The sequence below is a fragment of the Chiloscyllium plagiosum genome, unplaced genomic scaffold (assembly GCF_037043375.1).
Source record: "Chiloscyllium plagiosum isolate Xiang-an unplaced genomic scaffold, Cpla_swu_hap1 HiC_scaffold_19, whole genome shotgun sequence".
NCBI lineage: Eukaryota > Metazoa > Chordata > Chondrichthyes > Orectolobiformes > Hemiscylliidae > Chiloscyllium > Chiloscyllium plagiosum.
Window position 1 is genome coordinate 78863950 of NW_028270157.1, and position 144179 is coordinate 79008128.

Here is a 144179-nt window from a genome sequence, read left to right on the forward strand (position 1 = left end):
TGTTAAGAAGGCAAATGGTGTTTTGGCTTTCATTAGCAGGGGGATTGAGTTTAAGGGCTGCAAAGTTTTGATGCAGCTGTGTAAAACCCTGGTTAGACCACATTTGGAATATTGTGTCCAGTTCTGGCTGCCTCATCAGAGGAAGGACACAGATGCTTTAGGGAGGGTGCAGAGGGATTTACCAGGTGCTACCTGGGTTGGAGGGCTTGTCTTATGAAGAGAGGTTGAGTGAGCTAGGGCTGTTCGCACTAGACAGAAGAGGAAGTGAGGTGACTTGATAAAGATGTGCAAGGTAATGAGAGGCATGGACAGAGTAGATAGCCAGAGACTTTTCCCCAGGGCAGAAATGACTGACACGAGGGTCATAATTTTAAGGTGATTGGAGGAATGTATAGGGGAGATGTCATAAGATGGTTCTTTACACAGAGAGTGGTGGGTGTGTGGAATGCACTGCCAGCGGTGGTAGTCGAGTCAGAGACATTAGGGACATTTAAGCGACTGCAGGACAAGCACATGGATAGCAGTAAATTGAAAGGTGTGTAGGCTAGGTTGATCTTAGATTAAGGTAAATGCATGGCATAACATTGTGGGCTGAAGGGCCTGTACTGTGCTGTACTGTTCTATGTTCTGTATTCTATTCAGCCTCTCCCTGTCACACAAACCCTCCAATCCTGGCAGTAAAGGATGCAGCTGTGTAAAACCCTGGTTAGACCACACTTGGAATATTGTGTCCAGTTCTGGCTGCCTCATCAGAGGAAGGACACAGATGCTTTAGGGAGGGTGCAGAGGGGATTTACCTTTACTGAACCCTTTCAAGTTTCTACTGCCACCCCTTTTGCTCCTTTCTTACATGGTAACTGAGACAGATCAGCTTTATGACATTTGAATTAGAATTAGGGCATGGGAGATAATCCAGATCCATGAGTGTATTTGTATGCTGGAGCGCTAAATCCACAATCCTCCCACTAGGCAGGTCAATACGCTCTTTTAAGACTCAACTTTGTTGCTGTAAGAGTGAACTTGGTTAACAAGTTTTGAGAAGGTTTGTAGCTCAGCTTGAGGTTCTGGAGTTAAGTTTGCTCACTGAGCTGGAAGGTTCATTTTCAGATGTTTCATCACCATATTAGGTAACATCATCAATGAGCTTCCGGTGAAGCACTGGTGTTTGTGACCCACTTTCTATTTATGTGTTTAGGTTTCCTTGGGTTGGTGATGTCAATTCCTGTGATGATGTCAGTTCCTGTGGAGAAGCAATTTCTTGTTCTTTTTCTCAGAGGGTGGTAAATGGGGTGAACTGAGGTGACCAGGTTCCGTGTATCCTTTGAGCCTGTTCCTGAATCACTGCTAGGTGTTCAGGTAGGAAGGGGATATCATAAGAACACTGGCTCAAATACTGTGTCAAATTATCCTTTCAATTCTCCATGACCTGTAGGTCAACTCTGCCTTTCTTGTATATTTCTGCTAATGCCACTTTCCCTATTCTTGCTGGTACTTGTGGATCAAGGCATACAGTGTGATTGGCTATGAAGCTTCATTGATTTGTCTCGTATTGAAAATTCTACTGCCCTGTAGAAAATTAAAACTCACACAACACCAGGTTATAGTCCAACAGGTGTAATTGTACTCCACAAACACCTGATGAAGGAGCGGTGCTCTGAAAGCTAGTGCTTCCAATTAAACCTGTTGGACTATAACCTGGTGTTGTATGATTTTTAACTGTACACCCCAGTCCAACACCGGCATCTCCAAATCAGAGAAAAGCAAGTCTGGGGCAGTCAACTGGGACAACGCATCCATCTTAGGACAAGCCAAACAGAGACACACACAAGAATTCCTAGAAGCATGACATTCCAACCGGAATTCTAACAATTAGCACATCGAGTTAGACCCCATCTACCACCCCCTGAGGAAAACAACAGGAAATAACATCACCACATGAAATAACATCACCAACCCAAAGAAACCCAAACATATAAATAGAAAGTAGGAATCATGTACACTGCTTCGCCTAAGGCCCACTGATGATGTTACCTAGTAGGGTGACAAACGGTCTGTAACTGAACCTCCCAGCTCAGCGAACAAACCTACATCCAGAACCTCAACCTGAGCTACAAATCTTCTCAAAGCTCGCTAAGACAAGACAGGCTCAAGCATAAAACTTTGAAGGGAGTAGTGGAGCAGAAGATTTGATTAGATTAGATTCCCTACAGTGTGGAAACAGGCTCTTCGGCCCAACACGTCCACACCGACCCTCCTAAGAGTAACCCTCTGACGAATGCACCTAACACTATGCGCAATGTAGCATGGCCAATTCACCTGACCTACGCATCTTTGGACTGTGGGAGGAAACTGGAGCACCCAGAGGAAGCCCACACAGACATGGGGAGATGTGCAAACTCCACACAAACAGTCTCCTGAGGCTGGGATTGAACCCGGGTCCCTGGTGCTGTGAGGCAGCAGTGCTAACCACTGAGTCACCGTCATTGGGGTTCACCTGCAGAAGTCTCCGAAAATAACCAGGCAAATTGAAACAGCTTTCAACAAATCTCAGGCTGAAGCATCAGCAACAATCTTCAGTCAGAAGTGCTGAATGGATGTTCCATCTCAGCCTTCTCCAGTGGTCCTCAGCATCACAGATACCAGTTTTCAGCCAATTTGATTCCCTCCACGTGATATCAAGAAACAGTTGGAGACACCGGATACTGCAAAGGCAATGGGCCCTGACAACATTCTTCAATAGTACTGAAGACGTGTGCTCCCGAACTTGCCATTCCCTAGCCAAGCTGTTCCAGTAGTGTTACAACACTGGCATCTACCTGACAATGTGGAAATCTGCCCAGGTATACCCTGTACACAAAACGCAGGACAAACCCAACCCGGCCAATTACTTTCCATCCTCAGTAAACTAATGCAAGGGATCATTAACAGAGCAATCAAGCAGCACCTCCTCAGCAATAACCTGCTCAGTGACACCCAGTTTGGGTTCCATCACAGCCACTCAGCAATTTTGAGGGTATTAGGCAAGAACATTCGAAAGCTGATTGGAGGCAGATGTCCGCAGGTAAAGGGACAGCTGGAAAATGGGAAGCCTTCAGAAATGAGATAACGAGAGCCCAGAGAAAGTATATTCCTGACAGGGTGAAAAGGAAGGGCTGGTAGGTATAGGGAATGCTGGATGACTAAAGAAATTGAGGGTTTGGTTAAGAAAAAGAAGGAAGGATATGTCAGGTATAGACAGGATAGATCGAGTGAATCCTTAGAAGAGTATAAAGAAATTAGGAGTATACTTAAGAGGGAAATCAGGAGGGCAAAACGGGGACATGAGGTAGCTTTGGCAAATAGAATTAAGGAAAATCCAAATGAATTTTACAAATATATTAAGGACAAAAGGGTAACTAGGGAGAGAATAGGGTCCCTTAAAGATCAGCAAGGCGGCCTTTGTGTGGGAGCCACAGAAAATGGGGGAGATAATAAATGAATATTTTGCATCAGTATTTACTGTGGAAAAGGATATGGAAGATATAGACTGTAGGGAAATAGATGGTGACAGCTTGCAAAATGTCCAGATTACAGAGGAGGAAGTGCCGGATGTCTTGAAACGGTTAGAGGTGGATAAATCCCCAGGACCTGATCAGGTGTACCCGAGAACTCTGTGGGAAGCTAGAGAAGTGATTGCTGGGCCTCTTGCTGAGATATTTGTATCATCGATAGTCACAGGTGAGGTGCCGGAAGACTGGAGGTTGGCAAACGTGGTGCCACTGTTTAAAAAGGGTGGTAAAGACAAGCCAAGGAACTATAGACTGGTGAGCCTGACCCCGGTGGTGGGCAAGTTGTTGGAGGGAATCCTGAGGGACAGGATGTACATGTATTTGGAAAGGCAAGGACTGATTCGGGATAGTCAACATGGTTTTGTGCGTGGGAAATCATGTCTCACAAACTTGATTGAGTGTTTTGAAGAAGTAACAAAGAAGATTGATGAGGGCAGAGCAGTAGATGTGATCTATATGGACTTCAGTAAGGCGTTCGACAAGGTTCCCCTTGGGAGACTGGTTAGCAAGGTTAGATCTCATAGAATACAAGGAGAACTAGCCATTTGGATACAGAACTGGCTCAAAGATAAAAGACAGAGGGTGGTGGTGGAGGGTTGTTTTTCAGACTGGAGGCCTGTGACCAGTGGAATGCCACAAGGATTGTCATTTACATAAATGGTTTGGATGTGAGCATAAGAGGTACAGTTAGTAAGTTTGCAGATGACACCAAAATTGGAGGTGTAGTGGACAGCGAAGAGGGTTACCTCAGATTACAACAGGATCTGGACCAGATGGGCCAAAGGGCTGAGAAGTGGCAGATGGAGTTTAATTCAGATAAATGCGAGGTGCTGCATTTTGGGAAAGCAAATCTTAGCAGAATTTATACACTTAATGGTAAGGTCCTAAGAAGTGTTGCTGAATAAAGAGACCTTGGAGTGCAGGTTCATAGCTCCTTGAAAGTGGAGTTGCAGGTAGATAGGATAGTGAAGAAGGCGTTTGGTATGCTTTCCTTTATTGGTCAGAATATTGAGTACAGGAGTTGGGATGTCATGTTACGCTGTACAGGACATTGGTTAGGCCACTGTTGGAATATTGCGTGCAGTTCTGGTCTCCTTCCTATCAGAAAGATGTTGTGAAACTTGAAAGGGTTCAGAAAAGATTTACAGGGATGCTGCCAGGGTTGGAGGATCTGAGCGACAGGGAGAGGCTGATCAGGCTGGAGCTGTTTTCCCTGGAGCGTCGGAGGAGGCTGAGGGGTGACCTTATAGAGGTTTACAAAATTATGAGGGGCATGGATAGGATAAATAGGTAAAGTCTTTTCCCTGGGGTGGGAGAGTCCAGAACTAGAGGGCATAGGTTTAGGGTGAGAGGGGAAAGATATAAAAGAGAACTAAGGGGCAACGTTTTCACACAGAGGGTGGTACGTGTGTGGAATGAGCTGCCAGAGGATGTGGTGGAGGCTGGCGCAATTGCAACATTTAAGAGGCATTTGGATGGGTATATGAATAGGAAGGGTTTGGAGGGATATGGGCCGGGTGCTGGCAGGTGGGACTAGATTGGGTTGGGATATCTGGTCAACATGGATGGGTTGGAACGAAGGGTCTGCTTCCGTGCTGTACATCTCCATGACCTCATTCCAGCCTTGGGTCAAACATGGACAAAAGAGCTGAATCCCAGAGGGGAGGGGAGAGTGACAGCCTTTGATATCAAGGCTGCATTTGACTGAGTGTGGCATCAAGGAGCCCTGGCAAAACTGGACTCACTGGGTGTCAGGGTTCAAACACTCCGCTGGTTAGAGTCATACCTGACACAAAGGAAGATGGTTGTGGTTGTGGAGGGTCTGTCATCTCAGCTCCAGGGCATCTCTGCAGGGGTTCCTCAGGGTAGTGTCCTAGGCCCAACCATTCCCAACCCAACTTAGGAACACCACCACCTGCAAGTTCCCCTCCAAGCCCCTCACCACCCTGACTTGGAAATGCACTACTGTTCCTTCACAGTCGTTGGGTCAAACTCCTGGAATTCCCTCCCTACTGGCATTTTGGGTCAATCCACAGCAAGTGGACTGCAGCGATTCAAGAGAACAGCCTACCACCATGTTCTCAAGTGCAAATAGGGATGGGTTATCAGTGCTGGCCAGCCAGCGACACCCAAGTCCCGCAAATGAATAAAAAAATCTCGGGGTCACGGTTTGAAGATTGTCAGTAAAAGATCTAGGAGTGAGATAAGCAGAACCTTCTTTACTTCGAGAGTTAGTAGAATTTGGAACGTGCTGCGTGGGAGAGTGGAGACAGATTCCATTGGAGGTTTCAAACAGCTGGATATGTATTTGAGAGTGATGCAGTTAGAGGGCTGCGGAGATAGGGCTGGATGGTGGGACTAGCTGGGTAGCTGTATTAGGAGCTGGTACAGACAGGATAGATGGCATGACGTTCTTCTGAACTGAAGATTCTATGATTCTATTAGTGTTGTGTATATATGTCAGAACCACGAGCTGACAACCAGTTAATCTGTGGTTCCTTTATTGTGAAACATTGAATAAATATTCATTTGTTACCCTCATTAAACTGCCTTAGACTTTCCTGTGTCTGTTCAAGCACCAATGGTGCTTACAGACATCATTCCTACTAGCATCATCTGAGATGTTTTTCCTGAACTTAATTCATTTACTAATGGTTACTGAATGACTCTCCAATACAGTGGGCAGATTTTGGATCAGTTTTGTTTGGCTCTGATTGGCATTTAGTTCCATGCTTTGAATTCTTTGCTCTTCAGTTATGATTTTCTTAAGTTGGGGGCTCAGTATCAGATGTTCTGATCCAGGGCTGCTAGATTTGTGGAATTAGCCTTAAGATCTAATTTTCCTTGAAAAGCTCAGGGTGTGACCACTGAGTGCTGCACCCCACTATCGAACTGAGCTGCTACAGTCATCATTTGAGTAATAAAGGTCATGTATCAGTGTCTGGTGTGGGATGAACCACTTGGGCAGGCTGATACAGGAAATGTATACGACTACAGGCACTAACTCACGTTGTACATTATAGTATTTTATTATCATTGATTAAGACCAGACCGTTCGTCAGTCTAAGACTCATACTCAGACATGGACGTGGCAAGTTGTTTGGCGGTGCAGTTGGAATGATAACTGTCAGGTAGGGGATCGTCTGTGGTCTTTATTGTGGAAGGAGGTGACGTTGTAGTGACATTTATTTCGTCGGGGTGGGTTTCCCCTATCCATCCATCATCACTGTTCCCCCATTGACGGACAAGTACAAGTGATTGAAAAGGTTTCAAATGTCCTCTCTCACATTTTTTTGGAGGGGAATTTAGGGTCTGGCAAAAGCCATTACCCATCCCATGTAAACACACCTTTCCTATTCACAAATAAATTCAAACGCCTCTTCAAAATCTGTTCTCCTATGGTCATGTTCAGCATTCCATTCTGCTTTGGTTGAGGTAACACCAGAGTTCCTCTCACATTGAGCTACCAATCACTGCTTCCACAGCCAGGAACAATCGTCCCTCAAGGGTTAAAGTGGTGGCCAGCCTTCCACAAATTGAATAAAGAGCTGCCCCAGTTGTCACTGTTCTGTTGGCATTAGTTCTGTAGCTCAGAATCAATTGTGTTGAGCTTCAGCTGTGATGAGGTCTTCACCTGCCTTCTAACTTTCATATCCAAACAGGCCCGTGTCCTTGGTCATAATAATCACAAACTGTTTGAGCCTTTTAGACGTAATTCCAGGCTTGTCAGGTGCTACTTTAACCGTTACCTTCACATCAGCTCTCAGTACCTTTACTTGGTTGGTCATAGCATCTTGTTCGAGGTCGCGGATTTTCTGCTGGTCTTTGACCTGCTGTCTTGGCCCATTCAACTGTTTGCAGAATTGTCTTCTAAATGGTTTCACTCTCTGTCTCACTGGTCCTACCCTGTTACAATGTTCCCTGGCAATCTCATAGCCCTTCTTGTCATTAACTCATATGGAGTTAATGTAGTCATTCCGCTTCTTGTTGCTCCGAGTCCCATCAGGATACTGAGAATTAGATCTGCCCATCCTTTCCATGTCATAGAGTCACAGAGTCCTCCAGCAGGAAGAAAGGCCGTTTGACCCAGACTGGCCCATGCCAACCAGAATGTCCTTCCACACTAACACCATTTCCCTGTACTTGGCCCATATCCTTCTAAGGAACAGGAGAATCGACGTTTTGGGCATAAGCCCTTCTTCAGGAAGGCTTATGCCCGAAACGTCGATTCTCCTGTTCCTTGGATGCTGCCTGACCTGCTGCGCTTTTCCAGCAACACATTTTCAGCTCTGATCTCCAGCCCTCACTTTCTCCCCATATCCTTCTAAACCTTTCCTATCCATGTATTTGTTCAAATGCCTTTTAAATGTTGTTAATGTACCCACCTCAACAACTTCCACTGGCAGCTCATTCCACATTCCTGATACATTGTATCATCCTCCATCTTTTCCACCACCTCCAAACAGACCCCACCACCAGGGATATATTCCCCTCCACATCCCTGTCAGCGTTCCAGAGAGACCACTCCCTCCGTGACTCCCTCGTCAGGTCCACACCCCCCACCAACCCAACCTTCACTCCCGGCACCTTCCCCTGCAACCGCAAGAAGTGCAAAACTTGCGCCCACACCTCCCCCTGAGACCCCAATGGATCCTTCCATATCCGTCACAAATTCACCTGCACCTCCACACACATCATTTACTGTATCCGTTGCACCCAATGTGGCCTCCTCTACATTGGGGAGACAGGCCGCCTACTTGCAGAACGTTTCAGGGAACACCTCTGGGACACCCACGCCAATCAACCCAACCGTCCCGTGGCTGAACACTTTAACTCCCCCTCCCACTCCGCCAAGGACATGCGATGGAGGAGGCCAAGGACCTGCCAGACCATGGCAACACGACGCCTGGAGGAAGAGCGCCTCATCTTCCGCCTAGGAACCCTCCAACCACACAGGATGAATGTAGATTTCTCCAGCTTCCTCATTTCCCCTCCCCCCACCGTATCTCAGTCCCAACCCCGGATTCTGCACCGCCCTCTTGACCTGCAATCTTCTTCCCGACCTCTCCGCCCCCACCCCCTCTCCAGCCTATCACCCTCACCTCCTTCCACCTAATGTATTCCCAGCGCCCCTCCCCCCTACCTTTTATCTCAGCCCGCCTGACACACCAGCCTCATTCCTGAAGAAGGGCTTATGCCCGAAACATCGGTTCTCGTGCTCCTCGGATGCTGCCTGGCCTGCTGTGTTTTTCCAGCATCACATTTTTCAGCTCATTCCACATGCTTACTACCCTCAGTATAAAAAGGTTGCCTCTCAGGTTCCCTTTTATATTTTCCCCTCTAACCTTAACTGATGCCCTCTGGTCCATGATTCCCCAACCCTGGGAAAATGACTGAGTACATTCACCCTATCCATGACTCCTGTGATCTTATGCACCTGTATAAGGACCCCCTCAATCTCCTCCGCTCTAAAGAAAAAGTCCTAGCTTGTCCAACCTCTGCCTATAATTCAGACCATTGGGTCCAGGCAACACCCTTGTAAATTGCTTCTGGTTTCTTTCCAGTTTAATGACATCCTTCCTATAATAAGGTGATCAAAACTGAACGCAGTACTCCAAGTGCAGCCTCACCAACTTCCTGTATAACTGCAACATAACTTCCCAACTTCTACTCTCAGTGCCCTGACTGATGAAGGCCAGTCTAACAAAAGTCTTCTTCGCTGCTTTGTCCACCGGTGACTCCACTTTCAGAGAACTGTGCACCTGAACTCCAAGGTCCCTCTGTTCCACTACCCTCCTTAAGGTCCTACCATTCACCATGAAATTTCTATCTTGATTTGACTTTTTAAAATGCAAACCTCACACTTATCTATATTAAACTCCATTTGCCATTTATCTCGGCTTACTTCCCCAGCTGATCAAGGTCCTGCTGCACTTTCTGATGACCTTCCTCACTGTACATGATACCAGTTAGTTTAGTGTCCTGAATGGCTTTAGCTAAAACCTCCTTAAGGACTGGTTCATTCATTCATCCATGCCTGAACTCTGTGGATGATACAGAATGTGGAACGTTTGCTTCATGCTCAGCCGTTTGCAAACTTCCTTGATCAGTTTCCCTGCAACATGTGCTCCCTGATCTGAATCTATCCATAATAAATCCATTAACATTGTTTGAGCAATGCGCCAGTGCCTCATCATTTAAAATATGGCTCTTCAGGTCAAAAGATCAAGATTTGAGAAGGGCATGTACCCACCCACTTGGTCCGATATTTTGGTTGGCAGCCATATCATCCAATCCAGTTCTCTTCAAACTTCAAATAATAATTTGCCCTTTCCGTTTTTCCGGTCAAAATAAACAATCTCTTACCTCTTCACATTAAACGTCATCTGCCAGATTGTGGCCCATTCTCCGAGCTAATCAATATCCATCAGCAAACTCTTTATCTCCTCGTCACTGCCTGCCTGCCCATCTATTTTGGTATTGTCTGTGAACTTTGTTGTGTTAGTCTGTCCCTGCTTGCAGATTATTTATATACATGGTAAATAGTTGAGGTCTGAGAACAGAACCCACTAGTTCCAGTTCACCATCCAGAGCAGGACCCATTTATCCTGACCCTCTGCTTTCTATTGGTTAGACAACCCTTTATCCGAGGCAATGTTCTACTCTTAACACCCTGGGATCTAACCTTCTGGATCAGTCTTTTATGCGGCACCTCGTCAAATGCCTTCTGGAACTTGAGATATACCACATCCACTAGATCTCCATCATCTACCTTGCTGGTTACATTCTCTAAGAATTCCAGCAAGTTTGTCAATCATGACTTGCCCTTCATGAACACCTGACACTGGTATTCAGTTATTTTCTCCTTTACGATTTTACCTCTGCAACATCCCTACTACAGAGGTCAAACTAAGTGGTCTGTATATTCCCACTTTTTGCTTTACAGAATAAGGTGTCACATCAGGATGTTTGCAATCACCTGATATCTTTCCAGAATCCAGGAAATGTTGGAAAACCTTGACTAACACATCCACAAGCTCTGCTGCCACCAATTTTAATACCCTAGGCTGCAGGCCATCAGGCCTCGGAGACTTGTCTGCCTTTAATCTCATCAGTTTATTTAATACCGTCTCCCTAGTTATATTATTTCATCGAGTTCCTTTGCAGTAACTGCAGTATTTGGAAATAAATCATTATTTTCCACTGTGATACAGATACAAAATATTGGTTTAGTGCTTCTGCGTTTTCAATTATTATCTCACCATTTTCGACCGATAAAGGACAGACATTTACTTTCACTATTCTCTTCCTCATTATATATTTATAGAAGTTTATCATATCTGTGCGTATATTTCCTGCTATATTCCTTTTGAAGTTCACCTTAGCTCTTTGATTTTGTTTTTAGTAACCCGTTGCTAATGTTTAAAGTTCTCCTGAACCTCCAAAGTGTTACTAACTTTTACAATGTGAAATGCCCTGGTTTTTGCCTTTATGTTAACCTTGACTTCTTTGTTAAGTCATGGATGATTTTTCACCTTTTTACAATTCCTCTTCCTTTCAGGAATATACTTTGATTGAGATGCATCAAATATTTCTCGAAGCATTTGCCATTGTTCTTTAACTCTCCTATTCTTTTATAGAACATAGATTTTTGCCCAGTTCACTCAGGCCACCTCCTTCCTCAGGCCTGTAGAATTACTTTGCCTAAAACTGAAACTCACGTATGCAACTTTCTTTTCACTCTTTCAATCTGAATTTGAAACACTAGAATATTGTGGTCATCTTCCAAGAGGGAGACTACAAGACTGTCATGATGAGAACCAGGGCGAGGTGGATCTCATTGACAATGAGATCCTTGATTGGGGTTGTTGACCTGGACCTATCAGGGAACCCTGGCTGACAGATATAAATGGGACATTAGAGGTGGGCGCCGCAGGGAATGGAGTGCATCATTTCTCCAAATCTATTTTGATTTAGTCCCTACCCTCCCCTTCACTGTTTTGATCACACAACACTGCCCTTTGATGTGAAGGGCAGTGCTTGTCACTGGCCACCCGGGTGTTTTCCTATCTTTCCTGGTGGTGGAAATTGAATAAAGATTGGTGCACTTTGTGTCTTTCACTGTGTCTCACACCTGCACACACACACCATGGGTGCTGGGGATAAAATAAGCACTACCGCACTTAGGTGGTAGTGCGGGGGTTAAATAAAAGGAAAAAAAAAGAAAAAAATAAAATAAACACAGTCGCCCTTTGATGGGAAGGGCACTGCTTGTCACAGGCCACTTGGGTGTTTGCGCAAGGACTCTCCTTAAAAAAAAAACAAACAAAAAAAAAAACAAAAAAAATAAAAATAAATGGGACATTAGAGGTGGGCGCCGCAGGGAATGGAGTGCATCATTTCTCCAAATCTATTTTGATTTAGTCCCTACCCTCCCCTTCACTGTTTTGATCACACAACACTGCCCTTTGATGTGAAGGGCAGTGCTTGTCACTGGCCACCCGGGTGTTTTCCTATCTTTCTGGTGGTGGAAATTGAATAAAGATTGGTGCACTTTGTGTCTTTCACTGTGTCTCACACCTGCACACACACACCATGGGTGCTGGGGATAAAATAAGCACTACCGCACTTAGGTGGTAGTGTGGGGGTTGAAAAAAAATTAAAAAAAAATAAAAAAAATAAATGGGACATTAGAGGTGGGCGCCGCAGGGAATGGAGTGCATCATTTCTCCAAATCTATTTTGATTTAGTCCCTACCCTCCCCCTCACTGTTTTTGATCACACAGCACTGCCCTTTGATGTGAAGGGCAGTGTTTGTCACTGGCCACCCGGGTGTTTTCCTATCTTCCTGGTGGTGGAAATTGAATAAAGATTGGTGCACTTTGTGTCTTTCACTGTGTCTCACACCTGCACACACACACCATGGGTGCTGGGGATAAAATAAGCACTACCGCACTTAGGTGGTAGTGTGGGGGTTAAAAGAAAAAAAAATAAACAGGAGTGTCGGGTGGCACGGTGGCACAGTGGTTATAAAAAATAAATAAATAAATAAATAAATGGGACATTAGAGGTGGGCGCCGCAGGGAATGGAGTGCATCATTTCTCCAAATCTATTTTGATTTAGTCCCTACCCTCCCCCTCACTGTTTTTGATCACACAGCACTGCCCTTTGATGTGAAGGGCAGTGTTTGTCACTGGCCACCCGGGTGTTTTCCTATCTTCCTGGTGGTGGAAATTGAATAAAGATTCGTGCACTTTGTGTCTCTCACTGTGTCTCACAGAAGAAAAAAATAATAATGCACACACACACCATGGGTGCTGGGGATAAAATAAGCACTACCGCACTTAGGTGGTACTGTAGGGGTTAATATATTAAAAAAACAGGAGTGTAAAAAAAAAGAAACAGGAGTGGTCACTTTGTGAAAAAAAAATAAATGGGACATTAGCATTATTGCTATTTGCCAGTATTCTGGGGGCTTCTGATTAAAAAAGAAGTATCATCAGGCGATTTAGAAACCCCTGAGTTCAGGGAACTGACTGTGGGTTGGCTGGTCACAGCCAGTGTGTTACTGTTGTCTTTGATAACTGATTCCTAAGCTGGCTGGTCACACAGACAGTGAATACTGTTATATTTTACTTCTCATTAGGGAACTTTTTTTTTGCCCCTGTATTTTACTGGATGGTTGCAGCCTGTGTGTTACTCTTTTTACTTTTTGAGAAAAGGACAATATTAATTTTGTGGTAGGGCTTAGTCCTTGGACTCTAGTTTCCTTTTTTTTTTGTATGTGTCTTTACTGTTTTTGGTGTTTGGACTGAGCCCGTGTGGAAGACACACATTTTACCAGAGGAGCTGTTCCTGTGGGGAGGCCTAGCCCTGGGACCTGGCCTCTGAAGATTGAACATCTGTGTGTGTGCTGGGAGGTGAGCACTTGCTGTATCCTGGAGGTTTGGGTGAAGACCTTGCCTTCAGGAGTGGATCAAACCCCTGTGAGTTAACTGCACCTGTACTATGTACTGTGTTCCTGTGAGTGGGCCTGGTTTTCCAAGGCTGGGCCAGGACTCCATGGAGACTGAAAACCTGTGTGCTGTGGGGTGTGTATTTGCTGCCTTCAGGAGTGGACTCTGCAGTTTGGAATGGACTCCATTTTGGACCATGCACCTCAAACTGGAGTGGACTCTGCATTTTGAAGACTCTATTTGGACCGTGTACCAGAAAGGACTGTTTTTTTGGTAATTAACTGTATTGTATTGTTTGTTGGGTCTATCACTTGCACTGTCTTGTGTGTCCCTGGGTTTGGCAGGCCTTACTGTGAGCTGGGAGGCTCATGGGTGGTCCTGAAAGCTGTCACCCCAAGAGTCGGAGGGTGGGTAGGCCATCCTGTGAGCCTGAAGGTTGGTAGACTGTCCCGAAAGCCAGAGGGTGGGTAGGCTACCCTGATGCCAGTCGCCCTGAGAGCCAGATGGTGGGTCGGCCGTTCTGAGTGCTGTCGTCCCGAAAAGGGGTAATCGGGAGGGGCTGTCCTAGAGGTGGTTGAAAGGTGTGTCAGAGCAGCCGAGAGCCAGAAGGCACGTAGGGGCAGGCTGAGATCCGGAAGGCTTGTGGGCTACCCTGCATGCTGTCGTCCCAGGGAAGGGGACGGGCTGTCCCAGAGGTGGCCGGAAGGTGTGCCAGGATAGCCCACTGGCCGGATGGGTGGGTGAGAGGTGGGTTAGAGCCCAATGGTACGTACGGCAGACTGAGATCCGGAAGGCTTGTGGGCTACCCTGCATGCTGTCGTCCCAGGGAAGGGGACGGGATGTCCAAGAGGTGGTCGAAAGGTGCTGTGGGTGGTTAGTGAAGATGGAAGGTGGGTAGGCCGTCCTGACCGCTGTCACCCCGGGTGGGCTGCCCTAGAGGTGGTCAAAAGGTGTGTCAGGGCGGACCGAGAACTGGAAGGGGCATGGGATGGACGGAAGATGTGTAGGCGCAGGCTGTCTTAGAGTGGCCGGAAGGTGGGAGGGACAGGGACTTGCTGGGTCTGTATTGTCTGCACTTTTGTATGTAACAGTATTGTCTCATGTAAAATGTCATTGTCACTCTCTTTTCATATGTGGAACTGGGATTTGAGGTTTGTCCTCATCTCCCTGTAAACTGGTTGAACGGTAGGGTTTGGGGCCTGGCTTTGCTGCTCCTCTCCCTTGTAAAATTGCTGTTGTATACAGCTGTAAATGTTAAGTTTTCCTTTTTGTAACTGTTTTGTAATGTTTTAATAAAATAATAAATAAATAAATAAATGGGACATTAGCATTATTGCTATTTGCCAGTATTCTGGGGACTTCTGGTGCTTTAGAAACTCCTGAGTTCAGGGAACTGACTGTGGGTTGGCTGGTCACAGCCAGTGTGTTACTGTTGTATTTGATAACTGATTCCTAAACTGCCTGGTCACACAGACAGTGAATACTGTTATATTTTAGTTCACATTGGGGAACTTGTTTTTTTTGCCCCTGTATTTTACTGGATGGTTGCAGCCTGTGTGTTACTCTTTTTGTTTTTTGAGCAAGGACGATGATGGTTTTTGTGGCAGGGCTTAGCCCTTGCACTATGGTTTGTAGTGTTTTCACCTTTTTGAGTGGTTAAGAAGTTTAAGAAAAGTTACTCCTGTTGCATTTGAAGTGAATGAGAAGTGATAATTTGTTTGAAACTTCTTTCAAAATGCCTGGGCCTCAGGCAGAAGTTCTAACAGTGTTTTGTTATTTCTGTTGGTAACAATGGACTGTCTAGTGAGCTAGAGATCGGGGGTGGAGTCAGGATGCGATCACATAAAGAATTGGTCCACCTCAGTGCTGTGAGCAAAACCATAATGCCAGAAGCAACCTCAAACCTGTGCAGGAAACTTGGATATCGTATTGAAATTAACAAAGGATTAACAGCTACAAGGGTTTACCAACAAAGATAATGACACACACTCAGGTAAGCGTGATACTTTATGAATCAAATCAAGACCTTTTTGACAGAGATTGTGTTTGGACTGAGCTCCTGTGAGTTAAAAAAAAGCAAAACAAAACACATAAACAGGGGATACAGAAGGTCTTCTCAGTCGAGGGACTGACCTTGAGCTGTCTGGTCAGAGCCCATGCACTAGAACATAGAAGAATACAGCGCAGTACAGGCCCTTTGGCCCTCGATGTTGCGCCGATCCAAGCCCACCTAACCTACACTAGCCCACTATCCTCCATATATAAATAAACGGTGACTTGATGATGGGAAACTTACCTCTGTATAATTATTCCAAAGACCATTTATTAGTCCTTCTTTATTACATAATACCAAATCTAAAGTAGCCAGTTCTCTGGTTTGCTCATTGACAAGTTGCTATGGGAAACAATCCCTTATACATTCAATGGGCCTTGTTTTGAGCCTTCCCTTGCCAAATTGAATAATCTAATCAATGTTCATGTTCAAATCACCTATAATTACTTTTGAGTCCTTCTCAATCCCTCATTATTGAAGAACATAGGAACATAAGAACTAGGAGCAGGAGTAGGCCATCTGGCCCTTCGAGCCTGCTACGCCATTCAATAAGACCACGACTGATCTTTACAGGCCTCAGCTCCACTTACCCACCCTCTCACCCTAACTCTTAATTCCTTTCCTGGTTTATACTATGCTAAACTTTGGCAGTATTGTTTTGGAGCCTGAAAATTACTCCTAGCAAGGGGTCTCTTCCCTTATCTTTTATTTCCACCCTAGACCCTAGTGCCAATATCATTTGTTACCACATGCCATGCTTAAGCAATGAAACAACTCCACCTCCTGCTCGCTCTTGTCTAACCTTTCAGAATACTGAGTACCCTTGGACATTTAACTCCCAGTTCTGAACTTCCTGTAACCATAGAACACAGAACAATACAGCACAGAAGAGACCCTTCGGCCCACGATGTTGTGCCGAACATTTGTCCTAGCTTAAGCACCCATCCATGTACCTATCCAATTACCGCTTAAGGGTCACCAAAGATTATGACTCTACCACTCCCACAGGCAGCACATTCCATGCCCCCACCACTCTCTGGGTAAAGAACCCACCCCTGACATCTCCCCTATACCTTCCACCCTTCACCTTAAATTTATGTCCCCTTGTAACACTCTGTTGCACTCGGGGAAAAAGTTTATGACTGTCTACTCTATCTATTCCTCTGATCATCTTATAAACCTCTATCAAGTCACCCCTCATCCTTCGCCGTTCCAATGAGAAAAGGCCTAGCACTCTCAACCTATCCTCGTACGACCTATTCTCCATTCCAGGCAACATCCTGGTAAATCTTCTCTGCACCCTCTCCAAAGCTTCCACATCTTTCCTAAAGTGAGGCGACCAAAACTGCACACAGTACTCCAAATGTGGCCTAACCAAAGTCCTGTACAGTTGCAACATCACTTCACGACTCTTGAATTCAATCCCTCTGCTAATGAACGCTAATACACCATAGGCCTTCTTACAAGCTCTATCCACCTGAGTGGCAACTTTCAAAGATCTATGAACATAGACCCCAAGATCCCTCTGTTCCTCCACCTCACTAAGAACCCTACCGTTAACCCTGTATTCCGCATTCTTATTTGTCTTTCCAAAATGAACAACCTCACACTTGGCAGGGTTGAACTCCATCTGCCACTCCTCAGCCCAGCTCTACATCATATCTCAGTCTCTTTGCAGCCGACAACAGCCCTCCTCACTATCCACAACTCCACCAATCTTCGTATCATCTGCAAATTTACTGACCCACCCTTCGACTCCCTCATCCAAGTCATTAATAAAAATTACAAACAGCAGAGGACCCAGAACTGATCCCTGCGGAACTCCACTTATAACTGGGCTCCAGGCTGAATATTTGCCATCTACCACCACTCTCTGACTTCGACCGGTTAGCCAGTTTTCTATCCAATTGGCCAAATTTCCCTCTATCCCATGCCTCCTGACTTTCCACATAAGCCTACCATGGGAAACCTTATCAAATGCCTTACTAAAATCCATGTATACTACATCCACTGCTCTACCCTCATCCACATGCTTGGTCACCTCCTCAAAGAATTCAATAAGACTTGTAAGGCAAGACCTACCCTTCACAAATCCATGCTGGCTGTCCCTAATCAAGCAGTGTCTTTCCAGATACTCATAAATCCTATTCCTCAGTACCCTTTCCAATACTTTGCCTACCACCGAAGTAAGACTAACTGGCCTGTAATTCCCGGGGTTATCCCTATTCCCTTTTATGAACAGGGGCACAACATTCGCCACTCTCCAGTCCCCTGGTACCACCCCTGTTGACAGTGAAGACGAAAAGATCATTGCCAACGGTACTGCAATTTCCTCTCTTGCTTCCCACATAATCCTAGGATATATCCCATCAGGCCTGGGGGACTTGTCTATCCTCAAGTTGTTCAAAATGTCCAACACATCTTCCTTCCTAACAAGTATCTCCTCTAGCTTACCAGTCCGTTTCACACTCTCCTCTTCAACAATATGGTCCCTCTCGTTCGTAAATACTGAAGTACTCATTCAAGACCTCTCCTATCTCTTCTGACTCAATACACAGTCTCCCACTACTGTCCTTGATCGGACCTACCCTCGTTCTCGTCATTCTCATGTTTCTCACATACGCATAAAATGCCTTTGGGTTATCCTTGATCCTATCCGCCAAAGATTTTTCATGCCCTCTCTTAGCTCTCCTAATCCCTTTCTTCAGGTCCCTTCTGGCTATCCTGTATCCCTCCACTGCTCTGTCTGAACCCTGTTTCCTCAACCTGATGTAAGCCTCCTTCTTCCTCTTTACAAGACATTCAACCTCCCTCGTCAACCAAGGTTCCCTCGCACGACCATTTCTTTCCTGCCTGACAGGTACATACATATCAAGGACACGTCGTATCTGTTCCTTGAAAAAGTTCCACATTTCCACGACATCCTTCCCTGACAGCCTATGCTCCCAACTTATGCTCCTCAGATCCTGTCTTACAGCATCGTAATTACCCTTCCCCCAATTGTAAAACCTACCATGTTGCACGCACCTATCTCTCTCCATAACCAAGGTGAAAGTCACAGAATTGTGGTCACCATCACCAAAATGTTCACCCACTAACAAGCCCATCACTTGTCCCGGTTCATTACCGAGTACCAAATCCAATATGGCCTCCCCTCTGGTCGGACAATCTACATACTGAGTTAGAAAAGCTTCCTGGACACTGCGCAAACACCGCCCCATCCAATCTACTTGATCTAAAGAGCTTCCAATCAATATTTGGGAAGTTGAAATCGCCCATGACTACTACCCTGTGGCTTCTGCACCTTTACAAAATCTGTTTCCCAATCTGTTTCTCCACATCTCTGCTGCTATTGGGGTCCTATAGTAAACACCCAACAAGGTGACCGCACCTTTCCTATTTCTGACTTCAGCCCATACTACCTCCAAAGGCAGATCCCCCTCGAACTGCCTTTCTGCAGCCATTATACCATTTCTAATTAGCAACGCCACCCCCCTCCTTTTTTACCACCCTCCCTAATCTTACTGAAACATCTGTAACCAGGAACCTCCAACAACCATTCCTGTCCCTCTTCTATCCACGTTTCCGTGATGGCCACAACATCGTAGTCCCAGGTACCGATCCACGCCTTAAGTTCACCCACCTTATTTCTGATACTCCTTGCGTTGAAGTATACGCACTTGAACCCATCTCTGTGTCCGCAAGTATTCCCTGTCTGTGCTACCTTCTTCACAGTCTCCCTACATTCTTGGACATCCTGACAAACAGCTAGCCTACTTGCTGGACTACAAGTCCGGATCCCATCTCCCTGCCAAATTAGTTTAAACCCCCCCGAAGAGTCCAACAAACCTAGCCCCCCAGGATATTGGTGCCCTTCTGGTTCAGGTGCAACCCGTCCTGCTTGTACAGGTCCCACCTTCCCCAGAATGCAGTCCAATTGTCCAAATACCTGAAGCCCTCCCTCCTACACCATCCTTGCAGCCACGTGTTCAACTGCACTCTCTCCCTATTCCTTGCCTCACTGTCACGTGGCACCGGCAACAACCCAGAGATGTCGATTCTGTCTGTTCTAGCTTTTAGCTTCCAGCCTAACTCCCTGAGCTCTTGAATGACCTCCCCACCCCTCTTCCTACCTATGTCGTTGGTGCCAACGTGCACCACAACTTCTGGCTGCACACCCTCCCGCTTAAGGATTCTGAAGACACGGTCCGAGACGTCTCGGACCCTGGCACCCGGGAGGCAACAAACCATCCGAGAGTCTCGCCCATGTCCACAGAACCGCCTGTCTGTCCCTCTAACTAGAGAGTCTCCTATAACTAGCGCTCTCCTCCTCTCCCCCTTTCCCTTCTGAGTCTCAGAGCCAGACCTTGCGCCACAGACCCGGTCACTGCAGCTTACCCCTGCTACCCCAACATGATTCAGTAATCCCCACCAGGTGTACCTATTTGTCTGTATCTGTGTCATCAGCTCCTTGACTTTATTCCGAATACTGTGTGTGTTTGGGTCCAAGGTTTTTAAATCAATCCTACTTGTTTGTCTTTTTCTTTCAATATTTTCTTGTGCACCACGCTTTCCATACTCTCCATCCTTATTTATTCATTCATAATACTGAACCTCACCTCTGTCATTTACTCCAACTTGCAACTCACATTTTGATCTTTTATGAATCCTTCTCTCACCATAATCATTAGACTGACCCTGCCTGTTTGTCCTATTAGTCTTCACTGACTGCATACCTTATGACCTGTTGCATTGGATCCTAACCCTCTGCCTTAATGTATAAATCCATTCAAGTTGCACTAGTAACCATCCCCACCAGGATGTTGGTGCCCCTCCAGTTAAAATGCAACCTGTCTTTTTTGTACAGATCCCACTAACTTGGAAGAGATCCCAATCTACATATGGCCAAGCTCCCTGAACTCTCCATGCAGGACCTCATCATTCTTCCTTTCTATGTCATTGGTACAAGTGTGTACCATGACATCTAGCTGTTTACCATCCTTCTTCAGTATGTCCTGAGCATGCTTAGAGACATCCTTGACTCTGGCAACAGGGAGGCAACACATGTCCTGGTGTCTTGTTTGTGGCCATAGAAATGTCTATCTGTGTCTCTAACTATTGAGTCATTGACTACCACTATTTACCTGCACTTCAACCTCCCCTGCTGGTACTGTTCTATCTACTGCTGTTGTCATCCCCGATACGCAGTCCCCCTGAACAGTATCTAAAGTAGCTCACCTGTTTGAGATGGGGACAGCCACAGGGGCCTCCTGCATTGCTTTTCCCTTGTGACCATCCTGTATCTATCTGCCTCAGCCTTGGTTATGGCTACCTCCCTGAAACAGATGTCTATGACCCTCTCGGCCTCCTACCTGCTTCATCTGAGTGCCAGTTAATTTAAACAATCTGTTAAAAACTGTAGCTGAGACACACTTCCTCCAAATGTAACCATCTAGGACAGTTGAACTCTCCCAGAGTTGTCAGATAGGAGAAAGTGAAGACTGCAGATGCTGGAGATCAGAGTTACTTTCTGACAGAGTTGCCAGATGTCACACGTAGAGCACCTGATGTCCCTTACCAATTTTTTCACCTGGTTATGATTTAATTAGGAGAAGTGTCTATGTAAATCTCCATTATTGTTTTGGCTTTAGCTAATAAAGCAGTTATTAGACCTATTTTCTCACTAAGTCAGTTCTAAAAGGTCATCCCTTCATTTGGAGGCTGTGCCCTCAGGGCCTATGAATAACAACATTTTCCTTACGCTCACTCAGTCCAGGCCTCTTAATATTCTATAGATTTCAATGAGATCTTCCCCCTCTTCCTTCTAAACAGCATTGATTATGAACCCAGAGTCCTCAATCACTGCACATGTGACATCTTCCCGTGTGCCAGTTGTGTCTCCAACCAGGGAGAGTATGCCCCCGATACTCATTGATTCCAATTTTGCTCAGGCTCCTTCATGCCATTCCTAATCAAATGCGACCCTGCTATCAAGGCCGTCACTTGCCCCTCCCCTCTGGGTTTCAGCTCTTTTGACCATGTTTGAACCAAGGCTGTAATGAGGTCAGGAGCTAATTGGCCCTGGCACAACCCAAACCAAGCATCAGTGAGTAGGTTAATGCTGCTTGCACATGCTGCTTGATATCAATGCTGATGGCAATTTTCATTACTTTGCTGAAGATCGAGAGTAAACTGATGGGGCGGTAGCTGGCCAAGTTGTCTTTGTCCTGCTTTTTGTGTGCAGATAAATGCATCTTTACTGTATGATCTAGTGGTTCCAGGTGTGACTTTACCACGGCAGCAAGACATCCCTGCTCTATACTTGAACCCTTTCGCTATGAATGCCAACTTATCTTTCTCCTTCTTTACTGCCTGCATGCTTATCTTCAGCAACTGGTGCACAAAGACACAGACATCTCATTGTACATTCCCTTCTCTCAATTTATAGCCATTCAGATAATAATGTGCCTTCCTGCTTTTGCTACGGAAGTGGATAACCTCACATTTATCGACATTATACTTCATCTGCCATGTATTTGCCCACTCATTCAGCCTATCCAAATCACACTGCATTTGAATGCGTTCCCAATCAAGTTCGTTCTTTCTATACAGTGAAACTCAAGGAAAGGCAGCAGTATGTCCAACTCAGAATTGATTAGGAAATAAATTTCAATGAAATGAGAAATTGAGAAGGGAACAAAAGTACATTTTACTGTAATTTTTTAGCTTTGGTTGAGTGGTTAAGAAATTTAAGAAAAATTATTCCTGTTGCATTTGAAGTGAATGAGAAGTGATAATTTGTTTGAAACTTCTTTCAAAATGCCTGGGCCTCAGGCAGAAGTTCTAACAGTGTTTTGTTATTTCTGTTGATAACAATGGACTGTCTAGTGAGCTAGAGATCGGGGGTGGAGTCAGGATGCGATCACATAAAGAATTGGTCCACTTCAGTGCTCTCACAAGTGAGCAAACCCTAATGCCAGAAGCAACCTCAAACCTGTGCAGGAAACTTGGACATCGTATTGAAATTAACAAAGGATTAACAGCTACAAGGGTTTACCAACAAAGATGATGACACACACTCAGGTAAGCGTGATACTTTATGAATCAAATCAAGACCTTTTTGACAGAGTTTAGGAGCTACACAGCTTTGCATTGGAGTTTCTGTAATTTGAATTTGTTGATTATATTGACCTAGCATTTCTGGTGATGCTACTGGGTGGCACGGTAGCACAGTGGTTAGCACTGCTTCCTCACAGTGCAGGAGACACAGGTTCAATTCTCGCCTCAGGCGACTAACCGTGTGGCGTTTGCACATTCTCCCCGTGTCTGCATGGGTTTCCTCCCACAGTTGAAAATGTGTTGCTGGAAAAGCGCAGCAGCACATTTTCAGCTCGGATCTCCAGCATCTGCAGTCCTCACTTTTTCCTCCCACAGTCCAAAGATGTGCAGGTCAGGTGAATTGGCCATGCTAAATTGCCTGTAGTGTTAGGTGCAGGGGTAAATGTAGGGGAATGGGTCTGGGTGGGTGCGCTTCGGTGGGTCGGTGTGGACTTGTTGGGCCGAAGGGCCTGTTTCCAAACTGTAAGTAATCTAATCAACATGGAACCATTCATTCGAATAGCTTACTGTTAGCACTCCAATCAACTTCAGGATCCAGATCTGCTCCTGGAAGGATGTGCATTGCAATTGACAGACAGTGGAAAAGATAATTGGTGATCTGTCTGGTTTCACTTGAACTGGCCAACACACTCTGCTGGTTTGGTGGAGGGAGGGTGCGAATGGCGCAGGTGAGGGCAGACTCCCCCAGTGGAGACTGGTTAGTAATGCACTTGAAGGAGTTCCAACCAAGTTTGTTCATTATATTCCCAAATCTCATTCAGGATTTCCTGATGATGCTGTATCTGTGTTTAGAATTTTGACCTTTCATAGCTAATTTGGTCAGGTACCCTTGTGAGAGAATGGAACTGAAGGTGTTGTTTTTCATTTTTAGTAGTTCAGTATCTGCTGAGTTTGTCAACAAAGATTCATTTGTTACTTTCCTATTCACCACTGCATTGTGCAAAGCCTTTTCATCAATTAAATCGCTTTGAAATATCCTGTTATGATGCTCAAAATGCATAAAGTTAATTTTCACACAACAAAGTTGTCAGCTGGAATATCTGCACAGTGCTCTGGAGTGATACTTGACCAGGTGACTGTTTTGCCAACTAAGTCACAGAGAGTCTGCAGTTTGGAGCTTTATTAATGTAAGTCAAATTAATTTTGATTTGTTAATGGTTGTATGTTTAAACCAAAACATAGGAGCAAATTACTGCAGATGCTGGAATCAAAAAATATTCTGATGAAGAGTCACCACGACTCAAACGTTAGCTTTGAGAGTGTGGTGCTGGAAAGGCACAGCAGGTCAGTCAGCATCAGAGGAGCAGGAGGATCAATGTTTCAGGCAAAAGTGTTGCGTGAGGAATGTTACCTTGCTGTCTCTCCACGGATATCACCTTGATTGATGTTCGAATATTAAGTAACGGATCATGTCCCAGCTGTATAGCTGAAACCAGATGTCTTGCTTGTTGGCTTCTTCGGCTCATGTTTCACCATTTTGATACTTTTCGGGTGGCTGGCTGCTGGTGCCTCAGTTGTAGATTTCACTTTTGAAGGTGACTTGTGTAGTTACTGATTCCTGATGAAGAACTCATGCTCAGAGCGTCGATTCCCCTGCTCCTTGGATGCTGCCTGACCTGCTGTGCTTTTACGACATAGAACATAGAAGATTACAGCGCAGTTGAGGCCCTTCAGCCCTTGATGTTGCGCCAACCTGTCAAACCAATCTGAATCCCTTCTAAACTACACTATTCTATTTTCGTCCATATGACTATCCAATGACCGTTTAAAAGCCCTTAAAGTTGGCAAGTCTACGACTGTTGCAGGCAGTGCGTTCCATGCGCCTACTATTCTCTGAGTGAAGAAACTACCTCTGACATCTGTCCTATATCTATCACCCCTCAATATAAAGCTAAGTCCCCTCAGGCCAGCCATCACCTTCTAAGGAAAAAGGCTATTATTGTCCACCCTGTCTAACCCTTTGATTATCTTATATATCTCAATTAAGTTGCCTCTCAAACTTCTTCTCGCTAATGAAAGCAGCCTCAAGTCCCTCAGCCTTTCCTCGTAAGACCTTCCCTCCATACTATGCAACATCCGAGTAAATCTCCTCCGAGCTATTTCCAAAGCTTCAACATCCTTCCCATAGTTCACGGGAGAGGGGGAAAGTGAGAAGGGAAAAGTGCGGGGAAAGGTTTTCACACAGAGGATGGTGGGTGCCTGGAACGCGTTGCCAGTCGAAGCTTTTAAGACTCACCTTGTTAGACATGTGAACGGGAGGCGGAACGGCGGGACTGAAACCACGTCTGGGCAACAAGTAGCACGTCCAAACAAGGAGTAGGAATCGGCACAGGCTCGCTGGGCCCTGTGTTATCGACCCGACGTGCCAAAGTCTCCGGCCACGTGTATAACTTTGGTGAATTTCTGCAAATACCTTGTAGACGGGGCTGTGACAGGGACCTTATTGGGGTGTCGACGATAATGAGGGCCACGGAGGGCATTTTTGCTGAGTTTGCAGATGGCACAAAGATAGCGAGAGGGACAGGTAGTTTTGAGGAAACGGGCAGGCTGCAGAAGGGCGTGGAGATGAAGGGCGAGTGGGGAAAGAAGTGACCAAGTGTGCGGTTTTGCACTTTGGTAGCAAGAACAATCGGGTAGACGATTTTCTGAACGAGGGAAAGGCTTTGCAAATCTGAAGCGCAGAGGGTCTTGGGAGTCTTAGTTCCAGGTTGTTTCATGATTAACATGCAGGTTCATCCGATGGTTCGGAAGGCAAATGCAGTGTCGGCATTCATTTCAAGCGGGCGAGAAAAAAGGAGCAGAGACGTGCTGCTGAGGCTGCATCAGGCTCTGGTCTGACCACAGGTGGAATATCGGGAGCAGTTTTGTGCCCTGTACCAAAGGAAGGGATGCGCTGGTGTTGGAGGGAGTCTAGAGAAGGTTTACAAGCGTGTTCCCCCTGGGGCGGAAGGGTTTGTCACACGAGGTCTCTGGGTCTATGCCCGATGGTGTTTCGAAAGGTAAGGCGGGATCTGACTGAACCTTACAGGCTACTGGGAGGCCTGGTCAGAGTGGATGAGAAGAAGATGGTCCCACTAGTAAGCGAGACGAGGACCTGGAATTACAGCCTCAGGGTGAAAGGTCGCCCCTTCAGGCTGAGATGAGGTTGCATTTAAGACAGAGATAGAGAGGTTCTTGATTATAAGGCGATCAAGGGTTGTGGGGAGAGGGCAGGAGAATCGGGGTTGAGAAACCTGTGAACCACGACCGAATGGCAGAGCATGGGCCGAATGGGCTGATTCTGCTCCTACGTCTTATGGGCCATCAGACCGTCCGTGGTCTTGCGGTCATGACAGAAAGCAGTTGTTTCTCAGAGGGTGGCGGCGGTCTGGAATGCACTGCTTAGGAGGGTAGCGAGGAGGGGAACCTCACAACCTTGAAAAACTACTTGGATGAGCACTGGAAATGTCATAACCTTTCCTGGCTATGGACCAAGTGCTGGAAAGTTAGACTGGAGCAGACTTAGAGTAGCTTTGTCAGTGCGGACTCGAAGAGCCAAAGGGCCTCTAGTACCACTTTTCAGCACTTGGTCCGTAGCCAGAAAAGGTTTCAGTCCCGCCGTTCCGCCTCCCGTTCACGTGTCTAACAAGGTGAGCCTGAAACATAGAACATAGAAGAATACAGCGCAGTACAGGCCCTTCGGCCCTCGATGTTGCGCCGATCCAAGCCCACCTAACCTACACTAGCCCACTATCCTCCATATGCCTATCCAATGCCTGCTTAAATGCCCATAATGAGGGAGAATCCACCACTGCTACTGGCAGGGCATTCCATGAACTCACGACTCGCTGAGTAAAGAACCTACCCCTAACATCTGTCCTATACCTACCCCCGCTTAATTTAAAGCTATGCCCCCTTGGAAAAAGATTCTCACTGTCGACCCTATCTAAACCCCTAATCATCTTGTACACCTCTATCAAGTCACCCCTAAACCTTCTTTTCTCCAATGAAAACAACCCCAAGTGCCTCAGCCTTTCCTCATACGATCTTTCTACCATACCAGGCAACATCCTGGTGAACCTCCTCTGCACCCGTTCCAGTGCCTCCACATCCTTCCTATAGTATGGCGACCAAAACTGCACACAATACTCCAGATGCGGACGCACCAGAGTCTTATACAACTGCAACATGACCTCAGTACTCCGGAACTACAAGATGATTAGGGGGTTAGATAGGGTTGACAGTGTGAACCTTTTCCCGCGTATGGAGTCGGGTATTACAAGGGGGCATAGCTTTAAATTAAGGGGGGGTAGATATAGGACTGAAGTTAGGGGTAGGTTCTTCACTCAGCGAGTCGTAAGTTCATGGAATGCCCTGCCAGTAGCAGTGGTGGACTCTCCCTCTTTATGGGCATTTAAGCAGGCATTGGATAGGTATATGGAGGATAGTGGGTTAGTATAGGTTAGGTGGGCTTGGATCGGCGCAACATCGAGGGCCAAAGGGCCTGTACTGCGCTGTATTCTTCTATGTTCTATGTTCTAACTCAATTCCTCTACCAATAAAAGTCAGTACGCCATATGCCTTCTTCACCGCACTATTTACCTGGGTGGCAACTTTCAAAGATCTGTGTACATGGACACCAAGATCCCTCTGCTCATCCACACTACCAAGTATCCGTCCATTAGCCCAGTACCCCATCTTTTTATTACACTTACCAAAGTGAATCACCTCACACTTAGCTACATTGAACGCCATTTGCCACCTTTCTGCCCAGTTCTGCAGCTTATCTATATCCCGCTGTAACCTGCCACATCCTTCCTCACTGTCTGCAACTCCTCCGACTTTCGTATCATCCGCAAACTTGCTCACCCAACCTTCTAACCCCTCCTCCAGGTCATTTATAAAAATGACAAACAGCAATGGTCCCAAAACAGATCCTTGCGGAACACCGCTAGTGACGGCACTCCAAGATGAACCTTTGCCATCAACTACTACCCTCTGTCTTCTTCCAGCCAGCCAACTCCTAATCCAAACCTCCAACTCACCCTCAATGCCATACCTCCGTATTTTTTGCAGTAGTCCACCATGGGGAACCTTATCAAACGCCTTACTAAAATCCATATACACCACATCTACCGCTTTCCCCTCGTCCACCTCCTTAGTCACCTTCTCAAAGAATTCAATAAGGTTTGTGAGGCACGACCTGCCCTTCACAAAACCATGCTGACTATCCTTGATCACATTATTCCTATCCAGATGTTCATAAATCCTATCCCTTAGAATTCTCTCTAAGATTTTGCCCACAACAGAAGTGAGACTCACCAGCCAATAGTTACTAGGGTTATCCCTACTCCCCTTCTTGAACAAGGGAACCACATTTGCTAGCCTCCAATCTTCTGGCACTACTCCTGTAGACAACGAGGACATAAAAATCAAGGCCAATGGCTCTGCAATCTCCTCCCTTGCTTCCCGGAGAATCCTAGGATAAATGCCATCAGGCCCAGGGGACTTATCTATTTTCACCCTTTCCAGAATTTCCAACACCTCTTCTCTACATACCTCAAAGCCATCCATTCTACTTAATTGTGACTCAGTACTCACATTGACAACAATGTCCTGTTCCTGATTGAATACTGACGAAAAGTATTCATTCAATGTCTCCCCAATCTCTTCAGCCTCCACACGCAACTTCCCACTACTATCCTTGACTGGACCTATTCCTACCCTAGTCATTCTTTTATTCCTGACATACCTATAGAAAGCCTTAGGGTTTTCCCTAATCCTACCAACTAAGGCCCTTTCATGTCCCCTCCTTGCTGCTCTTAGCTCTCTCTTCAGGTCCTTCCTGGCTACCTTATAACTCTCAATCGCCCCAATTGAACCTTCACGCCTCATCTTTACATAGGCCGCCCTCTTCCATTTAACAAGGGATTCCAATTCCTTATTAAACCACGGCTCCCTCACACGACCCTTTCCTCCCTGCCTGACGGGTACATACTTATCAAGGACACTCAATAGTTGCTCCTTGAACAAGCTCCACATATCAGTTACGCCCTTGTCTTGAAGCTTACTTTTCCACCTCTTGTTGGCCTATCTACATATTGTGGAGAAAGTGAGGTCTGCAGATGCTGGAGATCAAAGTTGAAACTTTATTGCTGGAACAGCACAGCAGGTCAGGCAGCATCCAGGGAACAGGAGATTCGACGTTTCGGGCACAGGCCCTTCCTGAAGAAGGGCCTGTGCCCGAAACGTCGAATCTCCTGTTCCCTGGATGCTGCCTGACCTGCTGTGCTGTTCCAGCAATAAAGTTTCAACTATCTACATATTGTGTCAGGAAACCCTCCTACACACATTGGACAAACACTGACCCATCTAACGAACTTGAGCTATAGCTTTCCCAATCAATATCAGGAAAGTTAAAGTCCCCCATAACAACCACCCTATTACTTTCACTCTTCTCTTGAATCATCCTCGCAATCCTTTCTTCCACGATTCTAGGACTATTAGGAGGCCTGTAAAAAATTACTAACAGGGTGAGCTCACCTTTCCTATTCTTAACCTCAGCCCAAACTACCTCAGACGGCGAGTCTTCATCCATCGTCCTTTCCACAGCTGTAATACTATCTTTGACAAGCAATGCCACACCTCCCCCTCTTTTACCCCCACCTCTGACCCTACTAAAACATTTAAACCCTGGAACCTGCAACAGCCAATCCTGTCCCTGTTCTACCCATGTCTCCGTAATAGCCACAACATCGAAGTCCCAGGTACCAACCCACGCTGCAAGTTCCTAATGTACCAACCCACGTTCCTAATGTGCCTGCTTCCAGCGCTTCGACTGGCAACGCGTTCCAGGCACCCACCATCCTCTGTGTGAAAACCTTTCCCCGCACTTTTCCCTTCTCACTTTCCCCCTCTCACCGTGAACCTGTACCCACTGACTCACCACCCCACCCTTTCGATGCCTCTCAGTATGCTGTCGACCTCTATCAGGTCGCCCCTCGGCTTCCGTCTTTGCAGTGACAACAATCCAAGTTTATTCAACCTCTCCTCACAGCAGAAGCGCTCCAGGGCAGGCAACGTGCTGGCAAACCTTCTCTGCACCCTCTCCAAAGCATCCACGTCCTTCTGGTAGTGTGCCGAACAGCATTGCGCGCGATATCCCAATTGTAGCCTAACTGGAGTTTTGTACAGCTCTTTATACAGATCATTTATTTACACGTCACAAACAACAAAGGTCCTAGCACTGAGCCCTGCGGGACGCCACTAGTTACTGATCTCCTTTCCGAAAAATGCGCCCCGAGTCGGTTTTGTATCCAGCTAGCCGACTCACCTCAGATCCCACGAGACTCTACCTTTTGTAGCAGCCTGCCGTAAGATGTGAAGCGATCCAGAAGAGATTACTGACGCAAAGGTGACTACACTTAAATGAAAGTGCTGGGAATGGCAACCGTGATGGAACTCGCAGCCAAGGAAGGTCAACACCTCACAAAATGGTGGCTGAGAGTTCACAAAATGGTGGCCCAGGGACAAGCACCAACGCAGACACAAAACTGCCATTGCTGTGGAAACACATGTCAGGCAGCAGCAAATTGCTGCTGGAAAGAAGCTGTGTGCAGAAACTGCAGCATTAAAAAAGAATATATTAAGTGGGTGCGCTCGGGGGAGAAAGTACCAATAACCTGCAGCGAAAGTACAGGAAGAAATCCTAAATGGTACAAAAAGGGCAAGAAGACAAAAGCCCAGGCGCACAAACCAATGAGGTGTTGTTGTTACAGATACTGGCGATAGCTGCCGACGCCCCGGTCGCTCCCTTACTGAACGGCAAACCGGTAAGAATGGAGGTGGACACCGGTTTCATTGATACGGCTGAGTCACGTTGCACTGCAACCTTCAGAAACTGAGCGAGGAACACACACAGGTGCTTTCACGGTGGGAACGTTCAGTTATACGGTCAGTCTGAAGACACAGCCTGCGCGTCAACAAAGGAAATCTTAGAGCTTTATGGGCAAGAATGTGGTTGGACAGAATCAAACTCAACTGGGCCGAAGGCAATCACTTGTCAAGATTCTGAGAGTGACTGATCAAGAATTCTAAAGAAGCACGCTATTGTTTTCAATGGGATAGAGAAGCAGGACGCCGGGAGCCTTTGATAAGGTTCCACGTGGTAGGCTGTTGGAGAAAATGCAGAGGCATGGAACTGAGGGTGATTTAGCAGCTTGGCTTAGAAACTGGCTTTCTGAAAGAAGGCAGCGGGTGGTGGTTGATGGAAAATATTCAGCCTGGAGTCCGGTTACTAGTGGTGTGCCACAAGGGTCTGTTTTGGGACCACTGCTGTTTGTCATTTTTATAAATGACTTAGATGCAGGCATAACATAGGTGGATGGATTAGCAAATTTGCAGACGACGCTAAAGTCGGTGGAGTCGTGGTCAGTGTGGAAGAATGTTACAGGTTGCAGGGGTACTTGGATAAACTGCAGAATTGGGCTGAGAGGTGGCAAATGGAGTTCAATGCAGCTAAATGTGAGGTGATGCACTTTGGGAAGAATAACAGGAAGGCAGAGTACTGGGTCGATGGAAAGATTCTTGGTAGTGTGGATGTGCAGAGGGATCTTGGAGTCCCATGTACATAGATCCCTGAAAGTTGCCACCCAAGTGGATAGTGCTGTTAAGAAGGCTGTTAGGTTTCATTGGTAGAGGGATTGAGTGCCGGAGCCGCAATATCATGCTGCAACAGTTCACCTGCTGGTGTGTGCTAGGCGGTTTCCTTTCCCTTTGCTCAACGACCTATTTGCTGAACTAGCCGGAGGTCAGCTTTTCAGTAAAACTGAGCCCGGTAAACCCTACCTCCAGATGAGTGTAGATCCTGAGTTTAAATGAATGAGACACAATCTTATTGAAACATATTGGATTCTTACGTGGCTCGACAGGGTAAATGCTGAGAGGACATTTTCCCTCATGGGAGTGTCTAGAACTGAACAGAATAAAGAGGCACCAATTTAAGAGTGAGATCAGGAGAAACGTCTTCTCTCAGAGGGTTGTGAGTCTTTGGAATTTGTTGTCACAGACAGCTGGCACACGCTGCTTGTGTGAGACTGACTTTGCTGCCTCAGCCAGAACTGGCAGCATTCTAAGTGCAAAAGAAGGCAAGGGGGTGTTGTGCCAGTCCCTGCGTACACAGCCCAGGTGCCGGATAATCTGCAGTGCTCCTACCTGCCTTATTATCTTTCCAGGCCAGTTCCGGTCAGCAAACATTGGTTTGTTTGTTCTACGTTTTCTCACGTGCTGTTGTCGAGTTAGTGCTGTCTCTTTGCTTTTCCCAGTGAGAATTGACTCTCTGAGTAACCTGCCTCTGACTCAGTCATTCGTGATAGCACACACGATTCTGTCGCGGCTCAGTGAATCGGAAAATGGCTGAAACTCACAGTCCTTTGCCTCGTTTTTCCGGTCAGTCACATACGTACCTATCGATTCCGCCTGCCCTTGCAGTCTGATGAAAAGCATGTGCCTTAAATACGTCCCGATGATTTTTGTCCTAGCTCACAGTGTTCTCGAAATCTCTCTTTCAAGTCATCAAAATCAAAACGACTGAACCCCGAGATAGCTTCATCCCCAGCAGCATGCAGCAACGTAGCACAGTTGACCTTCTCTTGTTTTTCTGAAATGTCGCTCGCGAGTAAGAAAAGCTGGTGGGCAGCTACGGTTGCTGCGACTCCCAAATTCTGACACCATGTGGTGTGATCGGGGCCCGGCGTTGGCGGGAAGGTGCAGCACGCAGCAGGGGTCTGAGGGGATGACATTGAGAGCAAGTGTCAAGGTGCGCAAGAGACAGAGATGGCGAGAGAAGGATAGGGAGCGGGAGCTGAGCAGCCACCTTAGAACAGACGAGTTTGAATCGACTCACGCCCGGTTGGATGTGAGGTGTGAGAAATGAAGCACTTGGTACTCAAACCCATCCAGCAGACACAAAGCACCGAAAGCCTGAGTTATAAACATGAAGCTGTTTTTAGATTTATAGATGAGGGGTGCACCGTTCCCGGAGGTACTGCAATACCAGGTCGATGCGTGGAGTGGACGGAGCAAGCCCCTATTCCATCTCCCTGCTCCAAAAATCAATTTAATATATGGTCCCCAGATAAGGGACGTATCAGATATTAAACTGATAAGAACAGATTTTTTTTTTTTTTTATTTCAAAATATACTTTATTCATATAAATAAATCTTTGGTACTTGTACAATTTATCATATCGTTCATACATATATACATTCCAAGTCGTAAAGAACAGATTGAATTGCTCAAATTTACAGTTATCCTAAATACAGTTCCCTTCATTAACCATCCAGTCTCTTATTATTTAGCTGTGGCTTCAGCGGAACCCACCTACTGAGTGGGTGCCCTGTTATATGAGAGCAAAGGAAAACTTCTTTAACCCCCAGTTTATGGGGTTACCCTTGTCCATTTGACTGTCCTGTCTCTGGGGTAGCTATCTGCATCCCCATAGTGTGCACGAACTGCTGGACCTTCTCTGGGCTGAGGTAGCTATCCAGGCCCTCACTGGGGTCCTTTACCTGCTCTGGTGTCATTGAGCCAAGGCAAGGGTCCGCACCGTCCAGTTCTGTGTCTGACAATGGGACTGTCAGAGGATCGCAGCTCTCAGTTACCTGTAGTTGTGGGACAGTGGGTACCCCCTGGTTCTCACTGGGTGGAGGGTGGACTTCAGGGGGTCCGTTGTTTCCTGGCTGGGAGGAAATGCCCTCCTCTTTATCTACGGCGCTCTGTCTCTTCTTCTGGTGGTGATGATGTTCTTTGTGCCCGTCTTCCCCATCCGAAGTGCTGGCCGTCCCTCCCTCGTGCAGCTGTCTTTTCCCCCTTTGCTGGGAGGCTTTGTGGGCGTGGCCGGATTTTCTCTTCCTGTTTATAACCGGTATCCACTCCTCTGCCTGCTCGATTACCTCCTCCTCCTCCTCCATTGCTTCCATCTGCCCAGCGAGAGCTAGGATTAGCTGCTGTGTCTCTCCACTGGCTGCCCCCTCCTCCACTCCAGCCTGTTCTTCTTTCTGGGTGCCACCAGACTCTGTTTCCCTGCTGTCTAGGTGGACGTTACTGGTCTTTGGGGGTCCACGGCTCACCTTGCCACCTCCAGCCATCTGTGCGTAAGTGGGGCCCCCCCGTCTTGGGCAGGTCTTGTACACGTGGCCCGCCTCTCCGCACAGGTTGCAGCTCCTTTCTTCCTGACAGTCCTTAGTCAGGTGACCCTCCTGTTTGCAGTTCCTGCAGATAGTCACTTTGCAATCCGCCAGCACATGTCCCGACTTCCCGCAGGCTCGGCACACTTTTGGCTGCCCTGCATATGTCAGGTAGCCTCTGTTCCCTCCAATTGCGAAGCTCGAGGGTGGGTGGAGAATGTTCCCATTGCCATCGACCCTCAGAGTCACTCTGACCTGCCGCTTACTGGTCCAGATCCCAAAGGGGTCGATCACGTCGGTGGCTTCTCCCTCAACTTGGACGTACCTTCCCAGGAAGGTCAGGACATCAGCCGCTGGAACATAGGGGTTGTACATATGGATTGTAACAACCCGACTCCTCTGTGCAGGAAGCACACACAATGGGGTTGCCGACAAGATGGAGAACAGCGGCTCCCCTTCCTTCTCCTTGAAGACCTTCAGGAGCTGTTCGCACTGCTTCACACTCCTGAAGGTCACATCAAAGTAGCCTGCCCCAGGGAAATCCTGCAGGCAGTACACGTCTGCTGCAGCGAACCCACAGCATCCTAGCAATACCTTCTTAATAAACAGGATGCGATCCACCGGTGTACGACCCTCCACCTGCTTGACAGACACCCGGACGGTGTTACGAACCCCCTGCCCAGGACTGCGCGCAGCTGTTGAGGCCATAGCTCGGAGGTTGGCTGGTCCCTGAATTGGCGTTAGGCCGAAGCCAGCATGAAGATCCACCAATAGCAGGTCAGCACAACCAAACGATCCTCCAACGTCCAATCACGATCCAGCGATGATCTCCACTAGCTCTGATGACTCACAACTCGACCCCCGTCCTGATAAGAACAGACACTTGATCTTAGCCAAAAGGCCGAGAAGCGATAACTACAATACCGCGGACTGCCTCAAGTCCCATTTGTCCTCCATGTTTTCAATCAGCTTGATTCTGTTCAAAGACTTGTAGATCACTGCTGACAGTTTCCCTGTCGCCGTAGTCCTCCCAGGATTTCTAACGAGAGCAGCAGGTCCGTTTACAGCAGTTGCTTTTTTTCCCCTGTCAGTGAACCACTGTCTCATGGTCATGTAGAGATCGTCAGTATCTCACCAATCAAGTGGGTCAGGGCTAAGCTTACGTGACTTCTCACGTGACCAGCACAGCGTTTTTGAGGAGGCGGTAACCAACTGCAGAACTGCACGCATTGAATGATACATTCAGCCTGTCATGTCTGCATCAGCTCTCTGCACGAGCAACTTCCCCAGTCCCACTCGCCCTGCAGCAAATATTCTCTCTTCAGATAAGTATCCGACCCTCCGACCAAAGTCACCATTGAATCTGCCTCCAGCACCCTCTCTCTCAGGCAGTGCACTGCATATTCTCACCACTCGCTGAAGATGCTTGGGCCTAGGACGCTACCTCGATGAAACGTGACACGTAGAGAAGAAAGCAATAGATTCAGCCGAGCCCTCCATGTCTTTGATGTGTGTGGATGTGCCTGCAGTTAGAACATTGCACAGTACAGGCCCTTCGGCCCACGATGTCGTGCCGAGCAGTTTTCTTAATCTAAGATCAACCTAACCTACACACCCCTCAATTTACTGCCGTCCAGCGTGTGCTCGCCGAGCAGTAGCTTAAATGTCCCTGACAGTTTGTGGGAGATTAGAAATGCAGTTAGAGATGTTGTTTTTGCAGATGGGTGACGGGGTGTTGTGGGGGGAGGGGAAGGGGAACATTACACAAACGGTCGCGGGATTCTTGCAGCATACTTAAGGCTAAGATTTTAACGAATATAGAGGTTTTTGTTTAAGAAATAGTTGTAAACTAAGAAATAACTTTAAAGTGTTGTAGCTGACCACAAAAGTAGCAGTAGGGGCATTTCACAATAAGCTTATAGTATGATAAGGGGAACTGGATAAAATAGCAGACAGGCTGTAACAGACAAGGACAAGGACAGCAGGGTAGTCAGATAAGGAAAATTAGAGAAAAACGAGTGAGGTAATCGGCTTATGATAGGATGGGAAAAGGGAGGCGTGATTCCGCAACTTGCAAACTGAATAAGAATGCTTACATGTTTTGTTTTCGCGCGCTTTTGCTAGCCTGATTGCTTGAGCAAAACGCCTGTTCTTGCAAGGCCGTAAAGAATTAAATGTTCTTGTTTCCAAGGCTTTGTCTCAGGCTGAATTGTGAGTGAGTTTTGTTTCTCACAGTTGCCGAAGGGCCTGTTGTTGCGCTGCTCTGTTCGACGTTCTAAAAATCTCAGTTGTTACCAATGTGAAAAATCCCTGCCTCCCCACAAGGCAAATGATTGGAGCAGGTTCGAATTCTGACCGAAAAATCTCACTGTCAGGAAATCTCGGCTCGCTCACCTTTACGAACAGTACCTCTTACAGACTAATCCATCTTGTCTTGGAAAGTGTGAACTCCCATCCCCCAACCCACCTCGTGCAAATGAATAGCACGACGGGGCGGGGATGTGAAGATCAATTTACAGCAAATCAGCCTTTATTGGTTCGGCTCCAAACATTCCAATTCGGTCTGCTTCCTTAGAATTGCAAATCAAGATTCAAGAGTGCTAATTGCAGCGCTAACAGCAAGCTAATGGTTTGATAGTGGCTGTGCAATCAAAAAGCAAGGTCTAAAATGCAAAATAAAGCAAAACACCCAGTAAGCAAAACCTCAGCATCTGTGGGGAAAAAGCAGAATTAACGCTTTTTCGAGTCCAGTGACCCTTCTCCCGAAGGGTGCAGCGAGTTCTGTTTTCGTCTAGACATTACAACCTGCAGCACCACGCGTGGAGTCAGTGATCAACTGCACCTTCACTCTATTGGTAGCCACTGAGCACGTACATCGATGCTTGCATCAGGACGAGACGAAACCTGAACCAAACGGACGGAGGCTCCGAAGCTCTCTGCCACCCTCTCACCTTCAATGCGCACTTGGATCCAGCCGGCTGCTCCGCATCAGGAAGCATCAATGGGGCGGCCTCAATCAACAGATGGGAATCAGAAAGCTTCCCCACACAGTCACACAGTACAGAAGAGGCCCTTTGGCCCTCCGAGTCCGCACTGACAAAGCTACTCTAAGTCTGCTCTAGTCCCACTTTCCAGCACTTGGTCCGTAGCCAGGAAAGGTTATGACATTTCCAGTGCTCATCCAAGTAGTTTTTCAAGGTTTTGAGGTTCCCCGCCTCGCTACCCTCCCAAGCAGTGCATTCCAGACCGCCGCCACCCTCTGGGAAACAACTGCTTTCTGTCATGACCGCAAGACCACGGAAGGTCTGACGGCCCATAAGACGTAGGAGCAGAATCGGGCCATTCGGCCCACGCTCCGCCATTCGGTCGTGGCTCACAGGTTTCTCAACCCCGATTCTCCTGCCCTCTCCCCACAACCCTTGATCCCCTTATAATCAAGAACCTCTCTATCTCTGTCTTAAATGCAACCTCATCTCAGCCTGAAGGGACGACCCTTCACCCTGAGGCTGTACTTCCAGGTCCTCGTCTCGCCTACTAGTGGGATCATCGGGTTCAATTCCCGCCTCAGGCGACTGACTGTGTGGAGTTTGCACGTTCTCCCCGTGCCTGCGTGGGTTTCCTCCGGGTGCTCCGGTTTCCTCCCACAGTCCAAAGATGTGCAGGTCAGGTGAATTGGCCATGCTAAATTGCCCGTAGTGTTAGGTAAGGGGCAAATGTAGGGGTATGGGTGGGTTGCGCTTCGGCGGGTCGGTGTGGACTTGTTGGGTCGAAGGGCCTGTTTCCACACTGTAATGTAATGTAATCTAATCTAATCTTCTTCACATCCACTCTGACCAGGCCTCCCAGTAGCCTGTAAGGTTCAGTCAGATCCCGCCTTACCTTTCGAAACACCATCGGGTATAGACCCAGAGACCTCGTGTGACAAACCCTTCAGCCCCAGGGGGAACACGCTTGTAAACCTTCTCTAGACTCCCTCCAACACCAGCGCATCCCTTCCTTTGGTACAGGGCACAAAACTGCTCCCGATATTCCACCTGTGGTCAGACCAGAGCCTGATGCAGCCTCAGCAGCACGTCTCTGCTCCTTTTTTCTCGCCCGCTTGAAATGAATGCCGACACTGCATTTGCCTTCCGAACCATCGGATGAACCTGCATGTTAATCATGAAACAACCTGGAACTAAGACTCCCAAGACCCTCTGCGCTTCAGATTTGCAAAGCCTTTCCCTCGTTCAGAAAATCGTCTACCCGATTGTTCTTGCTACCAAAGTGCAAAACCGCACACTTGGTCACTTCTTTCCCCACTCGCCCTTCATCTCCACGCCCTTCTGCAGCCTGCCCGTTTCCTCAAAACTACCTGTCCCTCTCGCTATCTTTGTGCCATCTGCAAACTCAGCAAAAATGCCCTCCGTGGCCCTCATTATCGTCAACACCCCAATAAGGTCCCTGTCACAGCCCCGTCTACAAGGTATTTGCAGAAATTCACCAAAGTTATACACGTGGCCGGAGACTTTGGCACGTCGGGTCGATAACACAGGGCCCAGCGAGCCTGTGCCGATTCCTACTCCTTGTTTGGACGTGCTACTTGTTGCCCAGACGTGGTTTCAGTCCCGCCGTTCCGCCTCCCGTTCACGTGTCTAACAAGGTGAGCCTGAAACATAGAACATAGAAGAATACAGCGCAGTACAGGCCCTTCGGCCCTCGATGTTGCGCCGATCCAAGCCCACCTAACCTACACTAGCCCACTATCCTCCATATGCCTATCCAATGCCTGCTTAAATGCCCATAATGAGGGAGAATCCACCACTGCTACTGGCAGGGCATTCCATGAACTCACGACTCGCTGAGTAAAGAACCTACCCCTAACATCTGTCCTATACCTACCCCCGCTTAATTTAAAGCTATGCCCCCTTGGAAAAAGATTCTCACTGTCGACCCTATCTAAACCCCTAATCATCTTGTACACCTCTATCAAGTCACCCCTAAACCTTCTTTTCTCCAATGAAAACAACCCCAAGTGCCTCAGCCTTTCCTCATACGATCTTTCTACCATACCAGGCAACATCCTGGTGAACCTCCTCTGCACCCGTTCCAGTGCCTCCACATCCTTCCTATAGTATGGCGACCAAAACTGCACACAATACTCCAGATGCGGACGCACCAGAGTCTTATACAACTGCAACATGACCTCAGTACTCCGGAACTACAAGATGATTAGGGGGTTAGATAGGGTTGACAGTGTGAACCTTTTCCCGCGTATGGAGTCGGGTATTACAAGGGGGCATAGCTTTAAATTAAGGGGGGGTAGATATAGGACTGAAGTTAGGGGTAGGTTCTTCACTCAGCGAGTCGTAAGTTCATGGAATGCCCTGCCAGTAGCAGTGGTGGACTCTCCCTCTTTATGGGCATTTAAGCAGGCATTGGATAGGTATATGGAGGATAGTGGGTTAGTATAGGTTAGGTGGGCTTGGATCGGCGCAACATCGAGGGCCAAAGGGCCTGTACTGCGCTGTATTCTTCTATGTTCTAACTCAATTCCTCTACCAATAAAAGCCAGTACGCCATATGCCTTCTTCACCGCACTATTTACCTGGGTGGCAACTTTCAAAGATCTGTGTACATGGACACCAAGATCCCTCTGCTCATCCACACTACCAAGTATCCGTCCATTAGCCCAGTCCCCCATCTTTTTATTACTCTTACGAAAGTGAATCACCTCACACTTAGCTACATTGAACGCCATTTGCCACCTTTCTGCCCAGTTCTGCAGCTTATCTATATCCCGCTGTAACCTGCCACATCCTTCCTCACTGTCTGCAACTCCTCCGACTTTCGTATCATCCGCAAACTTGCTCACCCAACCTTCTAACCCCTCCTCCAGGTCATTTATAAAAATGACAAACAGCAATGGTCCCAAAACAGATCCTTGCGGAACACCGCTAGTGACGGCACTCCAAGATGAACCTTTGCCATCAACTACTACCCTCTGTCTTCTTCCAGCCAGCCAACTCCTAATCCAAACCTCCAACTCACCCTCAATGCCATACCTCCGTATTTTTTGCAGTAGTCCACCATGGGGAACCTTATCAAACGCCTTACTAAAATCCATATACACCACATCTACCGCTTTCCCCTCGTCCACCTCCTTAGTCACCTTCTCAAAGAATTCAATAAGGTTTGTGAGGCACGACCTGCCCTTCACAAAACCATGCTGACTATCCTTGATCACATTATTCCTATCCAGATGTTCATAAATCCTATCCCTTAGAATTCTCTCTAAGATTTTGCCCACAACAGAAGTGAGACTCACCAGCCAATAGTTACTAGGGTTATCCCTACTCCCCTTCTTGAACAAGGGAACCACATTTGCTAGCCTCCAATCTTCTGGCACTACTCCTGTAGACAACGAGGACATAAAAATCAAGGCCAATGGCTCTGCAATCTCCTCCCTTGCTTCCCGGAGAATCCTAGGATAAATGCCATCAGGCCCAGGGGACTTATCTATTTTCACCCTTTCCAGAATTTCCAACACCTCTTCTCTACATACCTCAAAGCCATCCATTCTACTTAATTGTGACTCAGTACTCACATTGACAACAATGTCCTGTTCCTGATTGAATACTGACGAAAAGTATTCATTCAATGTCTCCCCAATCTCTTCAGCCTCCACACGCAACTTCCCACTACTATCCTTGACTGGACCTATTCCTACCCTAGTCATTCTTTTATTCCTGACATACCTATAGAAAGCCTTAGGGTTTTCCCTAATCCTACCAACTAAGGCCCTTTCATGTCCCCTCCTTGCTGCTCTTAGCTCTCTCTTCAGGTCCTTCCTGGCTACCTTATAACTCTCAATCGCCCCAATTGAACCTTCACGCCTCATCTTTACATAGGCCGCCCTCTTCCATTTAACAAGGGATTCCAATTCCTTATTAAACCACGGCTCCCTCACACGACCCTTTCCTCCCTGCCTGACGGGTACATACTTATCAAGGACACTCAATAGTTGCTCCTTGAACAAGCTCCACATATCAGTTACGCCCTTGTCTTGAAGCTTACTTTTCCACCTCTTGTTGGCCTATCTACATATTGTGGAGAAAGTGAGGTCTGCAGATGCTGGAGATCAAAGTTGAAACTTTATTGCTGGAACAGCACAGCAGGTCAGGCAGCATCCAGGGAACAGGAGATTCGACGTTTCGGGCACAGGCCCTTCCTGAAGAAGGGCCTGTGCCCGAAACGTCGAATCTCCTGTTCCCTGGATGCTGCCTGACCTGCTGTGCTGTTCCAGCAATAAAGTTTCAACTATCTACATATTGTGTCAGGAAACCCTCCTACACACATTGGACAAACACTGACCCATCTAACGAACTTGAGCTATAGCTTTCCCAATCAATATCAGGAAAGTTAAAGTCCCCCATAACAACCACCCTATTACTTTCACTCTTCTCTTGAATCATCCTCGCAATCCTTTCTTCCACGATTCTAGGACTATTAGGAGGCCTGTAAAAAATTACTAACAGGGTGAGCTCACCTTTCCTATTCCTAACCTCAGCCCAAACTACCTCAGACGGCGAGTCTTCATCCATCGTCCTTTCCACAGCTGTAATACTATCTTTGACAAGCAATGCCACACCTCCCCCTCTTTTACCCCCACCTCTGACCCTACTAAAACATTTAAACCCTGGAACCTGCAACAGCCAATCCTGTCCCTGTTCTACCCATGTCTCCGTAATAGCCACAACATCGAAGTCCCAGGTACCAACCCACGCTGCAAGTTCCTAATGTACCAACCCACGTTCCTAATGTGCCTGCTTCCAGCGCTTCGACTGGCAACGCGTTCCAGGCACCCACCATCCTCTGTGTGAAAACCTTTCCCCGCACTTTTCCCTTCTCACTTTCCCCCTCTCACCGTGAACCTGTACCCACTGACTCACCACCCCACCCTTTCGATGCCTCTCAGTATGCTGTCGACCTCTATCAGGTCGCCCCTCGGCTTCCGTCTTTGCAGTGACAACAATCCAAGTTTATTCAACCTCTCCTCACAGCAGAAGCGCTCCAGGGCAGGCAACGTGCTGGCAAACCTTCTCTGCACCCTCTCCAAAGCATCCACGTCCTTCTGGTAGTGTGCCGAACAGCATTGCGCGCGATATCCCAATTGTAGCCTAACTGGAGTTTTGTACAGCTCTTTATACAGATCATTTATTTACACGTCACAAACAACAAAGGTCCTAGCACTGAGCCCTGCGGGACGCCACTAGTTACTGATCTCCTTTCCGAAAAATGCGCCCCGAGTCGGTTTTGTATCCAGCTAGCCGACTCACCTCAGATCCCACGAGACTCTACCTTTTGTAGCAGCCTGCCGTAAGATGTGAAGCGATCCAGAAGAGATTACTGACGCAAAGGTGACTACACTTAAATGAAAGTGCTGGGAATGGCAACCGTGATGGAACTCGCAGCCAAGGAAGGTCAACACCTCACAAAATGGTGGCTGAGAGTTCACAAAATGGTGGCCCAGGGACAAGCACCAACGCAGACACAAAACTGCCATTGCTGTGGAAACACATGTCAGGCAGCAGCAAATTGCTGCTGGAAAGAAGCTGTGTGCAGAAACTGCAGCATTAAAAAAGAATATATTAAGTGGGTGCGCTCGGGGGAGAAAGTACCAATAACCTGCAGCGAAAGTACAGGAAGAAATCCTAAATGGTACAAAAAGGGCAAGAAGACAAAAGCCCAGGCGCACAAACCAATGAGGTGTTGTTGTTACAGATACTGGCGATAGCTGCCGACGCCCCGGTCGCTCCCTTACTGAACGGCAAACCGGTAAGAATGGAGGTGGACACCGGTTTCATTGATACGGCTGAGTCACGTTGCACTGCAACCTTCAGAAACTGAGCGAGGAACACACACAGGTGCTTTCACGGTGGGAACGTTCAGTTATACGGTCAGTCTGAAGACACAGCCTGCGCGTCAACAAAGGAAATCTTAGAGCTTTATGGGCAAGAATGTGGTTGGACAGAATCAAACTCAACTGGGCCGAAGGCAATCACTTGTCAAGATTCTGAGAGTGACTGATCAAGAATTCTAAAGAAGCACGCTATTGTTTTCAATGGGATAGAGAAGCAGGACGCCGGGAGCCTTTGATAAGGTTCCACGTGGTAGGCTGTTGGAGAAAATGCAGAGGCATGGAACTGAGGGTGATTTAGCAGCTTGGCTTAGAAACTGGCTTTCTGAAAGAAGGCAGCGGGTGGTGGTTGATGGAAAATATTCAGCCTGGAGTCCGGTTACTAGTGGTGTGCCACAAGGGTCTGTTTTGGGACCACTGCTGTTTGTCATTTTTATAAATGACTTAGATGCAGGCATAACATAGGTGGATGGATTAGCAAATTTGCAGACGACGCTAAAGTCGGTGGAGTCGTGGTCAGTGTGGAAGAATGTTACAGGTTGCAGGGGTACTTGGATAAACTGCAGAATTGGGCTGAGAGGTGGCAAATGGAGTTCAATGCAGCTAAATGTGAGGTGATGCACTTTGGGAAGAATAACAGGAAGGCAGAGTACTGGGTCGATGGAAAGATTCTTGGTAGTGTGGATGTGCAGAGGGATCTTGGAGTCCCATGTACATAGATCCCTGAAAGTTGCCACCCAAGTGGATAGTGCTGTTAAGAAGGCTGTTAGGTTTCATTGGTAGAGGGATTGAGTGCCGGAGCCGCAATATCATGCTGCAACAGTTCACCTGCTGGTGTGTGCTAGGCGGTTTCCTTTCCCTTTGCTCAACGACCTATTTGCTGAACTAGCCGGAGGTCAGCTTTTCAGTAAAACTGAGCCCGGTAAACCCTACCTCCAGATGAGTGTAGATCCTGAGTTTAAATGAATGAGACACAATCTTATTGAAACATATTGGATTCTTACGTGGCTCGACAGGGTAAATGCTGAGAGGACATTTTCCCTCATGGGAGTGTCTAGAACTGAACAGAATAAAGAGGCACCAATTTAAGAGTGAGATCAGGAGAAACGTCTTCTCTCAGAGGGTTGTGAGTCTTTGGAATTTGTTGTCACAGACAGCTGGCACACGCTGCTTGTGTGAGACTGACTTTGCTGCCTCAGCCAGAACTGGCAGCATTCTAAGTGCAAAAGAAGGCAAGGGGGTGTTGTGCCAGTCCCTGCGTACACAGCCCAGGTGCCGGATAATCTGCAGTGCTCCTACCTGCCTTATTATCTTTCCAGGCCAGTTCCGGTCAGCAAACATTGGTTTGTTTGTTCTACGTTTTCTCACGTGCTGTTGTCGAGTTAGTGCTGTCTCTTTGCTTTTCCCAGTGAGAATTGACTCTCTGAGTAACCTGCCTCTGACTCAGTCATTCGTGATAGCACACACGATTCTGTCGCGGCTCAGTGAATCGGAAAATGGCTGAAACTCACAGTCCTTTGCCTCGTTTTTCCGGTCAGTCACATACGTACCTATCGATTCCGCCTGCCCTTGCAGTCTGATGAAAAGCATGTGCCTTAAATACGTCCCGATGATTTTTGTCCTAGCTCACAGTGTTCTCGAAATCTCTCTTTCAAGTCATCAAAATCAAAACGACTGAACCCCGAGATAGCTTCATCCCCAGCAGCATGCAGCAACGTAGCACAGTTGACCTTCTCTTGTTTTTCTGAAATGTCGCTCGCGAGTAAGAAAAGCTGGTGGGCAGCTACGGTTGCTGCGACTCCCAAATTCTGACACCATGTGGTGTGATCGGGGCCCGGCGTTGGCGGGAAGGTGCAGCACGCAGCAGGGGTCCGAGGGGATGACATTGAGAGCAAGTGTCAAGGTGCGCAAGAGACAGAGATGGCGAGAGAAGGATAGGGAGCGGGAGCTGAGCAGCCACCTTAGAACAGACGAGTTTGAATCGACTCACGCCCGGTTGGATGTGAGGTGTGAGAAATGAAGCACTTGGTACTCAAACCCATCCAGCAGACACAAAGCACCGAAAGCCTGAGTTATAAACATGAAGCTGTTTTTAGATTTATAGATGAGGGGTGCACCGTTCCCGGAGGTACTGCAATACCAGGTCGATGCGTGGAGTGGACGGAGCAAGCCCCTATTCCATCTCCCTGCTCCAAAAATCAATTTAATATATGGTCCCCAGATAAGGGACGTATCAGATATTAAACTGATAAGAACAGATTTTTTTTTTTTTTTTTATTTCAAAAATATACTTTATTCATATATATTTAATCTATACAATTGGACATGTCATCATTCTGTGAACATTCCATTTCTTTACGTATCGAAACAGGGTAATCATTCATATTCACAGGTTAGTGCGATTACATTGAGCTCAGACGCCAGCGGAGCCCAAATGACTGTGTGGGCCCCCTGTTCTTCATTAGGCAGGCAGATGTTAGACGGTGGTCTTTCCCCACCGCGCCTTGGCGGCAGCTGCCCCAAGCTTCATCGCGTCCCTCAACACGTAGTCCTGGACCATGGAATGTGCCAGTCTGCAACACTCAGTCGGGGTCAACTCCTTCAGCTGGAAGATCAACAGGTTTCGGACCACCCAGAGAGCGTCCTTCACCGAGTTGATGATCCTCCAGGCGCAGTTGATGTTCGTCTCGGTGTGCGTCCCGGGGAACAGGCCGTAGAGCACGGAGTCCCGCGTCACGGCGCTGCTCGGGACGAACCTCGACAAACACCACTGCATTCCTCTCCAGACTTCCTCTGCATAGGCACATTCCAGAAGGAGGTGTGTGACAGTCTCGTCCCCCCCGCAGCCGCTTCGAGGGCAGCGTGCGGTGCGGCAGAGAGTCCGGGCGTGCATAAATGATCTCACAGGCAGAGCCCTTCTCACCACCAGCCAAGCCATGTCTTGGCTGATAAGAACAGATACTACACTTGATCTTAGCCAAAAGGCCGAGAAGCGATAACTACAATACCGCGGACTGCCTCAAGTCCCATTTGTCCTCCATGTTTTCAATCAGCTTGATTCTGTTCAAAGACTTGTAGATCACTGCTGACAGTTTCCCTGTCGCCGTAGTCCTCCCAGGATTTCTAACGAGAGCAGCAGGTCCGTTTACAGCAGTTGCTTTTTTTCCCCTGTCAGTGAACCACTGTCTCATGGTCATGTAGAGATCGTCAGTATCTCACCAATCAAGTGGGTCAGGGCTAAGCTTACGTGACTTCTCACGTGACCAGCACAGCGTTTTTGAGGAGGCGGTAACCAACTGCAGAACTGCACGCATTGAATGATACATTCAGCCTGTCATGTCTGCATCAGCTCTCTGCACGAGCAACTTCCCCAGTCCCACTCGCCCTGCAGCAAATATTCTCTCTTCAGATAAGTATCCGACCCTCCGACCAAAGTCACCATTGAATCTGCCTCCAGCACCCTCTCTCTCAGGCAGTGCACTGCATATTCTCACCACTCGCTGAAGATGCTTGGGCCTAGGACGCTACCTCGATGAAACGTGACACGTAGAGAAGAAAGCAATAGATTCAGCCGAGCCCTCCATGTCTTTGATGTGTGTGGATGTGCCTGCAGTTAGAACATTGCACAGTACAGGCCCTTCGGCCCACGATGTCGTGCCGAGCAGTTTTCTTAATCTAAGATCAACCTAACCTACACACCCCTCAATTTACTGCCGTCCAGCGTGTGCTCGCCGAGCAGTAGCTTAAATGTCCCTGACAGTTTGTGGGAGATTAGAAATGCAGTTAGAGATGTTGTTTTTGCAGATGGGTGACGGGGTGTTGTGGGGGGAGGGGAAGGGGAACATTACACAAACGGTCGCGGGATTCTTGCAGCATACTTAAGGCTAAGATTTTAACGAATATAGAGGTTTTTGTTTAAGAAATAGTTGTAAACTAAGAAATAACTTTAAAGTGTTGTAGCTGACCACAAAAGTAGCAGTAGGGGCATTTCACAATAAGCTTATAGTATGATAAGGGGAACTGGATAAAATAGCAGACAGGCTGTAACAGACAAGGACAAGGACAGCAGGGTAGTCAGATAAGGAAAATTAGAGAAAAACGAGTGAGGTAATCGGCTTATGATAGGATGGGAAAAGGGAGGCGTGATTCCGCAACTTGCAAACTGAATAAGAATGCTTACATGTTTTGTTTTCGCGCGCTTTTGCTAGCCTGATTGCTTGAGCAAAACGCCTGTTCTTGCAAGGCCGTAAAGAATTAAATGTTCTTGTTTCCAAGGCTTTGTCTCAGGCTGAATTGTGAGTGAGTTTTGTTTCTCACAGTTGCCGAAGGGCCTGTTGTTGCGCTGCTCTGTTCGACGTTCTAAAAATCTCAGTTGTTACCAATGTGAAAAATCCCTGCCTCCCCACAAGGCAAATGATTGGAGCAGGTTCGAATTCTGACCGAAAAATCTCACTGTCAGGAAATCTCGGCTCGCTCACCTTTACGAACAGTACCTCTTACAGACTAATCCATCTTGTCTTGGAAAGTGTGAACTCCCATCCCCCAACCCACCTCGTGCAAATGAATAGCACGACGGGGCGGGGATGTGAAGATCAATTTACAGCAAATCAGCCTTTATTGGTTCGGCTCCAAACATTCCAATTCGGTCTGCTTCCTTAGAATTGCAAATCAAGATTCAAGAGTGCTAATTGCAGCGCTAACAGCAAGCTAATGGTTTGATAGTGGCTGTGCAATCAAAAAGCAAGGTCTAAAATGCAAAATAAAGCAAAACACCCAGTAAGCAAAACCTCAGCATCTGTGGGGAAAAAGCAGAATTAACGCTTTTTCGAGTCCAGTGACCCTTCTCCCGAAGGGTGCAGCGAGTTCTGTTTTCGTCTAGACATTACAACCTGCAGCACCACGCGTGGAGTCAGTGATCAACTGCACCTTCACTCTATTGGTAGCCACTGAGCACGTACATCGATGCTTGCATCAGGACGAGACGAAACCTGAACCAAACGGACGGAGGCTCCGAAGCTCTCTGCCACCCTCTCACCTTCAATGCGCACTTGGATCCAGCCGGCTGCTCCGCATCAGGAAGCATCAATGGGGCGGCCTCAATCAACAGATGGGAATCAGAAAGCTTCCCCACACAGTCACACAGTACAGAAGAGGCCCTTTGGCCCTCCGAGTCCGCACTGACAAAGCTACTCTAAGTCTGCTCTAGTCCCACTTTCCAGCACTTGGTCCGTAGCCAGGAAAGGTTATGACATTTCCAGTGCTCATCCAAGTAGTTTTTCAAGGTTTTGAGGTTCCCCGCCTCGCTACCCTCCCAAGCAGTGCATTCCAGACCGCCGCCACCCTCTGGGAAACAACTGCTTTCTGTCATGACCGCAAGACCACGGAAGGTCTGACGGCCCATAAGACGTAGGAGCAGAATCGGGCCATTCGGCCCACGCTCCGCCATTCGGTCGTGGCTCACAGGTTTCTCAACCCCGATTCTCCTGCCCTCTCCCCACAACCCTTGATCCCCTTATAATCAAGAACCTCTCTATCTCTGTCTTAAATGCAACCTCATCTCAGCCTGAAGGGACGACCCTTCACCCTGAGGCTGTACTTCCAGGTCCTCGTCTCGCCTACTAGTGGGATCATCGGGTTCAATTCCCGCCTCAGGCGACTGACTGTGTGGAGTTTGCACGTTCTCCCCGTGCCTGCGTGGGTTTCCTCCGGGTGCTCCGGTTTCCTCCCACAGTCCAAAGATGTGCAGGTCAGGTGAATTGGCCATGCTAAATTGCCCGTAGTGTTAGGTAAGGGGCAAATGTAGGGGTATGGGTGGGTTGCGCTTCGGCGGGTCGGTGTGGACTTGTTGGGTCGAAGGGCCTGTTTCCACACTGTAATGTAATGTAATCTAATCTAATCTTCTTCACATCCACTCTGACCAGGCCTCCCAGTAGCCTGTAAGGTTCAGTCAGATCCCGCCTTACCTTTCGAAACACCATCGGGTATAGACCCAGAGACCTCGTGTGACAAACCCTTCAGCCCCAGGGGGAACACGCTTGTAAACCTTCTCTAGACTCCCTCCAACACCAGCGCATCCCTTCCTTTGGTACAGGGCACAAAACTGCTCCCGATATTCCACCTGTGGTCAGACCAGAGCCTGATGCAGCCTCAGCAGCACGTCTCTGCTCCTTTTTTCTCGCCCGCTTGAAATGAATGCCGACACTGCATTTGCCTTCCGAACCATCGGATGAACCTGCATGTTAATCATGAAACAACCTGGAACTAAGACTCCCAAGACCCTCTGCGCTTCAGATTTGCAAAGCCTTTCCCTCGTTCAGAAAATCGTCTACCCGATTGTTCTTGCTACCAAAGTGCAAAACCGCACACTTGGTCACTTCTTTCCCCACTCGCCCTTCATCTCCACGCCCTTCTGCAGCCTGCCCGTTTCCTCAAAACTACCTGTCCCTCTCGCTATCTTTGTGCCATCTGCAAACTCAGCAAAAATGCCCTCCGTGGCCCTCATTATCGTCAACACCCCAATAAGGTCCCTGTCACAGCCCCGTCTACAAGGTATTTGCAGAAATTCACCAAAGTTATACACGTGGCCGGAGACTTTGGCACGTCGGGTCGATAACACAGGGCCCAGCGAGCCTGTGCCGATTCCTACTCCTTGTTTGGACGTGCTACTTGTTGCCCAGACGTGGTTTCAGTCCCGCCGTTCCGCCTCCCGTTCACGTGTCTAACAAGGTGAGCCTGAAACATAGAACATAGAAGAATACAGCGCAGTACAGGCCCTTCGGCCCTCGATGTTGCGCCGATCCAAGCCCACCTAACCTACACTAGCCCACTATCCTCCATATGCCTATCCAATGCCTGCTTAAATGCCCATAATGAGGGAGAATCCACCACTGCTACTGGCAGGGCATTCCATGAACTCACGACTCGCTGAGTAAAGAACCTACCCCTAACATCTGTCCTATACCTACCCCCGCTTAATTTAAAGCTATGCCCCCTTGGAAAAAGATTCTCACTGTCGACCCTATCTAAACCCCTAATCATCTTGTACACCTCTATCAAGTCACCCCTAAACCTTCTTTTCTCCAATGAAAACAACCCCAAGTGCCTCAGCCTTTCCTCATACGATCTTTCTACCATACCAGGCAACATCCTGGTGAACCTCCTCTGCACCCGTTCCAGTGCCTCCACATCCTTCCTATAGTATGGCGACCAAAACTGCACACAATACTCCAGATGCGGACGCACCAGAGTCTTATACAACTGCAACATGACCTCAGTACTCCGGAACTACAAGATGATTAGGGGGTTAGATAGGGTTGACAGTGTGAACCTTTTCCCGCGTATGGAGTCGGGTATTACAAGGGGGCATAGCTTTAAATTAAGGGGGGGTAGATATAGGACTGAAGTTAGGGGTAGGTTCTTCACTCAGCGAGTCGTAAGTTCATGGAATGCCCTGCCAGTAGCAGTGGTGGACTCTCCCTCTTTATGGGCATTTAAGCAGGCATTGGATAGGTATATGGAGGATAGTGGGTTAGTATAGGTTAGGTGGGCTTGGATCGGCGCAACATCGAGGGCCAAAGGGCCTGTACTGCGCTGTATTCTTCTATGTTCTATGTTCTAACTCAATTCCTCTACCAATAAAAGCCAGTACGCCATATGCCTTCTTCACCGCACTATTTACCTGGGTGGCAACTTTCAAAGATCTGTGTACATGGACACCAAGATCCCTCTGCTCATCCACACTACCAAGTATCCGTCCATTAGCCCAGTCCCCCATCTTTTTATTACTCTTACCAAAGTGAATCACCTCACACTTAGCTACATTGAACGCCATTTGCCACCTTTCTGCCCAGTTCTGCAGCTTATCTATATCCCGCTGTAACCTGCCACATCCTTCCTCACTGTCTGCAACTCCTCCGACTTTCGTATCATCCGCAAACTTGCTCACCCAACCTTCTAACCCCTCCTCCAGGTCATTTATAAAAATGACAAACAGCAATGGTCCCAAAACAGATCCTTGCGGAACACCGCTAGTGACGGCACTCCAAGATGAACCTTTGCCATCAACTACTACCCTCTGTCTTCTTCCAGCCAGCCAACTCCTAATCCAAACCTCCAACTCACCCTCAATGCCATACCTCCGTATTTTTTGCAGTAGTCCACCATGGGGAACCTTATCAAACGCCTTACTAAAATCCATATACACCACATCTACCGCTTTCCCCTCGTCCACCTCCTTAGTCACCTTCTCAAAGAATTCAATAAGGTTTGTGAGGCACGACCTGCCCTTCACAAAACCATGCTGACTATCCTTGATCACATTATTCCTATCCAGATGTTCATAAATCCTATCCCTTAGAATTCTCTCTAAGATTTTGCCCACAACAGAAGTGAGACTCACCAGCCAATAGTTACTAGGGTTATCCCTACTCCCCTTCTTGAACAAGGGAACCACATTTGCTAGCCTCCAATCTTCTGGCACTACTCCTGTAGACAACGAGGACATAAAAATCAAGGCCAATGGCTCTGCAATCTCCTCCCTTGCTTCCCGGAGAATCCTAGGATAAATGCCATCAGGCCCAGGGGACTTATCTATTTTCACCCTTTCCAGAATTTCCAACACCTCTTCTCTACATACCTCAAAGCCATCCATTCTACTTAATTGTGACTCAGTACTCACATTGACAACAATGTCCTGTTCCTGATTGAATACTGACGAAAAGTATTCATTCAATGTCTCCCCAATCTCTTCAGCCTCCACACGCAACTTCCCACTACTATCCTTGACTGGACCTATTCCTACCCTAGTCATTCTTTTATTCCTGACATACCTATAGAAAGCCTTAGGGTTTTCCCTAATCCTACCAACTAAGGCCCTTTCATGTCCCCTCCTTGCTGCTCTTAGCTCTCTCTTCAGGTCCTTCCTGGCTACCTTATAACTCTCAATCGCCCCAATTGAACCTTCACGCCTCATCTTTACATAGGCCGCCCTCTTCCATTTAACAAGGGATTCCAATTCCTTATTAAACCACGGCTCCCTCACACGACCCTTTCCTCCCTGCCTGACGGGTACATACTTATCAAGGACACTCAATAGTTGCTCCTTGAACAAGCTCCACATATCAGTTACGCCCTTGTCTTGAAGCTTACTTTTCCACCTCTTGTTGGCCTATCTACATATTGTGGAGAAAGTGAGGTCTGCAGATGCTGGAGATCAAAGTTGAAACTTTATTGCTGGAACAGCACAGCAGGTCAGGCAGCATCCAGGGAACAGGAGATTCGACGTTTCGGGCACAGGCCCTTCCTGAAGAAGGGCCTGTGCCCGAAACGTCGAATCTCCTGTTCCCTGGATGCTGCCTGACCTGCTGTGCTGTTCCAGCAATAAAGTTTCAACTATCTACATATTGTGTCAGGAAACCCTCCTACACACATTGGACAAACACTGACCCATCTAACGAACTTGAGCTATAGCTTTCCCAATCAATATCAGGAAAGTTAAAGTCCCCCATAACAACCACCCTATTACTTTCACTCTTCTCTTGAATCATCCTCGCAATCCTTTCTTCCACGATTCTAGGACTATTAGGAGGCCTGTAAAAAATTACTAACAGGGTGAGCTCACCTTTCCTATTCCTAACCTCAGCCCAAACTACCTCAGACGGCGAGTCTTCATCCATCGTCCTTTCCACAGCTGTAATACTATCTTTGACAAGCAATGCCACACCTCCCCCTCTTTTACCCCCACCTCTGACCCTACTAAAACATTTAAACCTTGGAACCTGCAACAGCCAATCCTGTCCCTGTTCTACCCATGTCTCCGTAATAGCCACAACATCGAAGTCCCAGGTACCAACCCACGCTGCAAGTTCCTAATGTACCAACCCACGTTCCTAATGTGCCTGCTTCCAGCGCTTCGACTGGCAACGCGTTCCAGGCACCCACCATCCTCTGTGTGAAAACCTTTCCCCGCACTTTTCCCTTCTCACTTTCCCCCTCTCACCGTGAACCTGTACCCACTGACTCACCACCCCACCCTTTCGATGCCTCTCAGTATGCTGTCGACCTCTATCAGGTCGCCCCTCGGCTTCCGTCTTTGCAGTGACAACAATCCAAGTTTATTCAACCTCTCCTCACAGCAGAAGCGCTCCAGGGCAGGCAACGTGCTGGCAAACCTTCTCTGCACCCTCTCCAAAGCATCCACGTCCTTCTGGTAGTGTGCCGAACAGCATTGCGCGCGATATCCCAATTGTAGCCTAACTGGAGTTTTGTACAGCTCTTTATACAGATCATTTATTTACACGTCACAAACAACAAAGGTCCTAGCACTGAGCCCTGCGGGACGCCACTAGTTACTGATCTCCTTTCCGAAAAATGCGCCCCGAGTCGGTTTTGTATCCAGCTAGCCGACTCACCTCAGATCCCACGAGACTCTACCTTTTGTAGCAGCCTGCCGTAAGATGTGAAGCGATCCAGAAGAGATTACTGACGCAAAGGTGACTACACTTAAATGAAAGTGCTGGGAATGGCAACCGTGATGGAACTCGCAGCCAAGGAAGGTCAACACCTCACAAAATGGTGGCTGAGAGTTCACAAAATGGTGGCCCAGGGACAAGCACCAACGCAGACACAAAACTGCCATTGCTGTGGAAACACATGTCAGGCAGCAGCAAATTGCTGCTGGAAAGAAGCTGTGTGCAGAAACTGCAGCATTAAAAAAGAATATATTAAGTGGGTGCGCTCGGGGGAGAAAGTACCAATAACCTGCAGCGAAAGTACAGGAAGAAATCCTAAATGGTACAAAAAGGGCAAGAAGACAAAAGCCCAGGCGCACAAACCAATGAGGTGTTGTTGTTACAGATACTGGCGATAGCTGCCGACGCCCCGGTCGCTCCCTTACTGAACGGCAAACCGGTAAGAATGGAGGTGGACACCGGTTTCATTGATACGGCTGAGTCACGTTGCACTGCAACCTTCAGAAACTGAGCGAGGAACACACACAGGTGCTTTCACGGTGGGAACGTTCAGTTATACGGTCAGTCTGAAGACACAGCCTGCGCGTCAACAAAGGAAATCTTAGAGCTTTATGGGCAAGAATGTGGTTGGACAGAATCAAACTCAACTGGGCCGAAGGCAATCACTTGTCAAGATTCTGAGAGTGACTGATCAAGAATTCTAAAGAAGCACGCTATTGTTTTCAATGGGATAGAGAAGCAGGACGCCGGGAGCCTTTGATAAGGTTCCACGTGGTAGGCTGTTGGAGAAAATGCAGAGGCATGGAACTGAGGGTGATTTAGCAGCTTGGCTTAGAAACTGGCTTTCTGAAAGAAGGCAGCGGGTGGTGGTTGATGGAAAATATTCAGCCTGGAGTCCGGTTACTAGTGGTGTGCCACAAGGGTCTGTTTTGGGACCACTGCTGTTTGTCATTTTTATAAATGACTTAGATGCAGGCATAACATAGGTGGATGGATTAGCAAATTTGCAGACGACGCTAAAGTCGGTGGAGTCGTGGTCAGTGTGGAAGAATGTTACAGGTTGCAGGGGTACTTGGATAAACTGCAGAATTGGGCTGAGAGGTGGCAAATGGAGTTCAATGCAGCTAAATGTGAGGTGATGCACTTTGGGAAGAATAACAGGAAGGCAGAGTACTGGGTCGATGGAAAGATTCTTGGTAGTGTGGATGTGCAGAGGGATCTTGGAGTCCCATGTACATAGATCCCTGAAAGTTGCCACCCAAGTGGATAGTGCTGTTAAGAAGGCTGTTAGGTTTCATTGGTAGAGGGATTGAGTGCCGGAGCCGCAATATCATGCTGCAACAGTTCACCTGCTGGTGTGTGCTAGGCGGTTTCCTTTCCCTTTGCTCAACGACCTATTTGCTGAACTAGCCGGAGGTCAGCTTTTCAGTAAAACTGAGCCCGGTAAACCCTACCTCCAGATGAGTGTAGATCCTGAGTTTAAATGAATGAGACACAATCTTATTGAAACATATTGGATTCTTACGTGGCTCGACAGGGTAAATGCTGAGAGGACATTTTCCCTCATGGGAGTGTCTAGAACTGAACAGAATAAAGAGGCACCAATTTAAGAGTGAGATCAGGAGAAACGTCTTCTCTCAGAGGGTTGTGAGTCTTTGGAATTTGTTGTCACAGACAGCTGGCACACGCTGCTTGTGTGAGACTGACTTTGCTGCCTCAGCCAGAACTGGCAGCATTCTAAGTGCAAAAGAAGGCAAGGGGGTGTTGTGCCAGTCCCTGCGTACACAGCCCAGGTGCCGGATAATCTGCAGTGCTCCTACCTGCCTTATTATCTTTCCAGGCCAGTTCCGGTCAGCAAACATTGGTTTGTTTGTTCTACGTTTTCTCACGTGCTGTTGTCGAGTTAGTGCTTTGCTTTTCCCAGTGAGAATTGACTCTCTGAGTAACCTGCCTCTGACTCAGTCATTCGTGATAGCACACACGATTCTGTCGCGGCTCAGTGAATCGGAAAATGGCTGAAACTCACAGTCCTTTGCCTCGTTTTTCCGGTCAGTCACATACGTACCTATCGATTCCGCCTGCCCTTGCAGTCTGATGAAAAGCATGTGCCTTAAATACGTCCCGATGATTTTTGTCCTAGCTCACAGTGTTCTCGAAATCTCTCTTTCAAGTCATCAAAATCAAAACGACTGAACCCCGAGATAGCTTCATCCCCAGCAGCATGCAGCAACGTAGCACAGTTGACCTTCTCTTGTTTTTCTGAAATGTCGCTCGCGAGTAAGAAAAGCTGGTGGGCAGCTACGGTTGCTGCGACTCCCAAATTCTGACACCATGTGGTGTGATCGGGGCCCGGCGTTGGCGGGAAGGTGCAGCACGCAGCAGGGGTCCGAGGGGATGACATTGAGAGCAAGTGTCAAGGTGCGCAAGAGACAGAGATGGCGAGAGAAGGATAGGGAGCGGGAGCTGAGCAGCCACCTTAGAACAGACGAGTTTGAATCGACTCACGCCCGGTTGGATGTGAGGTGTGAGAAATGAAGCACTTGGTACTCAAACCCATCCAGCAGACACAAAGCACCGAAAGCCTGAGTTATAAACATGAAGCTGTTTTTAGATTTATAGATGAGGGGTGCACCGTTCCCGGAGGTACTGCAATACCAGGTCGATGCGTGGAGTGGACGGAGCAAGCCCCTATTCCATCTCCCTGCTCCAAAAATCAATTTAATATATGGTCCCCAGATAAGGGACGTATCAGATATTAAACTGATAAGAACAGATTTTTTTTTTTTTTTTTTTCCAAAAATATACTTTATTCATATATATTTAATCTATACAATTCGACATGTCATCATTCTGTAAACATTCCATTTCTTTACATATCGAAACAGGGTAATCATTCATATTCACAGGTAAGTGCGATTACATTGAGCTCAGACGCCAGCGGAGCCCAAATGACTGCGTGGGCCCCCTGAACAGATACTACACTTGATCTTAGCCAAAAGGCCGAGAAGCGATAACTACAATACCGCGGACTGCCTCAAGTCCCATTTGTCCTCCATGTTTTCAATCAGCTTGATTCTGTTCAAAGACTTGTAGATCACTGCTGACAGTTTCCCTGTCGCCGTAGTCCTCCCAGGATTTCTAACGAGAGCAGCAGGTCCGTTTACAGCAGTTGCTTTTTTTCCCCTGTCAGTGAACCACTGTCTCATGGTCATGTAGAGATCGTCAGTATCTCACCAATCAAGTGGGTCAGGGCTAAGCTTACGTGACTTCTCACGTGACCAGCACAGCGTTTTTGAGGAGGCGGTAACCAACTGCAGAACTGCACGCATTGAATGATACATTCAGCCTGTCATGTCTGCATCAGCTCTCTGCACGAGCAACTTCCCCAGTCCCACTCGCCCTGCAGCAAATATTCTCTCTTCAGATAAGTATCCGACCCTCCGACCAAAGTCACCATTGAATCTGCCTCCAGCACCCTCTCTCTCAGGCAGTGCACTGCATATTCTCACCACTCGCTGAAGATGCTTGGGCCTAGGACGCTACCTCGATGAAACGTGACACGTAGAGAAGAAAGCAATAGATTCAGCCGAGCCCTCCATGTCTTTGATGTGTGTGGATGTGCCTGCAGTTAGAACATTGCACAGTACAGGCCCTTCGGCCCACGATGTCGTGCCGAGCAGTTTTCTTAATCTAAGATCAACCTAACCTACACACCCCTCAATTTACTGCCGTCCAGCGTGTGCTCGCCGAGCAGTAGCTTAAATGTCCCTGACAGTTTGTGGGAGATTAGAAATGCAGTTAGAGATGTTGTTTTTGCAGATGGGTGACGGGGTGTTGTGGGGGGAGGGGAAGGGGAACATTACACAAACGGTCGCGGGATTCTTGCAGCATACTTAAGGCTAAGATTTTAACGAATATAGAGGTTTTTGTTTAAGAAATAGTTGTAAACTAAGAAATAACTTTAAAGTGTTGTAGCTGACCACAAAAGTAGCAGTAGGGGCATTTCACAATAAGCTTATAGTATGATAAGGGGAACTGGATAAAATAGCAGACAGGCTGTAACAGACAAGGACAAGGACAGCAGGGTAGTCAGATAAGGAAAATTAGAGAAAAACGAGTGAGGTAATCGGCTTATGATAGGATGGGAAAAGGGAGGCGTGATTCCGCAACTTGCAAACTGAATAAGAATGCTTACATGTTTTGTTTTCGCGCGCTTTTGCTAGCCTGATTGCTTGAGCAAAACGCCTGTTCTTGCAAGGCCGTAAAGAATTAAATGTTCTTGTTTCCAAGGCTTTGTCTCAGGCTGAATTGTGAGTGAGTTTTGTTTCTCACAGTTGCCGAAGGGCCTGTTGTTGCGCTGCTCTGTTCGACGTTCTAAAAATCTCAGTTGTTACCAATGTGAAAAATCCCTGCCTCCCCACAAGGCAAATGATTGGAGCAGGTTCGAATTCTGACCGAAAAATCTCACTGTCAGGAAATCTCGGCTCGCTCACCTTTACGAACAGTACCTCTTACAGACTAATCCATCTTGTCTTGGAAAGTGTGAACTCCCATCCCCCAACCCACCTCGTGCAAATGAATAGCACGACGGGGCGGGGATGTGAAGATCAATTTACAGCAAATCAGCCTTTATTGGTTCGGCTCCAAACATTCCAATTCGGTCTGCTTCCTTAGAATTGCAAATCAAGATTCAAGAGTGCTAATTGCAGCGCTAACAGCAAGCTAATGGTTTGATAGTGGCTGTGCAATCAAAAAGCAAGGTCTAAAATGCAAAATAAAGCAAAACACCCAGTAAGCAAAACCTCAGCATCTGTGGGGAAAAAGCAGAATTAACGCTTTTTCGAGTCCAGTGACCCTTCTCCCGAAGGGTGCAGCGAGTTCTGTTTTCGTCTAGACATTACAACCTGCAGCACCACGCGTGGAGTCAGTGATCAACTGCACCTTCACTCTATTGGTAGCCACTGAGCACGTACATCGATGCTTGCATCAGGACGAGACGAAACCTGAACCAAACGGACGGAGGCTCCGAAGCTCTCTGCCACCCTCTCACCTTCAATGCGCACTTGGATCCAGCCGGCTGCTCCGCATCAGGAAGCATCAATGGGGCGGCCTCAATCAACAGATGGGAATCAGAAAGCTTCCCCACACAGTCACACAGTACAGAAGAGGCCCTTTGGCCCTCCGAGTCCGCACTGACAAAGCTACTCTAAGTCTGCTCTAGTCCCACTTTCCAGCACTTGGTCCGTAGCCAGGAAAGGTTATGACATTTCCAGTGCTCATCCAAGTAGTTTTTCAAGGTTTTGAGGTTCCCCGCCTCGCTACCCTCCCAAGCAGTGCATTCCAGACCGCCGCCACCCTCTGGGAAACAACTGCTTTCTGTCATGACCGCAAGACCACGGAAGGTCTGACGGCCCATAAGACGTAGGAGCAGAATCGGGCCATTCGGCCCACGCTCCGCCATTCGGTCGTGGCTCACAGGTTTCTCAACCCCGATTCTCCTGCCCTCTCCCCACAACCCTTGATCCCCTTATAATCAAGAACCTCTCTATCTCTGTCTTAAATGCAACCTCATCTCAGCCTGAAGGGACGACCCTTCACCCTGAGGCTGTACTTCCAGGTCCTCGTCTCGCCTACTAGTGGGATCATCGGGTTCAATTCCCGCCTCAGGCGACTGACTGTGTGGAGTTTGCACGTTCTCCCCGTGCCTGCGTGGGTTTCCTCCGGGTGCTCCGGTTTCCTCCCACAGTCCAAAGATGTGCAGGTCAGGTGAATTGGCCATGCTAAATTGCCCGTAGTGTTAGGTAAGGGGCAAATGTAGGGGTATGGGTGGGTTGCGCTTCGGCGGGTCGGTGTGGACTTGTTGGGTCGAAGGGCCTGTTTCCACACTGTAATGTAATGTAATCTAATCTAATCTTCTTCACATCCACTCTGACCAGGCCTCCCAGTAGCCTGTAAGGTTCAGTCAGATCCCGCCTTACCTTTCGAAACACCATCGGGTATAGACCCAGAGACCTCGTGTGACAAACCCTTCAGCCCCAGGGGGAACACGCTTGTAAACCTTCTCTAGACTCCCTCCAACACCAGCGCATCCCTTCCTTTGGTACAGGGCACAAAACTGCTCCCGATATTCCACCTGTGGTCAGACCAGAGCCTGATGCAGCCTCAGCAGCACGTCTCTGCTCCTTTTTTCTCGCCCGCTTGAAATGAATGCCGACACTGCATTTGCCTTCCGAACCATCGGATGAACCTGCATGTTAATCATGAAACAACCTGGAACTAAGACTCCCAAGACCCTCTGCGCTTCAGATTTGCAAAGCCTTTCCCTCGTTCAGAAAATCGTCTACCCGATTGTTCTTGCTACCAAAGTGCAAAACCGCACACTTGGTCACTTCTTTCCCCACTCGCCCTTCATCTCCACGCCCTTCTGCAGCCTGCCCGTTTCCTCAAAACTACCTGTCCCTCTCGCTATCTTTGTGCCATCTGCAAACTCAGCAAAAATGCCCTCCGTGGCCCTCATTATCGTCAACACCCCAATAAGGTCCCTGTCACAGCCCCGTCTACAAGGTATTTGCAGAAATTCACCAAAGTTATACACGTGGCCGGAGACTTTGGCACGTCGGGTCGATAACACAGGGCCCAGCGAGCCTGTGCCGATTCCTACTCCTTGTTTGGACGTGCTACTTGTTGCCCAGACGTGGTTTCAGTCCCGCCGTTCCGCCTCCCGTTCACGTGTCTAACAAGGTGAGCCTGAAACATAGAACATAGAAGAATACAGCGCAGTACAGGCCCTTCGGCCCTCGATGTTGCGCCGATCCAAGCCCACCTAACCTACACTAGCCCACTATCCTCCATATGCCTATCCAATGCCTGCTTAAATGCCCATAATGAGGGAGAATCCACCACTGCTACTGGCAGGGCATTCCATGAACTCACGACTCGCTGAGTAAAGAACCTACCCCTAACATCTGTCCTATACCTACCCCCGCTTAATTTAAAGCTATGCCCCCTTGGAAAAAGATTCTCACTGTCGACCCTATCTAAACCCCTAATCATCTTGTACACCTCTATCAAGTCACCCCTAAACCTTCTTTTCTCCAATGAAAACAACCCCAAGTGCCTCAGCCTTTCCTCATACGATCTTTCTACCATACCAGGCAACATCCTGGTGAACCTCCTCTGCACCCGTTCCAGTGCCTCCACATCCTTCCTATAGTATGGCGACCAAAACTGCACACAATACTCCAGATGCGGACGCACCAGAGTCTTATACAACTGCAACATGACCTCAGTACTCCGGAACTACAAGATGATTAGGGGGTTAGATAGGGTTGACAGTGTGAACCTTTTCCCGCGTATGGAGTCGGGTATTACAAGGGGGCATAGCTTTAAATTAAGGGGGGGTAGATATAGGACTGAAGTTAGGGGTAGGTTCTTCACTCAGCGAGTCGTAAGTTCATGGAATGCCCTGCCAGTAGCAGTGGTGGACTCTCCCTCTTTATGGGCATTTAAGCAGGCATTGGATAGGTATATGGAGGATAGTGGGTTAGTATAGGTTAGGTGGGCTTGGATCGGCGCAACATCGAGGGCCAAAGGGCCTGTACTGCGCTGTATTCTTCTATGTTCTATGTTCTAACTCAATTCCTCTACCAATAAAAGCCAGTACGCCATATGCCTTCTTCACCGCACTATTTACCTGGGTGGCAACTTTCAAAGATCTGTGTACATGGACACCAAGATCCCTCTGCTCATCCACACTACCAAGTATCCGTCCATTAGCCCAGTCCCCCATCTTTTTATTACTCTTACCAAAGTGAATCACCTCACACTTAGCTACATTGAACGCCATTTGCCACCTTTCTGCCCAGTTCTGCAGCTTATCTATATCCCGCTGTAACCTGCCACATCCTTCCTCACTGTCTGCAACTCCTCCGACTTTCGTATCATCCGCAAACTTGCTCACCCAACCTTCTAACCCCTCCTCCAGGTCATTTATAAAAATGACAAACAGCAATGGTCCCAAAACAGATCCTTGCGGAACACCGCTAGTGACGGCACTCCAAGATGAACCTTTGCCATCAACTACTACCCTCTGTCTTCTTCCAGCCAGCCAACTCCTAATCCAAACCTCCAACTCACCCTCAATGCCATACCTCCGTATTTTTTGCAGTAGTCCACCATGGGGAACCTTATCAAACGCCTTACTAAAATCCATATACACCACATCTACCGCTTTCCCCTCGTCCACCTCCTTAGTCACCTTCTCAAAGAATTCAATAAGGTTTGTGAGGCACGACCTGCCCTTCACAAAACCATGCTGACTATCCTTGATCACATTATTCCTATCCAGATGTTCATAAATCCTATCCCTTAGAATTCTCTCTAAGATTTTGCCCACAACAGAAGTGAGACTCACCAGCCAATAGTTACTAGGGTTATCCCTACTCCCCTTCTTGAACAAGGGAACCACATTTGCTAGCCTCCAATCTTCTGGCACTACTCCTGTAGACAACGAGGACATAAAAATCAAGGCCAATGGCTCTGCAATCTCCTCCCTTGCTTCCCGGAGAATCCTAGGATAAATGCCATCAGGCCCAGGGGACTTATCTATTTTCACCCTTTCCAGAATTTCCAACACCTCTTCTCTACATACCTCAAAGCCATCCATTCTACTTAATTGTGACTCAGTACTCACATTGACAACAATGTCCTGTTCCTGATTGAATACTGACGAAAAGTATTCATTCAATGTCTCCCCAATCTCTTCAGCCTCCACACGCAACTTCCCACTACTATCCTTGACTGGACCTATTCCTACCCTAGTCATTCTTTTATTCCTGACATACCTATAGAAAGCCTTAGGGTTTTCCCTAATCCTACCAACTAAGGCCCTTTCATGTCCCCTCCTTGCTGCTCTTAGCTCTCTCTTCAGGTCCTTCCTGGCTACCTTATAACTCTCAATCGCCCCAATTGAACCTTCACGCCTCATCTTTACATAGGCCGCCCTCTTCCATTTAACAAGGGATTCCAATTCCTTATTAAACCACGGCTCCCTCACACGACCCTTTCCTCCCTGCCTGACGGGTACATACTTATCAAGGACACTCAATAGTTGCTCCTTGAACAAGCTCCACATATCAGTTACGCCCTTGTCTTGAAGCTTACTTTTCCACCTCTTGTTGGCCTATCTACATATTGTGGAGAAAGTGAGGTCTGCAGATGCTGGAGATCAAAGTTGAAACTTTATTGCTGGAACAGCACAGCAGGTCAGGCAGCATCCAGGGAACAGGAGATTCGACGTTTCGGGCACAGGCCCTTCCTGAAGAAGGGCCTGTGCCCGAAACGTCGAATCTCCTGTTCCCTGGATGCTGCCTGACCTGCTGTGCTGTTCCAGCAATAAAGTTTCAACTATCTACATATTGTGTCAGGAAACCCTCCTACACACATTGGACAAACACTGACCCATCTAACGAACTTGAGCTATAGCTTTCCCAATCAATATCAGGAAAGTTAAAGTCCCCCATAACAACCACCCTATTACTTTCACTCTTCTCTTGAATCATCCTCGCAATCCTTTCTTCCACGATTCTAGGACTATTAGGAGGCCTGTAAAAAATTACTAACAGGGTGAGCTCACCTTTCCTATTCCTAACCTCAGCCCAAACTACCTCAGACGGCGAGTCTTCATCCATCGTCCTTTCCACAGCTGTAATACTATCTTTGACAAGCAATGCCACACCTCCCCCTCTTTTACCCCCACCTCTGACCCTACTAAAACATTTAAACCCTGGAACCTGCAACAGCCAATCCTGTCCCTGTTCTACCCATGTCTCCGTAATAGCCACAACATCGAAGTCCCAGGTACCAACCCACGCTGCAAGTTCCTAATGTACCAACCCACGTTCCTAATGTGCCTGCTTCCAGCGCTTCGACTGGCAACGCGTTCCAGGCACCCACCATCCTCTGTGTGAAAACCTTTCCCCGCACTTTTCCCTTCTCACTTTCCCCCTCTCACCGTGAACCTGTACCCACTGACTCACCACCCCACCCTTTCGATGCCTCTCAGTATGCTGTCGACCTCTATCAGGTCGCCCCTCGGCTTCCGTCTTTGCAGTGACAACAATCCAAGTTTATTCAACCTCTCCTCACAGCAGAAGCGCTCCAGGGCAGGCAACGTGCTGGCAAACCTTCTCTGCACCCTCTCCAAAGCATCCACGTCCTTCTGGTAGTGTGCCGAACAGCATTGCGCGCGATATCCCAATTGTAGCCTAACTGGAGTTTTGTACAGCTCTTTATACAGATCATTTATTTACACGTCACAAACAACAAAGGTCCTAGCACTGAGCCCTGCGGGACGCCACTAGTTACTGATCTCCTTTCCGAAAAATGCGCCCCGAGTCGGTTTTGTATCCAGCTAGCCGACTCACCTCAGATCCCACGAGACTCTACCTTTTGTAGCAGCCTGCCGTAAGATGTGAAGCGATCCAGAAGAGATTACTGACGCAAAGGTGACTACACTTAAATGAAAGTGCTGGGAATGGCAACCGTGATGGAACTCGCAGCCAAGGAAGGTCAACACCTCACAAAATGGTGGCTGAGAGTTCACAAAATGGTGGCCCAGGGACAAGCACCAACGCAGACACAAAACTGCCATTGCTGTGGAAACACATGTCAGGCAGCAGCAAATTGCTGCTGGAAAGAAGCTGTGTGCAGAAACTGCAGCATTAAAAAAGAATATATTAAGTGGGTGCGCTCGGGGGAGAAAGTACCAATAACCTGCAGCGAAAGTACAGGAAGAAATCCTAAATGGTACAAAAAGGGCAAGAAGACAAAAGCCCAGGCGCACAAACCAATGAGGTGTTGTTGTTACAGATACTGGCGATAGCTGCCGACGCCCCGGTCGCTCCCTTACTGAACGGCAAACCGGTAAGAATGGAGGTGGACACCGGTTTCATTGATACGGCTGAGTCACGTTGCACTGCAACCTTCAGAAACTGAGCGAGGAACACACACAGGTGCTTTCACGGTGGGAACGTTCAGTTATACGGTCAGTCTGAAGACACAGCCTGCGCGTCAACAAAGGAAATCTTAGAGCTTTATGGGCAAGAATGTGGTTGGACAGAATCAAACTCAACTGGGCCGAAGGCAATCACTTGTCAAGATTCTGAGAGTGACTGATCAAGAATTCTAAAGAAGCACGCTATTGTTTTCAATGGGATAGAGAAGCAGGACGCCGGGAGCCTTTGATAAGGTTCCACGTGGTAGGCTGTTGGAGAAAATGCAGAGGCATGGAACTGAGGGTGATTTAGCAGCTTGGCTTAGAAACTGGCTTTCTGAAAGAAGGCAGCGGGTGGTGGTTGATGGAAAATATTCAGCCTGGAGTCCGGTTACTAGTGGTGTGCCACAAGGGTCTGTTTTGGGACCACTGCTGTTTGTCATTTTTATAAATGACTTAGATGCAGGCATAACATAGGTGGATGGATTAGCAAATTTGCAGACGACGCTAAAGTCGGTGGAGTCGTGGTCAGTGTGGAAGAATGTTACAGGTTGCAGGGGTACTTGGATAAACTGCAGAATTGGGCTGAGAGGTGGCAAATGGAGTTCAATGCAGCTAAATGTGAGGTGATGCACTTTGGGAAGAATAACAGGAAGGCAGAGTACTGGGTCGATGGAAAGATTCTTGGTAGTGTGGATGTGCAGAGGGATCTTGGAGTCCCATGTACATAGATCCCTGAAAGTTGCCACCCAAGTGGATAGTGCTGTTAAGAAGGCTGTTAGGTTTCATTGGTAGAGGGATTGAGTGCCGGAGCCGCAATATCATGCTGCAACAGTTCACCTGCTGGTGTGTGCTAGGCGGTTTCCTTTCCCTTTGCTCAACGACCTATTTGCTGAACTAGCCGGAGGTCAGCTTTTCAGTAAAACTGAGCCCGGTAAACCCTACCTCCAGATGAGTGTAGATCCTGAGTTTAAATGAATGAGACACAATCTTATTGAAACATATTGGATTCTTACGTGGCTCGACAGGGTAAATGCTGAGAGGACATTTTCCCTCATGGGAGTGTCTAGAACTGAACAGAATAAAGAGGCACCAATTTAAGAGTGAGATCAGGAGAAACGTCTTCTCTCAGAGGGTTGTGAGTCTTTGGAATTTGTTGTCACAGACAGCTGGCACACGCTGCTTGTGTGAGACTGACTTTGCTGCCTCAGCCAGAACTGGCAGCATTCTAAGTGCAAAAGAAGGCAAGGGGGTGTTGTGCCAGTCCCTGCGTACACAGCCCAGGTGCCGGATAATCTGCAGTGCTCCTACCTGCCTTATTATCTTTCCAGGCCAGTTCCGGTCAGCAAACATTGGTTTGTTTGTTCTACGTTTTCTCACGTGCTGTTGTCGAGTTAGTGCTGTCTCTTTGCTTTTCCCAGTGAGAATTGACTCTCTGAGTAACCTGCCTCTGACTCAGTCATTCGTGATAGCACACACGATTCTGTCGCGGCTCAGTGAATCGGAAAATGGCTGAAACTCACAGTCCTTTGCCTCGTTTTTCCGGTCAGTCACATACGTACCTATCGATTCCGCCTGCCCTTGCAGTCTGATGAAAAGCATGTGCCTTAAATACGTCCCGATGATTTTTGTCCTAGCTCACAGTGTTCTCGAAATCTCTCTTTCAAGTCATCAAAATCAAAACGACTGAACCCCGAGATAGCTTCATCCCCAGCAGCATGCAGCAACGTAGCACAGTTGACCTTCTCTTGTTTTTCTGAAATGTCGCTCGCGAGTAAGAAAAGCTGGTGGGCAGCTACGGTTGCTGCGACTCCCAAATTCTGACACCATGTGGTGTGATCGGGGCCCGGCGTTGGCGGGAAGGTGCAGCACGCAGCAGGGGTCCGAGGGGATGACATTGAGAGCAAGTGTCAAGGTGCGCAAGAGACAGAGATGGCGAGAGAAGGATAGGGAGCGGGAGCTGAGCAGCCACCTTAGAACAGACGAGTTTGAATCGACTCACGCCCGGTTGGATGTGAGGTGTGAGAAATGAAGCACTTGGTACTCAAACCCATCCAGCAGACACAAAGCACCGAAAGCCTGAGTTATAAACATGAAGCTGTTTTTAGATTTATAGATGAGGGGTGCACCGTTCCCGGAGGTACTGCAATACCAGGTCGATGCGTGGAGTGGACGGAGCAAGCCCCTATTCCATCTCCCTGCTCCAAAAATCAATTTAATATATGGTCCCCAGATAAGGGACGTATCAGATATTAAACTGATAAGAACAGATTTTTTTTTTTTTTTTTTTTTTTTTTTTTTTTATTTCAAAAATATACTTTATTCATATATATTTAATCTATACAATTGGACATGTCATCATTCTGTGAACATTCCATTTCTTTACGTATCGAAACAGAGTAATCATTCATATTCACAGGTTAGTGCGATTACATTGAGCTCAGACGCCAGCGGAGCCCAAATGACTGTGTGGGCCCCCTGTTCTTCATTAGGCAGGCAGATGTTAGACGGTGGTCTTTCCCCACCGCGCCTTGGCGGCAGCTGCCCCAAGCTTCATCGCGTCCCTCAACACGTAGTCCTGGACCATGGAATGTGCCAGTCTGCAACACTCAGTCGGGGTCAACTCCTTCAGCTGGAAGATCAACAGGTTTCGGACCACCCAGAGAGCGTCCTTCACCGAGTTGATGATCCTCCAGGCGCAGTTGATGTTCGTCTCGGTGTGCGTCCCGGGGAACAGGCCGTAGAGCACGGAGTCCCGCGTCACGGCGCTGCTCGGGACGAACCTCGACAAACACCACTGCATTCCTCTCCAGACTTCCTCTGCATAGGCACATTCCAGAAGGAGGTGTGTGACAGTCTCGTCCCCCCCGCAGCCGCTTCGAGGGCAGCGTGCGGTGCGGCAGAGAGTCCGGGCGTGCATAAATGATCTCACAGGCAGAGCCCTTCTCACCACCAGCCAAGCCATGTCTTGGTGCTTGTTGGAAAGTTCTGGCGATGAGGCATTCTGCCAAATGGCTTTGACAGTCTGCTCAGGGAACCGCTCGACAGGATCCGCCCTCTCCTTTTCCCGAAGGGTCTCAAGGACACTACGTGCTGACCACTTCCTGATGGACTTGTGGTCAAAGGTGTTTTTCTTGATAAATTTCTCCACGAAGGACAGGTGATACGGAACGGTCCAACTACTCGGAGCGTTCCGCGGCAGCGAGGCCAGGCCCATCCTTCGCAACACCGGGGACAGGTAGAACCTCAGTACGTAGTGACACTTGGTGTTTGCGTACCGGGGATCCACGCACAGCTTGATGCAGCCACACACAAAGGTGGCCATCAGGGTGAGGGTGGCATTGGGTGTGTTTTTTCCCCCATTGCACCGGTCTTTGTACATTACATCTCTTCGGACCCGGTCCATCTTTGATCTCCACATGAAGTGGAAGATGGCCCGGGTGACTGCGGCGGCACAGGTTCTGGGGATAGGCCAGACCTGTGCCACGTATAACAATACTGAGAGTACCTCACACCTGATGACCAGGTTCTTACCTGCGATGGAGAGCGACCGTTGCTCCCATCTGCCCAGTTTCTGTCTCACCTTCCTGATCCGCTCCTCCCAGGTCTTGGTGCACGCCCCAGCCCCCCCGAACCAAATACCCAGCACCTTCAGGTGGTCAGTCCTGACGGTGAAGGGGATCGAGGATTGGTCGGCCCAGTTCCCGAAGAGCATGGCCTCGCTCTTGCCTCGGTTTACCTTGGCCCCCGAGGCCCGTTCGAACTGGTCACAGATGCACATGAGTCTGTGCACGGACAGCGGATCCGAGCAGAAAACGGCGACGTCATCCATGTACAGGGAGGCCTTAACCTGCAGGCCCCCGCTGCCAGGAATAGTCACCCCTCTCAGGCTCGCATCCTTCCTGATGGACTCGGCAAATGGCTCTATGCAACACACTGATAAGAACAGATACTACACTTGATCTTAGCCAAAAGGCCGAGAAGCGATAACTACAATACCGCGGACTGCCTCAAGTCCCATTTGTCCTCCATGTTTTCAATCAGCTTGATTCTGTTCAAAGACTTGTAGATCACTGCTGACAGTTTCCCTGTCGCCGTAGTCCTCCCAGGATTTCTAACGAGAGCAGCAGGTCCGTTTACAGCAGTTGCTTTTTTTCCCCTGTCAGTGAACCACTGTCTCATGGTCATGTAGAGATCGTCAGTATCTCACCAATCAAGTGGGTCAGGGCTAAGCTTACGTGACTTCTCACGTGACCAGCACAGCGTTTTTGAGGAGGCGGTAACCAACTGCAGAACTGCACGCATTGAATGATACATTCAGCCTGTCATGTCTGCATCAGCTCTCTGCACGAGCAACTTCCCCAGTCCCACTCGCCCTGCAGCAAATATTCTCTCTTCAGATAAGTATCCGACCCTCCGACCAAAGTCACCATTGAATCTGCCTCCAGCACCCTCTCTCTCAGGCAGTGCACTGCATATTCTCACCACTCGCTGAAGATGCTTGGGCCTAGGACGCTACCTCGATGAAACGTGACACGTAGAGAAGAAAGCAATAGATTCAGCCGAGCCCTCCATGTCTTTGATGTGTGTGGATGTGCCTGCAGTTAGAACATTGCACAGTACAGGCCCTTCGGCCCACGATGTCGTGCCGAGCAGTTTTCTTAATCTAAGATCAACCTAACCTACACACCCCTCAATTTACTGCCGTCCAGCGTGTGCTCGCCGAGCAGTAGCTTAAATGTCCCTGACAGTTTGTGGGAGATTAGAAATGCAGTTAGAGATGTTGTTTTTGCAGATGGGTGACGGGGTGTTGTGGGGGGAGGGGAAGGGGAACATTACACAAACGGTCGCGGGATTCTTGCAGCATACTTAAGGCTAAGATTTTAACGAATATAGAGGTTTTTGTTTAAGAAATAGTTGTAAACTAAGAAATAACTTTAAAGTGTTGTAGCTGACCACAAAAGTAGCAGTAGGGGCATTTCACAATAAGCTTATAGTATGATAAGGGGAACTGGATAAAATAGCAGACAGGCTGTAACAGACAAGGACAAGGACAGCAGGGTAGTCAGATAAGGAAAATTAGAGAAAAACGAGTGAGGTAATCGGCTTATGATAGGATGGGAAAAGGGAGGCGTGATTCCGCAACTTGCAAACTGAATAAGAATGCTTACATGTTTTGTTTTCGCGCGCTTTTGCTAGCCTGATTGCTTGAGCAAAACGCCTGTTCTTGCAAGGCCGTAAAGAATTAAATGTTCTTGTTTCCAAGGCTTTGTCTCAGGCTGAATTGTGAGTGAGTTTTGTTTCTCACAGTTGCCGAAGGGCCTGTTGTTGCGCTGCTCTGTTCGACGTTCTAAAAATCTCAGTTGTTACCAATGTGAAAAATCCCTGCCTCCCCACAAGGCAAATGATTGGAGCAGGTTCGAATTCTGACCGAAAAATCTCACTGTCAGGAAATCTCGGCTCGCTCACCTTTACGAACAGTACCTCTTACAGACTAATCCATCTTGTCTTGGAAAGTGTGAACTCCCATCCCCCAACCCACCTCGTGCAAATGAATAGCACGACGGGGCGGGGATGTGAAGATCAATTTACAGCAAATCAGCCTTTATTGGTTCGGCTCCAAACATTCCAATTCGGTCTGCTTCCTTAGAATTGCAAATCAAGATTCAAGAGTGCTAATTGCAGCGCTAACAGCAAGCTAATGGTTTGATAGTGGCTGTGCAATCAAAAAGCAAGGTCTAAAATGCAAAATAAAGCAAAACACCCAGTAAGCAAAACCTCAGCATCTGTGGGGAAAAAGCAGAATTAACGCTTTTTCGAGTCCAGTGACCCTTCTCCCGAAGGGTGCAGCGAGTTCTGTTTTCGTCTAGACATTACAACCTGCAGCACCACGCGTGGAGTCAGTGATCAACTGCACCTTCACTCTATTGGTAGCCACTGAGCACGTACATCGATGCTTGCATCAGGACGAGACGAAACCTGAACCAAACGGACGGAGGCTCCGAAGCTCTCTGCCACCCTCTCACCTTCAATGCGCACTTGGATCCAGCCGGCTGCTCCGCATCAGGAAGCATCAATGGGGCGGCCTCAATCAACAGATGGGAATCAGAAAGCTTCCCCACACAGTCACACAGTACAGAAGAGGCCCTTTGGCCCTCCGAGTCCGCACTGACAAAGCTACTCTAAGTCTGCTCTAGTCCCACTTTCCAGCACTTGGTCCGTAGCCAGGAAAGGTTATGACATTTCCAGTGCTCATCCAAGTAGTTTTTCAAGGTTTTGAGGTTCCCCGCCTCGCTACCCTCCCAAGCAGTGCATTCCAGACCGCCGCCACCCTCTGGGAAACAACTGCTTTCTGTCATGACCGCAAGACCACGGAAGGTCTGACGGCCCATAAGACGTAGGAGCAGAATCGGGCCATTCGGCCCACGCTCCGCCATTCGGTCGTGGCTCACAGGTTTCTCAACCCCGATTCTCCTGCCCTCTCCCCACAACCCTTGATCCCCTTATAATCAAGAACCTCTCTATCTCTGTCTTAAATGCAACCTCATCTCAGCCTGAAGGGACGACCCTTCACCCTGAGGCTGTACTTCCAGGTCCTCGTCTCGCCTACTAGTGGGATCATCGGGTTCAATTCCCGCCTCAGGCGACTGACTGTGTGGAGTTTGCACGTTCTCCCCGTGCCTGCGTGGGTTTCCTCCGGGTGCTCCGGTTTCCTCCCACAGTCCAAAGATGTGCAGGTCAGGTGAATTGGCCATGCTAAATTGCCCGTAGTGTTAGGTAAGGGGCAAATGTAGGGGTATGGGTGGGTTGCGCTTCGGCGGGTCGGTGTGGACTTGTTGGGTCGAAGGGCCTGTTTCCACACTGTAATGTAATGTAATCTAATCTAATCTTCTTCACATCCACTCTGACCAGGCCTCCCAGTAGCCTGTAAGGTTCAGTCAGATCCCGCCTTACCTTTCGAAACACCATCGGGTATAGACCCAGAGACCTCGTGTGACAAACCCTTCAGCCCCAGGGGGAACACGCTTGTAAACCTTCTCTAGACTCCCTCCAACACCAGCGCATCCCTTCCTTTGGTACAGGGCACAAAACTGCTCCCGATATTCCACCTGTGGTCAGACCAGAGCCTGATGCAGCCTCAGCAGCACGTCTCTGCTCCTTTTTTCTCGCCCGCTTGAAATGAATGCCGACACTGCATTTGCCTTCCGAACCATCGGATGAACCTGCATGTTAATCATGAAACAACCTGGAACTAAGACTCCCAAGACCCTCTGCGCTTCAGATTTGCAAAGCCTTTCCCTCGTTCAGAAAATCGTCTACCCGATTGTTCTTGCTACCAAAGTGCAAAACCGCACACTTGGTCACTTCTTTCCCCACTCGCCCTTCATCTCCACGCCCTTCTGCAGCCTGCCCGTTTCCTCAAAACTACCTGTCCCTCTCGCTATCTTTGTGCCATCTGCAAACTCAGCAAAAATGCCCTCCGTGGCCCTCATTATCGTCAACACCCCAATAAGGTCCCTGTCACAGCCCCGTCTACAAGGTATTTGCAGAAATTCACCAAAGTTATACACGTGGCCGGAGACTTTGGCACGTCGGGTCGATAACACAGGGCCCAGCGAGCCTGTGCCGATTCCTACTCCTTGTTTGGACGTGCTACTTGTTGCCCAGACGTGGTTTCAGTCCCGCCGTTCCGCCTCCCGTTCACGTGTCTAACAAGGTGAGCCTGAAACATAGAACATAGAAGAATACAGCGCAGTACAGGCCCTTCGGCCCTCGATGTTGCGCCGATCCAAGCCCACCTAACCTACACTAGCCCACTATCCTCCATATGCCTATCCAATGCCTGCTTAAATGCCCATAATGAGGGAGAATCCACCACTGCTACTGGCAGGGCATTCCATGAACTCACGACTCGCTGAGTAAAGAACCTACCCCTAACATCTGTCCTATACCTACCCCCGCTTAATTTAAAGCTATGCCCCCTTGGAAAAAGATTCTCACTGTCGACCCTATCTAAACCCCTAATCATCTTGTACACCTCTATCAAGTCACCCCTAAACCTTCTTTTCTCCAATGAAAACAACCCCAAGTGCCTCAGCCTTTCCTCATACGATCTTTCTACCATACCAGGCAACATCCTGGTGAACCTCCTCTGCACCCGTTCCAGTGCCTCCACATCCTTCCTATAGTATGGCGACCAAAACTGCACACAATACTCCAGATGCGGACGCACCAGAGTCTTATACAACTGCAACATGACCTCAGTACTCCGGAACTACAAGATGATTAGGGGGTTAGATAGGGTTGACAGTGTGAACCTTTTCCCGCGTATGGAGTCGGGTATTACAAGGGGGCATAGCTTTAAATTAAGGGGGGGTAGATATAGGACTGAAGTTAGGGGTAGGTTCTTCACTCAGCGAGTCGTAAGTTCATGGAATGCCCTGCCAGTAGCAGTGGTGGACTCTCCCTCTTTATGGGCATTTAAGCAGGCATTGGATAGGTATATGGAGGATAGTGGGTTAGTATAGGTTAGGTGGGCTTGGATCGGCGCAACATCGAGGGCCAAAGGGCCTGTACTGCGCTGTATTCTTCTATGTTCTATGTTCTAACTCAATTCCTCTACCAATAAAAGCCAGTACGCCATATGCCTTCTTCACCGCACTATTTACCTGGGTGGCAACTTTCAAAGATCTGTGTACATGGACACCAAGATCCCTCTGCTCATCCACACTACCAAGTATCCGTCCATTAGCCCAGTCCCCCATCTTTTTATTACTCTTACCAAAGTGAATCACCTCACACTTAGCTACATTGAACGCCATTTGCCACCTTTCTGCCCAGTTCTGCAGCTTATCTATATCCCGCTGTAACCTGCCACATCCTTCCTCACTGTCTGCAACTCCTCCGACTTTCGTATCATCCGCAAACTTGCTCACCCAACCTTCTAACCCCTCCTCCAGGTCATTTATAAAAATGACAAACAGCAATGGTCCCAAAACAGATCCTTGCGGAACACCGCTAGTGACGGCACTCCAAGATGAACCTTTGCCATCAACTACTACCCTCTGTCTTCTTCCAGCCAGCCAACTCCTAATCCAAACCTCCAACTCACCCTCAATGCCATACCTCCGTATTTTTTGCAGTAGTCCACCATGGGGAACCTTATCAAACGCCTTACTAAAATCCATATACACCACATCTACCGCTTTCCCCTCGTCCACCTCCTTAGTCACCTTCTCAAAGAATTCAATAAGGTTTGTGAGGCACGACCTGCCCTTCACAAAACCATGCTGACTATCCTTGATCACATTATTCCTATCCAGATGTTCATAAATCCTATCCCTTAGAATTCTCTCTAAGATTTTGCCCACAACAGAAGTGAGACTCACCAGCCAATAGTTACTAGGGTTATCCCTACTCCCCTTCTTGAACAAGGGAACCACATTTGCTAGCCTCCAATCTTCTGGCACTACTCCTGTAGACAACGAGGACATAAAAATCAAGGCCAATGGCTCTGCAATCTCCTCCCTTGCTTCCCGGAGAATCCTAGGATAAATGCCATCAGGCCCAGGGGACTTATCTATTTTCACCCTTTCCAGAATTTCCAACACCTCTTCTCTACATACCTCAAAGCCATCCATTCTACTTAATTGTGACTCAGTACTCACATTGACAACAATGTCCTGTTCCTGATTGAATACTGACGAAAAGTATTCATTCAATGTCTCCCCAATCTCTTCAGCCTCCACACGCAACTTCCCACTACTATCCTTGACTGGACCTATTCCTACCCTAGTCATTCTTTTATTCCTGACATACCTATAGAAAGCCTTAGGGTTTTCCCTAATCCTACCAACTAAGGCCCTTTCATGTCCCCTCCTTGCTGCTCTTAGCTCTCTCTTCAGGTCCTTCCTGGCTACCTTATAACTCTCAATCGCCCCAATTGAACCTTCACGCCTCATCTTTACATAGGCCGCCCTCTTCCATTTAACAAGGGATTCCAATTCCTTATTAAACCACGGCTCCCTCACACGACCCTTTCCTCCCTGCCTGACGGGTACATACTTATCAAGGACACTCAATAGTTGCTCCTTGAACAAGCTCCACATATCAGTTACGCCCTTGTCTTGAAGCTTACTTTTCCACCTCTTGTTGGCCTATCTACATATTGTGGAGAAAGTGAGGTCTGCAGATGCTGGAGATCAAAGTTGAAACTTTATTGCTGGAACAGCACAGCAGGTCAGGCAGCATCCAGGGAACAGGAGATTCGACGTTTCGGGCACAGGCCCTTCCTGAAGAAGGGCCTGTGCCCGAAACGTCGAATCTCCTGTTCCCTGGATGCTGCCTGACCTGCTGTGCTGTTCCAGCAATAAAGTTTCAACTATCTACATATTGTGTCAGGAAACCCTCCTACACACATTGGACAAACACTGACCCATCTAACGAACTTGAGCTATAGCTTTCCCAATCAATATCAGGAAAGTTAAAGTCCCCCATAACAACCACCCTATTACTTTCACTCTTCTCTTGAATCATCCTCGCAATCCTTTCTTCCACGATTCTAGGACTATTAGGAGGCCTGTAAAAAATTACTAACAGGGTGAGCTCACCTTTCCTATTCCTAACCTCAGCCCAAACTACCTCAGACGGCGAGTCTTCATCCATCGTCCTTTCCACAGCTGTAATACTATCTTTGACAAGCAATGCCACACCTCCCCCTCTTTTACCCCCACCTCTGACCCTACTAAAACATTTAAACCCTGGAACCTGCAACAGCCAATCCTGTCCCTGTTCTACCCATGTCTCCGTAATAGCCACAACATCGAAGTCCCAGGTACCAACCCACGCTGCAAGTTCCTAATGTACCAACCCACGTTCCTAATGTGCCTGCTTCCAGCGCTTCGACTGGCAACGCGTTCCAGGCACCCACCATCCTCTGTGTGAAAACCTTTCCCCGCACTTTTCCCTTCTCACTTTCCCCCTCTCACCGTGAACCTGTACCCACTGACTCACCACCCCACCCTTTCGATGCCTCTCAGTATGCTGTCGACCTCTATCAGGTCGCCCCTCGGCTTCCGTCTTTGCAGTGACAACAATCCAAGTTTATTCAACCTCTCCTCACAGCAGAAGCGCTCCAGGGCAGGCAACGTGCTGGCAAACCTTCTCTGCACCCTCTCCAAAGCATCCACGTCCTTCTGGTAGTGTGCCGAACAGCATTGCGCGCGATATCCCAATTGTAGCCTAACTGGAGTTTTGTACAGCTCTTTATACAGATCATTTATTTACACGTCACAAACAACAAAGGTCCTAGCACTGAGCCCTGCGGGACGCCACTAGTTACTGATCTCCTTTCCGAAAAATGCGCCCCGAGTCGGTTTTGTATCCAGCTAGCCGACTCACCTCAGATCCCACGAGACTCTACCTTTTGTAGCAGCCTGCCGTAAGATGTGAAGCGATCCAGAAGAGATTACTGACGCAAAGGTGACTACACTTAAATGAAAGTGCTGGGAATGGCAACCGTGATGGAACTCGCAGCCAAGGAAGGTCAACACCTCACAAAATGGTGGCTGAGAGTTCACAAAATGGTGGCCCAGGGACAAGCACCAACGCAGACACAAAACTGCCATTGCTGTGGAAACACATGTCAGGCAGCAGCAAATTGCTGCTGGAAAGAAGCTGTGTGCAGAAACTGCAGCATTAAAAAAGAATATATTAAGTGGGTGCGCTCGGGGGAGAAAGTACCAATAACCTGCAGCGAAAGTACAGGAAGAAATCCTAAATGGTACAAAAAGGGCAAGAAGACAAAAGCCCAGGCGCACAAACCAATGAGGTGTTGTTGTTACAGATACTGGCGATAGCTGCCGACGCCCCGGTCGCTCCCTTACTGAACGGCAAACCGGTAAGAATGGAGGTGGACACCGGTTTCATTGATACGGCTGAGTCACGTTGCACTGCAACCTTCAGAAACTGAGCGAGGAACACACACAGGTGCTTTCACGGTGGGAACGTTCAGTTATACGGTCAGTCTGAAGACACAGCCTGCGCGTCAACAAAGGAAATCTTAGAGCTTTATGGGCAAGAATGTGGTTGGACAGAATCAAACTCAACTGGGCCGAAGGCAATCACTTGTCAAGATTCTGAGAGTGACTGATCAAGAATTCTAAAGAAGCACGCTATTGTTTTCAATGGGATAGAGAAGCAGGACGCCGGGAGCCTTTGATAAGGTTCCACGTGGTAGGCTGTTGGAGAAAATGCAGAGGCATGGAACTGAGGGTGATTTAGCAGCTTGGCTTAGAAACTGGCTTTCTGAAAGAAGGCAGCGGGTGGTGGTTGATGGAAAATATTCAGCCTGGAGTCCGGTTACTAGTGGTGTGCCACAAGGGTCTGTTTTGGGACCACTGCTGTTTGTCATTTTTATAAATGACTTAGATGCAGGCATAACATAGGTGGATGGATTAGCAAATTTGCAGACGACGCTAAAGTCGGTGGAGTCGTGGTCAGTGTGGAAGAATGTTACAGGTTGCAGGGGTACTTGGATAAACTGCAGAATTGGGCTGAGAGGTGGCAAATGGAGTTCAATGCAGCTAAATGTGAGGTGATGCACTTTGGGAAGAATAACAGGAAGGCAGAGTACTGGGTCGATGGAAAGATTCTTGGTAGTGTGGATGTGCAGAGGGATCTTGGAGTCCCATGTACATAGATCCCTGAAAGTTGCCACCCAAGTGGATAGTGCTGTTAAGAAGGCTGTTAGGTTTCATTGGTAGAGGGATTGAGTGCCGGAGCCGCAATATCATGCTGCAACAGTTCACCTGCTGGTGTGTGCTAGGCGGTTTCCTTTCCCTTTGCTCAACGACCTATTTGCTGAACTAGCCGGAGGTCAGCTTTTCAGTAAAACTGAGCCCGGTAAACCCTACCTCCAGATGAGTGTAGATCCTGAGTTTAAATGAATGAGACACAATCTTATTGAAACATATTGGATTCTTACGTGGCTCGACAGGGTAAATGCTGAGAGGACATTTTCCCTCATGGGAGTGTCTAGAACTGAACAGAATAAAGAGGCACCAATTTAAGAGTGAGATCAGGAGAAACGTCTTCTCTCAGAGGGTTGTGAGTCTTTGGAATTTGTTGTCACAGACAGCTGGCACACGCTGCTTGTGTGAGACTGACTTTGCTGCCTCAGCCAGAACTGGCAGCATTCTAAGTGCAAAAGAAGGCAAGGGGGTGTTGTGCCAGTCCCTGCGTACACAGCCCAGGTGCCGGATAATCTGCAGTGCTCCTACCTGCCTTATTATCTTTCCAGGCCAGTTCCGGTCAGCAAACATTGGTTTGTTTGTTCTACGTTTTCTCACGTGCTGTTGTCGAGTTAGTGCTTTGCTTTTCCCAGTGAGAATTGACTCTCTGAGTAACCTGCCTCTGACTCAGTCATTCGTGATAGCACACACGATTCTGTCGCGGCTCAGTGAATCGGAAAATGGCTGAAACTCACAGTCCTTTGCCTCGTTTTTCCGGTCAGTCACATACGTACCTATCGATTCCGCCTGCCCTTGCAGTCTGATGAAAAGCATGTGCCTTAAATACGTCCCGATGATTTTTGTCCTAGCTCACAGTGTTCTCGAAATCTCTCTTTCAAGTCATCAAAATCAAAACGACTGAACCCCGAGATAGCTTCATCCCCAGCAGCATGCAGCAACGTAGCACAGTTGACCTTCTCTTGTTTTTCTGAAATGTCGCTCGCGAGTAAGAAAAGCTGGTGGGCAGCTACGGTTGCTGCGACTCCCAAATTCTGACACCATGTGGTGTGATCGGGGCCCGGCGTTGGCGGGAAGGTGCAGCACGCAGCAGGGGTCCGAGGGGATGACATTGAGAGCAAGTGTCAAGGTGCGCAAGAGACAGAGATGGCGAGAGAAGGATAGGGAGCGGGAGCTGAGCAGCCACCTTAGAACAGACGAGTTTGAATCGACTCACGCCCGGTTGGATGTGAGGTGTGAGAAATGAAGCACTTGGTACTCAAACCCATCCAGCAGACACAAAGCACCGAAAGCCTGAGTTATAAACATGAAGCTGTTTTTAGATTTATAGATGAGGGGTGCACCGTTCCCGGAGGTACTGCAATACCAGGTCGATGCGTGGAGTGGACGGAGCAAGCCCCTATTCCATCTCCCTGCTCCAAAAATCAATTTAATATATGGTCCCCAGATAAGGGACGTATCAGATATTAAACTGATAAGAACAGATTTTTTTTTTTTTTTTTTTCCAAAAATATACTTTATTCATATATATTTAATCTATACAATTCGACATGTCATCATTCTGTAAACATTCCATTTCTTTACATATCGAAACAGGGTAATCATTCATATTCACAGGTAAGTGCGATTACATTGAGCTCAGACGCCAGCGGAGCCCAAATGACTGCGTGGGCCCCCTGAACAGATACTACACTTGATCTTAGCCAAAAGGCCGAGAAGCGATAACTACAATACCGCGGACTGCCTCAAGTCCCATTTGTCCTCCATGTTTTCAATCAGCTTGATTCTGTTCAAAGACTTGTAGATCACTGCTGACAGTTTCCCTGTCGCCGTAGTCCTCCCAGGATTTCTAACGAGAGCAGCAGGTCCGTTTACAGCAGTTGCTTTTTTTCCCCTGTCAGTGAACCACTGTCTCATGGTCATGTAGAGATCGTCAGTATCTCACCAATCAAGTGGGTCAGGGCTAAGCTTACGTGACTTCTCACGTGACCAGCACAGCGTTTTTGAGGAGGCGGTAACCAACTGCAGAACTGCACGCATTGAATGATACATTCAGCCTGTCATGTCTGCATCAGCTCTCTGCACGAGCAACTTCCCCAGTCCCACTCGCCCTGCAGCAAATATTCTCTCTTCAGATAAGTATCCGACCCTCCGACCAAAGTCACCATTGAATCTGCCTCCAGCACCCTCTCTCTCAGGCAGTGCACTGCATATTCTCACCACTCGCTGAAGATGCTTGGGCCTAGGACGCTACCTCGATGAAACGTGACACGTAGAGAAGAAAGCAATAGATTCAGCCGAGCCCTCCATGTCTTTGATGTGTGTGGATGTGCCTGCAGTTAGAACATTGCACAGTACAGGCCCTTCGGCCCACGATGTCGTGCCGAGCAGTTTTCTTAATCTAAGATCAACCTAACCTACACACCCCTCAATTTACTGCCGTCCAGCGTGTGCTCGCCGAGCAGTAGCTTAAATGTCCCTGACAGTTTGTGGGAGATTAGAAATGCAGTTAGAGATGTTGTTTTTGCAGATGGGTGACGGGGTGTTGTGGGGGGAGGGGAAGGGGAACATTACACAAACGGTCGCGGGATTCTTGCAGCATACTTAAGGCTAAGATTTTAACGAATATAGAGGTTTTTGTTTAAGAAATAGTTGTAAACTAAGAAATAACTTTAAAGTGTTGTAGCTGACCACAAAAGTAGCAGTAGGGGCATTTCACAATAAGCTTATAGTATGATAAGGGGAACTGGATAAAATAGCAGACAGGCTGTAACAGACAAGGACAAGGACAGCAGGGTAGTCAGATAAGGAAAATTAGAGAAAAACGAGTGAGGTAATCGGCTTATGATAGGATGGGAAAAGGGAGGCGTGATTCCGCAACTTGCAAACTGAATAAGAATGCTTACATGTTTTGTTTTCGCGCGCTTTTGCTAGCCTGATTGCTTGAGCAAAACGCCTGTTCTTGCAAGGCCGTAAAGAATTAAATGTTCTTGTTTCCAAGGCTTTGTCTCAGGCTGAATTGTGAGTGAGTTTTGTTTCTCACAGTTGCCGAAGGGCCTGTTGTTGCGCTGCTCTGTTCGACGTTCTAAAAATCTCAGTTGTTACCAATGTGAAAAATCCCTGCCTCCCCACAAGGCAAATGATTGGAGCAGGTTCGAATTCTGACCGAAAAATCTCACTGTCAGGAAATCTCGGCTCGCTCACCTTTACGAACAGTACCTCTTACAGACTAATCCATCTTGTCTTGGAAAGTGTGAACTCCCATCCCCCAACCCACCTCGTGCAAATGAATAGCACGACGGGGCGGGGATGTGAAGATCAATTTACAGCAAATCAGCCTTTATTGGTTCGGCTCCAAACATTCCAATTCGGTCTGCTTCCTTAGAATTGCAAATCAAGATTCAAGAGTGCTAATTGCAGCGCTAACAGCAAGCTAATGGTTTGATAGTGGCTGTGCAATCAAAAAGCAAGGTCTAAAATGCAAAATAAAGCAAAACACCCAGTAAGCAAAACCTCAGCATCTGTGGGGAAAAAGCAGAATTAACGCTTTTTCGAGTCCAGTGACCCTTCTCCCGAAGGGTGCAGCGAGTTCTGTTTTCGTCTAGACATTACAACCTGCAGCACCACGCGTGGAGTCAGTGATCAACTGCACCTTCACTCTATTGGTAGCCACTGAGCACGTACATCGATGCTTGCATCAGGACGAGACGAAACCTGAACCAAACGGACGGAGGCTCCGAAGCTCTCTGCCACCCTCTCACCTTCAATGCGCACTTGGATCCAGCCGGCTGCTCCGCATCAGGAAGCATCAATGGGGCGGCCTCAATCAACAGATGGGAATCAGAAAGCTTCCCCACACAGTCACACAGTACAGAAGAGGCCCTTTGGCCCTCCGAGTCCGCACTGACAAAGCTACTCTAAGTCTGCTCTAGTCCCACTTTCCAGCACTTGGTCCGTAGCCAGGAAAGGTTATGACATTTCCAGTGCTCATCCAAGTAGTTTTTCAAGGTTTTGAGGTTCCCCGCCTCGCTACCCTCCCAAGCAGTGCATTCCAGACCGCCGCCACCCTCTGGGAAACAACTGCTTTCTGTCATGACCGCAAGACCACGGAAGGTCTGACGGCCCATAAGACGTAGGAGCAGAATCGGGCCATTCGGCCCACGCTCCGCCATTCGGTCGTGGCTCACAGGTTTCTCAACCCCGATTCTCCTGCCCTCTCCCCACAACCCTTGATCCCCTTATAATCAAGAACCTCTCTATCTCTGTCTTAAATGCAACCTCATCTCAGCCTGAAGGGACGACCCTTCACCCTGAGGCTGTACTTCCAGGTCCTCGTCTCGCCTACTAGTGGGATCATCGGGTTCAATTCCCGCCTCAGGCGACTGACTGTGTGGAGTTTGCACGTTCTCCCCGTGCCTGCGTGGGTTTCCTCCGGGTGCTCCGGTTTCCTCCCACAGTCCAAAGATGTGCAGGTCAGGTGAATTGGCCATGCTAAATTGCCCGTAGTGTTAGGTAAGGGGCAAATGTAGGGGTATGGGTGGGTTGCGCTTCGGCGGGTCGGTGTGGACTTGTTGGGTCGAAGGGCCTGTTTCCACACTGTAATGTAATGTAATCTAATCTAATCTTCTTCACATCCACTCTGACCAGGCCTCCCAGTAGCCTGTAAGGTTCAGTCAGATCCCGCCTTACCTTTCGAAACACCATCGGGTATAGACCCAGAGACCTCGTGTGACAAACCCTTCAGCCCCAGGGGGAACACGCTTGTAAACCTTCTCTAGACTCCCTCCAACACCAGCGCATCCCTTCCTTTGGTACAGGGCACAAAACTGCTCCCGATATTCCACCTGTGGTCAGACCAGAGCCTGATGCAGCCTCAGCAGCACGTCTCTGCTCCTTTTTTCTCGCCCGCTTGAAATGAATGCCGACACTGCATTTGCCTTCCGAACCATCGGATGAACCTGCATGTTAATCATGAAACAACCTGGAACTAAGACTCCCAAGACCCTCTGCGCTTCAGATTTGCAAAGCCTTTCCCTCGTTCAGAAAATCGTCTACCCGATTGTTCTTGCTACCAAAGTGCAAAACCGCACACTTGGTCACTTCTTTCCCCACTCGCCCTTCATCTCCACGCCCTTCTGCAGCCTGCCCGTTTCCTCAAAACTACCTGTCCCTCTCGCTATCTTTGTGCCATCTGCAAACTCAGCAAAAATGCCCTCCGTGGCCCTCATTATCGTCAACACCCCAATAAGGTCCCTGTCACAGCCCCGTCTACAAGGTATTTGCAGAAATTCACCAAAGTTATACACGTGGCCGGAGACTTTGGCACGTCGGGTCGATAACACAGGGCCCAGCGAGCCTGTGCCGATTCCTACTCCTTGTTTGGACGTGCTACTTGTTGCCCAGACGTGGTTTCAGTCCCGCCGTTCCGCCTCCCGTTCACGTGTCTAACAAGGTGAGCCTGAAACATAGAACATAGAAGAATACAGCGCAGTACAGGCCCTTCGGCCCTCGATGTTGCGCCGATCCAAGCCCACCTAACCTACACTAGCCCACTATCCTCCATATGCCTATCCAATGCCTGCTTAAATGCCCATAATGAGGGAGAATCCACCACTGCTACTGGCAGGGCATTCCATGAACTCACGACTCGCTGAGTAAAGAACCTACCCCTAACATCTGTCCTATACCTACCCCCGCTTAATTTAAAGCTATGCCCCCTTGGAAAAAGATTCTCACTGTCGACCCTATCTAAACCCCTAATCATCTTGTACACCTCTATCAAGTCACCCCTAAACCTTCTTTTCTCCAATGAAAACAACCCCAAGTGCCTCAGCCTTTCCTCATACGATCTTTCTACCATACCAGGCAACATCCTGGTGAACCTCCTCTGCACCCGTTCCAGTGCCTCCACATCCTTCCTATAGTATGGCGACCAAAACTGCACACAATACTCCAGATGCGGACGCACCAGAGTCTTATACAACTGCAACATGACCTCAGTACTCCGGAACTACAAGATGATTAGGGGGTTAGATAGGGTTGACAGTGTGAACCTTTTCCCGCGTATGGAGTCGGGTATTACAAGGGGGCATAGCTTTAAATTAAGGGGGGGTAGATATAGGACTGAAGTTAGGGGTAGGTTCTTCACTCAGCGAGTCGTAAGTTCATGGAATGCCCTGCCAGTAGCAGTGGTGGACTCTCCCTCTTTATGGGCATTTAAGCAGGCATTGGATAGGTATATGGAGGATAGTGGGTTAGTATAGGTTAGGTGGGCTTGGATCGGCGCAACATCGAGGGCCAAAGGGCCTGTACTGCGCTGTATTCTTCTATGTTCTAACTCAATTCCTCTACCAATAAAAGCCAGTACGCCATATGCCTTCTTCACCGCACTATTTACCTGGGTGGCAACTTTCAAAGATCTGTGTACATGGACACCAAGATCCCTCTGCTCATCCACACTACCAAGTATCCGTCCATTAGCCCAGTCCCCCATCTTTTTATTACTCTTACGAAAGTGAATCACCTCACACTTAGCTACATTGAACGCCATTTGCCACCTTTCTGCCCAGTTCTGCAGCTTATCTATATCCCGCTGTAACCTGCCACATCCTTCCTCACTGTCTGCAACTCCTCCGACTTTCGTATCATCCGCAAACTTGCTCACCCAACCTTCTAACCCCTCCTCCAGGTCATTTATAAAAATGACAAACAGCAATGGTCCCAAAACAGATCCTTGCGGAACACCGCTAGTGACGGCACTCCAAGATGAACCTTTGCCATCAACTACTACCCTCTGTCTTCTTCCAGCCAGCCAACTCCTAATCCAAACCTCCAACTCACCCTCAATGCCATACCTCCGTATTTTTTGCAGTAGTCCACCATGGGGAACCTTATCAAACGCCTTACTAAAATCCATATACACCACATCTACCGCTTTCCCCTCGTCCACCTCCTTAGTCACCTTCTCAAAGAATTCAATAAGGTTTGTGAGGCACGACCTGCCCTTCACAAAACCATGCTGACTATCCTTGATCACATTATTCCTATCCAGATGTTCATAAATCCTATCCCTTAGAATTCTCTCTAAGATTTTGCCCACAACAGAAGTGAGACTCACCAGCCAATAGTTACTAGGGTTATCCCTACTCCCCTTCTTGAACAAGGGAACCACATTTGCTAGCCTCCAATCTTCTGGCACTACTCCTGTAGACAACGAGGACATAAAAATCAAGGCCAATGGCTCTGCAATCTCCTCCCTTGCTTCCCGGAGAATCCTAGGATAAATGCCATCAGGCCCAGGGGACTTATCTATTTTCACCCTTTCCAGAATTTCCAACACCTCTTCTCTACATACCTCAAAGCCATCCATTCTACTTAATTGTGACTCAGTACTCACATTGACAACAATGTCCTGTTCCTGATTGAATACTGACGAAAAGTATTCATTCAATGTCTCCCCAATCTCTTCAGCCTCCACACGCAACTTCCCACTACTATCCTTGACTGGACCTATTCCTACCCTAGTCATTCTTTTATTCCTGACATACCTATAGAAAGCCTTAGGGTTTTCCCTAATCCTACCAACTAAGGCCCTTTCATGTCCCCTCCTTGCTGCTCTTAGCTCTCTCTTCAGGTCCTTCCTGGCTACCTTATAACTCTCAATCGCCCCAATTGAACCTTCACGCCTCATCTTTACATAGGCCGCCCTCTTCCATTTAACAAGGGATTCCAATTCCTTATTAAACCACGGCTCCCTCACACGACCCTTTCCTCCCTGCCTGACGGGTACATACTTATCAAGGACACTCAATAGTTGCTCCTTGAACAAGCTCCACATATCAGTTACGCCCTTGTCTTGAAGCTTACTTTTCCACCTCTTGTTGGCCTATCTACATATTGTGGAGAAAGTGAGGTCTGCAGATGCTGGAGATCAAAGTTGAAACTTTATTGCTGGAACAGCACAGCAGGTCAGGCAGCATCCAGGGAACAGGAGATTCGACGTTTCGGGCACAGGCCCTTCCTGAAGAAGGGCCTGTGCCCGAAACGTCGAATCTCCTGTTCCCTGGATGCTGCCTGACCTGCTGTGCTGTTCCAGCAATAAAGTTTCAACTATCTACATATTGTGTCAGGAAACCCTCCTACACACATTGGACAAACACTGACCCATCTAACGAACTTGAGCTATAGCTTTCCCAATCAATATCAGGAAAGTTAAAGTCCCCCATAACAACCACCCTATTACTTTCACTCTTCTCTTGAATCATCCTCGCAATCCTTTCTTCCACGATTCTAGGACTATTAGGAGGCCTGTAAAAAATTACTAACAGGGTGAGCTCACCTTTCCTATTCCTAACCTCAGCCCAAACTACCTCAGACGGCGAGTCTTCATCCATCGTCCTTTCCACAGCTGTAATACTATCTTTGACAAGCAATGCCACACCTCCCCCTCTTTTACCCCCACCTCTGACCCTACTAAAACATTTAAACCCTGGAACCTGCAACAGCCAATCCTGTCCCTGTTCTACCCATGTCTCCGTAATAGCCACAACATCGAAGTCCCAGGTACCAACCCACGCTGCAAGTTCCTAATGTACCAACCCACGTTCCTAATGTGCCTGCTTCCAGCGCTTCGACTGGCAACGCGTTCCAGGCACCCACCATCCTCTGTGTGAAAACCTTTCCCCGCACTTTTCCCTTCTCACTTTCCCCCTCTCACCGTGAACCTGTACCCACTGACTCACCACCCCACCCTTTCGATGCCTCTCAGTATGCTGTCGACCTCTATCAGGTCGCCCCTCGGCTTCCGTCTTTGCAGTGACAACAATCCAAGTTTATTCAACCTCTCCTCACAGCAGAAGCGCTCCAGGGCAGGCAACGTGCTGGCAAACCTTCTCTGCACCCTCTCCAAAGCATCCACGTCCTTCTGGTAGTGTGCCGAACAGCATTGCGCGCGATATCCCAATTGTAGCCTAACTGGAGTTTTGTACAGCTCTTTATACAGATCATTTATTTACACGTCACAAACAACAAAGGTCCTAGCACTGAGCCCTGCGGGACGCCACTAGTTACTGATCTCCTTTCCGAAAAATGCGCCCCGAGTCGGTTTTGTATCCAGCTAGCCGACTCACCTCAGATCCCACGAGACTCTACCTTTTGTAGCAGCCTGCCGTAAGATGTGAAGCGATCCAGAAGAGATTACTGACGCAAAGGTGACTACACTTAAATGAAAGTGCTGGGAATGGCAACCGTGATGGAACTCGCAGCCAAGGAAGGTCAACACCTCACAAAATGGTGGCTGAGAGTTCACAAAATGGTGGCCCAGGGACAAGCACCAACGCAGACACAAAACTGCCATTGCTGTGGAAACACATGTCAGGCAGCAGCAAATTGCTGCTGGAAAGAAGCTGTGTGCAGAAACTGCAGCATTAAAAAAGAATATATTAAGTGGGTGCGCTCGGGGGAGAAAGTACCAATAACCTGCAGCGAAAGTACAGGAAGAAATCCTAAATGGTACAAAAAGGGCAAGAAGACAAAAGCCCAGGCGCACAAACCAATGAGGTGTTGTTGTTACAGATACTGGCGATAGCTGCCGACGCCCCGGTCGCTCCCTTACTGAACGGCAAACCGGTAAGAATGGAGGTGGACACCGGTTTCATTGATACGGCTGAGTCACGTTGCACTGCAACCTTCAGAAACTGAGCGAGGAACACACACAGGTGCTTTCACGGTGGGAACGTTCAGTTATACGGTCAGTCTGAAGACACAGCCTGCGCGTCAACAAAGGAAATCTTAGAGCTTTATGGGCAAGAATGTGGTTGGACAGAATCAAACTCAACTGGGCCGAAGGCAATCACTTGTCAAGATTCTGAGAGTGACTGATCAAGAATTCTAAAGAAGCACGCTATTGTTTTCAATGGGATAGAGAAGCAGGACGCCGGGAGCCTTTGATAAGGTTCCACGTGGTAGGCTGTTGGAGAAAATGCAGAGGCATGGAACTGAGGGTGATTTAGCAGCTTGGCTTAGAAACTGGCTTTCTGAAAGAAGGCAGCGGGTGGTGGTTGATGGAAAATATTCAGCCTGGAGTCCGGTTACTAGTGGTGTGCCACAAGGGTCTGTTTTGGGACCACTGCTGTTTGTCATTTTTATAAATGACTTAGATGCAGGCATAACATAGGTGGATGGATTAGCAAATTTGCAGACGACGCTAAAGTCGGTGGAGTCGTGGTCAGTGTGGAAGAATGTTACAGGTTGCAGGGGTACTTGGATAAACTGCAGAATTGGGCTGAGAGGTGGCAAATGGAGTTCAATGCAGCTAAATGTGAGGTGATGCACTTTGGGAAGAATAACAGGAAGGCAGAGTACTGGGTCGATGGAAAGATTCTTGGTAGTGTGGATGTGCAGAGGGATCTTGGAGTCCCATGTACATAGATCCCTGAAAGTTGCCACCCAAGTGGATAGTGCTGTTAAGAAGGCTGTTAGGTTTCATTGGTAGAGGGATTGAGTGCCGGAGCCGCAATATCATGCTGCAACAGTTCACCTGCTGGTGTGTGCTAGGCGGTTTCCTTTCCCTTTGCTCAACGACCTATTTGCTGAACTAGCCGGAGGTCAGCTTTTCAGTAAAACTGAGCCCGGTAAACCCTACCTCCAGATGAGTGTAGATCCTGAGTTTAAATGAATGAGACACAATCTTATTGAAACATATTGGATTCTTACGTGGCTCGACAGGGTAAATGCTGAGAGGACATTTTCCCTCATGGGAGTGTCTAGAACTGAACAGAATAAAGAGGCACCAATTTAAGAGTGAGATCAGGAGAAACGTCTTCTCTCAGAGGGTTGTGAGTCTTTGGAATTTGTTGTCACAGACAGCTGGCACACGCTGCTTGTGTGAGACTGACTTTGCTGCCTCAGCCAGAACTGGCAGCATTCTAAGTGCAAAAGAAGGCAAGGGGGTGTTGTGCCAGTCCCTGCGTACACAGCCCAGGTGCCGGATAATCTGCAGTGCTCCTACCTGCCTTATTATCTTTCCAGGCCAGTTCCGGTCAGCAAACATTGGTTTGTTTGTTCTACGTTTTCTCACGTGCTGTTGTCGAGTTAGTGCTGTCTCTTTGCTTTTCCCAGTGAGAATTGACTCTCTGAGTAACCTGCCTCTGACTCAGTCATTCGTGATAGCACACACGATTCTGTCGCGGCTCAGTGAATCGGAAAATGGCTGAAACTCACAGTCCTTTGCCTCGTTTTTCCGGTCAGTCACATACGTACCTATCGATTCCGCCTGCCCTTGCAGTCTGATGAAAAGCATGTGCCTTAAATACGTCCCGATGATTTTTGTCCTAGCTCACAGTGTTCTCGAAATCTCTCTTTCAAGTCATCAAAATCAAAACGACTGAACCCCGAGATAGCTTCATCCCCAGCAGCATGCAGCAACGTAGCACAGTTGACCTTCTCTTGTTTTTCTGAAATGTCGCTCGCGAGTAAGAAAAGCTGGTGGGCAGCTACGGTTGCTGCGACTCCCAAATTCTGACACCATGTGGTGTGATCGGGGCCCGGCGTTGGCGGGAAGGTGCAGCACGCAGCAGGGGTCTGAGGGGATGACATTGAGAGCAAGTGTCAAGGTGCGCAAGAGACAGAGATGGCGAGAGAAGGATAGGGAGCGGGAGCTGAGCAGCCACCTTAGAACAGACGAGTTTGAATCGACTCACGCCCGGTTGGATGTGAGGTGTGAGAAATGAAGCACTTGGTACTCAAACCCATCCAGCAGACACAAAGCACCGAAAGCCTGAGTTATAAACATGAAGCTGTTTTTAGATTTATAGATGAGGGGTGCACCGTTCCCGGAGGTACTGCAATACCAGGTCGATGCGTGGAGTGGACGGAGCAAGCCCCTATTCCATCTCCCTGCTCCAAAAATCAATTTAATATATGGTCCCCAGATAAGGGACGTATCAGATATTAAACTGATAAGAACAGATACTACACTTGATCTTAGCCAAAAGGCCGAGAAGCGATAACTACAATACCGCGGACTGCCTCAAGTCCCATTTGTCCTCCATGTTTTCAATCAGCTTGATTCTGTTCAAAGACTTGTAGATCACTGCTGACAGTTTCCCTGTCGCCGTAGTCCTCCCAGGATTTCTAACGAGAGCAGCAGGTCCGTTTACAGCAGTTGCTTTTTTTCCCCTGTCAGTGAACCACTGTCTCATGGTCATGTAGAGATCGTCAGTATCTCACCAATCAAGTGGGTCAGGGCTAAGCTTACGTGACTTCTCACGTGACCAGCACAGCGTTTTTGAGGAGGCGGTAACCAACTGCAGAACTGCACGCATTGAATGATACATTCAGCCTGTCATGTCTGCATCAGCTCTCTGCACGAGCAACTTCCCCAGTCCCACTCGCCCTGCAGCAAATATTCTCTCTTCAGATAAGTATCCGACCCTCCGACCAAAGTCACCATTGAATCTGCCTCCAGCACCCTCTCTCTCAGGCAGTGCACTGCATATTCTCACCACTCGCTGAAGATGCTTGGGCCTAGGACGCTACCTCGATGAAACGTGACACGTAGAGAAGAAAGCAATAGATTCAGCCGAGCCCTCCATGTCTTTGATGTGTGTGGATGTGCCTGCAGTTAGAACATTGCACAGTACAGGCCCTTCGGCCCACGATGTCGTGCCGAGCAGTTTTCTTAATCTAAGATCAACCTAACCTACACACCCCTCAATTTACTGCCGTCCAGCGTGTGCTCGCCGAGCAGTAGCTTAAATGTCCCTGACAGTTTGTGGGAGATTAGAAATGCAGTTAGAGATGTTGTTTTTGCAGATGGGTGACGGGGTGTTGTGGGGGGAGGGGAAGGGGAACATTACACAAACGGTCGCGGGATTCTTGCAGCATACTTAAGGCTAAGATTTTAACGAATATAGAGGTTTTTGTTTAAGAAATAGTTGTAAACTAAGAAATAACTTTAAAGTGTTGTAGCTGACCACAAAAGTAGCAGTAGGGGCATTTCACAATAAGCTTATAGTATGATAAGGGGAACTGGATAAAATAGCAGACAGGCTGTAACAGACAAGGACAAGGACAGCAGGGTAGTCAGATAAGGAAAATTAGAGAAAAACGAGTGAGGTAATCGGCTTATGATAGGATGGGAAAAGGGAGGCGTGATTCCGCAACTTGCAAACTGAATAAGAATGCTTACATGTTTTGTTTTCGCGCGCTTTTGCTAGCCTGATTGCTTGAGCAAAACGCCTGTTCTTGCAAGGCCGTAAAGAATTAAATGTTCTTGTTTCCAAGGCTTTGTCTCAGGCTGAATTGTGAGTGAGTTTTGTTTCTCACAGTTGCCGAAGGGCCTGTTGTTGCGCTGCTCTGTTCGACGTTCTAAAAATCTCAGTTGTTACCAATGTGAAAAATCCCTGCCTCCCCACAAGGCAAATGATTGGAGCAGGTTCGAATTCTGACCGAAAAATCTCACTGTCAGGAAATCTCGGCTCGCTCACCTTTACGAACAGTACCTCTTACAGACTAATCCATCTTGTCTTGGAAAGTGTGAACTCCCATCCCCCAACCCACCTCGTGCAAATGAATAGCACGACGGGGCGGGGATGTGAAGATCAATTTACAGCAAATCAGCCTTTATTGGTTCGGCTCCAAACATTCCAATTCGGTCTGCTTCCTTAGAATTGCAAATCAAGATTCAAGAGTGCTAATTGCAGCGCTAACAGCAAGCTAATGGTTTGATAGTGGCTGTGCAATCAAAAAGCAAGGTCTAAAATGCAAAATAAAGCAAAACACCCAGTAAGCAAAACCTCAGCATCTGTGGGGAAAAAGCAGAATTAACGCTTTTTCGAGTCCAGTGACCCTTCTCCCGAAGGGTGCAGCGAGTTCTGTTTTCGTCTAGACATTACAACCTGCAGCACCACGCGTGGAGTCAGTGATCAACTGCACCTTCACTCTATTGGTAGCCACTGAGCACGTACATCGATGCTTGCATCAGGACGAGACGAAACCTGAACCAAACGGACGGAGGCTCCGAAGCTCTCTGCCACCCTCTCACCTTCAATGCGCACTTGGATCCAGCCGGCTGCTCCGCATCAGGAAGCATCAATGGGGCGGCCTCAATCAACAGATGGGAATCAGAAAGCTTCCCCACACAGTCACACAGTACAGAAGAGGCCCTTTGGCCCTCCGAGTCCGCACTGACAAAGCTACTCTAAGTCTGCTCTAGTCCCACTTTCCAGCACTTGGTCCGTAGCCAGGAAAGGTTATGACATTTCCAGTGCTCATCCAAGTAGTTTTTCAAGGTTTTGAGGTTCCCCGCCTCGCTACCCTCCCAAGCAGTGCATTCCAGACCGCCGCCACCCTCTGGGAAACAACTGCTTTCTGTCATGACCGCAAGACCACGGAAGGTCTGACGGCCCATAAGACGTAGGAGCAGAATCGGGCCATTCGGCCCACGCTCCGCCATTCGGTCGTGGCTCACAGGTTTCTCAACCCCGATTCTCCTGCCCTCTCCCCACAACCCTTGATCCCCTTATAATCAAGAACCTCTCTATCTCTGTCTTAAATGCAACCTCATCTCAGCCTGAAGGGACGACCCTTCACCCTGAGGCTGTACTTCCAGGTCCTCGTCTCGCCTACTAGTGGGATCATCGGGTTCAATTCCCGCCTCAGGCGACTGACTGTGTGGAGTTTGCACGTTCTCCCCGTGCCTGCGTGGGTTTCCTCCGGGTGCTCCGGTTTCCTCCCACAGTCCAAAGATGTGCAGGTCAGGTGAATTGGCCATGCTAAATTGCCCGTAGTGTTAGGTAAGGGGCAAATGTAGGGGTATGGGTGGGTTGCGCTTCGGCGGGTCGGTGTGGACTTGTTGGGTCGAAGGGCCTGTTTCCACACTGTAATGTAATGTAATCTAATCTAATCTTCTTCACATCCACTCTGACCAGGCCTCCCAGTAGCCTGTAAGGTTCAGTCAGATCCCGCCTTACCTTTCGAAACACCATCGGGTATAGACCCAGAGACCTCGTGTGACAAACCCTTCAGCCCCAGGGGGAACACGCTTGTAAACCTTCTCTAGACTCCCTCCAACACCAGCGCATCCCTTCCTTTGGTACAGGGCACAAAACTGCTCCCGATATTCCACCTGTGGTCAGACCAGAGCCTGATGCAGCCTCAGCAGCACGTCTCTGCTCCTTTTTTCTCGCCCGCTTGAAATGAATGCCGACACTGCATTTGCCTTCCGAACCATCGGATGAACCTGCATGTTAATCATGAAACAACCTGGAACTAAGACTCCCAAGACCCTCTGCGCTTCAGATTTGCAAAGCCTTTCCCTCGTTCAGAAAATCGTCTACCCGATTGTTCTTGCTACCAAAGTGCAAAACCGCACACTTGGTCACTTCTTTCCCCACTCGCCCTTCATCTCCACGCCCTTCTGCAGCCTGCCCGTTTCCTCAAAACTACCTGTCCCTCTCGCTATCTTTGTGCCATCTGCAAACTCAGCAAAAATGCCCTCCGTGGCCCTCATTATCGTCAACACCCCAATAAGGTCCCTGTCACAGCCCCGTCTACAAGGTATTTGCAGAAATTCACCAAAGTTATACACGTGGCCGGAGACTTTGGCACGTCGGGTCGATAACACAGGGCCCAGCGAGCCTGTGCCGATTCCTACTCCTTGTTTGGACGTGCTACTTGTTGCCCAGACGTGGTTTCAGTCCCGCCGTTCCGCCTCCCGTTCACGTGTCTAACAAGGTGAGCCTGAAACATAGAACATAGAAGAATACAGCGCAGTACAGGCCCTTCGGCCCTCGATGTTGCGCCGATCCAAGCCCACCTAACCTACACTAGCCCACTATCCTCCATATGCCTATCCAATGCCTGCTTAAATGCCCATAATGAGGGAGAATCCACCACTGCTACTGGCAGGGCATTCCATGAACTCACGACTCGCTGAGTAAAGAACCTACCCCTAACATCTGTCCTATACCTACCCCCGCTTAATTTAAAGCTATGCCCCCTTGGAAAAAGATTCTCACTGTCGACCCTATCTAAACCCCTAATCATCTTGTACACCTCTATCAAGTCACCCCTAAACCTTCTTTTCTCCAATGAAAACAACCCCAAGTGCCTCAGCCTTTCCTCATACGATCTTTCTACCATACCAGGCAACATCCTGGTGAACCTCCTCTGCACCCGTTCCAGTGCCTCCACATCCTTCCTATAGTATGGCGACCAAAACTGCACACAATACTCCAGATGCGGACGCACCAGAGTCTTATACAACTGCAACATGACCTCAGTACTCCGGAACTACAAGATGATTAGGGGGTTAGATAGGGTTGACAGTGTGAACCTTTTCCCGCGTATGGAGTCGGGTATTACAAGGGGGCATAGCTTTAAATTAAGGGGGGGTAGATATAGGACTGAAGTTAGGGGTAGGTTCTTCACTCAGCGAGTCGTAAGTTCATGGAATGCCCTGCCAGTAGCAGTGGTGGACTCTCCCTCTTTATGGGCATTTAAGCAGGCATTGGATAGGTATATGGAGGATAGTGGGTTAGTATAGGTTAGGTGGGCTTGGATCGGCGCAACATCGAGGGCCAAAGGGCCTGTACTGCGCTGTATTCTTCTATGTTCTATGTTCTAACTCAATTCCTCTACCAATAAAAGCCAGTACGCCATATGCCTTCTTCACCGCACTATTTACCTGGGTGGCAACTTTCAAAGATCTGTGTACATGGACACCAAGATCCCTCTGCTCATCCACACTACCAAGTATCCGTCCATTAGCCCAGTCCCCCATCTTTTTATTACTCTTACCAAAGTGAATCACCTCACACTTAGCTACATTGAACGCCATTTGCCACCTTTCTGCCCAGTTCTGCAGCTTATCTATATCCCGCTGTAACCTGCCACATCCTTCCTCACTGTCTGCAACTCCTCCGACTTTCGTATCATCCGCAAACTTGCTCACCCAACCTTCTAACCCCTCCTCCAGGTCATTTATAAAAATGACAAACAGCAATGGTCCCAAAACAGATCCTTGCGGAACACCGCTAGTGACGGCACTCCAAGATGAACCTTTGCCATCAACTACTACCCTCTGTCTTCTTCCAGCCAGCCAACTCCTAATCCAAACCTCCAACTCACCCTCAATGCCATACCTCCGTATTTTTTGCAGTAGTCCACCATGGGGAACCTTATCAAACGCCTTACTAAAATCCATATACACCACATCTACCGCTTTCCCCTCGTCCACCTCCTTAGTCACCTTCTCAAAGAATTCAATAAGGTTTGTGAGGCACGACCTGCCCTTCACAAAACCATGCTGACTATCCTTGATCACATTATTCCTATCCAGATGTTCATAAATCCTATCCCTTAGAATTCTCTCTAAGATTTTGCCCACAACAGAAGTGAGACTCACCAGCCAATAGTTACTAGGGTTATCCCTACTCCCCTTCTTGAACAAGGGAACCACATTTGCTAGCCTCCAATCTTCTGGCACTACTCCTGTAGACAACGAGGACATAAAAATCAAGGCCAATGGCTCTGCAATCTCCTCCCTTGCTTCCCGGAGAATCCTAGGATAAATGCCATCAGGCCCAGGGGACTTATCTATTTTCACCCTTTCCAGAATTTCCAACACCTCTTCTCTACATACCTCAAAGCCATCCATTCTACTTAATTGTGACTCAGTACTCACATTGACAACAATGTCCTGTTCCTGATTGAATACTGACGAAAAGTATTCATTCAATGTCTCCCCAATCTCTTCAGCCTCCACACGCAACTTCCCACTACTATCCTTGACTGGACCTATTCCTACCCTAGTCATTCTTTTATTCCTGACATACCTATAGAAAGCCTTAGGGTTTTCCCTAATCCTACCAACTAAGGCCCTTTCATGTCCCCTCCTTGCTGCTCTTAGCTCTCTCTTCAGGTCCTTCCTGGCTACCTTATAACTCTCAATCGCCCCAATTGAACCTTCACGCCTCATCTTTACATAGGCCGCCCTCTTCCATTTAACAAGGGATTCCAATTCCTTATTAAACCACGGCTCCCTCACACAACCATTTCCTCCCTGCCTGACGGGTACATACTTATCAAGGACACTCAATAGTTGCTCCTTGAACAAGCTCCACATATCAGTTACGCCCTTGTCTTGAAGCTTACTTTTCCAAGCCACACATCCTAAGTCATGCCTCACCGCATCATAATTTCCCTGCCCCCAGCTATAACTCTTGCCCTGTAGTGCACACTTATCCCTCTCCATCGCTAGAGTAAAAGTCACCGAATTGTGGTCACTGTCCCCAAAGTGCTCACCTACCTCTAATTCTAACACCTGGCCTGGTTCGTTACCCAGAACCAAATCCAGTATGGCCTCACCTCTTGTTGGCCTATCTACATATTGTGTCAGGAAACCCTCCTGCACACATTGGACAAACACTGACCCATCTAACGAACTTGAGCTATAGCTTTCCCAATCAATATCAGGAAAGTTAAAGTCCCCCATAACAACCACCCTATTACTTTCACTCTTCTCTTGAATCATCCTCGCAATCCTTTCTTCCACGATTCTAGGACTATTAGGAGGCCTGTAAAAAATTACTAACAGGGTGAGCTCACCTTTCCTATTCCTAACCTCAGCCCAAACTACCTCAGACGGCGAGTCTTCATCCATCGTCCTTTCCACAGCTGTAATACTATCTTTGACAAGCAATGCCACACCTCCCCCTCTTTTACCCCCACCTCTGACCCTACTAAAACATTTAAACCCTGGAACCTGCAACAGCCAATCCTGTCCCTGTTCTACCCATGTCTCCGTAATAGCCACAACATCGAAGTCCCAGGTACCAACCCACGCTGCAAGTTCCTAATGTACCAACCCACGTTCCTAATGTGCCTGCTTCCAGCGCTTCGACTGGCAACGCGTTCCAGGCACCCACCATCCTCTGTGTGAAAACCTTTCCCCGCACTTTTCCCTTCTCACTTTCCCCCTCTCACCGTGAACCTGTAGCCACTGACTCGCCACCCCACCCTTTCGATGCCTCTCAGTATGCTGTCGACCTCTATCAGGTCGCCCCTCAGCTTCCGTCTTTGCAGTGACAACAATCCAAGTTTATTCAACCTCTCCTCACAGCAGAAGCGCTCCAGGGCAGGCAACGTGCTGGTAAACCTTCTCTGCACCCTCTCCAAAGCATCCACGTCCTTCTGGTAGTGTGCCGAACAGCATTGCGCGCGATATCCCAATTGTAGCCTAACTGGAGTTTTGTACAGCTCTTTATACAGATCATTTATTTACACGTCACAAACAACAAAGGTCCTAGCACTGAGCCCTGCGGGACGCCACTAATTACTGATCTCCTTTCCGAAAAATGCGCCCCGAGTCGGTTTTGTATCCAGCTAGCCGACTCACCTCAGATCCCACGACTCTACCTTTTGTAGCAGCCTGCCGTAAGATGTGAAGCGATCCAGAAGAGATTACTGACGCAAAGGTGACTACACTTAAATGAAAGTGCTGGGAATGGCAACCGTGATGGAACTCGCAGCCAAGGAAGGTCAATACCTCACAAAATGGTGGCTGAGAGTTCACAAAATGGTGGCCCAGGGACAAGCACCAACGCAGACACAAAACTGCCACTGCTGTGGAAACACATGTCAGGCAGCAGCAAATTGCTGCTGGAAAGAAGCTGTGTGCAGAAACTGCAGCATTAAAAAAGAATATATTAAGCGAGAAGAAGTTTGAGAGGCAACTTAATTGAGATATATAATATAATCAAAGGGTTAGACAGGGTGGTCAGTGATAGCCTTTTTCCTTGGACGGTGATGGCTGGCCTGAGGGGACTTAGCTTTATATTGAGGGGTGATAGGTATAGGACAGATGTCAGAGGTAGTTTCTTCACTCAGAGAATAGTAGGTGCATGGAACGCACTGCCTGCAACAGTAGTTGACTTGCCAACTTTAAGGGCATTTAAACGGTCATTGGATAGTCATATGGGCGAAAATAGAATAGTGTAGTTTAGAAGGGCTTCAGATTGGTTCGACAGGTTGGCACAACATCAAGGGCTGAAGGGCCTCAACTGCGCTGTAATCTTCTATGTTCTATGTCGTAAAAGCACAGCAGGTCAGGCAGCATCCAAGGAGCAGGGGAATCGATGCTCCGAGCATGAGCTCTTCATCAGGAACTAGTAACTACACAAGTCACCTTCAAAAGTGAAAGCTACAACTGAGGCACCAGCAGCCAGCCACCCGAAAAGTATCAAAATGGTGAAACATGAGCCGAAGAAGCCAACAAGCAAGACATCTGGTTTCAGCTATACAGCTGGGACATGATCCGTTACTTAATATTCGAACGTCAATCAAGGTGATATCCGTGGAGAGACAGCAAGGTAACATTCCTCACGCAACACTTTTGCCTGAAACATTGATCCTCCTGCTCCTCTGATGCTGACTGACCTGCTGTGCCTTTCCAGCACCACACTCTCAAAGCTAACGTTTGAGTCGAGGTGACTCTTCATCAGAATATTTTTTGATTCCAGCATCTGCAGCAATTTGCTCCTATGTTTTGGTTTAAACATACAACCATTAACAAATCAAAATTAATTTGACTTACATTAATAAAGCTCCAAACTGCAGACTCTCTGTGACTTAGTTGGCAAAACAGTCACCTGGTCAAGTATCACTCCAGAGCACTGTGCAGATATTCCAGCTGACAACTTTGTTGTGTGAAAATTAACTTTATGCATTTTGAGCATCATAACAGGATATTTCAAAGCGATTTAATTGATGAAAAGGCTTTGCACAATGCAGTGGTGAATAGGAAAGTAACAAATGAATCTTTGTTGACAAACTCAGCAGATACTGAACGACTAAAAATGAAAAACAACACCTTCAGTTCCATTCTCTCACAAGGGTAACTGACCAAATTAGCTATGAAAGGTCAAAATTCTAAACACAGATACAGCATCATCAGGAAATCCTGAATGAGATTTGGGAATATAATGAACAAACTTGGTTGGAACTCCTTCAAGTGCATTACTAACCAGTCTCCACTGGGGGAGTCTGCCCTCACCTGCACCATTCGCACCCTCCCTCCACCAAACCAGCAGAGTGTGTTGGCCAGTTCAAGTGAAACCTGACAGATCACCAATTATCTTTTCCACTGTCTGTCAATTGCAATGCACATCCTTCCAGGAGCAGATCTGGATCCTGAAGTTGATTGGAGTGCTAACAGTAAGCTATTCGAATGAATGGTTCCATGTTAATTAGATTACTTACAGTTTAGAAACAGGCCCTTCGGCCCAACAAGTCCACACCGACCCGCCGAAGCCCACCCACCCAGACCCATTCCCCTACATTTACCCCTGCACCTAACACTACAGGCAATTTAGCATGGCCAATTCACCTGACCTGCACATTTTGGACTGTGGGAGGAAACCAGAGCACCCAGACACAGGGAGAATGTGCAAACTCCACACAGTTAGTCACCTGAGGCGGGAATTGAACCTGTGTCTCCCGCACTGTGAGGAAGCAGTGCTAACCACTGTGCTACCGTTCCGCCCAGTAGCATCACCAGAAATGCTAGGTCAATATAATCAACAAATTCAAATTACAGAAACTCCAATGCAAAGCTGTGTAGCTCCTAAACTCTGTCAAAAAGGTCTTGATTTGATTCATAAAGTATCACGCTTACCTGAGTGTGTGTCATTATCTTTGTTGGTAAACCCTTGTAGCTGTTAATCCTTTGTTAATTTCAATACGATATCCAAGTTTCCTGCACAGGTTTGAGGTTGCTTCTGGCATTATGGTTTGCTCACTTGTGAGAGCACTGAAGTGGACCAATTCTTTATGTGATCGCATCCTGACTCCACCCCCGATCTCTAGCTCACTAGACAGTCCATTGTTATCAACAGAAATAACAAAACACTGTTAGAACTTCTGCCTGAGGCCCAGGCATTTTGAAAGAAGTTTCAAACAAATTATCACTTCTCATTCACTTCAAATGCAACAGGAATAATTTTTCTTAAATTTCTTAACCACTCAACCAAAGCTAAAAAATTACAGTAAAATGTACTTTTGTTCCCTTCTCAATTTCTCATTTCATTGAAATTTATTTCCTAATCAATTCTGAGTTGGACATACTGCTGCCTTTCCTTGAGTTTCACTGTATAGAAAGAACGAACTTGATTGGGAACGCATTCAAATGCAGTGTGATTTGGATAGGCTGAATGAGTGGGCAAATACATGGCAGATGAAGTATATATAGAACATAGAACATAGAAGAATACAGCGCAGTACAGGCCCTTCGGCCCTCGATGTTGCGCTGATCCAAGCCCACCTAACCTACACTAGCCCACTATCCTCCATATGCCTATCCAATGCCCGCTTAAATGCCCATAATGAGGGAGAGTCCACCACTGCTACTGGCAGGGCATTCCATGAACTCACGACTCGCCCCCTAATGTGGGCGGCACGGTGGCACAGTGGTTAGCACTGCTGCCTCGCAGCGCCAGAGACCCGGGTTCAATTCCCGACTCAGGCGACTGACTGTGTGGAGTTTGCACGTTCTCCCCGTGTCTGCGTGGGTTTCCTCCGGGTGCTCCGGTTTCCTCCCACAGTCCAAAGATGTGCAGGTTAGGTGAATTGGCCATACTAAATTGCCCGTAGTGTTAGGCAATGGGTAAATGTAGGGGTATGGTGGGTTTCGCTTCGGCGGGTCGGTGTGGACTTGTTGGGCCGAAGGGCCTGTTTCCACACTGTAATCTAATCTAATCTAATCTAATCTAAAATCTAATCTAATCTAACATCTGTCCTATACCTACCCCCCTAAGTTTAAAGCTATGCCCCCTTGTAATAGCTGACTCCATACGTGAAAAAGATTCTCACTGTCGACCCTATCTAAACCCCTAATCATCTTATACACCTCTATCAAGTCACCCCTAAACCTTCTTTTCTCCAATGAAAACAACCCCAAGTGCCTCAGCCTTTCCTCATACGATCTTTCTACCATACCAGGCAACATCCTGGTAAACCTCCTCTGCACCCGTTCCAGTGCCTCCACATCCTTCCTATAGTATGGCGACCAAAACTGCACACAATACTCCAGATGCGGCCGCACCAGAGTCTTATACAATTGCAACATGACCTCAGGACTCCGGAACTCAATTCCTCTACCAGTAAAAGCCAGTACGCCATATGCCTTCTTCACTGCACTATTTACCTGGGTGGCAACTTTCAAAGATCTGTGTACATGGACACATGGATAATGTCGATAAATGTGAGGTTATCCACTTCCGTAGCAAAAGCAGGAAGGTACATTATTATCTGAATGCCAAAAATTGAGAGAAGGGAATGTACAATGAGATGTCTGTGTCTTTGTGCACCAGTTGCTGAAGATAAGCATGCAGGCAGTAAAGAAGGAGAAAGATAAGTTGGCATTCATAGCGAAAGGGTTCAAGTATAGAGCAGGGATGTCTTGCTGCCGTGGTAAAGTCACACCTGGAACCACTAGATCATACAGTAAAGATGCATTTATCTGCACACAAAAAGCAGGACAGAGACAACTTGGCCAGCTACCGCCCCATCAGTTTACTCTCGATCTTCAGCAAAGTAATGAAAATTGCCATCAGCATTGATATCAAGCAGCATGTGCAAGCAGCATTAACCTACTCACTGATGCTTGGTTTGGGTTGTGCCAGGGCCAATTAGCTCCTGACCTCATTACAGCCTTGGTTCAAACATGGTCAAAAGAGCTGAAACCCAGAGGGGAGGGGCAAGTGACGGCCTTGATAGCAGGGTCGCATTTGATTAGGAATGGCATGAAGGAGCCTGAGCAAAATTGGAATCAATGAGTATCGGGGGCATACTCTCCCTGGTTGGAGACACAACTGGCACACGGGAAGATGTCACATGTGCAGTGATTGAGGACTCTGGGTTCATAATCAATGCTGTTTAGAAGGAAGAGGGGGAAGATCTCATTGAAATCTATAGAATATTAAGAGGCCTGGACTGAGTGAGCGGAAGGAAAATGTTGTTATTCATAGGCCCTGAGGGCACAGCCTCCAAATGAAGGGATGACCTTTTAGAACTGACTTAGTGAGAAAATAGGTCAAATAACTGCTTTATTAGCTAAAGCCAAAACAATAAGGGAGATTTACATAGACACTTCTCCTAATTAAATCATAACCAGGTGAAAAAATTGGTAAGGGACATCAGGTGCTCTACGTGTGACATCTGGCAACTCTGTCAGAAAGTAACTCTGATCTCCAGCATCTGCAGTCTTCACTTTCTCCTATCTGACAACTCTGGGAGAGTTCAACTGTCCTAGATGGTTACATTTGGAGGAAGTGTGTCTCAGCTACAGTTTTTAACAGATTGTTTAAATTAACTGGCACTCAGATGAAGCAGGTAGGAGGCCGAGAGGGTCATAGACATCTGTTTCAGGGAGGTAGCCATAACCAAGGCTGAGGCAGATAGATACAGGATGGTCACAAGGGAAAAGCAATGCAGGAGGCCCCTGTGGCTGTCCCCATCTCAAACAGGTGAGCTACTTTAGATACTGTTCAGGGGGACTGCGTATCGGGGATGACAACAGCAGTATATAGAACAGTACCAGCAGGGGAGGTTGAAGTGCAGGTAAATAGTGGTAGTCAATGACTCAATAGTTAGAGACACAGATAGACATTTCTATGGCCACAAACAAGACACCAAGACATGTGTTGCCTCCCTGTTGCCAGAGTCAAGGATGTCTCTAAGCATGCTCAGGACATACTGAAGAAGGATGGTAAACAGCTAGATGTCATGGTACACACTTGTACCAATGACATAGAAAGGAAGAATGATGAGGTCCTGCATGGAGAGTTCAGGGAGCTTGGCCATATGTAGATTGGGATCTCTTCCAAGTTAGTGGGATCTGTACAAAAAAGACAGGTTGCATTTTAACTGGAGGGGCACCAACATCCTGGTGGGGATGGTTACTAATGCAACTTGAATGGATTTATACATTAAGGCAGAGGGTTAGGATCCAATGCAACAGGTCATAAGGTATGCAGTCAGTAAAGACTAATAGGACAAACAGGCAGGGTCAGTCTAATGATTATGGTGAGAGAAGGATTCATAAAAGATCAAAATGTGAGTTGCAAGTTGGAGTAAATGACAGAGGTGAGGTTCAGTATTATGAATGAATAAATAAGGATGGAGAGTATGGAAAGTGTGGTGCACAAGAAAATATTGAAAGAAAAAGACAAACAAGTAGGATTGATTTAAAAACCTTGGACCTAAACACACACAGTATTCGGAATAAAGTCAAGGAGCTGATGACACAGATACAGATACACCTGGTGGGGATTACTGAATCATGGTTACAGGAAGTTCAGAACTGGGAGTTAAATGTCCAAGGGTACTCAGTATTCTGAAAGGTTAGACAAGAGCGAGCAGGAGGTGGAGTTGTTTCATTGCTTAAGCATGGCATCAAGGCTGTGGTAACAAATGATATTGGCACTGGGGTCTAGGGTGGAAATAAAAGATAAGGGAAGAGACCCCTTGCGAGGAGTAATTTTCAGGCTCCAAAACAATACTGCCAAAGTTTAGCATAGTATAAACCAGGAAAGGAATTAAGAGTTAGGGTGAGAGGGTGGGTAAGTGGAGCTGAGGCCTGTAAAGATCAGTCGTGGTCTTATTGAATGGCGTAGCAGGCTCGAAGGGCCAGATGGCCTACTCCTGCTCCTGGTTCTTATGTTCCTATGTTCTTCAATAATGAGGGATTGAGAAGGACTCAAAAGTAATTATAGGTGATTTGAACATGAACATTGATTAGATTATTCAATTTGGCAAGGGAAGGCTCAAAGCAAGGCCCATTGAATGTATAAGGGATTGTTTCCCATAGCAACTTGTCAATGAGCCAACCAGAGAACTGGCTACTTTAGATTTGGTATTATGTAACAAAGAAGGACTAATAAATGGTCTTTGGAATAATTGTACAGAGGTAAGTTTCCCATCATCAAGTCACCGTTTATTTACATGTGCACAGTGCATGGGCTCTGACCAGACAGCTCAAGGTCAGTCCCTCGACTGAGAAGACCTTCTGTATCCCCTGTTTATGTGTTTTGTTTTGCTTTTTTTAAATTTACAGGAGCTCAGTCCAAACACGATCTCTGTCAAAAAGGTCTTGATTTGATTCATAAAGTATCACGCTTACCTGAGTGTGTGTCATTATCTTTGTTGGTAAACCCTTGTAGCTGTTAATCCTTTGTTAATTTCAATACGATATCCAAGTTTCCTGCACAGGTTTGAGGTTGCTTCTGGCATTATGGTTTTGCTCACAGCACTGAGGTGGACCAATTCTTTATGTGATCGCATCCTGACTCCACCCCCGATCTCTAGCTCACTAGACAGTCCATTGTTACCAACAGAAATAACAAAACACTGTTAGAACTTCTGCCTGAGGCCCAGGCATTTTGAAAGAAGTTTCAAACAAATTATCACTTCTCATTCACTTCAAATGCAACAGGAGTAACTTTTCTTAAACTTCTTAACCACTCAAAAAGGTGAAAACACTACAAACCATAGTGCAAGGGCTAAGCCCTGCCACAAAAACCATCATCGTCCTTGCTCAAAAAACAAAAAGAGTAACACACAGGCTGCAACCATCCAGTAAAATACAGGGGCAAAAAAAACAAGTTCCCCAATGTGAACTAAAATATAACAGTATTCACTGTCTGTGTGACCAGCCAGCTTAGGAATCAGTTATCAAATACAACAGTAACACACTGGCTGTGACCAGCCAACCCACAGTCAGTTCCCTGAACTCAGGAGTTTCTAAAGCACCAGAAGTCCCCAGAATACTGGCAAATAGCAATAATGCTAATGTCCCATTTATTTATTTATTTATTTATTTATTATTTTATTAAAACATTACAAACAGTTCACAAAAAGGAAAACTTAACATTTACAGCTGTATACAACAGCAATTTTACAAGGGAGAAGAGCAGCAAAGCCAGGCCCCAAACCCTACCGTTCAACCAGTTTACAGGGAGATGAGGACAAACCTCAAATCCCAGTTCCACATCTGAAAAGACAGTGACAATGACATTTTACATGAGACAATACTGTTACATACAAAATTGCAGACAATACAGACCCAGCAAGCCCCTGTCCCTCCCACCTTCCGGCCACTCTAAGGCAGCCCGCGCCTACACATCTTCCGTCCATCCCATGCCCCTTCCAGTTCTCGGTCCGCCCTGACACACCTTTTGACCACCTCTAGGACAGCCCGCCCGGGGTGACAGCGGTCAGGACGGCCTACCCACTTTCCAGCTTCACTAACCACCCGCAGCACCTTTCGACCACCTCTAGGACAGCCCGTCCCCTTCCCTGGGACGACAGTATGCAGGGTAGCCCACAAGCCTTTCGGATCTCAGCCTGCCCCGACGCGCCTTCTGGCTCTCGGCCAGATATAAATGGGACATTAGCATTATTGGTATTTGCCAGTATTCTTCAGGAATTCTGAAGTAGGGCTTATGCCTGAAATGTCGATTCTCCTGCTCCTTCGATGCTGCCTGACCTGCTGCACTTTTCCAGCAACACATTTTTCAGCTCTGATCTCCAGCATCTGCAGTCCTCACTTTCTCCTACTAAACTAACTGGTATCATGTACAGTGAGGAAGGTCATCAGAAAGTGCAGTACGACCTTGATCAGCTGGGGAAGTAAGCCGAGATAAATGGCAAATGGAGTTTAATATAGATAAGTGTGAGGTTTGCATTTTAAAAAGTCAAATCAAGATAGAAATTTCATGGTGAATGGTAGGGCCTTAAGGAGGGTAGTGGAACAGAGGGACCTTGGAGTTCAGGTGCACAGTTCTCTGAAAGTGGAGTCACCGGTGGACAAAGCAGCGAAGAAGACTTTTGTTAGACTGGCCTTCATCAGTCAGGGCACTGAGAGTAGAAGTTGGGAAGTTATGTTGCAGTTATACAGGAAGTTGGTGAGGCTGCACTTGGAGTACTGCGTTCAGTTTTGATCACCTTATTATAGGAAGGATGTCATTAAACTGGAAAGAAACCAGAAGCAATTTACAAGGGTGTTTCCTGGACCCAATGGTTTGAATTATAGGCAGAGGTTGGACAAGCTAGGACTTTTTCTTTAGAGCGGAGGAGATTGAGGGGGTCCTTATACAGGTGCATAAGATCACAGGAGTCATGGATAGGGTGAATGTACTCAGTCATTTTCCCAGGGTTGGGGAATCATGGACCAGAGGGCATCAGTTAAGGTTAGAGGGGAAAATATAAAAGGGAACCTGAGAGGCAATCTTTTTATACTGAGGGTAGTAAGCATGCGGAATGAGCTGCCAGTGGAAGTTGTTGAGGTGGGTACATTAACAACATTTAAAAGGCATTTGAACAAATACATGGATAGGAAAGGTTTAGAAGGATATGGGCCAAGTACAGGAAAATGCTGTTAGTGTGGACGGACATTCTGGTTGGCATGGGCCAGTTTGGGTCAAACGGCCTTTCTTCCTGCTGGAGGACTCTGTGACTCTATGACATGGAAAGGATGGGCAGATCTAATTCTCAGTATCCTGATGGGACTCGGAGCAACAAGAAGCGGAATGACTACATTAACTCCATATGAGTTAATGACAAGAAGGGCTATGAGATTGCCAGGGAACATTGTAACAGGGTAGGACCAGTGAGACAGAGAGTGAAACCATTTAGAAGACAATTCTGCAAACAGTTGAATGGGCCAAGACAGCAGGTCAAAGACCAGCAGAAAATCCGCGACCTCGAACAAGATGCTATGACCAACCAAGTAAAGGTACTGAGAGCTGATGTGAAGGTAACGGTTAAAGTAGCACCTGACAAGCCTGGAATTACGTCTAAAAGGCTCAAACAGTTTGTGATTATTATGACCAAGGACACGGGCCTGTTTGGATATGAAAGTTAGAAGGCAGGTGAAGACCTCATCACAGCTGAAGCTCAACACAATTGATTCTGAGCTACAGAACTAATGCCAACAGAACAGTGACAACTGGGGCAGCTCTTTATTCAATTTGTGGAAGGCTGGCCACCACTTTAACCCTTGAGGGACGATTGTTCCTGGCTGTGGAAGCAGTGATTGGTAGCTCAATGTGAGAGGAACTCTGGTGTTACCTCAACCAAAGCAGAATGGAATGCTGAACATGACCATAGGAGAACAGATTTTGAAGAGGCGTTTGAATTTATTTGTGAATAGGAAAGGTGTGTTTACATGGGATGGGTAATGGCTTTTGCCAGACCCTAAATTCCCCTCCAAAAAAATGTGAGAGAGGACATTTGAAACCTTTTCAATCACTTGTACTTGTCCGTCAATGGGGGAACAGTGATGATGGATGGATAGGGGAAACCCACCCCGACGAAATAAATGTCACTACAACGTCACCTCCTTCCACAATAAAGACCACAGACGATCCCCTACCTGACAGTTATCATTCCAACTGCACCGCCAAACAACTTGCCACGTCCATGTCTGAGTATGAGTCTTAGACTGACGAACGGTCTGGTCTTAATCAATGATAATAAAATACTATAATGTACAACGTGAGTTAGTGCCTGTAGTCGTATACATTTCCTGTATCAGCCTGCCCAAGTGGTTCATCCCACACCAGACACTGATACATGACCTTTATTACTCAAATGATGACTGTAGCAGCTCAGTTCGATAGTGGGGTGCAGCACTCAGTGGTCACACCCTGAGCTTTTCAAGGAAAATTAGATCTTAAGGCTAATTCCACAAATCTAGCAGCCCTGGATCAGAACATCTGATACTGAGCCCCCAACTTAAGAAAATCATAACTGAAGAGCAAAGAATTCAAAGCATGGAACTAAATGCCAATCAGAGCCAAACAAAACTGATCCAAAATCTGCCCACTGTATTGGAGAGTCATTCAGTAACCATTAGTAAATGAATTAAGTTCAGGAAAAACATCTCAGATGATGCTAGTAGGAATGATGTCTGTAAGCACCAATATCTCCTCCATATCTTTCCTATAATAGGGCGACCAGAACTGAACACAATATTCCAAGTGTGGTCTCACCAGGGTTTTGTAGAGCTGCAGCAAAACCTCGCGGCTCTTAAACCCGATCCCCCGTTAATGAAAGCCAAAACACCATATGCTTTCTTAACAACCCAATCCACTCGGGTGGCAACTTTGAGGGATATATGCACCTGAACACCAAGATCCCTCTGTTCCTCCACATTGCCAAGAATCCTGTCTTTAATCCTATATTCAGCACTGAAGTTCGACCTTCCAAAATGCATCATTTTGGGGGGGATTCAAGATGACGGCGACTCAGTAGGTCTGAGTCTGCTGAGCTCTGCCCAGGACCCAGGCAAAGTGGGGTACCTACCCTCCCCTCACTTTTTAAACTACTAAAAATAGCTTTTTCCCTGTAGCTACAGTCATTCTGCATCAAACTTTAGCAGTTTGGTACATTTTAAAATGACCAAAGATAAAGGACCACGAAATTCGCAACAGGCAGGGACCTGGCAACGCTGCGCTTCAGTCATGGAGGGTCTGTGTGTAACTTCGGATCGCCGGTAAAAGCAAAGAATTTTTGGATGCTCTCAAATAGACTGATGGACTTGAACAACATGGACAGTGATTTTATTTTACCCCCTTTTTTCCCTCCCCCCTTACCCCTTTCTCTTTTCTATCCTTCCTTGGGGGTGGGGTTCTTTCTTTTAACTCTTAAGTATAACTCACTTGGTTTATCCGGCTATTGGGGGATGTTTCTGAGTTTTCTTTTCTTTAATATTTGCTGGGATTGTAATTTTATATATTTTATTTTATAATCCTGTTTTGTAAAGAGTGCCTCGGTAATAATATTGAGGGGACGGGTTGGGGTTGCCCACTTCTAATTTTTGTATTATAAGACATTAGCATTTGTTTATCTTACATTACGATATCTGAGCCGAGGGCATGGCTCTAGCTGGGAGGTGTTATGGTGGGATTATTGGACGGTAGGAGTGCCCCCTGTGGACAAGGGGGAAAGTCTCCTCTTGATTATGTCTTACTTTTTTTTAGGAGTAGTTCTTCGTTGTTTTTAGTTGTTTTAAAGGTTGTATTTTTAAGTTTATGTGAATTGTTTATGGTCTCGACTCAATGCTTTTTGATTGGGGTTCTACCTCCTGGGGGTTCTCGGACTTTCTTGAACGATCATGGCTAGTCATTCCTTTAAACGGTGCACCTGGAATGTCAAAGGGGAGCCGCTGGCCAATTAAAAGGAAAAAGATATTATCAAGTCTTAAAAAAGAGAACGTTGATGTAGCCCTTTTACAGGAGACACATCTACTTGATCAGGAGTATTCGAAGCTGCAGCAGGAGGATTTGGTCAGGTGTTCTTTTCATCTTTTAGCTCAAAAAAGTAGCAGAGTGGCCATTCTTATCCGGAAACATTTTCCCTTCCAAATGCTAAGCCAAATAAAAGATGAGTCTGAATGGTATATATTACTTAAAGCCCTAACATATGGATTTTGAATGTACATCGCCCCCGGCACATCTTTTTAAATTTGTAACAGATGCGGTCTCCAAGTTGATGGCTCTCAGGGAGCCTCACATAATTACAGGGGGAGACTGTAATTGTATTATCGACCCCGAGGTGGACAGAATATGTAGGAGCTCTGCGGGTATATCTCTGAGATCGAGGCAGTTGGCTGATCTGAATATGGAGTTGGGACTGGTAGATGTGTGGAGGTGTTTTCACCCTGAGGGTAGGGATTTTACTTTCAATTCTAACCCACACAAGTGTCATACCAGAATCGATACGTTTTTTGTCCCCTCAACCTTTCTGAATTCAATATTGTCTTGTAAAATAGGAAATATAACTATTTCCGAACACGCAGCAGTGTATATAGAGATCAAGACTAGTGGTGATAAGATGGGTTCCCGACACTGGCGCATGGACGCTTTCCTATTGAAGGATAGTAAGCTCATAGAATATTTCTCGCAGGAATTTAAAATTTTCTGGAGTATCAATTCAGGTCCGGCCAGTAACCCATCGGTGATGTGGGAGACTGCTAAAGCATATGTGCATGGCTTGGTCATCTCATATTCTGCGACCCGGAAAAAACAAAAGGGAGAACAACAGTGACTGCTTGAGGCTCGCCTGAAGGCAGCTGAGTCAGCGTATGCTGCTAGGCAATCCACAACTACATTACAGTGGATTACAGCCCTCAGGACTACTTTGCAAAGATAGCAAAGATAAGTGGGAAAACTGAGGACTGGGAAGCTTTTAAAGAGCAACAGAGGATTACTAAGAAGGAAATACGCAGAGGAAAAATGAGGTACGAAGGTAAACTGGCCAATAATATAAAGGAGGATAGCAAAAGTTTTTTTAGGTATGTGCAAGGCAAACAAATGGTTAGGACTAAAATTGGGCCCTTGAAGACAGAGCTGAAAATGTGTTGCTGGAAAAGCGCAGCAGGTCAGGCAGCATCCAGGGAAGAGGAGAATCGACGTTTCGGGCATAAGCCCTTCTGAAGAAGGGCTTATGCCCGAAACGTCGATTCTCCTCTTCCCTGGATGCTGCCTGACCTGCTGCGCTTTTCCAGCAACACATTTTCAGCTCTGATCTCCAGCATCTGCAGACCTCACTCTCCCTTGAAGACAGAAACAGGGGAATATATTACGGGGAACAAAGAGAAGAATTAAATGGGCACTTCAGATCTGTGTTCACTGGGGAAGACACAAGCAATCTCCCTGAGGTAACAGTGGCTGAAGGACCTGAACTTAAAGGAATTTATATTTGCCAGGTTTTGGTGTTGGAGAGACTGTTAGGTCTGAAGGTTGATAAGTCTCCGGGGCCTGATGGTCTACATTCCAGGGTACTGAAGGAGGTGGCTCAGGAAATCGTGGATGCGTTGGTGATTATTTTCCAGAGTTCGATAGATTCGGGGTCGGTTCCTGAGGATTGGAGGGTGGCTAATGTTGTACCACTTTTTAAGAAGGGTGGGAGAGAGAAAGCAGGAAATTATAGACCAGTTAGTCTGACCTCAGTGGTGGGAAAGATGCTGGAGTCTATTATAAAGGATGAAATTACGGCACATCTGGATAGTAGTAACAGGATAGGACAGAGTCAGCATGGATTTATGAAGGGGAAATCATGCTTGACTAATCTTCTTGAATTTTTTGAGGATGTAAATCTGAAGATGGACGAGGGAAATCCAGTAGATGTAGTGTACCTGGACTTTCAGAAAGCTTTTGATAAAGTCCCACATAGGAGGTTAGTGAGCAAAATTAGGGCGCACGGTATTAGGGGCAAAGTATTAGATTGGATTGAAAATTGGTTGGCTAATAGGAAACAAAGGGTAGTGATAAACGGCTCCATTTCGGAATGGCAGGCAGTGATCAGTGGGGTACCGCAGGGATCCGTGCTGGGACCGCAGCTTTTTACAATATATGTTAATGATATAGAAGATGATATCAGCAATAACATTAGCAAATTTGCTGATGATACAAAGCTGGGCGGCAGGGTGAAATGTGATGAGGATGTTAGGAGATTACAAGGTGACCCGGACAAGTTAGGTGAGTGGGCAGATGCATGGCAGATGCAGTTTAATGTGGATAAATGTATGGTTATCCACTTTGGTGGCAAGAACAGGAAGGCAGACTACTACCTCAATGGAATCAATTTAGGTAAAGGGGCAGTACAGAGAGATCTGGGTGTTCTTGTACACCAGTCAATGAAGGCAAGCATGCAGGTACAGCAGGTAGTGAAGAAGGCTAATAGCATGCTGGCCTTCATAACAAGAGGAATTGAGTATAGAAGCAAAGAGGTGCTTCTGCAGCTGTACAGGGCCCTGGTGAGACCACACCTGGAATACTGTGTGCAGTTCTGGTCTCCAAATTTGAGAAAAGACATTCTGGCTATTGAGGGAGTGCAGCGTAGGTTCACGAGATCAATTCCTGGAATGGCAGGATTACCTTACACTGAAAGACTGAAGCGACTGGGCTTGTATACCCTTGAGTTTAGAAGACTGAGAGGGGATCTGATTGAGACATATAAGATTATGAAAGGATTGAACACTCTGGAGGCAGGAAACATGTTTCCGCTGATGGGTGAGTGTCGAACCAGAGGACACAGCTTAAAAATACGGGGTAGACCATTGAGGACAGAGATGAGGAGAAACGTCTTCACCCAGAGAGTGGTGGCTGTGTGGAATGCTCTGCCCCAGAGGGCAGTGGAGGCCCAGTCTCTGGATTCATTTAAGAAAGAGTTGGATAGAGCTCTCAAAGATAGTGGAATCAAGGGTTATGGAGATAAGGCAGGAACAGGATACTAATTAGGAATGATCAGCCATGATCATATTGAATGGCGGTGCAGGCTCGAAGGGCAGAATGGCCTACTCCTGCACCTATTGTCTATTATTGAATACCGCACTTAGTCAAACAGCAAAGAGGGAGATTCTATTTGTGAAGCAGAGATTATTTAAGCACGGCAATACCTTGCTAGAAAGAAAAATGCTCCCCAATCCTTTACGTTTATTACAGAGAGTGCTGGTACCCTGACTTGTGATCCTAAAAAGATCAATGCAGCCTTTAGAAAGTTCTGCTTCGAGTTGTATAAGTCGGAGAGCTCTGAAGATAGAGCGAGGAAGATGGAGTCTTTTTTTAAAAATCTGGCCCTTTCGGGCTTAACCTTGGGAGTAGGTGTCGCTTTTGAACGCTGCCCCTACAACCCTGGAAGTCCAGGAGGTGGTGAGGCAGCTCCAGAGCGGTAAAGCACCCCTGCCAAACGAATTTCAGGCTGAGTTTTATAAAAAATTTATAGATGAATCGGCTGGACCACTTACAGATATGTTTAATTATTCATATAGTCAGGGTAGCCTCCCGCCCTCCCTGAGAGAAGCAAATATCTCTCTCATTCTTAAGAAAGGAAAAGCCCCAGATGACTGTACTTTTTACAGACCTATATCCTTATTGAATGTGGACTTTAAAATTCTCTCAAAAATGTTGGCATTTCGATTGGAGAGGGTTTTACCATTTATTATAAAAGAGGCTCAGACGGAGTTTATCAAGGGTTGCAGATCTACTAATAATATTAGAAGAGTGTTAAACATGGTATACGTCTGCCACAGGGAACGATACTGGGATTAGTCATCTCCCTAGATGCAGAGAAGGCATTTGATCAGGTAGAATGGCCATATCTATTTTATACTATGGAACGGTTTGGCATTGGAGAGGTCTTTGCCAAGTGGGTCGCAGTATTATATAACGACCCTAGAGCAGCGGTGATTACCAACGGCATAAGATCGGATAGCTTTAGTGTTGGCAGAGATTGTCATCAAGGGTGCCCTACCTCACCACTACTATTTACACTAGTGATTGAACCGCTGGCGGAAGCTATCTGAACCAACCCTAATATAACGGCCCCGGAGGGAGGATCGGGTTTAGCATAAAATCACTTTTTACGCGGACGACGTCCTTCTTTTCTTAAATGAACCATCGATATCTGTGCCCCGCTTAATCCAAGTGGTTAACTTGTTTGGTACGTTTTCGGGTTACAAAATTAACTTTATGAAATCAGAGGCCATGCTGCTAGGAGGTCTTACCAGCACATCCAATTTTCCAGCTGGATCCTGCTTCCCTTTTCAGTGGTCACTGAGAGGTTTTCTCTATTTAGGTATTTTTATTACCCCTATATTTGGTCAGCTATACAAAGCTAATTACTTGCATTAATTAGAGAAAATAAGGCAGGACCTCCAACGCTGGGAAGGTCTCCCGATATCCTGACGAGGAAGAAGAGGTTTGGTCATGATGAATATTCTCCCTCACCTACATACCCCATGAGAATACTTCCTCTGATGTTGCCGAGACAGGCGCTGCGTAAGCTTTATGGTTGGCTCGGCTCCTTTATTTGGAACCATAGGCAGCCTCTTATTAAATTAGATAAGTTACAGCTCCCACAAGTAAGGGGAGGTCTAGATTTTCCGGATTTCAGAAGGTACCAACTGGGTTCTCTGTTATCATATGTTGCTGATTGGGTCTCTTGTGACACACAATCAATGTGGTTGGATATCGAGGTTTGAAAATGTGTTGCTGGAAAAGCGCAGCAGGTCAGGCAGCATCCAAGGAACAGGAGAATCGACGTTTCGGGCATAAGCCCTTCTTCAGGTTATTGAGGTTTCCCAAGCAAAATGCCCCCTCATCAATCTATTATTTATGGATAAGATGAGAGTTATTACAGATCATTGTAAAACCCAAATGTATTAAATACAATCAAACCTTGGAGGATAATGCGACAGAATAAGGGTAATTTATAAAAAACCTCCCCTTCTACTCCTATAGTGGGAACGTTGGGATTTCAGCCAGGCTTGACTGATGCGATGCTGGATTTAAAATTTGTGAGACCAGAGGTATCTTCTGTGGGAGATCTGTTCGATGAGGAGGTCATAACGTCCTTCGAACAGTTGCGCCAGAAATTCGGGTTGCCTAGCACAGGCCTTTTTCAATATTTTCAAGTACGAGACTTCATACAAAAAATGACCACACTGATGACTAATCGGTACAAATCAGATATGGAAAGGAGAGTGCTTCGGCTGATGGGTGCACCCTCAGTCAGCACTCTCTACCACTCGCTAGGTAATAAGTTTTCAAAGGACATGGAACGGTTATATAAAACCTGGAATCAAGAATTAGGGATGGAAATCTCCTTAGAGATATGGGAGGATAGCTGGGAAAATGCCAGGAAGGTCTCTACCTGTAATAGAACTCAGGCTATTCGATTGAAGATACCTCATAGGGCTCATATGGCACTAGAGCGGCTTGCAAAGGTCAAGGCAGGAGCATCCCCAATGTGCCCTAAATGTAAAATAGAAGTTGGGACTCTCAATCATTGATTGTGGACATGCCATAAGATCCATAGATATTGGGATAACACAGCGAATGCCTTGCCAAAGATTTTGGGAATGGAGATTGGCCTGGATCCAGTGTCTCTTTTTGAGCTTTCCAAATTTTCCTTCTCTAGATGCATCCGGGAAGAAACTATTTACTATCCTTTCCTTTTGTGCGAGGAAAAATATTTTAGTAAGTTGGATATTGAAAAGTCCCCCAGGACTTTCAAATTGGCAAAGGGGTAGTTATGGATTATACTCCCCTGGACTTCCTTGCAAATATGGTGCATCAAACAAACAGAATTAGGACATGGCAGCCCTTTTTGAACTACACCGATGCAGATGTATCGGCCATACTGTTTAGGGCCTTTTAGCCGTGAGGATGATGTTCGTTGGTTCAGGGGCCCCTGGGAGGAAGAATCCCGAATAAATACGGGTTTTGTTATGACTTGCTATAATTTTATTTTGAATGCATGTCTATTTATTTTTTACCTTCCTTTTTTTCTTTTAGTGTTGTTAGTAATGTACGATACTGTGTTTTTTTAATATATAGAATCTTCTTTTTTATATCTTATTTTGAGTTTTGGTAGTTTGTCGACTAGATTAGTAATTAGTTATTTTAAATTTTATATTGGTGTTGTTATTATACTGTAAAGTGGATACACTACTTTGTATTAATTTTGTAATTTTGTAAAGTAATTCAAAAATCTTTTTCTTTTCAATCAATATATTTACAAAAAAAAGCATCACTTTGCATTTATCCAGGTTGAACTCCATCTGCCATTTCTCAGCCCAGCTCTGCATCCTGTCTATGTCGCACTGTAGCCCTTGATACAATTATCGGCACCTCCAACCGTTGTGTCATCTGCAAATTTACCAACCCACCCCTCAACCCCCTCATCCAAGTCAGTTATAAAATCTACAAAGAGCAAAGGCCCAAGAACTGAGTCCTGCGGGACCCCACACAACACTGACCTCCAGGCAGAATACCTTCTATCTACAACCACTCTCTGCCTTGTGTCAGCCAACCAATTCTGAATCCAGATAGCCAAATCTCTCTGTATCCCATACCTCCTGACTTTATGAATGCGCCTACCACGGGGAACCTTGTCAAATGCTGTGCTGAAGTCCAAGTACACCACATCCACTGCTCGACCTTCGTCGACCTGTCTTGTCACCTCCTCAAAGAACTTAATAAGATTTGTGAGGCATGACCTCACAAAGCCATGCTGACTGCCTTTAATCTCGCTATGCTTTTCCAAATTCTCATAAATCCTATCCCTCAGAATTCTTTCCAAAATCTTGCTGACCACAGACGTGAGACTGACTGGTCTGTAATTGCCAGGGATTTCCCTATTCCCCTTCTTGAAAAGAGAACAATATTCACCTCCCTCCAATCCTCCAGTAAAACTCCCGTGGAGACTGAAGAAGCAAAGATCTTCACCAATGGCTTAGCAACTTCCTTTCTCCCTTCCCGGAGCAGCCTAGGATAAATCTGGTGTGAGAGATAAATCTGGTCTGGCCCTGGGGACTTATCAATCTTAATGCTTGCCAAAATTTCCAGCACATCAACTTCATCAGTCTTGATCTATTCAAGCCTGTTTCCCAGCTCCTCAAAGTTCTCATTCACAACAAGGTCTCTTTACTTAATGAAAACCGAAGCAAAAAACTCACTTAGAGCTTCCCCTCTCTCCTCAGACTCCACGCACAAGTTGGCGAAACTGAGGACTGCAGATGCTGGAGATCACAGTCAAGATTAGATCCTGCTCATCGGATGCTGCCTGACCTGCTGTGCTTTTCCAGCACCACTCTAATCCCTGATCGGCCCTACCTTTTGCATGACCATTCTCGTATTCCTCATGTATGAGTAAAATGCCTTCAGGTTCTTCCTATTCCTTCCCACTAAGCCTTTTTCGTGACGCCTCCTGGCTCTCCTCAGTCTATATCTGAGCTCCTTTGTAGAAAGTCAGCAATCCTCTAAAGCTGTGCTAAACCCTTGCTTCATCCGCCTTCTTCCTTTTGATGAGAAGCTTCACTGTTCTTGCCATCCAAGGCTCCTTAACCTTACCCCTTCTTGCCTGTCTCAGAGAACAAACTAGTGTATCACTCGCAACAACTGCTCCTTAAACAGTCTCCACATGTCTGTTGTACCCTTTCTGTGGAACAATTGTTCCCAATCTGTACTTCCCAACTCCTGTCTGATAGCGTCATAATTTCCTTTTCCCCAATTAACTATATTTCCAAAGTAACTGTTCCTTTCCCTCTCCAAGGCTATGGTAAATGTGAGGCAGTTGTGGTTATTGTCTCCCACTGCAAGATCTGACACCTGTCCTGGTTCATTGCTGAGCACCAAATCCAAAATGGCCTCTCCCTTTTTCGGTCTGTCTCCGTACTGAGTAAGGAAACCCTCCTGAACACACCTGACAAAAACAGCTCCATCCAAACCTTCTGCACTCAGGAGATTCCAGTCAATATTGGGAAAGTTGAAGTCACCCATAACAGCAACACTGCTACATCTGCATTTTTCCAAAATCTGTCCACCTTTGAGTTCTTCGATCTCCAAACTGCTAGTAGGGGGGTCTGTAGAAAACCCCCAGTTAGGTGGCTGTTCCCTTGCTGTTCCTAACTTCCAACCAGGAGGAGAAAGTGAGGACTGCAGATGCTGGAGATCAGAGTTGAAAATGTGTTGCAGGAAAAGCGCAGCAGGTCAGGCAGCATCCAAGCAGCAGGAGAATCGACGTTTCGGGCAAGAGCCCTTCTTCAGGAACTATCGACGTTTCGGGCATGAGCCCTTCTTCAGGAATTCCTGAAGAAGGGCTCATGCCCGAAACGTCGATTCTCCTGCTCCTTGGATGCTGCCTGACCTGCTGCGCTTTTCCAGCAACACATTTTCAGCTCTGATCTCCAGCATCTGCAGTCCTCACTTTCTCCCCGTTCTGATAATGCCAACTTTGACAAGGTGTCCTCCGAAATGTCCACCTGCTTCCTCAACCGAAGAATCCTCAGCACCATTGTTGACAGGGCCCTTAGCTGAGTCTGGCTGATCTCCCGCCCTTCTGTCTTAACTCCGTCTTTCCTTCCAAAGGAACAATAGGGTTCCCCTTATCCTCGCTGTGGAATATAGGTGAATTAATGTTATTTCTGCAATTATAAGTTCTGATACAGAGTAAATGAATTCACATTAGTTTGGGATTGTTTCGGACGAGAGCTGACTTAGCAAAAATGAGGAAACATATAATCCGTTAAAGAAAATGGTATGTTAGCATGAGACGTGATTACAGAACAATGGTGGATGTATGGGCAAACAGGAAAAACATCTGTTTCCCCACTTGTACAGAGACACAGGAACAAACCCCAATTAAAAGGGCTTAGTGATAAGATGCTGTGAGGGGCAGCGCAGGTGGAGGGAGCAGATAATGGTAAGCAAAGGATGGGATGACGTCAAACAACCTTATGGGAGCCAGACATAGGCATTTGTCACTGACAAGGCTGGATAAACAGAAGTTGTGGGATCAGTCTTAAGGAAATGAGTGACGTAAGCGAAGCAGGGAACAAACAGTGGAATAAGGAAAACATATGGGAAAAACAGTATAAATTGCGAGAGTTTGTTGGGGTTTACTGTGCATTTGTCATTGCCTTACCTGGCAATTAGACATGGCACCCACTTGCAAGTGTACAAATAAACGACTCTGTTTCAGATATTTGGTCTCGGACTGAAATTATTAAAGTGAGTGAGCTTTTGTTTCTCACAATTGGGGGCTCGTGTCCGGGATTTTCTTCCATCACCGGGGGGAGTGTCTGGCCTTGGACACTGGGAAGATGCGTCCCGTTCCCCATTGAGGAGCGGTCTCGTGTCCCGGTTTGGTCCAGTCCCTTGGGTGACTGGTGTGAATCCTACAAGAGAGACATCTGAATCAGACAGTGATAGGAGGTTGATAGACAATACGGAAAGAAGGGGCCAGGCAACTCTGTGCACAGACCAGGGTAAGAAAATTGACTTTTAAGTATTGCCTTGGTGGCCGGGATTGGGCTTTAGTAGTTAATAAGGGACTAACGAAGGAACTCAATATGGATTGTGCTGTGGGTAAGGAAAAAGCCTCCGGGAAAACAAAGTAAGGAAAAGGCAATGGAAATGGAGGCGGGGTCCCTTACAACATACCTCCAGAAAGTCCTTTGGGCAGGATGTTGTGGAATTGGCAAAATAATACTTGTACAAGGGAGAAAGATGATTAAATATTGTTGCTTTGTATGGACTAAGGAATCCATTCTTCGTCCCGCTGTCTTCTGGCCAAAGTACAGATCAGACGAAGACTGGGTTTGTGAATATCTGAATTTATATGTCAATGTGCGAGAGAGGGTGAGAATGAAAACAGCTGTACAGCTGGTAGGAAGTTTAACCCTTTGTGATTTGGTTTGAGTGAACATTTGTTTGTTGGTGATTGAATGTTTGTGTTTTATTCCCTGGAGCTTGAGTTCCAGGACTGTTTTGAATCTGATTTTTATTATGGAAACTTAACATGATTTCTTTTAAGGTTAAGGATTCTATCAAGATTATGAAGAAGAAAAAAAAGAATGATAACTCCTGTTCTTTTTACAGATCATGACTGCCTTACTATCAGTTTCTAACTAAGTTTCAGTTCAACATTAGATTGTAGTAAAAGCAAAATTCTATGGTTAATATGTGACCTTGGATTCAGCCATTGTTCATGCATTAGAAGTTTTTTTTAAAAAACTTGAGTAGACAAATTCTTTTAAGGCAGCTCTGATTATTTTACGACCTATAGTATCGTAATTGAGCAATGACTGGTCAGGACTATTTAAGAAAACTAATTTTGGATCTAAATTAAAGGACTAAAACTGGGTAATTACAGTGAATTGCAAAATTGGGAACTGTATGCATTTTGCATTTTAACTATTAAATACTGAAGAAATGAACGTAAATATATAAATATATTTATAAGTTAGGAACAGGCTTTAAAGGTTAGTCAAGCATGAATTGATGAATTGGTGTTTGAAGTTATGGGGAGCTAGAAATATTGCAATATCTCTTTAAAGAAAGAAAAAGGGGAAGAACGTGACGACATATCCCCTTCAGGAGGTACCCATAGGGGACAAAGAGATTGGGTTTGTAAGTGCCCCCCCTCACTAGTGGGAAGGTCAGAACATTTAAAAAGAAAATGAAGGTCCTGGTTGAGGATCCGGTGGGGTTGTCTGAACAAATTGATCAATTTCTGGGGCCCAGTCTGTCTACCTGGGCTGAGTTAATGTCTATTTTGAATATATTATCTACTGGGGAGGAAAGGGGACTTATTCGGGGAGCTGCCATTAAAATGAGGGACAGGGAACACCCGGTTGGAGATGGGGATGCTGGACAGGAAGAGGTGAAGTTTCCCCTCAAAGACCCCCAGTGGGAAAACCAAAACCTGGAGCATAGAGAAGAAATGAGGGAATTGAAAGACCTGATTCTAAAAGGAATAAGAGAGGCAGTTCCGAAGTCACAGAATTTGACTAAAGCCTTTGAAGTTAGACAGGAGAAAGATGAGACTCCCTCAGCTTTCCTGCAAAGATTAAGGAACTCAATGCGGAAATATTCTGGAATGAACCCTGAGGACCCAGTGGCACAGGGTCTGTTGAAAGTACATTTTGTGACAAAAGCATGGCCAGACATACAGAGAAAGATACAGAAGATAGAAGGGTGGAGTGAAAAACCATTAGATGAATTGTTGAGAGAGGCACAGAAAGTGTTTGTAAAGAGGGAGGATGAGAGACAAAAACAGAAGGCGAAAATGATGGTAGCTACAGTTGATGAGGTAATTAAGGGGAGAATGGAACCAATAGTGAGCAACCGGAGCGGCAGGAGGCAGCATGTAGGACAGAGAGGAAGAGGGAGAGGGAGAGGACAAGGGGGAGCATTTGATAGAGGGTTTGGGCGACAGGGGCAGAGATGGAAGTCTCCACAGGCAGGATGCTATTATTGTGGAAAGATAGGGCATTTTAAGCGGCAGTGTCCTGATCTACAAAGGGAAGAAAGGGCAATTCCGTTTATGAACTTTGTTGAAGAGTAGGGGTGTCAGGGGTTCCTGCCCTCGGGGGCCCACCAGGAACCCTTGATAAACTTGAAGGTGGGACCCTGTAGGGAGGAGGCAATCTTCCTAGTAGATACCGGGGCACGGTCATCGCTGAATTTTAAACCAAAGAGGGTAGAAATGTCGACATGGTCAATTACTGTTTCGGGGATAAAAGGGGAAGGATTTACTGTTCCAGTATTTGAACCTATGATGATAGAAGGTCCTAAGGATAGGGTCACAGGGGAACTGCTGTATATCCCTGATATAGGAAGTTACTTACTGGGGAGAGACTTAATTATCCTCTTAGGACTGGAGATTGGAATTCAGGAAAAAGAATTAGTTGTACAACTGGCAAAGTTGACAGAGGATGCAGAGAAAAGATAGACCCTATTGTATGGGCTAGAGAAGGGAATCGTGGAAAACTACAGATCCCTCCCCTTTTAATAAATTTAAAACGGAAAGGGGACGTTGTCTGCGAACGACAATACCCTATTTCCATAGAAGGTAAACGAGGACTGCAGCCAGTAATTGAGGGACTGATTAGAGATGGACTGTTGGAGCCATGTATGTCTCCTTATAATACCCCAATTCTACCAGTGCGGAAATCTGATGGAACTTATCGATTGGTGCAGGATTTGAGAACATTAAATCGAATAGTACAGATCAGGCACCCAGTGGTGCCAAACCCCTACACGTTATTAAGTAAGATCCCTCATGATCACAGATGGTTTAGTGTGATAGATTTAAAAGATGCCTTTTGGGCTTGTCCCTTGGCGGAGGAAAGATTTGGGACTATCCCCCTATGAAATTTTATTTGGATTACCTTATCTGGGAACGAATGGAGAATTGCCAATTCCCGAAACTAAAGATTTGTTTTTAAAGAAGTATATACTGGGCTTGTCCTCCTCTTTGTCTTTCCTCAGGAAACAGGGTTTATTGGCACAGACTCCGCCCCTTGAATTCACTGTTCACCCCATCCGGCCGGGTGATTGGGTCTTAGTAAAATCATGGACAGAGACTAAATTGCAGCCGGACTGGGAAGGGCCGTACCAGGCTCTTTTGACTACCGAAATGGCAATAAGGACGGCGGAAAAAGGCTGGACTCATTACACTCGGATCAAAGGACCTGTGGACCCTCCAGTTGAGGAAGAAGTCTGGACAGCCAAGTCAACGCAAGACCCGCTAAAACTCAGACTAAAGAGACTTTGAGTAACTGACTATACAGTGGCAGCACGAGCGCGGGATTATTTCAGTAAGATTGTATATTAAGCCTTTTTGTGCTTCAGCATGATGATTAGAATACTGGCAATGTTTAGAGTTATGATGCTAGCCCTCTTGGTATTAGGATTTTGTCAAACATCATTTTCATATGTATTATTAACGGGTTCCTGAGTCTGATAATAGACACTGATGCATGCAGCTTAGTAAATTGTGGGAATGTAGTTAATCAGAGACAGTACCGCAGCTCAGAGATACATCTTAAGTCCTATGGGGTTGGCCTCGGGGATGGTATCTGGTATTATGGTCTCGTCACAGTACACCGGGCCCCCTTCCGACCAGCTCGCAATTGTCTTGATAAGAAGTGTAACCCCATATACCTAACGATAAGGAAAACCACATGTCACGAAGCAGTTTTGGGGGGGGGGGCACTTATGAGATACAATTAAATGAAACATTTGGGATTGAAATGAAAACAAATGGGAAGGAGTTCGTGGGCTGTTGTTTTCGAATTAGTGTAGGACAGGGAAAACGGGTAGAATTACTGGATAATGAGATACAACATTTCACCCCTCCCGATGATCCTAAAGTAGTAAAAATTATAGAGGTAAAAGACTTGAAACAGACCATCGAGATAGAAACTGGGTACGGGGATGCAAATGCCTGGGTTGAATGGGTAAAGTATACTGTAAAAAGTCTGAACAAAAGCAATTGCTATGGATGTGCCTCCGGTAGGCCAGTGGCCCAGGTGGTTCCCTTTCCGCTTGGGTGGAAGCGAGACAGGAAGGGCATGAAATGTATGATAGCCCTGTACCAGGATGAGACTGCATGGAATGATAGGAATTGTACCTCCCTATCTCTGATGTTCCCTCCCTTGGAGAAGAAAGATGTAAAAGTCCCCCCCACATTTTCCGCCGCAGTTGGAAATCACACGTCGTGTATGCACAGGCGAGGTACAAGTCGGTCGAGAGGTTTGGGGGAGCTGAAATTATGTACAGAGATTGAGAATGTTACTGAAACAGAGAAGGGAGGGAACTACTCAGCACTAAAGGTTCCCCGAGCGGATCTGTGGTGGTACTGTGGAGGAAAAATATTGAGACCCACACTACCTCCGGATTGGAGAGGGATATGTGCAATTGTACAATTGGCAATTCCATTTACCTTGGCATTTGAGAAGGAAAAGATAGTAGGGAAAAAGGGAAGGGGTAAGAGATTACTGTTAGATACTTCTTTTGATGACAGGATTTATCTTGATTCGGTAGGAGTCCCTAGGGGAGTACCTGAATTCAAAGCTTGTAACCAGATTGCAGCAGGTTTTGAGTCAGCTCTCTTTTGGTGGGTAACAATTAATAAAAATGTAGATTGGATAAATTACATTTTTTATAATCAACAGCGATTTATAAATTATACAAGAGAGGCGGTTAAAGGAATATCGGAACAGCTGGATGCTGCCTGACCTGCTGCGCTTTTCCAGCAACACATTTTCAGCTCTGATCTCCAGCATCTGCAGTCCTCACTTTCTCCCCGTTCTGATAATGCCAACTTTGACAAGGCGGCCTCCGAAATGTCCACCTGCTTCCTCAACCGAAGAATCCTCAGCACCATTGTTGACAGGGCCCTTAGCTGAGTCTGGCTGATCTCCCACCCTTCTGTCTTAACTCCCTGTCTTTTCTTCCAAAGGAACAATAGGGCTCCCCTTATCCTCGCCTACCAACCCACCAGCATCCATGTTCAGAGGATCATTAACCACCATTTCTGTCACTTCCAAGGAGGCCACCACCAGACACATGTTCCCCTCCCCTCCTTGTTGGAATTGGTGAGTTGGACCACATTCAAGAATTCAGCAAACATCCTAGACGAAAATGACACTACCATCATAGACTTCATTAGCAAGTGTGTCGAGGACTGCGTGCTAAAGGAGTCAATCCGTTTGTCCCCCACACAGAAACCTTGGATGAAACAGGAAATCCATTGCCTACAAAAGGCCAAGTGTGCACCATTCAAATCAGATGACCCAGAGCTTTCCAGTAAATCCAGATATGACCTCCACAAGGCCATTAGAAATTCCAAGAGGCAAGACTGGACCAAGTTAGAGTTCCAAACTAACCACACAGGCACCTGTCACCTCTGTCAAGGCCGACATGAAATAACGGGGTACAAAATGAAGCAGAGCAAAATAGTAATCAAAAACACAACCTTCCCTGATGGACTCAACACTTTTTATTTTCAGTTCGATCAGAATATAAGTGGTGTGAAGTCACCTTCCCCGAGAGCCCCCGATGTACTTGCTCCCTCAGTCACTGCTTCAGATATCAGATAAGTATTTGCTGACATCTTTAGTCTCCCTTTCCTACAATCTGTAAACCACCATCATACCAGTTGCAAAGAAAACTCATAGAACATGCATCAACGACTACCACCCAGTAGCTCTGACCTCAATAATTATGAAGTGCTTGGGGAGGTTAGTCATGGCCCACATCAATTGTAGCCTCCCAGCCTGCCTTGATTCCCTGCAATTTGCCTACCGATGAAACAGGTCCACAGCAGATGCCATTTCCGTGGCCCTACACCCATCCCTGGAACATCTGGATAATACAATACCTATGTCAGGCTCCTACATTATTAACTATAGCCCCATCTTCAACACTATAATCCCAACCAATCTAACCTCAAAACTCAAGGTTTGTGTAAAGATTTGTAGCTCGGTGCTGGTTGTCATAGTTGAGGGTATGTTCGCCGATCTGGGAAGTTGATTTGCAGATGTTTTGTCCCTTACCTAGGTGACATCTTCAGTGACTTGGAGTCTCCTGGGAAGTGTTGCTGTACTGTGTCTTCTGGAATTTATTTGGTTCATACACATGATTACAATTTAAACACGTCTCACCAAAATAAAAGTCCCAATACCCATCACGTGTAAGACAAATGGAATTTACAAGATTCCATGCAAAGACTGCACAAAACACTTTATAGGGCAAATAGGCAGCAACTACCAATCCGCATCCATGAACACCAGCTAGCCACTAAATGCCACGACCAGCTGTCCCCAGTAGCCATACACACAGATGACAAGAACCACAAATTCGACAGGAACAACACAATGATCATAGCACAAGCTAAACAGGACAGCCAGAGAATTTCTACAAGCATGGCACTCAGCCACAGACTCAGTCAACAAATACATTGACCTAGACTCAGTATACTGGCCACTACAATGAATAACTGGAACTGGCAACCGAAAGCAGCAGAACTAAAATCAAATAAATTCCAGAAGACACAGTACAGCATGGGAAATTCGGCATGTCCAAAAGGACATTTATCAACATTTTCAGAAACACCACAGAGAGCACTTTATCCGGATGCATAACTGCCTAATACGGTAACTGCTCTGCCCAGTACCGTAGGACACTACCAAAAAGCGTACACACCTCAGGCCACCACAAAAGTCAGCCTCCCACGCATGGACTCCTACACTTCACATTGCCACAGAAAGGCTGGCAAAAACATCAGAGACCCCTCCCACCCCGGTAACACTGTCTTCCAACACCATCAGAGACCCCTCCCACTCCGGTAACACTCTCTTCCAACACCATCAGAGACCCCTCCCACCCTGGGAACACTGTCTTCCAATACCATCAGAGACCCCTCCCACCCCGGTAACACTCTCTTCCAACACCATCAGAGACCCCTCCCACCCCGGTAACACTGTCTTCCAACACCATCAGAGACCCCTCCCACCCCGGTAACACTCTCTTCCAATACCATCAGAGACCCCTCCCACCCCGGTAACACTCTCTTCCAACACCATCAGAGACCCCTCCGACCCTGGGAACACTGTCTTCCAATACCATCAGAGACCCCTCCCACCCTGGTAACAGTCTCTTCATCATCATCAGAGACCCCTCCCACCCCGGTAACACTCTCTTCACCATCATCAGAGACCCCTCCCACCCCGGTAACAGTCTCTTCATCATCATCAGAGACCCCTTCCACCCCGGTAACACTCTCTTCCAACACCATCAGAGACCCCTCACACTCCGGTAGCACTGTCTTCATCATCATCAGAGACCCCTCCCACCCCGGTAACACTCTCTTCATCATCGTCAGAGACCCCTCCCACCCCGGTAACACTGACTTCGAACATCATCAGAGGCCCCTCCCACCCCGGTAACACTGTCTTCGAACATCATCAGAAACCCCTCCCATCCGGTAACACTCTCTTCATCATCATCACAGATCCCTTCCACTCCGGTAACATTCTCTTCATCATCAGCATTGACTCCTCCCAACCCGGTAACACTCTCTTCAAACACCATCAGAGACCCCTCCCACCCCGGTAATATTCTCTTCATCATCAGCAGAGACCCCCCCCCCCACCCCGGTAACACTCTCTTCCCTCATTTTCCGTGGGGCAGAAAATACAGAAGCTTATGCACTTGTACCAACAGGTTGAAAACCAGCTTCTTCCCTGCTGTTATTAGATTGCTGAATGGACCTCTCTCTAATTCCAAACCAAATATTGATCTTGCTTTTGTGCACCTCCTGTGCAGCTGTAACCTTGTATGCCTCACTGTCTAATAACCCTATGATCTGTATGTCCTTCTATGTTATGACCTGTCTGTGCTGCTTGCAAAACAAATCCTTTCACTGCACATGTGACAATAATAATCAAATCAAATGAAAATCTTGTTAGCTTTCTGCATGGTCTGTTCCCTCTGGCTCACCTTGGTCCACTCGTCCTTCACTCCTGACACCACCTTGTTCCCTGGCCAACTTCTCTGTCTCGGGTTTGCTGCAGTGCTCTAACGAGACTCAGCAGAAGCAGGAAGAACAGCACCTCATTATCTACCTGTTAACTCTACAGCCTTCTGGACTCAATATTGAGGTTCAACAACTTTGGATCCTGAGGCACCTTTTCCCATGTCCTTAGCCCAGCATTCTTATCACATGCACTGCTATTACACACATCACATTATCAGTCATTGATTGTCCCCATTAGCAGCTATTCACTCTCCTAGGCTGACTGTTATTTTTCCCTCTTTTGTCTATCCAACTGATCTTATCTCTCTTTGACCTCTATCTCCACCTATTATTTACTCCTTACCAACTCCCCCATCATAACTTCTGGACAAAAACAACTTTTACCTAGCTACTATCAGTTCTGAAGAAGGGCACAATGTTAATTTTGATTTCTCTCCACAGATACTCCAGACCTGCTGAGATTTTCCAACAAATTCTGTTTTAGTTTCTGATTTCCAGTGTCTGCAGTTTTTTTCATTTTTTTATGAGGAGTTGGGACATCATGTTGAGGTTGTAGGACACTTTGATGCGTTTTGAAGTACTGTGTATAGTTCGAGTCACACTGCTAAAGGAAGGATATTATTAAATTGGAGAGGGTTCAGACAAGATTTACAAGGATGTTGCCAGGACTACAGATTTGAATTCTAAGGAGAGAATAGTCTGGGACTTTTTTCACTGGCATAGGTGGTTGAGGGGTGACCTTAAAGAGGTTTACAAAATCATGAGAGGCATAGATAAAGTGAATGGCAAAGGTTGTTTCCCCAGATTGGGAGAGTTGAAAACTATGGGGCATATTTTTCAGGTGAGAGGAGAAAGACTTAAAAGACCTGAGGGTATCTTTTTCACTAGGCGGAAGTGGGTACTGCAGATGCTGGAGTCAAGAGTAGAGTGGTGCTGGAAAAGCACAGCAGGTCAGGCAGCATCAGAGGAGCAGGAAAATCAACGTTTCAGGCAGGATCACTTCATCAGAAATGTTGATTCTCCTGCTCCTCGGATGCTGCCTGACCTGCTGTGCTTTTCCAGCAGCATCACTCTAATCTTGACTGGTCACCTTTTTGCACAGAGGATGATTTGTATGGAGTGAACTAATTCAGAAAGTGGTGAATTAAAGTACAGTTACAACATTTAAAAGACCTTTGGGTAGTTACATGAACTGGAAAAGGTTAGAGGAATATGAGCCAGCTGCATGCAAATGAGATTAGTTTTGTTTCGGAAACTTGAGTTGGACTGAAGGGTCTGTTTCTGTGCTGTATGACTTGAAGACTCTATCAGCATTAGTTAGTTAGGCTCCATAAAAATGCACAGATGATGATATAGCAGGCTGATAGAGTTCCGTCAAAATGCAACAAGGCTGAACCAACATTCACCCTGAGGCCTTATCTGGAAATAGAAATGAGGATAACCTCCATACCACACCAAGAAAGACAAAGCAATGGGGTTTAGTTGAGGCAGGGAATGAAGCAAGGCTTTGGGGAGGAGATAGGTTTGCACCTCGGAGGATAGGGAGTGGGGAGACCAAGGGAACAAGTGCCTTGCCACTTTTGGAAAGTGTGTAAAACAAGGTGTTTGTCTTAAACAGACAATTGTGGAATTGGACTAATGTTTGGTTCAGGTGACTTACAATGTAAAAATACCTGATGAAGCATGTTTGAGTTAGAGTGCAACTTTGGAACCTTTTCTAGGGGAGACTCTCCCAGTGCTGGTTCAATAAATAATTGTTGTACTTCAAGGCTCCTGAGATTATTTGTAAAATAATGAGCCCTTCCTGAAGAAGGGCTCATGCCGGAAATGTCGATTCTCCTGCTCCTTGGATGCTGCCTGACCTGCTGCGCTTTTCCAGCTACACATTTTCAGCTCTGATCTCCAGCAGTACTCACTCTCTCCTGTAAAATAATCTACCACAATAAAATGTTTACTCTTATTTCAAGGGTGTTAGAGTATAAGAGTTGGGAAGTCTGACAGCACCTGTACCACATCTGCAGTATATGAGCAGTTTTGGCCCCCAAATTTAAAGAATGATATTCTTTCATTGGAGGTAGTTCAAAGAAGGTTCACGAGGTATGGAAGGATTGTGTTATGAGCAAGGTTAAACAATGTGGGACTCTACTCACTGGAGTTTAGAGGAGTGAGAGGTGATCTCCTGGAAACATGTAGGATTCTTAAAGGGTCTGTGATGCTGGAAAAGCACAGCAGGTCAGGCAGCATCCGAGGAGCAGGAGAATCAATGTTTCAGGCATAAATCCTTCATCAGGAATGAGGCTTATGCCTGAAACGTTGTTTCTCCTGCTCCTCGGATTCTGCCTGACCTGCTGTGCTTTTCCAGCACCTCACTCTCGACTCTGATCTCCAGCGTCAGCAGTCCTCACTTTTTTTTTCTTAAGGGGCTTGACAGGATAAATAATGAGAGTATGTTTCTCCTCAGGGGAGAGTCTAACACAAGAGGGCAGAATCTCCGCATAAAGGGGTGATAATTTAAAATTGACAGAAGGAGGAATTTCTTCGTCTTTGGAACTTTTTGCCACAAAGAGCTATGGGGTTGATCCCCTTGTGTACATTTGAGGCTGAGATAGATAGATTGTTGGTTGTAGGGGAATTGTGGGTTTGGGGGAAAAGGCAGGCATGTGGGCATGAGGAATGTCAGATTAGCCCTGATTCTATTGAATGGTGGAGCAAGCTCAACGAGTTGAACAGCCTATTTCTGTTTTTATTTCTTATGGTCTTATCGATTCCAACAATTTCCTAACATCACACGTTAATCTAACCGGAAGCGGCAGGGACAGACCACTATAAACACCGGAGGAAACATCAAAGAAGCGCTTCGCAGGAGGCTCCCAAGCACTGATGATGTCGCCTAGCCAGGGGACGAAACGTTTGCAACAAAAACTTCCAGCTCGGCGAACAGAACCACAACAACGAGCACCCGAGCTACAAATCTGCGCACAAACTTTGGTCTACAGTTTCCCACTTTCTGCCTCCTTCCTTTTTAAATAAGAATGTTATATGCTGGAACCTTTTCTGTGGAATTAGCGAATTTCGCAGTATCATAACCTAATGTGCAGTAGATGTGATCTATATGGACTTCAGTAAGGCGTTCGACAAGGTTCCCCATGGGAGACTGGTGAGCAAGGTTAGATCTCATGGAATACAGGGAGAACTACAGTGAGTCTAACGGCTTAAAAACCTTAGTTCAGGTGTCGGGCCTCCATTTGCCGAGAGGTGCGAGGGATGAGCGAAGAACGTCTGGGGAGTTTTTAAGTGGGTGAGATCTAACCAACTTAAAAACTCCCCAGAAGTCCTTCGCTCAGGGTAGTTGCGTGCTCCTCCTGCAGAATGTGGCAGGTGAGGGACATTTGCGGGAAGTGCACCCAACTCCAGCTCCTCGAAAACTGAGTTGGGGAACTGGAGCTGGAGCTGGATGAACTATGGATTATCCAGGAGGCTGAGGGGGAAATTGAGAGGATGTACAGGGAGGTGATCACTCCCCAGACACAGGATAAGGACAGCTGGATTACTGTCACGGGGAGGAAAGGGAACCGACGGTCAGAGCAGAGATCCCCTGTGGCTGTTCCCCTCAGCAATAAGTATACCGTTTTGGATACTGCTGGTGGAGTCAGCCTGCCAGGGGAAAGCCATAGTTGTCAGGTCTCTGGCACTGAGCCTGGCACTGTGGCTCAGAAGGGAAGGGTGGGAAATAGAAAAGCGCTAGTAATAGGGGACTCAATAGTTAGACGGATTGACAGGAGATTTTGTGGTCAGGAACGGGACTCCCGGAAGGTACGTTGCCTCCCTGGTGCCAGGGTCCGGGATGTCCCCGATCGGGTCTACAAGATTCTAAAGGGGGAGGGGGACCAGCCAGAAATCGTGGTACATATCGGCACCAATGATACAGCCAGGAAAGGGATTGAGGATCTGAAAAGTGACTACAGAGCGTTAGGTTGGAAGCTGAAGAGCAGGACGAGTAGAGTAGTGATCTCGGGTTTGCTACCGGTGCCACGAGATAGTGAGATGAGGAACAGTCAGCAAATGTAGCTTAACACGTGGCTGTGAGGCTGGTGCAGGAGGGAGGGCTTCAGATACCTAGACCACTGGGATACCTTCTGGGGAAGGTGGGACCTGTACATGAAGGACGGGTTGCACCTGAACTGGAGGGGTACAAATATCCTGGGTGGGAGATTTGCTCATGCAATTCGGGAGGGTTTAAACTAGTTTGGCAGCGGGGTGGGAATTGGAGCCACATGTCTGAGAGGGGGTCAGTTGCAGACAGGACAGTGGTAGGATGTAGTGAATCTATCAGGAAGGTTTCTCATGCGATGAAGCAAAGGGATCGTTAAAGTGTGTCTGCTTTAATGCAAGGAATGTCCGGAATAAGAGTGAAGAACTTAGAGCATGGACCAGTAAAACATAAAACATAGAAAAGTACAGCACAGATGTTGTGAAACTTGAAAGGGTTCAGACAAAACTTACAAGGATGTTGCCATGGTTGGAGGATTTGAGTTATAGGGAGAGGTTGAATTGGCTAGGACTGTTTTCCCTGGAGCGTCAGAGGCTGAGGGGTGACGTTATACAATCATGAGGGGCATGGATAGGATAAATCAACCAAGTTTTTTTCCCTGGGGTGGGGGAGTCCAGAACTAGAGGGCATAGGTTTAGGGTGAGAAGGGAAAGATACAGAAGAGACCTAAGGGGCAACTTTTTCACTCACAGGGTGGTACGTGTATGGAATGAGCTGCCAGAGGAAGTGGTGGAGGCTGGTACAATTGCTGGAGGGATACGGGCCAGGTGCTGGTAAGTGAATCGTGATATCTGGTTGACATGGACGAGTTGGACCAAAGGGTCTGTTCCTGTGCTTTACATCTCTATGACTATGACTCCAAGACCCTATGATGGGTGACTAAGGCTATGGGGACTTTTCTGCTATAAATTACAACCATTTGTTCAGTATGTTTTCCCTAATTATGATGATTGTTCAAAGTTCCTCTTTTTCTCAGCATTACCTATTACTATTTGGATATTCTGCAGTGAAAGCTGAGGCAAATATTAACTTTGTGTCTCTGTTATTTCTGTGTTCCCACTATTAACTCCCCGGTCTCATCCTGCAAGGGACCAGTATTTATTTTAGATGGCTATGCAGACAATTTCACCCTGGGTGGAGGAAAGCTGCTTCAAGCAGGTCAACACGTCTGCTCCATCCGTTTCGTTTTGTTTCCCATTTGTGCTTCCTTAATTTACCTTTAGTGATGTCCTGAACTCCCGGCCCCAGCGCAGACTTTGCGTGGCATCCTCCCAACCCAGCATGCTTGTCTCCCGGCCCGGTGTGTCTGTCACTCGGCCCGGTGTGTCTGTCTCCCGGCCCGGTGTGTCTGTCTCCCGGCCCGGTGTGTCTGTCTCCCGGCCCGGCGTGGCGGTCTCTCGGCCTGGCATGGCGGTCTCTCGGTCTTGCGTGGCGGTCTCTCAGCCCGGTGTGGCAGTCTCTTGGTGCGGTGCGGCGGTCTCTCGGCCTGGAGTGGCGGTCTCTCGTCCTGGCGTGGCGGTCTCTCGGCCCGGTGTGGCGGTCTCTCGGCCCGGTGCGGCGGTCTCTCGGCCCGGTGCGGCGGTCTCTCGGCCCGGTGTGTCTGTCTCCCGGCCCGGTGCGGCGGTCTCTCATCCAGGCATGGCGGTCTCTCGTCCTGGCGTAGCAGCCTCTCGGCCCGGTGTGGCGGTCTTTCAGCCCAGTGTGGTGGTCTCTCGGCCCGGTGTGGTGGTCTCTCGGCCCGGTGTGGTGGTCTCTCGGCCCGGCGGTCTCTCGGCCCGGCGTGGTGGTCTCTCGACCCGGTGCGGTGGTCTCTCGGTCCGGTGTGGCGGTCTCTCGGCCTGGTGTGGTGGTCTCTCGGCCCGGTGTGGCGGTCTCTCGGCCCGGTGTGGTGGTCTCTCGGCCCGGCGTGGCGATCTCTCGGCCCGGTGTGGCGGTCTCCCGGCCCGGTGTGGTGGTCTCTCGGCCCGGTGTGGCGGTCTCTCGGCCCGGTGTGGCGGTCTCTCGGCCCGGCGTGGCGATCTCTCGGCCCGGTGTGGCGGTCTCCCGGCCCGGTGTGGCGGTCTCTCGGCCCGGTGTGGCGGTCTCTCGGCCCGGTGTGGCGGTCTCTCGGCCCGGTGTGGTGGTCTCTCGGCCCGGTGTGGTGGTCTCTCGGCCCGGCGTGGTGGTCTCTCGGCCCGGTGTGGTGGTCTCTCGGCCCGGTGTGGTGGTCTCTCGGTCCGGTGTGGTGGTCTCTCGGCCCGGTGTGGTGGTCTCTCGGTCTGGCGTGGCGGTCTCTCGGCCCGGTGTGGTGGTCTCTCGGCCTGGCGTGGCGGTCTCTCGGCCTGGTGTGGTGGTCTCTCGGCCCGGTGTGGTGGTCTCTCGGCCTGGTGTGGTGGTCTCTCGGCCCGGTGTGGTGGTCTCTCGGCCCGGTGTGGTGGTCTCTCGGCCCAGCGTGGTGGTCTTTCGGCCCGGTGTGGTGGTCTCTCGGCCCAGCGTGGTGGTCTTTCGGCCCGGTGTGGTGGTCTCTCGGCCCAGCGTGGTGGTCTTTCGGCCCAGTGTGGTGGTCTTTCGGCCCGGTGTGGCGGTCTCTCGGCCCGGCGTGGCGGTCTCTCGGCCCAGCGTGGTGGTCTCTCGGCCCGGTGTGGTGGTCTTTCGGCCTGGCGTGGCGGTCTCTCGGCCTGGCGTGGCGGTCAGCATGACCTCAGGCTGCTCTTCTGGCCTTGAGTTGAAGGCCGACACGGTCTGGAGACTAGGTGCTGGCATGGACTGGGTTGGAAGGACTGTTTTTCAAAACTTTTATTTCTTCATTTTTCTAACTTTGGTTTGCCTAAAAAATATGTATTTATAAATCTGTAGATAGGTACCTTTGTACCGAAGATGGCACTGTAAGTGGTGACTTGTAAACTTGTCACCGCACTCACTTGAGTACACGTGAGAATAAAGCTAATTCTAACAAACAATTCTCTTCATTTTTTATACACTTATAGAAGCTTTCACTACCTGCTTTTATACTTGCTTTGTTTTATTTTGTAATTTATTTTTGCTCTTTTTACATCTTTTTAAGTAACTCTTTTGTGATCTTTGAAAGTTTCCCAATCTTCCGGTATGCCACTCACATTTGCAATATGGTCTGCTTTAGCTGTTGTGTTTATATTATCCTTAACCTCCTTGTTTAGTGACTAGTGGAGTGCCACAAGGATGGGTGCTGGGTCCACTACTTTTCATCATTTACATAAATGATTTGGATGTGATCATAAGAGGTATAGTTAGTAAGTTTGCAGATGACATCAAAATTGGAGTTGTGGTGGACAGCAACACCTCAGATTACAATGGGATCTTGATCAGATGGGCCAATGGGCTGAGAAGTGGCAGATTGAGTTTAATTTAGATAAATGTGAGGTGCTGCATTTTGGGAAAGCAAATCTTAGCAGGATGTATACACTTAATGGTAAGGTCCTCAGGAGTGTTGTTGAACAAAGAGACCTTGAAGTGCAGGTTCATAGCTCCTTGAAAGTAGAGTTGCTGGTAGATAGGATAGTGAAGAAGGTGTTTGGTATGCATTCCATTAATCGTCAGAGCTTGGAGTATAGGAGTTGGGAGGGCATGTTGCGGTTGTAAAGGTCGTGAGTTAGGCCACTTTAGGCCATTTTGGTCTCCTTCCTATCGGAAGGATGTTGTGAAACTTGAAAGGGTTCAGAAAATGTTTACAAAGTTGTTGCCAGGGTTAGAGGATTTAAGCTAGAGGGAGAGGTTGAATACGCTGGGGCTGTTTTCCCTGGAGCGTCGAAGACTGAGGGGTGACCTTATAGACGTCTATAAAATCTTGAGGGGCATGGATAGCATAAATAGACAAGGTCCTTTCCCTGGGGTGGGGGAGTCCAAAACTAGAGGGCATACTTTTGAGGTGAGAGGGGTAAGATATAAAAGAGACCTAAGGGCCAACTTCCGTGGGCAGAGGAGGGTGTGTGTATGGAATGAGCTGCCAGAGGAAGTGGTGGAGGCTAGTACAATTGGAACAATTAAAAGGCATCTGGATGGGTATATGAATAGGAAGGGTTTGGAAAGTTATGGGCCAAGTGCTGATAAATGAAACTAGATTAGGTTGGGATATCTGGTCAGCATAGATGAGTTGCACCAAAGGGTCTGTTTCCGTGCTATATGACACTACGGCATTGAAAAGTTTACAACTGTAGCCTGAACAGTTTTTGCAAAGAATAATCAAGAAAGTTAACAGATTGCTGGCCTTTATATCTAGAAGACTAGAGTAGAACAATACAAAAGTTATGCTGCAACTGTACAAAACCCTGGTTAGACCCGACTTGGAGGATTGTGAGCAAAAGTTTAAGAATTATTTAGATCCTTAGTAAGGATAGGAAGGCCTAGGAGGCAACACAATGTAGGTTTAAAGAATGATACCATAGTATCAGGTGACAAATTATGAAGTGAGATTATCTAAATTAGGTCTGTATTCTCTAAATTTATGAGGTTAGAACTGATCAGTTGGAAGTGTTTCAGGTATTAACAGAGAAAGACAGTGTAGATAAGAATAAACTATTTCCATTTGCTGGAGATTTTTTAATTTGTTCATGGGACATTGTTGTTACTGGCCCAGTCAGCATTTCATGTCCATCTACAATTGCCAAGAGGGCAGTTAGGGTCAACCATAATGCTGTAGGTATGGAGTCTCATAGAATAGAATACAAAACCTGCAATGTGGAAGCAGGCCATTCAGCCCATCGAGGTCACACTGCCCCTCCAAAGAACATCCCACCCACACCCACACCCGATCACCAAGCATTTCCCATGACCAACCCACACATCCCTGGGCAATATGGGCAATTTAGCATGGCCAATTCACCTAACCTACATATCTGTGGGAGGGAACCAGGGCACATGTAGGCTAGACCATGTAAAGATGTCAATTTCCTTTCCTAAAGGAAGTTACTGAACCAGGTGGACTTTTCCTGACAATTAACAAAGGTTTCACATGCACCATTAGACTCTTAATTGCAGATTTTGACTGAAGTCACATTTCACCATCTGTCTGGGTGGGAACATTGCCTGCCCTTCTGGTTTAATTACCTAGCAACAATGTCACAAAGCCTACATCACCCCTGATTCCAGAGCCGGGGGCGTAGTCTAAGAATCAGGGCCACACCGTTTAGGAGAGATGTTCAGAAGCGCTTCTATGTGCAAGGGTGGCAGGGCTTGGGAACTCTCTTCCACAAACAGCAGTGGATGCTGGATCAGTTGTTAATCTTAAATCTGAGATGTTTTATTGTTAAGCAAAGTTATTAAGAGATCAGACCAAAGGCACCTCTTTGAATGCAATAATAGGTTCAAGGAGCTGAGTGGCTGACTCCTTTTCCTATGTTCCAATACAAGCGATGAACAGTGATTGGATGGGCTGAGCTCATTTTCCTTGGAGAGGGGACTGAAAGGAGACATAGAACATAGAACATAGAACAATACAGCACAGAACAGGCCCTTCGGCCCACGATGTTGTGCCGAACATTTGTCCTAGTTTAAGCACCTATCCATGTACCTATCCAATTGCCGCTTAAAGGTCACCAATGATTCTGACTCTGCCACTCCCACAGGCAGCGCATTTCATGTCCCACCACTCTCTGGGTAAAGGACCTACCCCTGACATCCCCCCCTATACCTTCCACCCTTCACCTTAAATTTATGTCCCCTTGTAACACTCTGTTGCACCAGGGGAAAAAAGTCTCTGACTGTCTACCCTATCTATTCCTCTGATCATCTTATAAACCTCTATCAAGTCACCCCTCATCCTTCGCAGTTCCAATGAGAAAAGGCCTAGCACGCTCAACCTCTCCTCGTACGACCTATTCTCCATTCCAGGCAACATCCTGGTAAATCTCCTCTGCACCCTCTCCAAAGATTCCACATCTTTCCTAAAATGAGGCAACCAGAACTGCACACAGTACTCCAAATGTGGCCTTACCAAGGTCCTATACAGCTGCAACATCACCTCACGACTCTTGAATTCAATCCCTCTGCTAATAAACGCTAATACACCATAGGCCCTCTTACAAGCTCCATCCACCTGAGTGACAAGTTTCAAAGAGCTATGAACATAGACCCCAAGATCCCTCTGCTCCTCCACCTTACTAAGAACCCTACCGTTAACCCTATATTCCGCATTCTTATTTGTCCTTCCAAAATGGACAACCTAACACTTGACAGGGTTGAACTCCATCTGCCACTCCTCAGCCCAGCTCTGCATCATATCGAAGTCCCTTTGCAGCCGACAACAGCCCTCCTCACTATCCACAACTCCACCAATCTTTGTATCGTCTGCAAATTTACTGACCCACCATTCGACTCCCTCTTCCAAGTCATTAATAAAAATTACAAACAGCAGAGGACCCAGAACTGATCCCTGCGGAACTCCACTTGTAACTGGGCTCCAGGTTGAATATTTACCATCTACCACCACTCTCTGACTTCGACCGGTTAGCCAGTTCTCTATCCAACTGGCCAAACTTCCCACTATGCCATGCCTCCTGGCTTTCCGCATAAGCCTACCATGGGGAGCCTTATCAAAAGCCTTACATTGAGGTACATAAAATTAAGAGAGGCATATACAGAGGAGATGAAAGGATCAATAACCAGGGGGCATCGACCTTAGAGTCACAGAGATGTAATGCATGGAAACAACATAAAACATAGAACACAGATCAATACAGGGCAGTACAGGCCATTTGGCCCACGATGTTGTGCCAACCTGAGGTACCGACCTGAAGCCCATCTCACCTCCACTATTTCATCATCATTCATATATTTATCCAATGACCATTTAAATGCCCTTAAAGTTGGCGAGTCTACTACTGCTGCAGGCAGTGTGTCCCACGCCCCTACTACTCTCTGAAGAAACTACCTCTGACATCTGCCCTATATCTATCACCCCTCAATTTAAAGCTATGTTGCCTTGTGCTAGCCATCACCATCAAAGGAAAAAGGCTCTCACTGTCCAACCTGTCTAATCCTCTGATCATCTTGTATATCTCTGTTAAGTCATCTTTTAATCTTCTTCTCTCAAACAAATACAACCACAAGCCCATCACCTTTCCTCAAAAGACCTTCCCTTCATCCCAGGCAAAATCCTGGGAAATCTCCTCTGTGCCCTTTCCAAAGCTTCCATATCCTTCCTATAATGCGGCAACCAGAGCTGAGTGCAATACTTCAAGTGCAGCTACACTAGAGTTTTGTACAGCTGCAGCATGACCTCACAACTCCAAAACTCAATCCCTCTACCAATAAAAGCTAACACACTGTACACCTTAACAATCCTATCAACCTGGATGGCAACTTTCAGGGATCTATGCACATGGTCACCAAGATCTCTCTACAAATCCACACGACCAGGAATCTTACCATTAGCCCAGTGCTCTGCATTCGTTACTCCTTCCAAAGTAAATCACTTCACACTTTTCCGCATTAAACTCCATTTGTCACCTCTCCGCCCAGCTCTGCAGCTTAGCTATGTCCCTCTATAGCCTGCAACATCCTTCCACACTGTCCACAACTCCACCGGGTTTAGTGTCATCCACAAATTTACTAACCCATCCTTTTACTCACTCATCCAGGTCATTTATAAAAATGACTAAAAGCAGTAACCTTTCGGTCCAACTCGCCCATGCTGACCAGATATCCTAAATCAATCAAGTCCCATTTGACAGAACTGGGCCCATATTCCTCTGAATCCTTCCTATTCATATACCCATCCAGATGCCTTTTACATGCTGTAATTGTACCAGCCTCCAGTACTTACTCTGGCAGCTCATTCCACACATGCACCACCCTCTGCATGAAAACGTTGCCCGTTAGGTCCCTTTTATATCTTTCACCCCTCACCCTAAACCTATGCCCTCGAGTTCTGGACTCCCCGATCCCAGGGAAAATACTTTATCTATTAACCCTATCCATGCCCCTCATGATTTTATAAACCTCTGTAAGGTCACCCTTCAGCCTCCGACGCTCCAGGGAAGCAGCCCCAGCCTATTCAGCCTCTCCCTATAGTTCAAATCCTCCAACTCTGGCAATATCCTTGTAAATCTTTTCTGAACCCTTTCAAATTTCATAACATCTTTCCAATAGGAGGGAGACCAGAATTGTGCACAATATTCCAAAAGTGGCCTTAGGTAAGGGGCAGTATGTTTAGTGGGGATGTGAGGAATATTTTTCACTCAGATTGCAGTAGGAATCAGGGACTCACTACCTAGCAGGATGGTACAGACAGAAACCCGTATAATTTTTCAGAATTTTCTAGATGTACACTTGCATTGCCAAGCCAAATGAGGCAATGGGCCAAGTGCTGGAAAATGAGATTAGAATAGTTAGGTGTTTTCTTTTCAAGAGCACAGACTCAATGGACTGAAGAGACATACATAGAACATAGAACTCAGATCTTTGCAGCACAGTACAGGCCCTTCAGTCCTCAATGTTGCACCGGCCTGTGAAATTAATCTGATGCCCACCTTACCTATACCGTTCCATTACTATCCATATATATGTGCAATGCTCATCTAAATGCCCTTAACGTCACTGAGTCTACTACTGTTGCAGGCAGACCATTCCACACCCTTACTACTCTCTGAGTAAAGAAACTACTGCTGATATCTGTCCTAAATCTATCACCCCTCAATTTAAAGCTATGTCCCCTCGTGTTAGCATTCACCATCTGAGGAAAAAGGCTCTCACTGTCCACCCTATCTAACCCGCTGATTATCTTCTATGTCTCAATTAAGTCACCTCTCAACCTTCTTCTCTCTAACAAAAACAACCTCAGTTCCCTCAGCCTTTCCTTGTAAGACCTTCCTTCCATATGAGGCAACATCCTAGTAGATCTCCTCTGAACCCTCCTCCAAACCCTTATCAGTGTCTTGTACAGCTGATGCATGACCTCGTGGCTCCGAAACTCAATCCCCCTACCAATAAACGCCAACACACCATATGCCTTCTTAACAACCCTATCAAACTGGGTCACAACTTTAAGGGATTTACACACCTGGACACTGAGTTCTCTCTGTTCATCGACACTTTCAACATTTTTACCATTAGCCCAGTACTCTGCATTCCTGTTGCTTCTTCCGAAGTGAACCTTCTACATTGAACTCCATTTGCCACCTCTCAGCCCAGCTCTGCAGCTTATTTATGTCCCTCTGTAACCCACAACATCCTTCGGCACTATCCACAATTCTGCCTACCTTTGTGCCATCCACAAATTTACTAACCCATCCTTCTTCACCCACATCCGGATCATTTATAAAAATGGCTAACAGCAGTGGCCCCAAAACAGATCCTTGTGGTACACCACTGGTAATTGAGCTCCAGGACGAACATTTCCTATGAGCCACCACCCTCTGACTTCTTTCACTCGCCAATTTCTGATCCAAACTGTTAAAGCCGCTTCAATCCCGAAACTCCTTATGTTGTGCAATAGCCTACCATGTGGAACCTTATCAAATGCCTTACTGAAGTCCAAATACACCACATCAACGGCTTTACCTCCATCCACCTGTTTTGTCACCTTCTCAAAGAACTCAATAAGGTTAGTGAGGCACGACCTGCCCTTCACAAAACCATGTTGACTATCTCTAATCAAATTATTCCTTTCCAGATGATTATAAATCCTATCATTTACAACCTTTTCCAACATCTTATCCACAACTGAAGTCAGGCTCACTGGCCTATAAATACCAGGGTTGTCCAGACTCCCCTTCTTGAAGAAGGGAACAACATTGGCTATCCTCCAGTCTTCTGGCACTACTCCAGTCAACAATGATGACAATAAAGATCGAAGCAAAAGGTTCTGCATCTCCTCACTGGCTTCCCAGAGAATCTGAGGATAAATCCCATCCAGGCCAGGGGGGGTCTTATCTGTTTACAGATTTTCCAAAATTGTTAAAACCTCCTCTTTGTTGACCTCAATCCTATCTAATCGAGTAGCCTGTATCTCCGTATTCTCACTAACATTACACTTTTCCATTGTAAATACTGAAAAAAAGCGCTTTCCCTATGTCCTCAGATTCCACAAACAACTTCCCACTACTATTTTTGATGGGCCCTAATCTTAGTCTAGTCATTCTTTTCTTCCTGATATACCTATGGAAAGCCATAGGATTTTCCTTGATCCGATCTGCGAACAACTTCTCATGACCCCTCCTGGCTCCTCTTACCCTCTCCTTTGATCTTTCCTGGTTAACTTATGACTCCCAATCTCCCGAACTGAGCCTTCACACCTCATCCTGATGAAGGAGCGTCGCTCCGAAAGCTAGTGTGCTTCCAATTAAACATGTTGGACGATAACCTGGTGTTGTGTGATTTTTAACTTTGTACACCCCAGTCCAACACCGGCATCTCCGAATCATCCTCACATAAGCCTTCTTCTTCCTCTTGACAAGAGCTAAACTTCATTGGCAAACCATGGTTCTCTCTCTCGACAACTACCTCCCTGCCTGATAGGTATATATTTATCAAGGACCCACAGTAGCTGTTCCTTGAATAAGCTCCACATTTCAAGTGTGTCCAGCCCCTGCAGTTTCCTTCCCCATCCAATGCATCCTAAATCTTGCTGAATCACATCATAATTGCCTTTCCTCCAATTATACCACCTTCCCTGCAGTATATACCTATCGTGCCCATTGCTATTGTGAACGTAACTGAACTGTAGTCACTATCGCCAAAGAGACCTCTTCTCTGTGCGGGAGAACATTGTGACTCTCTGACAAGTTTAGATTTGACACTGTTAGACTGACGCATGCAAATGTCAACACCGTTACTTTTACAAATACTAAAGTGAAATGTGTCTATTTTTCAGTAATTCTGTACTCACCAGATTATGTCAGACCAACATTGTTGAGTTTGGTGCAATTTTGGCGAGTGGCTGAAGATCGAGGGCAGTCTTACAGAAGTGTCGCATTGTCCGTCCATTCTGAGACCCCAGTCCCCATGAACACACTCCTGCCTTGACACAGGCACTGTGACTCCACAGTGGAGCTGAGCACGGACCACGTTGGTGTTTTCCAAATCCTAGTAAATACCATACACTGTTTTCCAGCTGTCACTGAACTGTCTCCTGTCTGCCAGAGCTTTGAGAATTTCTAGGTACTAACAGAGAAGTTCTGTGCTCTGAAAAAATAAGCATTGAATCATAATAAATCACAGCAATAACTCACATTGTTTACTGATGAGTATTCATCTAATTAATTGCACATCTGGCATACCCACATATAAATCGGCCCATTAAATCCTCATTTATAGCTACCCCAAGAATCTTGACCCTTACCTGGTCCTGGAGAGAGTGACCTACAACCTGCAGCCAAATGACACAAAGTGCTTCCATCAGCCAACACACTGTCAAACGTAGTCATTCATTCTTCTGTCTGAATGTGACATAATTCAGAAAAACCAGCATGAATGTCTTATGGCAATTAGTACACAATATTGGGGAGGTGATGCCCTAGTGATATTATTACTAGACTGATTTGGAGATGCCAGTGTTGGGCTGGGGAGTACATGAACCACCTGATGAAGGAGCGACGCTCCAAAAGCTAATGTGCTTCCAATTAAACCTGTTGGACTATAACCTGGTGTTGTGTGATTTTTAACTATTGCGAGACTGTTAATCCAGAGACCCAGGTAATATCCCAGGGACCTGACTTGAATCCGACCATGGCAGATGGTGGAATTTGAATCCAATGAAAATAGAGTCATAGAGATGTACAGCATGGAAACAGACCCTTCGGCCCAACCTGTCCATGCCCACCAGATATCCTAACCCAATCTAGTCCCATTGCCAGCACCCACCCCTTATCCCTCCAAACCCTCCCTATTCATATACCCATCCAGATGCATTTTAAATGTTGCAATTGTACCAGCAATTGTACTAGCCTCCACCACTTCCTCTGATAGCTCATTCCATACACATACCACCTTCAGTGTGAAAAAGTTGCCCCTTAGGTCTCTTTTATAAAGAACATAGAAAAATACAGCGCAGTACAGGCCCTTTGGCCCTCGAAGTTGTGCCGATCCAAGCCCCCCTAACCTACACTAGCCCACTATCCTCCATATGCCTATCCAATGCCCGTTTAAATGCCCATAAAGAGGGAGAGTCCACCACTGCTACTGGCAGGGCATTTCATGAACACACGAGTCGATGAGTAAAGAATCTACCCCTAACATCTGTCCTATACATACCACCCCTTAATTTAAAGTTATGCCCCCTCATAATAGCTGACTCCATACGTGGAAAAAGGTTCTCATGGTCAACCCTATCTAAACCCCTAATCATCTTGTACACCTCTATCAAGTCACCCCTAAACCTTCTTTTCTCCAATGAAAACAGCCCCAAGTGCCTCAGCCTTTCCTCATACGATCTTCCCACCATACCAGGCAACATCCTGGTAAACCTCCTCTGCACCCGTTCCAGTGCCCCCACATCCTTCCTATAGTATGGCGACCAAAACTGCACACAATACTCCAGATGCAGCCGCACTAGAGTCTTATACAACTGCAACATGACCTCAGGACTCCGGAACTCAATTCCGCGACCAATAAAAGCCTATACGCCATATGCTTTTTTCACCGCACTATTTACCTGGGTGGCAACTTTCAGAGATCTGTGTACATGGACACCAAGATCCCTCTGCTCATCCACACTACCAAGTATCCGACCATTAGCCCAGTACCCCATCTTTTTTATTACTCTTACCAAAGTGAATCACCTCACACTTACCTACATTGAACTCCATTTGCCACCTTTCTGCCCAGCCCTCTAGCTTATCTATATCCCACTGTAACCTGACACATCCTTCCTCACTGTCAACAACTCCACCGACTTTCGTATCATCTGCAAACTTGCTCACCCAACCTTCTAGCCCCTCCTCCAGGTCATTTATAAAAATGACAAACAGCAATGGTCCAAAAATAGACCTTGTGGAACACCGCTAGTAACTGCACTCCAAGATGAACCTTTACCATCAACTACTACCCTCTCTTCTTCCAGCCAGCCAATTCCTAATCCAAACCTCCAACTCACCCTCAATGCCATACCTCCATATTTTTTGCAGTAGCCTACCATGGGGAACCTTATCAAACACCTTACTAAAATCCATATACACCACATCTACTGCTTAACCCTCGTCCACTTCCTTAGTCACCTTCTCAAAGAATTCAATAAGGTTTGTGAGGCACGACCTGCCCTTCACAAAACCATGCTGACTATCCTTGATCACATTATTCCTGTCCAGATGTTCATAAATCCTATCCCTTACAATTCTCTCTAAGACTTTGCCCACAACAGAAGTGAGACTCACCGGCCTATAGTTACTAGGGTTATCTCTACTCCCCTTCTTGAACAAGGGAACCACATTTGCTATCCTCCAGTCTTCTGGCACTATTCCTATAGACAACGAGGACATAAAAATCAAGGCCAATGGCTCTGCAATCTCCTCCCTTGCTTCCCAGAGAATCCTAGGATAAATGCCATCAGGCCCAGGGGACTTATCTATTTTCACCCTTTCCAGAATTTCCAACACCTCTTCCCTATATACCTCAAAGCCGTCCATTCTAATTAATTGTGACTCAGTATTCACATTGACAACAATGTCCTGTTCCTGAGTGAATACTGACGAAAAGTATTCATTCAGTGCCTCCCCAATCTCTTCAGCCTCCACACGCAACTTCCCACTACTATCCTTGACTGGACCTATTCCTACCCTAGTCATTCTTTTATTCCTGACATATCTATAGAAAGCCTTTGGGTTTTCCCTAATCCTACCAACTAAGGACTTTTCATGTCCCCTCCTTGCTGCTCTTAGCTCTCTCTTCAGGCCCTTCCTGGCTACCTTATAACTCTCAATCGCCCCAATTGAACCTTCACGCCTCATCTTTACATAGGCCACCCTCTTCCCTTTAACAAGGGATTCCAATTCCTTATTAAACCACGGCTCCCTCACATGACCCTTTCCTCCCTGCCTGACAGGTACATACTTATCAAGGACACTGAATAGTTGCTCCTTGAACAAGCTCCACATATGAATTGCGCCCTTGCCTTGAAGCCTACTTTTCCAAGCCACGAATCCTAAGTCGTGCCTCACTGCATCATAATTTCCCTACCCCCAGCTATAACTCTTGCCCTGCTCGAGTAAAAGTCACCGAATTGTGGTCACTGTCCCCAAAGTGCTCACCTACCTCTAATTCTAACACCTGGCCTGGTTCGTTACCCAGAACCAAATCCAGTATGGCCTCACCTCTTGTTGGCCTGTCTACATATTGT

General features: G+C 47.1%; 5 non-coding genes and 5 pseudogenes across 5 annotated transcripts; all 10 read right to left on the minus strand.

Annotated features, from left to right (window-relative positions):
• Positions 1 to 32676: 32676 nt before the first annotated feature.
• On the minus strand, positions 32677 to 32856 carry LOC148146832 (U2 spliceosomal RNA; annotated as a pseudogene).
• Positions 32857 to 44848: 11992 nt separating this feature from the next.
• LOC148146833 (U2 spliceosomal RNA) lies at positions 44849 to 45031 on the minus strand. Its single transcript, XR_015760517.1, has one exon. It is a non-coding gene; the product is annotated as a U2 spliceosomal RNA (small nuclear RNA).
• Positions 45032 to 45616: 585 nt separating this feature from the next.
• Positions 45617 to 45739, minus strand: LOC148146834 (U2 spliceosomal RNA; annotated as a pseudogene).
• A 10093-nt stretch (positions 45740 to 55832) lies between these two features.
• LOC148146835 (U2 spliceosomal RNA) lies at positions 55833 to 56014 on the minus strand. Its single transcript, XR_015760518.1, has one exon. It is a non-coding gene; the product is annotated as a U2 spliceosomal RNA (small nuclear RNA).
• A 78-nt stretch (positions 56015 to 56092) lies between these two features.
• Positions 56093 to 56223, minus strand: LOC148146836 (U2 spliceosomal RNA; annotated as a pseudogene).
• A 10099-nt stretch (positions 56224 to 66322) lies between these two features.
• LOC148146837 (U2 spliceosomal RNA) lies at positions 66323 to 66520 on the minus strand. The gene has a single exon (XR_015760520.1). It is a non-coding gene; the product is annotated as a U2 spliceosomal RNA (small nuclear RNA).
• A 1523-nt stretch (positions 66521 to 68043) lies between these two features.
• LOC148146838 (U2 spliceosomal RNA) lies at positions 68044 to 68192 on the minus strand (annotated as a pseudogene).
• Positions 68193 to 78285: 10093 nt separating this feature from the next.
• Positions 78286 to 78467, minus strand: LOC148146839 (U2 spliceosomal RNA). The gene has a single exon (XR_015760519.1). It is a non-coding gene; the product is annotated as a U2 spliceosomal RNA (small nuclear RNA).
• Positions 78468 to 78545: 78 nt separating this feature from the next.
• LOC148146840 (U2 spliceosomal RNA) lies at positions 78546 to 78676 on the minus strand (annotated as a pseudogene).
• Positions 78677 to 88768: 10092 nt separating this feature from the next.
• Positions 88769 to 88959, minus strand: LOC148146841 (U2 spliceosomal RNA). The gene has a single exon (XR_015760516.1). It is a non-coding gene; the product is annotated as a U2 spliceosomal RNA (small nuclear RNA).
• Positions 88960 to 144179: the final 55220 nt, after the last annotated feature.